At 40.5% G+C, this 131,841-nt stretch overlaps 2 protein-coding genes across 3 annotated transcripts; both read left to right on the top strand.

Moving 5' to 3' along the window:
- Positions 1 to 4,847: 4,847 nt before the first annotated feature.
- Positions 4,848 to 13,250, top strand: cers3a (ceramide synthase 3a; the record flags this gene model as incomplete). The annotated part of the gene is made up of 10 exons (XM_080501577.1): positions 4,848 to 5,020; positions 5,492 to 5,609; positions 6,242 to 6,360; positions 6,446 to 6,503; positions 6,657 to 6,707; positions 7,846 to 7,938; positions 8,427 to 8,555; positions 8,883 to 8,989; positions 12,391 to 12,544; positions 12,859 to 13,250. The coding sequence occupies 10 exons, from the start codon at positions 4,848 to 4,850 to the stop codon at positions 13,039 to 13,041; spliced, it is 1,185 nt and encodes a 394-aa protein (XP_080357703.1). The 3' UTR covers positions 13,042 to 13,250.
- A 4,252-nt stretch (positions 13,251 to 17,502) lies between these two features.
- Positions 17,503 to 124,966, top strand: adamts17 (ADAM metallopeptidase with thrombospondin type 1 motif, 17). Of its 2 annotated transcripts, XM_080496350.1 has the most exons (24): positions 17,503 to 17,643; positions 17,940 to 18,292; positions 30,264 to 30,435; positions 48,988 to 49,160; positions 50,683 to 50,766; positions 51,216 to 51,373; positions 61,940 to 61,983; positions 70,144 to 70,249; positions 78,565 to 78,705; positions 80,069 to 80,219; positions 82,140 to 82,241; positions 82,343 to 82,488; positions 83,489 to 83,658; positions 89,867 to 89,994; positions 97,090 to 97,210; positions 98,711 to 98,785; positions 100,812 to 100,892; positions 102,398 to 102,555; positions 104,975 to 105,134; positions 109,711 to 109,846; positions 111,285 to 111,489; positions 112,050 to 112,202; positions 120,328 to 120,505; positions 121,593 to 124,966. In XM_080496350.1, exons 1-24 carry the CDS (start codon positions 17,586 to 17,588, stop codon positions 121,742 to 121,744), a joined length of 3,405 nt encoding a protein of 1,134 aa, XP_080352476.1. In that variant the 5' UTR covers positions 17,503 to 17,585; the 3' UTR covers positions 121,745 to 124,966. The 2 variants fall into 2 exon arrangements, with proteins under 2 accessions (XP_080352476.1, XP_080352477.1); XM_080496351.1 differs by lacking the exon at positions 98,711 to 98,785.
- Positions 124,967 to 131,841: the final 6,875 nt, after the last annotated feature.

Genomic DNA, 131,841 nt, shown 5'->3' with positions numbered 1-131,841 from the left:
AAACAGAAATTTCAGTTTTTTCAACATTCAGTCCTATACAGCGAAACTGATCTTTTAAAGCATCATGTTTTTCTACATATAAAAAGTCATTAATCTGTATTTTATAAAATGTATTTCAGCCTTCAGTGTTTTCTCTACATCAGGTCACATTTAGACATGGACTCCTTCAGTATTCACAGCAGAAGACCGAGTCCAAATCGTAGTAAAAGGTGTTGCAAACATTTTTAAATATTCTCAATTTTACCAGTTATTAATGTAATGTGCACTAAGGTTCCTTCACACCAACTTAGAATTATGACAAATGACTACATAATGTTAACAATAAACATAATGTTTATGTCCTCATTTCAGCCCATCTGAAAAGAGTTTGAGGTCAGTGAGTTCAGCTGCATCCTTGAATCTTCTTCATATCTTTGTTTGTTTTTTTTTCTTTTTCAGTTAAAGCCTATAATTGTAGCTGCAGTGCTGAACTGTGTTCACAGACAATGGTGATCAGAAGTGTTTCTGAGTGAGAGCAGTGATTTCCACAGTTTAACTCTCCTTTTAACACAGTGCCTGTTATTTTAAGACATGTCATTAAAAAGTAATGCAGTCCCCATTGAGGCATCAACAATGAACATCCAACTATTATCCTTCTTTAAGCATTTTTTTCTTGATTAAGTAAACATTTATTCTATTTGATTTGAATAAATCTTCAAGATGTTTAATTTTTTTTAATAAAACATCGATTTATCATTAATCCTACAGTCATTGAACTACAACCTGAAGATCATCCACCACAAGGTTTCTGAAGGCTTTTACGATCTGTTTACACAACATTTTCAAGTGATAACGGAAAACTTTCCTTGTGTTTTGGGGGCCTGTTTGCTTGACAATGGTGCGCAGAGTCTTTGAAAACACAACTTTTTGAAACAATTCACGCAATTTCACCCTGTATGTTTTTTTTTCTCCTCTGGATAATCCTGTCATGCTCTAAAAACGCGCATTTGAAGTTAATCAGTGATTCTAAAATGCTTGTAGGACTGAATGTTGGAGTGTGTGTGCCACCATTTACCTTTGTTTGGTTGTTTTTTTCCAATTTGCTGTATTTCTAAAATCCTCTGAGGGACGTAGTCGACACCAGAACGCAGCTGCGTAAATCTGCTAAAGTAACATCAGTCTGTACAGTCTAAAGTCCAAAGCACTGGTGCGGGTCGAATGTTTGAATAGTGGTTAGCAAATAGTGATGCATTGTTTGAGAGCTTCGTTTTTATTTCTTCTTTAATTACTAATTACCTAAATTAAAAATGAAACTAAAACTAACTAAATACAAATTTTTCAAGACTAACCTGATGTGGGATAGTGAAATAGACAGCTCGAGCTCAGGATTTCAGCGTAACAAATAAACTGATTCTATGTGACAGCTCATCTGAAATTAATGCAAATCTCCATCTGGGTTCAATTCCCATAATGAATCCAGTTATAGTGACTGGATGCTACAGACAGGAGCTCCAACTCTTGATACCTTCTTGTGGGTTTTCATGGTAATCTGCATCATTAAAATAAAAAAAATAAAAAAACACTGCACCTTTCAATCAAACCTGATTTTAGCGGGTCACTTCAGGCAGTCGCATAATAGCAATTTGCCACCAATTTTCCAGAACACACCTTGTTTTTTCAGGTCAAACACGCCCATGTCTGCTCCACTGTGTGCAGACGCATGTGCAATTGATTGTTGCCGGAACAAACATTATTATAATTGAACACAGAAATAGTACTAAGAGAAGGTTTTTGTTAAAATTGTTGCAACCAACCAGAACTCTCAGGCATCATTGACACAACAATGTTTTCAAGTGAATAAGCAAAAACTTTCTTTGTACTTTGGGTTTACAACAGTGAACAGCGGTGCTGGGAGCCACTGAAAATGCCACTTTTTGAAAACTCTCCGACTCCATGGAAACAGAGGAAAACCTAACTTCTGAAACGCTGGTACTGAGCATGCACACCACGACTGGAGTAAATACTTCTATAAAACTACCAAATATGGGCTGGGAGTCATGACACTGTGGAGGTAACATTGTTCTTATTGTGCAGAACTATTTACTGCCGTTGTGGTGTGCATGGCCAGTAGCAGCATTTCAGAAAGATTTAGTTTTGCATCAGAGCATTTTCAAAAAGTTGTGTTGTCAGTATCTCTGGACAACAAAACTTTTCTGTTTTCACGTTGCATAAATCAGGCTTTAGTGTAGTTTAGTCAGTTTGACATACTGTTGTGTTGAGTCCTACTGTTTTTATGAAATCACAACTATTTTAATAAGAAACCAAAAGATAATTTTTACATTTATTTCTATGAAATTTAAAGGGTTAACTACTGTAAGGGAGGATCAAGCATTGACGGGTCATAGGTTATTGACCAGAGAAACATTAAATTGTTTAGTTATGTTAGAGCAAGGTGAAAGTAAATATAGAGAATTTAACAAGACATGTCCACTATGTTCTTATGAACTCCCACAATTTTGAGGTTTTTAACCTTTTTTTTTTTCTTCTTTTTTTTTAATAAAGAAAGAAACCCATGTGCCCGAATGCTTTGGAGCACTTTTATAGTCCCAGTCCCCACAGGACTGGATAAAAAGGTCTGGCTCTGGTTCCCCTCAGGTTTCCCCTCGGTACCTTCACAGAGCAGCTCCTGTCTGGTGTTTCAGAGGTTTTGTCCTCTGGATCACTGCAGGAGAGGACGGACCGACCGACCTGTGGACAGCAGTGGAAAGGACTGAGAGAGGGAACAAACGGGTTTCCCCGCAGATCTGCAAAGTGCTGAATAGACGAGCTGTCAGCCCAAGCTCGCCCTGTCAGTCTGCACATATAATTTACCTCCCAAACACATTGACTGACATCACACACTCCATTATTAACTGCTCTCAGTTGTGATCACATGTTGCTAAGCTGCAAACGCAGCTTTCCTTGTCAGTCAGTCCCCCCCCCCCCCCATCACCCGCTTGTCCTGTCCTCTCTCACGCTCTCCAGTGTGTGTGTGTGTGTGTGTATGTGTGTGTGTGCGCTGATAGGAGGGCGTGGAGAGGATCTGTGAATGAGGGAGGGGTCACTAGGTCAATATTTGTTTAGGAAATAGACTTTTATTTACACTGCAGTAACTGTAACATCTGTGAGTGCACTCGGCTTATTCGAGGCTCTTTCGCCAATCAGGAAATAAAGCAACTCATAACCTTATTTTTTATTTTCAAACTGTCGAACTGAGTAAATTGTGTACGTCTGAAACACATATGCTCATTTTTTTTTTTTTTTTTTAACCATCCTTATGTTTTGGAACAGATGAAATCAACTGCTGGTTTTGTGAAAATAAATCTTTATTGATGATGGTTTGAGCTGCTCCTTCTTTGAGCACAACACAAAACCTTTGTTGTGTTTTAGGTGTTGTCTCTTGTCCCTGTGGAAATGGGGGGGGGGTGCAACTTTTCGGACACAAAAACGCAAAAATGACGCATTTCCACTTGAAATGTGGTCGTATCAACAGAGCCTTATTCTCCATTTCAGCATGTGCAACAACAGATTTTCAAAGTTCCATGATTCGAAGGCAGGCTGTCAAACATGCCGCCCGCTGGACAAAACCATCCCACCACAAGGATTAAACACATTGCAAAGTGTAGAAATGATAGAAAAGTTTAAAAAAGAGACAGAGGAGTGGTATGTTACATGGATACTGCATGAAGTGTGCGAGAATTCACTCTTGTAAATAGATTTGGCTACAGTTTATCTGTGTTTTGCAGGTGATTTACTCAGAATCAACACTGTAAGTGCCTTCACATGCAAGCAGAAGTATCCAAATGAAGGGTTTGCGTGCATCAGACTGTTTACATGCTGGAAACTGTGTTTCCTTTTTCTGTTGTTCGTTTGCTTGTGTTTCACCATAAAGTGATTGAATGGAACCTGAACAAGCAGGAAAATAAGCAGTTGGCTGAAGCTATTAAACTTATTATTGATTTATGTTTTTTTAATGCACATGCAAAGCTCCAAGGTATTTGGCTGTTTCACGGTATTTGGCACCAGCAGACATGCTGTTGAAAAATTTCTGCAGAACACGGAGCAGCAGCATTTCAGAAAAGTTGCGTTTTCCTTTGTTTCCGCAAAGATAGTTTGGGACCGTTTTCAAAAAGGTGTGTTTATAGTGACTCTGAACACCGCTGTCGTATAAACATACCACCAAAACATGTTGAAGTTTTGCATTTTCACTTGAGTCATTGTTGCGTTAATGAGGCCTTAATTATACTATGAGTATCTTTGTCTTGGATGCATTTGAATCAGTAGTTATAATTTGACATTATTAAAAAATGTGATTACTTCTTCCTCCGAAACATTTTTTCAATTCAAATGAATTTTCTCACTTGTTTTCATTTGTGTTTTTTTTTTCCTGTTTTATGTTTCTATATCAAATGGAAAAGGTTCAAAAAGGAATGAAGAATTCTTATAAAGTAATTAAAGTCACATACTTTCATTAAACTCCCGTTTAGTGGAGGAACACCTTATTAATCCTAAACCATCTACGTCCTAATGGCAGCATGTGAACGTAAATTAATATCAAAATTATCTTGTATCTACAATGCTATAAGGCAATAAACATTAGCTTCTCTTTCTAAAGGCTGGAGAGTTCGGGTTGCATTGAGCAGCCAGTGAGAAACCGTATGGTTACGTTGTAACCATCGTTCTCTGAGTGAAGAGACTATCTCTCCAGCTCCATACATATGAAATATGTCACTGGGTGGAGAGATAGCCTCGAAATGGTAGAAAACACACCACTTCCTAAAGATGCAACTTGTCTGTGCAGGATCCAGTGGCTCGCCTGAGGACGAGCGATGCTTCACGCGCTGTACGAGTGGTTCTGGTCGGATGGGATCTGGCTGCCAAAGGAGCTGTCTTGGGCTGATCTGGAGGACAAGGAGGGTCGAGTCTATGCCAAGCCCTCACATCTTTATGTCACTGTTCCCTACGCCTTTGGCTTTTTACTCATCAGATATCTGTTTGAAAGGTATGGGCAGCTCTCTGTGTGTGTGTGTGTGTGTGTGTGTGTGTGTGTGTGTGTGTGTGTGTGTGTGTGTGTGTGTGTGTGTGTGTGTGTGTGTGTGTGTGTGTGTGTGTGTGTGTGTGTGTGTGTGTGTGTGTGTGTGTGTGTGTGTGTGTGTGTGTGTTTTCACAATGTGATGTTGCATTACGAAACATAAAATAAACTTTATCTTTAGCCAGATTATAGAGCATCGTCCTCCAGCTAACTGACGTGACTCCAGCAGAACTTAATGAGCGAATCAGTTGTTTCTGGATTAAAGTGGTCAGTGTTTGTGTGCATGTCTGAGTGGGCTTTTATGATGTAAATAAATACTACTTTTATATTATATGGCTATTGAGAATAGCATTACCAAACATATGCAACAATGGATAGATATGTTTGTTATTATGTATGTATTACAGATTCAGACCCCTGTGTGTGTTTACTGTATTCCAGGTGGATAGCCACACCACTTGCTGCTATTGTTGGAATCAAGGAGAAAATACCCCTGAAAGCAGAGAAAAACCCTGTCCTGGAACGCCACTACACTGTACAGTGTAGAAATCCTGCTCAGGTAATCAGAGGAACCCTCCATGTATATAATGTGAGCAACATTCACCTGGACTCTGTGTAAAGCTATGAACACATGTGTCAATAATTTGAAAATATCATAAACGTGTTCATAATTTGGCTGGGAACATGTGTAGCAGTTTAATCTATCTTCGATCATCTTCTCGAGAGGTCATGGTTTCCAATTTAAGGTCCTGTGTCCCATTTGGTGTGGCTGTAAGGCTTTGACTGCTGTGAGGTTGTCACAATTCTATTTGTATTTTAAAAACAACCATACCAGGAGAGTTCTTGCAATTTTGAAGGCATCTTCTTTTTCACACTAATGAATCATCATCAATAGTTTATTTTTAGGCCACGAAATGAAGCCTCGAAATTACAATCTAATCAAGCATGGTGGAGGCATCATCGTGCTGTGGTGCTGCTTCAAATTCTCTGCCCCCAACAAATGATGAAATTGAAGATTCCCAATATATATTAAGATAATATATATTAATATCTTATTGATGATTATAAAATATCAGAATTGGTTAATTTGTGTGTTTGTTTGTGTTACAAATTTATGTCAGAATATTTCTGAGAAATCTAATTGATGTATTTGTGTGTGTGTACGTGCCTGTGTGTGTGTGAATTCACCAGAGTGACATCGAAGGGCTGTCAAAGAAAAGCAACTTGTCCGTGAGACAAGTGGAGCGTTGGTTCAGAAGAAGACGGGGACAGGACCGTCCTGGAGTCCTCAAGAAGTTCAGAGAAGCCAGGTCACTACTTTGCTCATCAGTATGCGTTTGTTCTGATTATCTTCACGCTATATAAGCCAGACGGTCTTCTCTCTGCTCCCCACAGCTGGAGGTTTGTCTTCTACTTGTCTGCATTCATTGGTGGAATAGTAGCGCTGTATGATGTGAGTAACTTGATATTATATCATGATATTGTGGGAAGTGTTTCAAAGCAGCTCTGATCACATTTTAAACCCACTTAACTTTGTGGCTTCTGCTTGAAATCTTTTATAAAAGATTCGTTTTTTTACTGTTTTGCTTTTCTATATTTTTTTCAGAAAGAATGGCTTTATGACACGAGAGAAGTTTGGACGGGCTTTCCAAAGCAGGTTTTTTATATGCTTCCTTATTTTCATATTATACAATTATAGTCGCTCCTGTTACTTCGGGGATGTCAAAAGATCAGCCCACAAGGCACAACAGGTCTGCAAGAGTCCAAGATGCTCCAACAGATGCTTTGCAAGATGAAATTTAAGAGCTGTGAGAAAGTATTACATTAACTGCAACATATTTATTTGACCACCGGGGGAATGAATGATTTTCTTTCCACTTCAGTCTATATTATGACATGAATCATTTCAGGTGATTACTAAACCGATGTAGAAATGTATCGACAAAAAGATCATCATCTAACTTCTGACTCTCAAAATGTTTCCTTGTCAACACAAAACTTTCCCAAAGCAAAGAAGGTAAATTGATTTGTTCATGTAAACAGGGCCTTTGATTGCGTCTTCCATTTGCAAAAACACTCAAGTTGTGAGCCGATGTGATTGGACAGCAAACGAAGTGGGATGGCTGCTCTAGCATGTACAATGATCAGCCATAACATTATGACCAACTGCTGCACTGTATAGTTCCTCAGTTTCCTTTGAGATCAGCCCTGATCCATGAAGACATGGCGACATGGCAACATGGAGACATGGATTCTACAAGGCCTCTGAAGGAGTGCTGGCACCAGAATAGTTGCAGCAGATCTTTTAAGTCCTGTGATCTCGGCATGAGTCCACATGGATCGATAAGCCTTTTAATCCTCGGGATCTTGTACCTGTTTTTCTTTCTTTGGCCCACACTTGATAAAACCTGACCACTGCAGACTGGAAACACCTTAAAATAGTTCAGCCCTCATCAAACATGCTCCAATCCTAAGACAAATTTGCTGTCTGATATATCCCACCCACTAAAAATAGAATGTCCCCCGGTCATTGTTTTATCTATTACACATCGCACGATACCCAAGCTCGACTATTAGCTCGTACTTCTGTGAACCGAAGGTGTGAGAGTCTAAAGGTGAACAATAGATTCTGCTCGAGTTCCTTCCTCCTGGCCAACAGGGTGAGGACAAAGAGCACAGCCTGAAGGGACATCCGCTTCTTCTACCTCTGTGTTCTGATTGGGATTAAGTTCATGTTACATGTTGTCCCGGTTTTCTTGACTCTGTGTTTTTTTGTTTTGTGTGTCTGTCTGCAGTCCATGCTGGATTCTCAGTACTGGTATTACATTCTGGAGATGAGCTTCTACGGCGGTCTTCTCATCAGTGTCGCCTTTGATGTGAAGAGAAAGGTGAGTCGATGGAGGCTGCTGTTCCAACACGGCTCAGCTCTGGTATATGGATGTGCATATTTGAGCACAGCAAATCATATAAATGAGCAAGAGATATTGGAGATTTGCTGCAGTCATTTGAACCTCTGTTTTACATTGATCGTTTTTCCTCATTACATCAGCAAACAGAACATTTTCCTCTTTGTCACTTTGCGGTTGTACTTGTTGCTCCCTTGTGATATTAGTGTATTAAAGTTATATTAAAATTATACTTCTTCCTACCCACTTTTTGAACATGTAACGCATGTATTTTCAAATTGGAGTGTGTCAAGTAATCTCGGGATTACACATTTGGATGAGTGTCTCTTTTTTTGTCTTTGTTCCTTCTGTTTGTTTCTCATGGCTTTTCTTTTTAATTGTTTGCACATGTTTGTAAATAAATAAGTAAAGTAAACTCATCACCAATCTGAACTCCTTCAAGTTAACTGACTATTTGTTCCTCCCGTCAGGACTTCAGGGAGCAGATCATCCACCACTTGGCCACATTGGTCCTCTTGTCCTTCTCCTGGTTCGTCAATTACATCCGAATCGGAACGCTGGTGATGCTCGTCCATGACGCTTCTGACATTCTCCTAGAGGTCAGTGACCTGGTTTAAACGGCTCGATGAGCATGTTGATCCTCAACAATTCTACATAACCAACCATTTATTATAGTTATTGTGTTTAAGTACCAAAGATATTTGGAGGTCTTGTAAGCATTGGATCGAGTCAGGGAATGATCTCCCACAATGACAGAGGTTCACAATAGTTGTTAGCACACGTATTTAATAGCTAGGAAACACATGATAGTTTAGAATGAAGATATTTTGAACCAGGAGCTCAAAAGGTTTTGACTAGTGATTGTGCTTTTGAGTTTCTGTTTTGAGTATAAGTGATTAACAATACGTTTCTTTTTTTTCTTTTAGTCTGCCAAATTGTTCAACTATGCCAAATGGGAGAAAACCTGTCAAGCTCTTTTTGTTCTGTTTGCCATCGTGTTCATGGTAACGCGACTGATCATCTTTCCATTTTGGTAAGCTGAGAATATATTGATTTATGGGTTTAAATGCACTGCATTGTTAGACTGTCCTACAAAATGGTGACAATATACTACATACAATCCAATTTTATTTAATCCGAGCTAAACCAAAAGGATTGCAATGACTTATAATGAACCCAATTCGTTGGTGCTAATGCCATTTTTAAAGCAATATTTTGTGATGTACAAATTGATATGAATGTATTGATACTTCTGATATTGAATGATCCTCTTGAGACCCTATTTATTGAGATACACAAAACCTAATATTTAACCCATCCTCCATTAAAGGGGGTTTTGATATTTAGAACCAATTTTCTCACTGATTGATTTGACTACTTTTTCTTGTTGTCATAGGAATGCGTACTGCGACTGTACAAATCCCCCAGCCTGCCCTGCCCTGTGCTGTGCTGCATGGGTGTGACTGAGGCCCCATTTACATGACATTTCTTGTGAAAATGCATCGTTTTTGCATTTTCCTTTCAGAAAGTTTTTGCGTTTACACTGCAACATTCTGAAAATGTCTGTTATATTTTCAAGTGAAAACGGAACCTTACTGAAAGTGGAGAATTTAGCTTCAGCAGGCACTTGCATTGAAAATGTGGTCCTTTGAACCTTCTTTTACCAGCCAGTTTCGGCCTGCATGCCAAATGTTTGACCCCCTGGGAAGCTCTATTGTGCATGCAAATACTCCAGTCCAATTGCGCCAGATAGACTTGGCAGATGTTTGCATGGCTGTAGAATACATTTTCATTCTGTTGACTGCATTTCATTTCCATCTCAGTCAAATTGATGGCAAATTGTGGTTCAGTGGAATATTCAAATGTTACTTGACTCATCAGAGATTGATCGCACATGGAACTGGCGAGAGTTTAATCTATACTTAGATAAACCTTTGATAGTCCCACAAGTGAGAAATGGCCGAACTCCACAATTACATTACCTACATATACGCATATAAACAAGTATTCTTTGGTCAATGACAAGTCCCAGAGTGTCAATGGTGTCTTTTTCGTGGGTTCTTAATTAGTCAATTTCCCCCCATTTTTCATCCACATGCACTCTTTTTATTTTTGTGTGTGAATTTTCCCAAGTAAACTATGTTACATATTTTAAATATTTTTTTCTTTTACCTGGCCATATTCTATCCCAGTTTCCTTTTATCTTTTGACAGGACCAGAATATGTGTATGATCTGTATGCAAGTCTCCACTATGGTTGCTGGTTAGACATCAATTTCTTCAGAGTTGTAAAAAAATCTGACCATATTTTTAAACCTTCTTCACATCTTGAGCGAGTTAGCTCAAGCTCTGTTTAGCAGAATTCAAAAATTGTTCCTCCATTTTTTTGTTGAGTTTTTTCAACTCCTTTTTGATTATAAAACTTTCTGGAATATCCAAATATGCTCATATTCAGCCTCAGTTCTGAGCCTATTTGCCACATTTTCACTTCTCCAGCAGTCTCAAAGTGCTTCGTCCTGTTTCAAAAGGACATATCGGCAGGTTTAGATGGGGATTGAACAATAATCCGAGAGGAGGACATTCCGCTCTACTAACTGAGCCACAGCTGCACACAAATGCAATACTCAAGTGTCAGATCAGCTCCCAATACTTGATCAGATAAATTGTTCCAACTCAACATTAAAAAAAGGAGAAAGCCTGAGACCAACATCTGCTTTGAGTTCCGTAACTCAGGATAACTCATTTATTTCCACCACACAGGTTAGATCAGGGATGTCAAACATGAGGCCTGTGGGCCAAAATCGACCAGGGTGAGTTTGTGAAAACATTCAGAATACAAGCTATAGGAGAAGTTTATTTAGATTTTTTTCACTGTATTTTGCACCAGAAGGTTGAAATTGTCTTTGGTATGAGATTCTAACAATTTAGGGGAGTAATTGTTTGATTTTGTGGAACATATAGACATTTCCATCACATGTACTGACAACACCACAACAAAGAAAAACTTTAACATTTAAATTGAAAGATTATTATGGCACTATTTTCACTCAGGATGAAACTGGGTTGTATGTGGCTGCTGAACTAAAATGTGTGTGATACTCCTGGGTTAGATTCAGAGAATAATGATCACAACTCAGAGTTTTAATTATACCTCCTTCTCTGCCAGAAAGCCAATTATCCTCCAAGTATTACATCACACATGGAACGGCCCCCTGATGGCGTTTCCAAAAACATTTCCTTTGTTATCACTTTAGCCAGGTATCGCAATCTATACTCTTTTGGACCAAATCTAAAAGTGTCAAATGAGTAAAGGCACAATGGAAGCCTCCATGCTATTTCACCCTTTTCATGTAAGGTGAACTCCTCTGATGTTGTGGTGAGCACTCATGCATACGAGGCGTGGTCAGGCACATTGTGTCAGCAGAAAGTGGGTGCACCATTAACCAACTGAGAGCTGTTCAAAGGCTTTTTTTTGGTCATTTTAATGTCACATTCCTGTTTGCATGGCGAGGCGACTGACAAGTCACACACTCTGCTTCAGGTGTTCGTTGTAGAAGGAAGTTTTAAGGTCTATGGTAGATATAACTCTTTACTTTGAATCCCTACATGATGAGAGCCAAGATCATATTCCGCTTCCCTCCAAGAAACATCAGCTGATTCGTACAAAACAGAAGATGAGTTATGATTCAGAAACAGTATATTTCTTCTTGGTTGTTCAATCTTGAGCTGCAACTGTGAGAGTCTTTTCTACCTGACAAATCCATCTGCTTCAAAACAATCCAGGAATGTCGGCATGAAGGCAACTTATTGGACAAATTTAATTTTGTGGTTTGTAGATGATCTTTAATGTTGTCACTTTGACAAACTTTAATCGCATATCTTGAAAATCTTCACCTCTGAAAACATATGTTTAACATCCTCCTCAGTTTAATGGGGAAAAAAATATTTTCCAGGTATAAACTTAAGAGAACTGACTTAACCATCCTCACTAAGGTGATGGGGTCTGGTATGATAGTGTCTTACAATATTTTCTATAGTTGTTAGAAACTGTAACAAGTTTGCTTTAAAACTATTGGTCCTGCTTTATACATCTTTATTCTCCCAATGCAGTAAAAAAAAGAAAGACAATAAATACTTAAATACTGTTTTCTAATCTTGTGAATATATATTTTCTTTTTGCTGATGATAAAGGGTTACAGGTGTGTGATTACATGGAACACAATAAGACAAGATACAATATGATTTGTATTAACACATCTTGGAATCTATTTGTAGATGTCTTATTTTCATACAGATGTGTTTTATTATGTCTCTAAAAATTGAACAAATTAAAAGTTTTCTTCCCCCCCTACTTTCCAAGTACAGATGTTATAGTGTTAATAAAGCAGTCAGGCTGATTCTGAATATGAGAGATTTAGTATTTTCTCTATTTCAGGCTGATCCACTGCACCTGGGTTTACCCGGTCCTCCACTACCCAGCCTTCTTCGGCTACTACTTCTTCAACGTGATGCTGGTCGTGCTGCTCTGTCTGCACATATTCTGGGCCTACCTCATTCTCCGCATGATCAAGAAGTTCATGTTTGGAAATGTGAGTCTGTTTTTGTGCTCTGACAATCCAAGAAATATTCAGACAGTCGCTTTGATCATATTTAGTGAATGTAATGTTCATATTGTATTTTCCTCAGTCTTATAGAAAGTTATTACAATTAATCAAAACAGATTCCTGTCATGAATTCATGTTGAATCATAACTATGGACCCTATGTTTACTTTTTTCCATTCTGCTTGGTTCTTGTGATTATCAAAGCAGTTTAATCTTTCATATCAAATCTTGCCTTTGCAGAATATCTGCTGAAGCCTCCATGTTGTCAATCGATACATATCTTTTCTGCATGTGTTGCAGCTAAAGCGAGACGAGAGAAGCGACAATGAAGAGGAAGAAGAAGAAAGCAGTCTGACAGAAGATGAAGTGGAACAGCCACACAAGCTTGGAAATGGATCTGCGTTGGATGAGAAGGACAAAAATGGCTGCTTTGGACATTTGTCTCCACCGGAGAACCTCTGCTGGTCAAAGACTGTATGCTGATTCATGTTCGGTACAATCTGTAGAGCAGAAGATGTGGGGAAGGCTGTGGTAACAGAACGTATGTGAACTCTTTGGGATTTCATAGTTATCTGGAGTGGAACTGATGTATGGTGGAGGTAGCATCATGATTGCCTTGCTGCCTCATAGCCTAGAACAGGGAAATGATCAAATCCGGTCCACAGTATGCCTTTACACATTTTAAGTGTAAAAAATGACATACGTTTCTTGAGTCAAAATGGCTATAATAGTCTATATTTACGTCTACATTTATGGCTTGGGAAATAATCTGGAAGTTGAATTTCTTTATTACATTCCTCCATGTATTTGGGCAGGTCTCGTCAGCAGCTTTTAGCTATGTTTTTGATTGAAATTCAAAAACCTTCGTAACCTGTTGGTGTTGGGGGTCCGTTTCCATGACAAGATCACTGAAAAGACAATTTAAAAAAATGCTCCAATTCCATGGAAATGGGGGACAACGCAACATTTTTAAAACACTCCAACTCTGTTTACTTGTAAACAGCGGGAAAACACACCTTTTCTGAGATGCTCCTTCTGCACATGAGCACCATGGCCGTAGTAAATAGTTCTTCTGCACATGCTCTGTAGATGGAACAATGTTTCCTCCAGAGTGTCATGACTTCCAGTCCAGATTCTCCTGGGACTTGGTAGTTTTATAGTTTGACAGTCACTGTGATAACAATCCAACTTGGACGTCTGTCCATATGAAGTATCCGTACCAAGTCGTGGCCCAACATGCTTAATAACATCACTTTCTAAACATTGCGGTGTAAATGCGAAGCTTGTTGCTGCCTCACTGCTTTTTAACTTGAAACTTCCAGCATACAAGTCTTTTAGTTCAGGTTATTAATGCCAAACTGGCTTGACCTGTTTTTAAATCTCGTGTTCACTTTTTTTCCCCCCCCCGATCATTCTCCGCTTCCTATCGCAGATCTCTTTTGACAAATTATTTCAGAGAACTGAGAGGTTTCAAACATGCTCACATACTTTTTCTTGACACTGTTCTTACCACATTGCTAAATACATTTCATCTACTATTTATTGCCCCAACGCATTCTGCAACATGACCCAACTAAAATAAGCCGTGCTGTTCTGACCATGCTTTGTCCCACCGTGTCGTCAGGGCCAGCGCTTCACTCAGAAGACTTGCTGGTCCGAAGAGACCTGAAAACAAAGCAGGAATCCCACCGTGGACTCATAATCATGTTTGGTTAGTTCTGTATCGTAAGAAGAGTTGCCCCCTGTGTGGGTGGAGGATGTGTTGATATGTTCACACATTCTGGAGAAGTGTCCAAGTTTCCTCCATATGACCAGGTCCAGCGACGAAACGGGGGTCTGTGAGTATCAGCCAGAATGATTGTGGGTTTAACAAACACCACATGATTGGTAGAACTTATCTCTTTTGTTAAGGATCTGTTGTTATGGATTGTCTCTGTTTATATATAAAAATCAGAAATAAACCTGGAGTGTCAAATCGTGCTCCAAAGTTAAGAAAAGAAAATATTGCCATTGCCGTTTCTTTAAGACACGATACTCGTCCATAACGTCACAGATGTTGGATGTTCATATTGATTAAATAACTAGTTTATTTCCAAGTAAATTATAATGGAAAAAGCTCAAAAATTCAGTTTGGATCCGATTTGAGTGAGAGGCAGGAGTGAAATTACAGACTCTCCATGCTGTATGCAGCAAACTCAACACTGTTGAACCAGTCTTTTTATCCAGTCAGATTTCAATCAGGAATGATTGGGGCAGAAGATTAAAGGTACTGGCTGGGTGCTTCAGCTGTGCCACTTTTGTTCATTGGGGGCAGCAGTGAGCCACAGTAGTCAGTCTGGTAGATTCTTTTTTTTTAATTAGTTAATCATTGCCAAAAAATGTTATTTGTTGTTTAGTTTATGGTTTCATCTGCAGGTGCGTCTTCTTGGCTTACAGAGGCTAATACACAGTTATAATCACAGCATTACTCATTTACGTAAATATTTTTTATGTGTTCATTCAATTCCAATGGTTTTTAAAGGAAATATAAACAGAAATCATGGAGGATCATTGAACTGTGACGACTACTTTGTTCCTGTTCGGGCTGCAGCAGCAGATCCACTGTTGTGTTTGTGGATAAACTGGGCAGATTTAAGGGAGAGGACTGAAGCGTTAAGATAGATTATTTGCCAACGGTGTGGTTCATCACATTTTCTGTGTTGACCATCAAGGTCATCCACCAGCATCTCTCCAGTGAGATGATGTCAATCAAGTATGAGAGCTTTTCCTGTGATAGTGACACAACAAGGACATCTGGAGGCCAAATCGGGAAATGCAACAATAACTGCTCTTGTAAAGTACAGAATGTTTCTGAAATGATTGTAAACGAAGTAATATAAGGAGCAAAAAAGTGAGAGTGGAAAATAAAACCTCCATGAGAAATGCCATTAATTTCAACTTTAAACTAAGGTTTACCCACAACACACATTTGGCTTTATTTCAGGTGAGTGTTGTGTTTCAACACTTTATCATCTCACAAGACAGAAATCTGAGTTTTGAAAGTGTAAATTCCCTGGATGTATGTTTTGTCTGAAGATGATTGATTTTTAAAGACTGGTTAGTTGGAAATGATAATATCTTTCTGCTATACTGTAAAAACAGATAATTCAAACATACTGATGAATAAATGGCAGGAATGTGTTTGATCACTCCCTGAAACTTGGAGGCAACCATTTGAGATTCTTAAAAACTAAAAAACAGCTGAGTGAAACAGAATACAGAGTAGACGAAGCTTGAATCCAACATTTGTATTGGTTAAGTGAATTAATGTAAATGTAAACGAAGTCTAAAACGTTTGACATGTAGAAAATAATACATCTTTGTGAATTGTCTGCCCATTGTTTTGAACTTATTGAAGGCCACATAACATAGTTAAAGTCAAAGTAAAAAGCAACTTGAGCATCAACAATGAACTGTCTGTTCACTGAAACATACTGTTTTCAAACTCTATACAGCCTTGGTTTTTGTTGTTCTTCTTAAAATCAATGTATCTGTTGAACTGCCAGAAAAGCTGTAAAGCTGGGAGCTGCAACCACTTGAGTGAACCCCATCAGAAACAAACAACACGCTACTTTACTGCTTCCTCAGCACTGCTTTATCACTTTATTGTTGCTTTATTTATACTTTAAGGCAACTTTATTAATATATTTTTGCAAATTTATTACTACTTTATTCGTCTTTAATATTACTTTGTTGCAAGTTTGTTGCTGTTTTATTGCTACTTCATCACTGATATTTTGTCACTATATTGTCCCTTTATTGCAACTTTTTTTTAAGAGTCTATAAAATGAGACAAACTTTGAAAATATCTGAAGCACAGCCACGGATGTCATCTTTAGCTCAACATTGTTGGGTTTGGGTGTCTCACTTAACAGCACCCAAACTATTCTATTATTTTATTGAAAACAATCACAAAGCATTGCGTGTTTAGGTTAATTGTTATTCAACTTCAGCTTGTGGATCCAAGTGTATCAATACTCCAGGGCCTGAAGCTATAGAATTGCTGGATAAATGATGGTATTCTTTAACTCCATGGCTGGGAGACTTCTGCCTGGAGAGATATCCAGATTATTAAACTTTGTAATGTTTGTCTAAATGTATGACATTGATGTAGATAAAATCACACTGACATGAATCCATGCAGACCAACACATGGTTTTCTTGCCAATGGATTACAAATATTTCGATGTATTCAGGTTTTATGTGTCAGGGTGAGTTTTATAACAATGTGCATAAAGGAGGAGTTAGTGTTTTTTGACATTTCTCTATATTTTGGACCAGAAGGTTTCATTAAAACTGGCTTTATGTTGAGCTTGTAGTAATATAGACATTTTCATCATGCATATTCAAAGACAATTTTATAAAGATTAAATTAAAAGGTTATTATTGCATTATATCACTGCTCAAGATGAAACTCGGCTGCATGTGCAAAAAATTTGTTTTAAATCAACCTGAAATATCTCAACCAGACTGTTCTAAAAAGTGCAATTTCTAAAAGTTTCAGAGGAGTGTGTGTGACGCTTGGATGGACGTTGACTGATTGGACTAAAACGTGAAAGAAAATCTCACATGAGCAGCCTCAAACTGAGAGATGTGCTCAGCTGTCTGGAGCTCACCCACACTCGCGCACTCTTCAAAGCAAATTACTTCTTTTTGCTCAACTTGAAACCACGTGTAGGGTTTCAGACCCAGATGTGACGGACGGCGCGGCTGGCCAATGAGAGCGCGCGGATCTGTGGAGTTTTGACGGGTCATGGCGCCGCGCAGCCAATCGAAGGCGCGCAGGGGCGGGGCCTGTTGGAGGAGGCGTGTTCGCCGCCGTGAAGTCTCTCCGCTCTGAGTTACTCAAACTTCTCCCAGTTTGAGAAAAGTTGCGCTCCCCGATCAGTGCGTCGCAAAGCGCCTCAGTTTCCTCAAACTACGCAAAGCTCCCTCCTCTGCCAGACGTTTTACTCTGCTTCTGCTTTGTTTTGTTTTTTTTAATTATCATGCGTAACAGCCATGTTTCCCATCTGCTGCTCTCTCTTCTTTGCATCGGACTGACTTGTAAGTATCTTGTGCATGAGCTCTGTTGCGTCCTTGTGTTTCTCTTAGATATAGGTCAGTGAAGGAGATCTGGAGTTGTGGACTGTGGAGCGGCTGTCAGTCCTCCGGTACTGACGAATCCTTGCAGAGTTTCTAGTAGTTTGTGCCAAAGCGCCGTACTGAGTTCTGAAGTTGAACGTGGCTGCAGGAGCCCGGCCAACTCACCCACTCAGGATAGGAGGCTATTTTTGCCCACTGTGGCTGCTGTTTGATGGAAACTGAACCCACCCCCCCCCCCCCTCCCCCTCCCCACACAGCCCAGACCGAGCCGGAGACGGATGAAGTGGTTCCCCGGCTGCTGTCCGGCCAGGAGGCGCACCTGTCCCCGGAGCACACCGGGCGCACGCTGCGCCGTCGCGGCCAGCGCTCCCTGGACGCGCCCGGGGACGCGCACAACATCGTCCTGTCCCTTCCCGCATTCGGGAGCGACCTGTACTTGAATCTGAGCCGGGACAGCAGGTTTCTGTCCGGGGACTTTGTGGTAGAGGAGCGGCGCAGGGACCAGAGCGCAGCGGTCAGTCGGCTCTCGACGCAGCAGCTCTGCTTCTACTCCGGGTCCATCATCAACCACACAGACTCTCTGGCATCCGTGAGCACCTGCGGCGGGCTGGTAAATCCATCTTCTTCTTCTTTTTTTTATTTTTTTATTTCTTGGACCTGTTGATGGGTTTCATGTCATCCAATACACGCAGCTGGAGATCATTCCACTTAATAAAGTGAAAAGGCAAGGTTGGATTACCTTGGCCTTGGCCTGTCGAGACTCAGCTGTGCTGAAGTGACTGTGAGCATGACTGCAGTCATGATTGTTAATCTCTACCTCCACTGACCTGCCAGTGGGTCACTCAGGTCAGAGTAACAACCGTGCAGTTCGCACAAGTTTATTGGAAATGCTCCCCAGTGTGCCGGGATGAAAGCAGGGAAGTTACTATTTGTGGTCATTAAACGACTTTTACACACTTTTAGTCACTGAATATACCTGGAAGTGTTAAACTAAACTACTGCGAACCTGAAAGGCCAGAATTATGGTGCTGTTAAAAAAAAAAAAGAAACATGTTGAGCCATGAGGTTGGTGGGTTGTCATCTTGTCCCAACGATGTCCATTCAATCCCTCATTTCACCATCTCCATATGCAATAGTTCTGCAAGATTAGCTTGAGGGAGTGGATGGAGGGGGTTAATTGTAGTGCACTTTACATCTAGAAATCTCACAGTATTAAACCAGTAATCAGACATAAAAACTCCACAAATGTATTGATGCAAGCAAACGTTTAAGTCCTGGATCTTTTCTTTTGAAGTCTACTTATACTTCAAATTCCACATCAACAACAAACATCTAACATAATCACAATATGTGCCAAAAAAACTAATAAACCAGCTGCTTCATTAGGAAAATGTAGGTACTTTCACTTTTAGCCACAAGGTGACGGTGTTGTTGTTCATCTTCAGATATTTTTTCTCGAGAAGAAGACTTTGAGACTAGAAGTGAACTACAATCTGAATATTTAGCTATGAAGCTTTTCCAGTGAGTTGTTAATGGGGTTTGAAAATATAGTGGTATTTATGACCATTTTTTTCTATTGTATTTGCACTATTTCATCTTTAGATTACAACCAATTGGAGTTGGATTTCGACAATACGTTTGTAAATGACCCGAAATTTGTTGAACTTCCTACAATACATGATGCATAAAATGTGCAGGGTTTTTCTTGGCAGTTGGAAGAGGTTGAATCGTTCCAACTGCTCTTGGTGGTTGGTCGTGATGCATGTTAGTCTTATTAAAGATTGGGAGATATGCTGTGAGATCAGTGTGTTCAATTGTTTCTATATGCTTTGTACTCCTCAGATCGAGGTTATGTAATAATGAAAGAATTGGCCCGGTCTCAAAGCTGTAGGAAATTAAAAGTCGGTTTGAACTTCCAAGAGGCCAAACTAACGAAATGACAACAAAAGCTGGCCAACATCCACCTCGAACAAAAAGCTTCATCCTGCTGAGCCTCTGACTTCTCCCACCTGTGCAAACCTGTGTGACCTGCGAGCCGCTTCGAGAGAAAATGTGACTTTTCCCGCTGTGAGCAATGAAGTTCCACATTAGCTGAGGCATGTTGCTAATGCTCTTATGTAAAGTGAGGGTGCAGGTAGGAGTTTGGGCTCAGTCCCGGGCGCTTCAGCAGACCCAGGCTCCGAGCCAGGTCTCCGAGTGGGCCGGGCTTCTTTTATTTCATACATGTGTATGTACTTTGGCAGCTGCAGCAGCTCACAGCTTGTCCAGACGAGGACTTGTCAGACTGAGGGGACTTTAGGAGCAGTTAGGGTTTTCCTTTTGAGAAATTAGCTGTATCCTACTTTGAAGATCTGCGGTAATTGGTACATGCCGTCATCTGAAGTTGCACATTAAGGTCATAAATGAAATGCCTTGAGATGAATGTCGGTTACATGTAACGTTATGTAAGAATATAGCGGTGTTTATTTGACATGCAGTGTCCACTGGAGCACACTAATTAACTTATTGGTGGACTGTTGGTGATGCTACTCCCTCTAGTCTGATCATTCAGGGATTTTAATCAAATGCTTTAATTACTTTTGCAGTTTAAGAATTATTATTCCCATAAAACAAGTGTAATATGTGTATACTTGTTAAGTGAAGATACACAAGCAACAAAGAGACAGGAAGGAAGGAAGTCATATGCAGGACTTTTATCCATCCATTTTCCCAGTATATCCATCCGTCCAGTACATTCAAACAGACATGAATACAAACAAAGCCATTTGTATATCTAGTACACTCATGCTTCGTCCATATCAAAGTAGCTCTTTGAATCTACCACAGGAAAGGGTGTGTACGCCCGGGACAGATCACCAGTTCATCATAGGTCTGAAAATGGAACCACTCAAAATGATGTGCAGCTTTTATTAGGTGCGCAAGTTCGGCAACCAATGAACACAAATGGCTTATTGACCAATCACATGGCAGCAACTTGATGTACTTATACATGAAGATCGGTTGATTTTAAACCAAGCATGAGAATCAGGAACACATTTCTTTTTTTTTTGCTGGTGCTTGATGGGTTGATCTTGACTTTTTCTGGAACTCAGGAAAAAAAAAAAAACGTTATGCAGAAGAAGAGCATCTCTGAGCTTTTAAAAAACATTGCAGTGGATGTTCTGTGGCAGCAGGAGACCACACCGGGGCCCCTGCTGTCAGATAACAACACGTCAGCAGCTTGAACCAAGGATACAAAGCAGCATTGCTTCATGCTATCATGTTGTTTCCAAGTAATTTTGAGCTCATCTTAATTTGGCAGCAGAAATCCAGATTCATCAGAGTAGGACGCGGTTTTGCCAACCTTGTACTCTCTGGTATTGTTGCGTCTATGTGAACTGCAGCCTCAGCTTCCTGCTCTTGGCTGACAGCAGTGACTCCTGTTATGGTTTTTAACTGACATCAGTAAGACGTCATCACCCTGTTTAACACCATCCACTCGTAGAATGATGTGGCTTTGTGGGCTTTTTCTTATTGTTGCATTATTACTGATGAGAATTAACCACTACCACTTAAGCAAGTAATACAATGTGTGAAATAATACATTGCATACTGTAAGGACTGTCTCACCTTTCAGGCCTAATATGAGATGTATTGAATGCTGGTGACGCACAGCCAGGCAGGTTTGTCGCTTTGTCTTCTCTTGCCCTACTCCATCTTCACAGCAAACTTCTAAAGATCATCTTAACTTCTCTCAAATGCAAGGGACATATTTAAGGTCTTGTCTTTTGGCCCCCTTTGTGTTTCCAGCTCAACACATTTTGAGACATTGCAATGACTTATTCTATTTCCAGCCTAACCAGTTTTAGTCTGATCTTAAAACATGTAATCGCATAAATATTCTGTGATTTAGCTTATAGAAGATATAGGTTTCGGCCTCTCAAGCTTGAAACATGAACAAATTCAGGTTCCTTGTATTATTCATCACACACTTGCACTGTTCGAAGCACTTGCAGCATTACCTTTGTGGAAACCAACTCTTTTACATGGGTTGTTAACTTTAGCTATAACCACTACGGGCCTAATGCAGACCTGGACCCTATCTTCAACTTTAACCTCAGTGTAACATTAGTCCCATGAACCTTGAAGAATATGTAAAACATTGTGGGGCCACGCATTGCTTTGTGGTCTAAAGCGTAGGTCAGACCCCACAACTGTAGCGGTCTCTCAGGTTTCAGATTCCATAAAGACAGTCAAAAAAGGTTGTGTAAACTCACAGACACACACTTTAAGTCTTGAATGCACTCAGTAAACACTCCATTGCCATGAAACCAGAATTAAACTCTGCCTTGAGGAGTTTCGCAACATTTGTGTTAATTTTTTTCCCCCATCTCCACATGTCTTCTGGAAGTTTTTATGGCTGTGAATATTGTGAGTATTTGGCTCAGTGATACTTTGACTGACTGGGGGGTGGGGGGGGGGGGGGTGGGGGGGGGGGGGGGGGTGTATGTGTGTAGTTAGTTGGACAGGTTGTCTTCCAATGTCAAGGTTGGAGGTTGGTTCCGTCATCTCACCCTGTCCATGTGTTGAAATGTCCTTGGGCAGGATACTGAAGTCCAAGTTCTTCCCAATGGTGTGCGAGTACCTTGGCTGCTGTCACCATATTTGAGTGAGTGAGTGGATGAGCTCATGTGATAGATCACTTTAAATTGGAGAACTAAAGACATTAAAAGTTGCATCCTCCGAACACAGCTCCACATTCGAAACGCACGACGGCTTGGCTGTACTACTCTCCACTGGGTATGGTACAGGCGACATGTAACACTATCCTGTCGCACGCAGAGTCCTTAACCCCCTTAGTCTGTTGTCCAGACTACCTCACAACACACACATATACACACCCACATGTTCACTCGTACTCACAGCACAGTTGCGGTTGGCGTCAGATTTATTGGTCTTGGTCAATCAGCTGTTTGGGGGCATATTTGGACTTGACAGCTCCAAAGAGTTTCGTAAGAGGAGCTACTTCACACCAGAATTGTTTCCAGGTTTCAGGGGCGTTTTGCTGGCTGCATTCACACATTCAAAAAGTACTGGAAAAGATTTAGCATGTCATAGGTGGAGCTTATGCGTTATCTCTTTACCAGGGCTCCTATTATTGGTGGGATCTACTAGATTTTGGCAGAACATTCTGTCCGAGTTGGTTTGGGGAAATGTAAGGACCAAGTTTATTACATCACACAATGTGGGACTTGGATTTCATAAATTTCGGTAGGACGTGTTTCACGGCCCGATATCGACCTCCTCTGACATCGGAAGTGACGCCAGCTGCGTCGCTCCTCAATATGCGAGGACAATGTGCACGGCGTGGGGCATTGGAGCGGTTTAGTACAACATGTGATGTTGACTAAAAAGAAGCCCTTGCAACTTGTTAGCCGGTTCTGTAAAGACTGTTGAATTATTTGTTGATCTTTGGTTCACATTCCACAGCATTTCAACTGGTCGGCGAGTCGCCATCAGAAAATTATTCAGGCTGTCGGTTCCACGACTGATATCAGCCGTCAAACTCAAATTGATCTGCTCAAGATTTTAACTGTTGACGACGAACCTTGTCGCCATTGTCCGTCTTCTTTTTAAGATGTTCAAGGTCAAAGGGTATTTTGCAACCATTAAATGATCGACTAACATTGTGCGGCTAAATATCAAAAAATATCTTCAAAATGGGCATCAATGGGTAGATAATCTTTGTTATGACTGATTCCTATGACAGTTTTTTTTTGGTTTTGTTTTGTTCAACTGATCAAAACTTCATGGATCTAAAAATATTCAGCCTCATATCAAAGTTCCTGTTGGTCATGGCTATGTTTTGCAGACGTTACTTTTATGGGTCTTTCGAAGGTTCCTGTTTCAACTTGTCGCTCTGTTGAATACTCGTGGAGTGAGATAACACGTTTTCTAAGAAAAATCTATATTTTGTGTTTCCTCATAGAAATGTAGCAAGCGGTGCCAAGATAATCTGCTCTAAAAGGGGAGTCTGTGCTGTATGAAATGGAGCCCAGTAGATAGAAAAACACTGCCTGATGTTATCAGTCAGTGTAGCTTATCAAAGATCTGTGTATCTTGGCATATGGAGCAATGCAGAAATGACAATATTTATATGTTATTTCTGATACAGTTTTGCTGTCTGAGCTGCCATTACAGATTGTTTAATAAAATTGAATTGGATGATTGTTTTCATGATAAAATGTTTACCTCATTTATCATTTACTCTCTATATGTGTAACGAATCTTACTTTTCAGGCCGTATTGGTCAATAGATACGTTGTTTTAAAGTTTTTTTAATGGCTCGTTGATGCAGATGTGAAGTGATGGCTGGCCCGTAAGGTCCAATCAAACCAAAGAGCTACTGGAACTCAAATCCTGAAACTTAAGCAGATGTTCATGTTGGTTCTGATTCAGTCAGTGGGCCACACTTGCACACGAATAGTTTTCTTAAACCTGGTCAGAGAATTCGAAGATGGTGAGGAGTCGTCAAAAACGCCTGACTCGACACAAATATGTGTTTGTTTTTTTTCCTCTGTCATAGTTTTTAACACAAGCGAGAAAATAGGTTTACTTTGGAGACAGAGTATAATCAGGATCTGTATCCAATATACAAAATCTCATTGAAAATGCAACAAACCCCCCAAAAAAGAGAAATACGTGAAAGGTCAGTGTCTTTGGTGTCTATTGTTGATGCGGGAAAAAATCCAAAATGTGACTCATCTCCTGTAAATGGTTATAAAGAGAACAATCTGCTGCAGGACCTTTTTTTCATAATCGTCCTTTGAGAGTCATGGTTTTATCCCTTGTTTCAGAGTTTACTAGGTTTTGAAAAGACTGTCCATAAACATTAAAGCCTTTTATATCCCTGCAGCACATTTTCTACTGCTGTTATGTGTTAAAGCTCAGTAAGTCGTATCGCACAAGAGTTCTGAGAAGGCTGGCAGTTTCACTGGCAAGTTGGTGAAAAGCAAGACAAATCTGTGTTGGTGGAGGCAGTGTGATGCTTTGGGCCAGTCCTGCCTCAGTATTGTTATAGACAATGTAGTTCCTCTCATAGGAACAGTATTCCATAATAATACACAATGCCATAGAGGAAAAATGTTTCAGGAATAGCTTGAAGAAGAGAAGAGTTTTTGAGGCATTTACTTGGAATTCAAATTTCAAGATCTATCAAGTATCTGTGTGCTGGACAAATTACTCCAATCCGTGGATGTCGTGTTTGACAACAAGATTTGCTGCTCCCCTCCTGGTGCCAGATACCACAGCACGCCTTTGGAGGTCTCTTGGAGTCCATATCCCAATGGGTCAGGCCTGTTCTGACTGGTTGGACCAATATCAGACAAGTGGTTTCAATGTTATGGCTGATCAATGCACCCATCCACCTCCAATCCCACAGTGCTGGACAGAATTCCGTATTAGCCACAGTTTGAAATTCAGATGGACTGAAACAATATTTGTGGTTATGTTTTGGCCTGATCTCAGACCACCGTGTTCATGTAAACCACCGGCTCCTGTTATGTTTTGTGAAGTTCCCTCAAGATGTTCCAGGTTCTGGATTCCTCCGTCTGTCATGTTCTTCTTCAAAGAAAGTTATCCAGATTACTGGAATAAATGAGCTTTTAGCACTCCTTGCAAATCAGCCGTTTTGATTGCATGAGTTTTGGAGGCATTCTTGCGGACCGTTCTTATAAACTATCCAATACAAATATACAAGTCTGGTCACACGAAGCAAGGAGGCAGTCCATTTTTAAAACCATGATGGTTGGCACACATGATTATTCTATTTAAGAATTATTAGGCATATTGAGTTATGTTTTCTGTAAAAAGATCCTTTCTTCTGTCTGTTGCACTTTTCCTTTTCTCCTGACTGCCTGTATGAACAGGAAATATCTTTCAAATTTCATCAGTTAATGAGCAGGTTGTTATGAGTGCCTTGACAGCGGCCCATATTGTCAATTTAATGCCATGTTTCACAATACTTGTAGCCAGGCAATATATTGTGACCCACCATCCACCCATGGCAGTCGATTATTTTTGAAAATTTTTTGATTTTAATGAAAATCTTTTTTTTTTTTTTTTAAGGATTGATTAACTTTGAATGCATTTCTGCAAATAAAGTGCCGTATTGATTCTGATATTTTTGTTGGACAAATTGAGGTTGTCTAACTTTCAACACATAAAGTTGTTGTGGAATTGGCCGAGAGGCATCCACTGTCTACAAGTAAGCTGTTGCTGTATATCAGTTTGGTTTTGCGCTATTTGCACATTTGTTGTATTACCTGCGTGTTTCTCTTAAATGGCATGGCTTATGTTGTGGTTTTTAGTATTTTGTTTCTTTTCTTGGAAGAAAATCGCAGGCCTTAAGGATCTTCAGACCTATGGGAAGTGTTTGACTGGTCCAGATGAGCCGCTTGTTTCTGATCATCTTTCTATTAGGTCATCTGTGCAGGTCAGGGAAGAAAACTAATAGTGTCTTTTTGGGGAATCATAATGGTTGGCGGTTACTGCGACTTCCAATCCAGAATATGCTTCTACAAATAGAATCTTAAAGCCATGTTAATCACACCTCTCTCCTGGCATCAGATATAATTACAACCCTTGTAACAGCAGTGGAGGCTTGGCCTCATATTGGCCTTTAGCTGTTACTTTGAGATTCTTTTCCTCACCTCATTGAGCTTTCTGTGTTATATCTTGGGTTTGACAGCAGGTTCACTTCCAGGAAAAGTGCAGGACTAAAGACTCTGCGTTTGTTGTGGACTGATGAATACCTGCAGTCTTTAAGGTGACTCTGTTTGCTCTGTTTATCTAATGCCAGTCAGCCAGTTGGAAGAGATGTCTTTAGGAGGCATGGCTCACATCAGCAGATAATCCCTATAAATAGCTAAAGCAGCACAGTGAATGTGTTTTTTTTTATAGACAATAAATATAAGCTGTTCGTGTGGTGGTAAGTTGAATGTGTTTAAGTGTATTGACCAGATTTCTTGTGCAAAATTAGATAATTCCAATGGATCCTCCAACTTTTTCTAAGCCAAGAGCGCTGTTTGTCTGTCGTGATTCAAAGAATTTCATGATTTGATATATGAATTAAATTCCCCTGAATAAGACCTGTTCTCAAGGGAAAATACAAACCTTTTGTTAGGTTTTTGGGTGTCAAGCTCATACAAACCCATCCTTTTAAGGATGTGAGAGGACTAAACCTGGTGGCTCAAATGTTGACGAAAAGATGACCCAGAACCATTTTGTGTTATGGAGTTAGTAGTGGTGTTATTATAAGCCAAGATTGTTTAACTCTGTGTGTTTTATGCATAATGGTGAAAGTATTTAACAATCACGCCATGTTGATTTTGAGTGGCTAACGTCCAGCTAATATTGAGCCTTTTTACAACACTGACTTATTAAAACTGACTATATTTAACCGACTCCACGGATCAGGGTTTGGATTGTGTAAACAGTACAATGGACACACAGCAGTCGTAGTACAGCCACTATAAACAGGCCTGCTCTGACTGGAGCAGCCTGGTATGCCATAACATACAGCGGCAGCCTGGTCTGTTTCCCCGCAGCACTCATAGCTGATAAACGCTGCGAGACTGAAGTGATGGGGATACAATAAGCAGCAAATCGAGGTAATCTCACAGCCTCGAATGGATGGGTGTGGGATACATTGTTGTTATTGTCCATCTACTCACGCATGTGCAGAGGAACTATTCATTGTGGCCTTGGTGCCAATGTGCAGTTGCAGAAGTTGCAGTATTTTCAAAAAGATCCACTTTGCCAGACATTTTCAAAACGATGCATATTCAGTGGCTCCAAACACAGAACAGACACACAATGCACGGAATGGAGAGAAAGCTTTCTGATTTTACTTGAAAATGTGACCAAGCTTTTTGAGTGAGAAGTGAATCATCTTATTGTATGTAGCTTGTTGTTTGATGTTGTATTCTTTTTTTTTTTTTTTTTTTAAGAAAATCATCTTGGTGGATCTGTTGCATCACACATGTTCTGTTAATTAACACTATCAGAACTATTTCAGAGGTCCTGCTTATTGACAGTGGAAAGAGAAAGTGTGTGAGCTCCACAAATTGTCTCTTTCTTTTTTTTGCATTACAGCTCAGCTTTGTCTGATTTGCTTCTCAGTCACAATGGCAGTGAAACACAATGTTTCGTCCAGTAATAAATGATGACTCGTCAGTTAGCTGCTGATCAGAGCTGAAACATTCTTGCTTCCAGAAAAGCTTCAGCTCAGCCAGCTTGTTGGTATGTCTGCAGTGAACGGCTGTGCGAGCTGATTACACAGCATCTCCGACTGGGTCGCTGTGAAAGGTGCATTTTCTTTAGCTTGAAGCCATTCTGTAGTGGATTTACATCAGTGGTTTGGAGCATCATCCTGATTTAACAGCCTTACATGCCTTAAACATGACAACAGAAATGGTCTCACACTGGCAGCCCTGATTAAGAAGCATTCAGTCTGACCTCAGCTGACCGAGTGTTTAGTTTTGGTATTGTCATGCACACAGAGTGACTCATGAATTGTTCCTGTTGGTTTATTCACATGCTGAACTTGAAGGTCAGGCCACTGAGTCGGTCTGCTCGGCTTCCTCGTCCCTCTCCATTCAGAGGCTGTGGTGTGAGACAAATCCTAGCAGGGAATACAATTACTGTTCACGCCTGAGAGAGGAAGAATCTTAACAGTTTAACGCATTAAATGGTGGCGTATGCCAATGTAATGGTATTTAAAAAGGAAACGGCTTTCAGAAAAATTTGCCTGCAAAGTAATTGCAGATCTACAAGCAAATGTCAGGTGGAAAATGTAAGCGATCGACAGATTGAGTAAATTTAGTCCAACATCAGATAGGAAAAACAAATATAATATAATATATCGGATGTAGGAGAAAGTTGAAATAATAACTAAAGTGCATTATGTTTTTGACAGTGGTATAATTTCATATTGGCAAGATTGCAAATATTTTTATTTTCCTCTTTATTTTGAATGATTGCATCAGCCTGTATGGTAAACCGCTCAACTTCATGAACAGATTTCGGAAAGAAACTCCTGCAGGGATTTTCTAGAGGAGGTCACACTGATCTTTTTTTTTTTTTTCCTTCTTCCAAAAAGACCGACAGAAGCATTTTTATAGTTTCCAACCATCGCCGTCCTCTCTGAACTACGGCCTTACTATAATTCTCTTTTGGGGTTTTCCTCTGAGGCCACATGGTGGATTCCCAGTCCCTTTCAGCCGGAGGAGCTTTTGAAGGTGCAGTGCCCATAACAAGGACTCACCACATTGGTTTTAAGGTCAAAATAATTTGGCTTTTTTATGCCAGTTTCTAAATAAAGACTGTTTCATGTCATGTCAAAGGGGAAATGGAGCATTTTGCCTTTGATGCACAGTTGCATGAGGGAGAAACGCGTGGAATAAAAGACCCGGGAGCAGGACGACAGAGTTTGCTGCCAAGACTGCTTTTGCACATTTAGTTTGTGCTGAATTTAGCTTGTTCTGAAGAACAGCTTCAAGACAAGCTGCGATACTAATAACGTTTACATGCAGTGTGTATTCAAACTGAACTGACTGAACTCTTTACCTCAGTTTCTTCTGGGTTGTGTTGATGCTTGTAGAGCGGCCAAATAATGTTTTTTATGGACATGCCTTGAGTCCCAAGCATGTGTTCCCCGCCTTAACAGACATACTGATGATTTTATTAACCCTTCATGCTAAATGTGAGCAACCCACCACCTCACACTAACAAGAAATACATACTTTTTTTCTTCCTTTTTGGAAGGAAGAATATATAATTGTCTCACATTTAGATAAAGACTGATGTTAAATACGTGCATTCTCTCTTCATGCAGTGATTTTTACATGGCAATATAAACTACAAGTGACACTTTGTAAAAGCATCGGTAATATTCATATTTCTACAATGACAGTATTTTAGTCACATCCATTTACACATGGCATCTGTTGGTGAACACTCTGGAGTTGTGTTAACTTAAGACCCAAATACCATCCAAATAAAATTGCATGATTAAGAAAAGATTCAGTTTTGCTGGCGTACTGCACATCATTCTGTTGCAGGGTACAAACATAAATGACATTGTTTTGTATTGCAGCACAATATTAATGAAGAAATAACAGAACAGAACAGAAGTCACATTATTTCATTAGACTACACAGTGTGAATGATTTAATATTGCATCGCAAAGCGTAATAATGGCTGCACCACAAAACAGAAATCACATTGTACCATACAGCACTGCAGCAATAAATATATCAACAATATTGTACAATAATCAACATATATTGAAACCTGCAGCAATGTATTTGAGAAGGTGCTTTTAGGCTAAATGGCTTAAATGATGTTGACCTGTTGAAAAATGTGACATAAATTACAGCCATAGTGTTTTGTATTCTGATGTATGGTGCACAATCTCATTGTGCCATGCTATTGTTGTGCAATATTGCGAAATGCATTGTAAATGGGTGATATAATTTTAGCAGTTTATGCTGAAAATATAATCCTAAAACGTGATACATCCTGTTCTCGTCTCTGCACAGACTGGCCTCATACAGATCGGGGAGGAGAGCCTGTTCATCCGGCCGCTGGGTGACCACGACGCTTCGCAGTCGTTCTCCGGACTGAAACACCAGTTGCTGCGACAGCGACGCTCCACCGAGAGCGGCGCTGCTCAGGACGCCGAGCAGCACCGCTACTGTGGGACCGTACAAGGTGAGTGACCTCAGAACTGACGTGGTGCTGTTGGAACACGCAGGCCTGATGGACATGATGATGGAAGAACTTGGTTACACTAACCTGCTGCATAAAATAAAGACACAAGTAAATCTGTCTCACTGCAACATTTGTTATTCAGCAGTGTTTCTCATTCCAAAGCGGCACAGTGGAATTACACTCTTGCATTATTGTGAGAATGACGCCGGTGCAGTCCGAGTCTGGCTTGGAGCCCCTTCTGTGTGGAGTTTGCATGTTTTCTTTCTTCTTGTGTTGGTTTTCTCTGAATTGTCCTGCTTTCTTTTTTTTTTTGCAGTCCAAAAACACAAATTTGAGACTGATTGGTGACTTGAAATTTCCTACAGGAGTGAGTCAGAATGGAAGTAGTAGTTTGTGTCTCTGTTTTGGACTGCTGGCATGTCCAGGATGTATCCTGGACAAACCCTGGGGGTTTAAAAGCTGGATGGATGTCAAGCTATCACTTTAATGTTACTTTCCCTCCTCTCCTCAGAGCAATACAGCGAATCACAATCACACCTGAACTCATGTAGATGACGACAAGAGACAATATGAATGGTCTATTTGCTCTCACATGCAAAACACAACTCGTGCTCCATTTACAGTGAAACTGGAAAACTTTCAGTGCGTTTTAGGAGTTTGTTTACACAACAACAGATTTTTGCGGCTACTGAAAATACATCTTTATACATCCATATTCTCCTGGGATATATGAATATCCCTGTACTCCCATTGTGAATATTTCTAGTGTATTGTTCTCCGCCTTGGGGTATTCACAGGCTACTATCACCGGGAAAAATGATACAAAGAAGATGTTTGCTAATGGAGCTGGACAATGAGTCGACACATGGAAGTAAATCTTCTCCAGAATGACTTCAGACGAAGACGGCGACCCCGTCAGAGTTCTGACCTGAATCAATCAGAGATGCTGTGCAATGAACTCGGATGTCTCAATGTTATGACTGAGCTGAAGCAGTCCTGGAAGAACAAAATGGTCCAAAATTCCTCCTGCTCAGGTCAGCAGCTACTGGAGGAGCATGGTGGAGGTGTTTCATTGCCAAAGAAGATTAAAAAAAGTGTAAAATCCAGAGTTCTCATCATTTTTCTAGCAGCACTGTAAATATTTAGCACCTTTGAGATTTATTAGAATGGTTTGTTTTAAACGTTAAATTACAGCGGTGTCATTGCTGAATTATCTTCACATTCTACTTGTTGCACTGTTGCAAATTGTTGTTAAACTTTTACACAAATGCGAAAGGATTTCATGCTTTTCGCGTTCTGACGCAGACGGCGCTACATACATACGAGTGGGATTATGGTGGACGGATTCGGTGCGATGGCTCAAAATGCGGGGAATGTTCTATGCATTCACCTCAGGAACCCTGAAAGCTCTACCAAATGTCTGCAGCGGCGTGTGTGTTGTGAGCCGTGTGAATGGACTACTGTCTGCCCCGCCGCCCTCTCGGCTGAGACCGCCTGTCCGACATCCCAGGGAAGCAGAGCTGATAAATCATGTTTCACAGCAGCATTTACTGCTATCTAGCAGGCTTTGATGTTCATTCAGCTCCAGTGTGCTGTAAGAGAGGCTCTGTGGAATGCAGATGTTTCCTTATTTAACGTCGATCTCCTTTCTGCAGAGTTCATGTTGGAACCTGCTGAGCCTTTTCGCTAATAACGCTATCAAGCAGAGAAACCCCTCTTTCGCTCTTGTGCATTAATAATGTGCATATTTTCTTAAACCTTTGGTGCCCCTGTGCCAAGTTTATAGATTTTTTTTGCAGACATGAATTTACAAGAAGGATTTTTTTTTTCCAACCAGGAGAACAAAGTTGATGTTCTTCTTTAAAATTGTGGCAGTTTGTTGTTTAACACTCCTGAACACATTTCTTTTTTTTACATCCAGTGAAAAAAAAATCCAAAAAGGTTGTAACAATTAATCAAGAGCTGATGGAAGGGTTTAAATGGTTACTGATTAAAGCTTGTTATCCAAACATTTGTCTGGAAGAGAATTGGTCTGAAAGCGGACTCGGTGAGGGAAGCCAATAGCCACAACACACAGCCAAAAACTGTGCAACCCTCTCACACAGTAGAAAGGCGGTTGATTTCCATTAGACGAACTTATTATGTAACTTATACATTGAAATATTAAGTTGGATACAAGACACCAATCAGGCTTGTGCTTCTGGTGTTGCCCGTGGGTTTAAAGTTATGGTGCGTTCCAGTTAGGGAGTTTTGTCCGTTTGTCTTTTTTTTTTTTTTTTTTTTTTTTTTTTTTTTGAAAACCGCTCCCGGTGGAACTTTTTGGAAATGCTCCGACTCGTCTCTGTCTTTTGGGGTAAATGCCAATTTTTATCTGAAATGCTGGCAAATACATGAGAAACGATGATCATGTGAATGTTGCCATTCTGATTTTTGTCACAAATTTATTCAGGGAAGTAGAAATGTTCACACTGCTTTGTGTGAAATCGACAACCATTTTTTTTCCCTGAGGAATTATGGCCATTGAGGAAATTGAGAAAGCATAATTAACTAATGATAACCTGTAGTCAGACCAGGATCCTGTTTCAGACAGGAAATCCTATGTACAGTTTAAAAATAATTGTTTTGCCTTCTTGTTTAATTTGTTGGTTTTTTTCCCCAACATCTGATGTCTCAGGATAATAATAATGTTGTTTCCATTATAATCTAAAGTGTTCGTCAAAGTGGTCTGTTATGTTACGTCAGTGTAGTTTGTGCAGGTCGAAAGCCTCTCAAAGCAGTTGAACCAAATGACACGGAGAGACGCCTCCAACTGGACCAATGAGAATATGCAAAGGCACATTTACATATTGGCAATGTTGTGATGACTATTGTGAAACTGGTGCAGGAACTCAAAAAGAGTAATTTTCAAGTACCGTTTGTAATTCCTAGATACATGACCGAATCAAGTGCTTCAGAGTTATTGTTATCGTATGTGCAACCACAATTAAGTAACTAACGCGACTGATCAGAGTACGTTAGATTTTCCAAAATTGGGATGAGGTCAGGGCTTCCCCTCCTCGGTAAGTTTTCCTGCAGCACCTCATGACCAGAAGAGTCCTTGGCCCAGAGTCTCTGCTGTTTTATGGTAGCGTGAGTAGCTTGTTCTGAGCAGCTGCATGCACTTCATCTCTGTGAGTAATGGCAACGTGTTCAAGGACAACTCTGATCTTAGTCTGCGTTTCAGTCAGACTCAGACGACGGAGATCACTCATGACCTTAACACATTACCTTAAAAGGTCAATTGTCTTGTTTTATTTTAAGTATTGATTGGCCTACATTTCTAGAAAACTGCCTTCTGCATCCATTTTCAAAAAGAGTCGACAGTTTTAAGGGATTGGCAGCTTTGACCATTTTCACTGCCCTGGTTTTCACACACAAATGACCAGAATTGAAAAAAACTTGTTGCGCGCCTCATATAATTTCCTGGTGACCCATGCGGGTCAGTCATGGACAAGGTAGGGGGGCAAGAGTTATATGTAGGGCCCACCTGGTCATACAATGCCTACGCCTGTCAGTTTCTCTGGAGTGAGAGATTGAGCATGTCTTTGTGTAACACCTCTGATTGACCTGACCTCTCGCCTCACATTGGCTGGAATCAACTCTATGAAAGTGAGCACCGAAGAAATGATTGGATGTGTCTGACATTTTCCCAACATATTGCATTTCATAGCTGACACATGGATGTGAGAAAAGTTTCTGCATTTCTGGAAAGTAGTTCAGGAACACTTTCCTATTGCCATTTCAGACAAATGGTCCTTTTCACTGGAGTGAAGTGCACAGACTGGGAAGGGAGAGGTGTTTGAAGTTTTTTTAGTTTTTTTTTAGATAGTCTTACACATGGTTCAAAACTGTTGTGGTTATTTTTTTGGGAGCGTGAGCCATTTTACCTGCTCTCTTGAATTTAACAAGTGGAGTCGAGGATAGTTGTTATGTACCAAATGATGTTGCAAATCAACTATCTCACGTTAAAGGATGGTAAATATAATGCTGTGAGAGCTTTTATAATATTGATCCAATATCTTATGTTTCAAGAGAGATGTTGTTACAAGCATTTGATAAAGATCAGACTCCGCTTATGCAGCAATTTAAACTAAAACGCAAAACTTGTTGTTTTGGATGTCCGTTTACACAACAACGGTACTCAATCACTGAAAACACAACTTTTTGGAGACGATTACCAACGTTTGAACTTTTCTAAAATGCTTGGACTCAGTTATTGTGCAAAAGTGCGAAAACGACACTTTTGCTTGAGCTCTGGCTCCTTGTGGACTGTGGAAGTGCTGCTACTTCGCATGTTCACCATGGCTGTAATAGTTTCTCTGCACATGCACAAGTAGTTGGACATTAACGACAATTGCAGCCTCCAGAGTTCTGGAGGCTGCTACACCATCATATTCGTATAGTCATAGTCTCACTTACTCATCTGTCAATATGAATGTCCTTTTAAGTGTTTATAGTGTATTGTTATCTGCACTCAGGTATGTGTGGTTTCATTACAGAAATAACCAACAGTGTCAACTCATGGCCTGGCTTGCTAACTACATTGTTTTCAGTGTCTCTGCTGTTCGTGTAAATTAAAAATCTTCTGAAATGAAAATGTGAAAATGATGCACTTTCCCTTGAAACGTTGTGTAAACGAGGCCTGAGGTGGTGCAAACCCCCGCAAACAAACATGCAAGTTTTAATTATTTTGTGAGCCCCCCCTTCTATGTGCCCACATGTGATAACAGTGGGGCAATAGGGTTGCACCATGAATCAAACTGAACACACCTAATTTTAACATCCCCCTCAGCAATGGAAGGGCAGCTGTTTGGAAGAACTCACTTTTCGTCTCTTCACCTGGAATGAACCATGCCGGTCAGTTCTCCGACGAAATCCACTCGCGACTGCTTTATGACCATTGCAACTCTCCTAATTCTTCGTGCCTGTATTTCACTGGTTTTGATTTGCAGTCTTTTTTATGTTTCAACATTTGTATGCAGTCAACTGCCTTGTTTTTTTTTAATACTCCCTGTACTCCCTATCCGCGTAAAGAAGTGTTGCCTCTCCTGACTCCACAGATGAGTTTCTCTGCGTCTGTTTTTGCTGATGTGTCTGGTGGACTTTGGCACACCTGCTCCGCTTGCAGCAGATTGTGTCTGACAACTGTGCTGGGTGGACGGTGGAGGTAATGTGAGGAGCTGGCTACTTCTGCAAGAGCAGCACGGCTCGCGCAGAAATGACACATCACTGTCGAGGCTCCTCGCTTCACAGAAAGTCTTCAGCAGACAAAGTGCCGGCCGCGGAGACGCTGACTGCGCCTTACGCCGTCCGCCTTGTTTTGATTCCGTTAGCCTTCAGCCAATTAGAAGTCATTAATGAGAGCCGTGTGACCTTGAGAACTGAGCTGCACCCTGAAAGTTACATAACATCACGCAAGCCTACAGACCACCAGAACTTTTGACAACCTGTATAAATAAATTCTTTCCATATGTTCATAACTGGGGCAAAATAACTGAGACCTCCTCTTTAGAAGGAAAGAAGAAAAACCTGCAGACCTGTGTGTGTGTGTGTGTGTGTGTGTGTGTGTGTGTGTGTGTGTGTGTGTGTGTGTGTGTGTGTGTGTGTGTGTGTGTGTGTGTGTGTGTGTGTGTGTGTGTGTGTGTGTGTGTGTGTGTGTGTGTGTGTGTGTGTGTGTGTGTCGGCCTGCAGTTTCTGTCTGCTTGTATTCAATCGTTGCAGAGTGAGTTCGAGGGGTTTTTCTGCTGCCCTCTTCCAACCGTTCTTCCTCCATATCCTCCCATTGTTCTGCATGAGACTCGTATCTGCTGATGTGGAATGGATTATGCTTCTGTAGCCACATAATTCTTAGTGTATGAAAGCATACTGAAGTTGAATTATTCCTCTATTCGGTTGGATAACTTCTTGGAGCTCCGTGGCAGATAGTTGACATTCCTATTGTCATGCTTTGGGTCACTTCCAGACCAGCTTTTGAGAGTCGTGGCAGCAGAAATCTCAATTAGAGGGCGGGGTCGTCCGGCTCTAGAGGCTCAAGGGCAATTAGATGCTGATTCTGAGGGTTTGTCCGCCTGTAACGTGTGCACCTGGTGTCCTGCAGAGAGTTGGACGGGGGTTGAGGTGGTGGGAAGTGCCAGATCAGAAATTCTTTCCTCTGCGTTCACATCTGCCTGGACTCAACCGGCCCCGTCCATTCCATTCCTGTAGTCCTCTCTTCTCTCCTCTTCTTTCACCAAAGCTCCCATTTCCTCCCCCAAAACCACGAGCTCTCTGGAGAGTGATGCAAACTGAAGCAGATTTTATAGTCATTAACAATCCGCTCAATGTCGAAAAGAATTCGTATCATGACAAGCACTGTCTCTCTGCCCGACACCGCTGACCCTCAACCGCCACTCCTAACAAAGCCGGGACGCTGCATGAAATCCGCATTAGGATGTTGAGCTATGTTGTGCGAGCCATGTAAAGCTTATTTTTCTAATGGAGAGCAACACATCAACAATACGTCAGGTTAAACTTAAAAAAATGTTGTTGCATTGGTAAAATATGTTCCTGTTTGGAAACCTCTTGAAACAGAAGCAACGGACGATTAGAGAATTCAGACTGGAGATTTCAGTAGAGTATTACTGGGAGCGTCTCAGACTTATTTCACAAATACAGAGGAGTATCTCCTAAAAGTCCAGGCCATAAACACTGAGCCTAACAGACCAGATGTATGGGATGTGGACATTTGGACAGATGATCACAGGTTGAAATCCCACTGTTGAGCGAGATTCGGCCAAACTCTGGTAGACTTCACTGTGAATAGATTGGATTAAATGAAGTGAAGTGGTTATGAGATTTAGTCATCACGTGTGTAAATTATATCATTGAAAAATTCTGAGATGAGAAAAAATACCTGACATTCACACCTCAGTCACCAACTAACACCATCCGTCCGTCAGTCACACTTGATGAAACAAATGATAGGAGAGAGTGGATACAGGTGACGGCAGTCATTCGTGGGAATGATAAATCCATCCATCCATCTATCTATTTTCTACCGTGTTATCCGGGGCCGGGTCGCGGAGGCAGCAGTCTAAGCTGGGATGCCCAGACTTCCCTCGCCCCAGACACTTCCTGCAGCTCTTCCGGTGGGAACCCAAAGCGTTCCCGGACCATCTGAGAGACATAGTCCCTCCAGCGTGCCCTGGGTCTGCCCCGAGGCCTCCTACCGGAGGGACATGCCTGGAACACCTCCCTGGGGAGGCGTCCGGGGGGCATCCGAAACAGATGCCCGAGCCACCTGGGCTGGCTCCTCTGGATGTGGAGGAGCAGCGGCTCAACTTCGACTCACCCTAGCTCTAAGGGTGCGCCTAGCCACCCTACGGAGGAAACTCATTTCAGCCACTTGTAATCCGGGACCTCGTTCTTTCGGTCATGATCCAAAGCTCATGACCATAGGTGAGGGTAGGAACGAAGATCGACCGGTAAATCGTCGTGGCTCAGCTCCTTCACGGACCGATACAACGACCACTCAACTGCAGACGCTGCACCGAAGGAATGATAAATGCTGAACTTCATTTTGTAAAAATTAAACAGATTACTTCAGTGTGTCTGCACTTCACATTTCATCCCACAACTTCATCAATTTGAGAAAAGTTGAAACTGAAATATTTTTTCATTGTATTTAAAATTTGCTCATTTTTTCCATTTATATTTATTTGAAGCCTCAGGACCGGTTTCCACATTTTTAAGTGAAAACTGAAAACATTTGTTTCCTTCTTGGTCCATTTACCCAACATTGTTGCTCAAGGTCACAGACGATGCAACTTTTGAAAACGCTCAGACGACATCAAAATGGAAATGGGAGAAAGCGCAACTTTTCTAAAATGCTGTTACTGCACATGCACATCGCGCCTGTAGTGAATGGATCTTCTGCACATGTGTGAGTAGATGGAAAATAACTACAATGCCAGCCTCCAGAGTGGCAACATGAAAACCTCTTTCAGTATTCCTGCCATCTGAATGAATATCATTTTCAAAACACTGTGGTCCAAATGGGAAACTTTTCTGAAATGAAAACACAAACTTCTAAAACAACCCATGTTCTGTTGTGCACGTTGTTCATGTGCATTTGTGTGATTCATTCTACTTTATTTAAAGAAAGAAAAGGAGGATCACTTCTAATGTTGATTTTAAGACGAAAATGTTGTATTTGTTAAGTGACTCCAAATAAAGAAAAGAAGAAAAAAAAGAAAACACAAACTTGTTACCGCTTAAAATATTATCATGTAAACACAGGTTTGAAGAAGTCCCTAACAAAATGAAGGAAAAATGACCGAAGTCAAGGTCATGAACTACACTTTCATAGTTTCAAAATGATTGCATGCTTAATATTGTGCAACATTGGTTTGTGATCTATTGATGAAACATGTTCATGAATATGAATCGATATGATCTGCAGCCTTATGTAACATCCATGATTAAACACCTTGATCCTTCTTTTAGCTTTCTTGAGAGGTCTGTTTTCAGAACAGGGACTCTTGGATGTGTGTGCAGTGAGCGCTGGCTGGTGTGGTTTGCCTCCACAGTGGAGCCACTGTAACAGAAAGTAGTGAATCTTTAATGCTGGCCGCCATACAAACATCGGAATCCAGCAGCTTCCTGTGCAGACTGGTCAGACAGCCCATTGCTGAACTTTCTCCACTGCCAGAATGACCTACAATGAGCACCTCGCCGTCGCAGCTACGTCATTTCACAATGAAGAATTTGGCAAAACCTGATGAGGCAGCTTTTCCTTTACATCATTTTAATGGCCTGACAAATGAGTCATTATCTGGAGAAGCAATGGCTGTAGATGGGGGTGAAGGTGGCAAAGCATGATGAATCTTACCCATAGGTCTCATGGAAGATGTTTCATTGATTGCATGTGTATTTACAATCCACTTTGACCCAATAACTTGGAGCTGCCATTCCCCGTTTCCTGTGGGTCTGAAAGACCTTGTGACACCAAAACATTTGTGAAAACATTTCATGGGTAGTTGAAGAAGAAAGAAGAAGAAGTATGAGAGAGTGTTCGCTGGGGCGTTGGATGTCAGACCGTGCAGATTTGAGCCATATCTTGACAATCAACCGAGCAACCACGGCACAGATTGAGACGAACCTGAAGACGAGACGCCAACAAAAGATTGTCAAGGCGAATTAAATGTGTCCATATCAGTTACAGTGGGAGATGACAGAATAAAGACTGTAGATCTGATTTGATATGATAATACGTCTTCCACTCGCCTCGTTCTGATGCCACATTGAGCCTCACAGCCAGAAGGTCCCAGTTCAAATACCGGCAGGTTCCTTTCAGTTTGGAATTTGCGTCTTCTCTCCGTGTGCATGCAGGTTTACTTCAGTATTGCGGTTTCCTTCCACAGTCCAAAAAACCTGCACCGTGACTCCCTGAGCGAGACCCTAAACCCCCAACAGCTCCATGCGAGCGCCGGGGTGTTTGGCTGCTGTGCTTCTCAGAATGGTAAATGTATCAAGATTCCAGTGCACATCTGATGATAGCAATTATGCCTTTCATTATTATTTTTTACGGTGCAAATAATTAAATTAACATGGAATATGGTGTCATGAGCTATTTAAGCCTTGTTTACACAATGATATCAAATGAACAGAAAACTTTTGTTGCGTTTCAGGAGAGCGTTTACACGACAACAGTGCTCCTAGCCCCTGAAAACACAACTTTTTAAAAATGGCTCCCAAGGTGGAACATTTCGAAAATGTTCCATCTCCATGGAAATGGGAGAAAACACAACTTGGAGCATATTGTTCTCTGCTGCAGGGGTGTGGTTTCGTCACAAAAACAAACAACGCCAACTTGTGGCCCAACATGCTAACTTCAGCATTTCTGCTGTTTCCAAGGAAACGGGCATCGTTCAAATGTTGATGTGTAATCTTGAAACCTTTATGAACCAAAAATGATGATGTGTACACATACAGCTCTGAAGCTACTGCGCTTGCAAGCACTGCTATTCGCTAAGCTAAGGAAATAACATTGTCAACGTAGTAACGTTTTGCACTTCCAGAGGGAACTATTGAGGCTGCACTCAGAAAATTTAAATGCAAAAAACAAAGGCCAAAGGCTGAGAGATAAAATCATATTTGGAACCAGGTTTTGCCCTCCCAAGCTGCAGCTGCTTGCTTTCTATACGTGTCTCTACCTGCCCTCTGTGATGCGGCGGCCACACACAGCCTGTTGCCACTGACACTTGCACAAGTAAGATGAGTTCAACCACAGTCGCATTTGAGTAAATTCAATAAAAACTGAACATGGACCGAGTACAGGCAGCCGGAAAAATACTAACACTTTTAAGAAAACAGAATTTTTTTTCAACAAATTCTCAAGAATATGGGACACAACTGAGATACCATTTTGTTACCAAACGAGCCTCAAAGCTGGGGGGAGTTTGTAAAAACACCCAGACTGGCTATAGGCATTTTCTATAGAAACTTCTATTTTATAGAGGTTTTCTGGACATTTCACTGTATTTTGCACCAGAAAGCTTCATTAAAATGACTTCATATCGACATTATAGTAAATTTTCCTTCATAATTGTTTGTTTGTTTTGAAAATACAAACATTTCATCACATCTACTCTGCACTATGACAAAAAAAATATCAAAAACAAAACGGTTTAAAGTAAAAATTTAAACACACAATTTGATTATATTGGGCTGTTTGTCACCCCTGCTTGAGGCCTGAGATCAACCACAATTAGCTCTTTTAATATGAGGCCTTGCACAACAATGATTTTGGGTTAATTGTGTGACTTCACAAGCAGATTTGATTTGCTTAGATTTGAAAATGCATATTTGTATGTGTATGGCTTCATTCAATGCTTGAGAGAGATGGATTTAATCCTCACCCCTTCACTAAATCCCACCCTGACTACACTCCTTCTTGGCTTCAGAAGGATTACGAGCCCCCCTCCACATATTTGACAAAAGTGCTCAGTAATGGTTTGAGGGTCACGACACAGAGTTCAAAGAGTTGATTTGAGATTGTAGTCCAGTGCAGCCAGTGTGGGACCTGCTCGCTATGTTGGGACTGAGGTTAGCACACAAAGAGGACACAGTGGAGACTCAAACAAATAGAAAATAATGGTACCAACAGCCCTGTCCCAGCTCCTGCTGCTATGTTTTATACGAGCAGAGGGAAATACCATGACAAGCAGTGAGTTTTAAGAAGGTGAAACAAGCTGACTGTGTGAAGAACAACCTGACTGCTGAACTGGTTTTGCCTCTTCGCTTTAAATGTGGCAGATAGCAATAAACTCTGCTTATGACTGAGACTGGCCGCCTGCCTTCAGACGTACTGAATCCACTACAGATGGCAAATAAAGGAATTAAGCAGGAGTCATGTCTTCGATTATACCAACAATAATATATTGTGGCTGCCTGATGTAACATCCATCCATCCATCCAACCAACACCTCTCTGCAGTAGTCGGGTAATAGATTAGGTGTAAAAAGTCTCTTTCCAAGTCCAGTTGGGGATTTTCCATCGGATTGAATTTTAAGATTTAACTTGGCAAGAACATTCACCCCTAAACTGTTTCAGGGTAGTTTGTGCTCTGTACTTTGATTTATTGTCTTGGTGAACAATAAATCTTCTCCAAGTCTAAGTTCTTTTGGAGACAAATCAGGTTGTGTTTGTTTTTTTTTTAATATTATATATATATATATTGAGAGCATTTATTTTGTTTCTCATCCTTTAAAAGCCCCTCTTGGCCTGCGACCTTGAAGAATCCCCATTACATGATGCTGCCACCTCCATGCTGAGCGGTGCAGAGAAAAGGTCTATAATCTGATGATCCAAAAGCTCAATTTTGGTCCCAGACCAATGAACTAAAGGTCTTTTGTGCTTTCACTTACAAATAACTTTGTTCCTTCTTTTCTTGGACCCAATTTTAACCAGACATAACTGTGCTGTATATTTCTTTCCTTTATTGTTTTTTTAATCACAGGCAGATCTTTTTTTTTTTTTTTGTCTTCTTTGGTCTTCTGTATAATGCAATGCAATGTTGAAATAATGAAGTGAAAAACAATCTTGTCACCACAATCGGGGGCAGTAGGGCTTGACTGGATAAATGGCATCCGAAGCATTACTTTGGATAAACTTTAATCCAGATTTAATTTGCTCTTTTCTGAATAGTGTTTTTGACTGTGAGGCTCTGACTGGTGCATAGTGGGAGTAACAGCTGTTGCGCAGGTTCTCCATTAGGCACCAGTCGCAGGTGTTGCAGAGTCTCCAACATGTCAGCTGCTGAAGCTTTGAACCTCTTCAGGAGGGGGTTCTTGGTGGTCTCCGTCATTTCTTCTGTTAACTCGCTCACTTTCTGAGGACGGCCCATTTTCACTTCGACCGCATCGCCCACAGTCTCTATTGGCGGATGAAGCTGAACTCCAGAAGATACTTAGTGGCTCAGACTTGTGAGTTCATGTGTCTTCATGTTGTATTTTTCATAGAAACAGTTTAAGCCAATCACTTCCCGTCACAATTTGATTGGTGAAAGATACTTGTGGTGCATTTATTGCATTTCATTCCCTAATGATGAAACAAGGAGGGCATCAATTGATCTGAACAGGATTCAAAGTCAGAATGATCTTAACAGCCGGATACATTATGTTCCATGCGAAGACTTTTCAGCATTTTTATTTGTTTTCGGAAAAGATAAAACAAGCTGGGTCGGTGTCAAGTAAACACATTTACACTTACATTTATGAAACGTACAATAATAAGTCTGTTTGTCTTTTCATATTCCTATCGAACTTTATACAGCACAAAAACTGCTTCCTGATTTAGCTCCTACTTTATCAGTATTATCATCCCGGATTTCACTTTGTGTGAAGGCGTACAACATCTGTCACAGACGTGTTTTACAGACTGCAAATCTGGCGCTGCACACCAGCTCCGAGTGCACAAACTGGAACGTCTTTGACCTTTTTCCCCCCACTGGGACGCTGCCGGTGTGGAGCCGGTTCTGCTTTGATGCCTTTTGAAAACCGGCGTACATTTCAACAGGTTTGAGAAGCAAACATTATGTTGCAGAAATCAGGGTCGTTTCCGTCGGGGATCCACACACCATTTCACTCAGGAGTGCACATGTTGCACATGTTGCATCAACACATCTGATTCCTATTAAACACACACACACACACACACACACACACACACACACACACACACACACACACACACACACACACACACACACACACACACACACACACACACACACACACACACACACACACACACACACACACACACACACACACACACACACACACAAGAATATGCCCCAATTCTGTATTTTTATTGCTGTTTAACAACATTTATAAGATGTTCTTATCTGTAATTGAAAGGTTTTATGTGATTGTAAGACATAAAACCTTACAATTATGAGAATATACTGATTAAAAAAAAAAAAGTATTTAATTTTACGTGAGCAGGTTTGAGTGTTGCATAATACAATTTTCAAGTGTTTTTGTAAGCTTCGGAGGGAGTCAGTCACAATTCTGACCAATTATGTGTTCGACTCTGTGTCCAACTTTGAGAGCAACACTTTTTGGGAGCTGTGCTGCTGTGAGCACTTTGGCACCAGCACCTCTATTTTTTGTTTTATTTTTTTCGGTGGAAAAATGTGGAGCTGGTTCTAACTTAGGGCTTGGCACCGCCACCATGCTGGTTAAAGAAAGCTGTGCGAGGCTGCAGTCGCTGACCTGGATGAACTGACTGACACTGTGATGTCATAGCTCAACCTTTGTGCAGACATGTGGCTCTTCCGTTTCTTGGTTGTGTGGCAAATCAGACTGATTCCTCAATTAGCACTTTGCACCGAAAGAGCTTGAAACGCGTTAGAATTGCCTTTGAAGAAATCCTGTAATGATAAATGCAAGTGATGGCAGGCCGTAGTCACTGCAATGGAGATATTTTCTATGTTGTACAATGGCATGTAAAAGATTTAGTGAAAAGGAGATTTCAGACAAAAGTTTAATCTGTAATAGATCACAGATGAAGCTCAGTTTGGAGAAGCATGCAGCTGTTCTTGGTGCAGAATTGAAGCCAGTGTTGTGGACAATAGTAAAGGAGTGTTTTAAGTATTGTTCTACCCCCGGGGCCTGACGCCTTTATGACCAAAAGAGCCATTTTAGCCACTTTCAACCAAATGCAATTTGTTTGAAAACATGTTTCACTTTTAGAAAGTTGTTTATATAGAATCTTGCAATACATATAAAAACTGTATTTAGTTTGATTTGCAGATTTTTTTGTGTGCGCTTTTACTTCATCTGTTTATCACCATTTACATCCATTTATCACCATTTTAAATGTATATGCTCATTCAGTGGAAGAGGCCTATTGACACAGACACTCATTTTGTCAAATATTTTTGTCGGGTAGATAAAAATCGATGTAGCTCTCCGTGCTTTCATATATTCATCATGATTATGTAGCTTTGTTCACGTATCAAAGTAACAAACTGTCCAACATGTTTCCGTCACACTGGAGGTAAATTTTTTTTAAACGACTACCTTCTGAGACGGTCTAAACAACGATCATTGCCTCAGGCCCGAGCACAAACTGCAGCAATTGGTCCCGTCACGGCATGAGTCAGCGGTCTCCCACAAAGCGCTGAGTCGGCACAGCCATTGTTCCTGTGCTGTGCTGATGTTAGGATCGCAGTTCAAAGCGGTGTGTAATGCGTCTCGGTGTGACTCAAACATTATTGCTGTGTTTGTCCCCTGCAAACTGACAATCATGTGGAATAAGTACCATCCATGGAAATTCTTGACAAATAATCAAGCAGGTTTACCCTCTGTGATGCCGTTGTGTGAAGGTGAAATGCACAAGCATTCAGGTTTTTCCCTTATTTGTATCGTCGCATAAAATGGAGAAATGATAAGTCTTTGACTTAATTGCACCTTAAAATCGGAAGAGTTGCAGCATGTTGGAGGCGTGAGAGGAACATTTGTGGGTGGAGGTTCTTGTGGGTATGACATGATCCCTTGTTGTGGGAAGTCACTTCCTCTCTCTTTGTTGTGACTCTGTCAGAGGTAACCTTACCTCCACGTAGCAACAGCCGAGGCGTCTCTGTCTGCGACAGATGGTTTTGTATCTGGAAAGCCCTCACCCGCACCCCACCCCCCGACCTTTCTTCAACAAAGAATCCAAAGCAGGGTAGTTCTTAGTAAATTAGATGCATGCATGAGTGTTGGTGTTGTAGCATTGTGCCACATAAGTTTTCATATTGAATGGGCCAAAGCTACTTTATTCGTTCATCATCATACAGTCTGAGGCCCTATTTACATGACTTTTCAAGTGAAAACGTATGGTATTTGTGTTTTCGTTTCATGCTTTCACAATGTTTTGAAAAAGGTGTTGTGAGGTGCTGTAAACATTAACAATGGGAGTACATGGAGACCGAGGGACTACTTACTAGTTTGTATGAAAAGCATACAAACAGTGCAAATTTTTCAATGTGCTAATTTTGTTGTTCGAATTTGGTTTTTTTGACATTACAATGGCCAAACAAACTTTTTCTTTCTATTTTTTTAAATCATTCATCGAACTGAGAAATGAAAGCTATCATTCTATAATTGCTCCAGTTCACCTATTCACTGACCAAGTAAAAAATGGACACGTTATGCGGATGTCGACAAAGAATTATTTAAGTATCACCTGACATCCACTGGCCTGTGATGTTTGCGTTTCTATATCGGCTGCAATAGATATTAGATTCTGTTGGCAGGCCACAGCAGTTTGAATTGGTTAACCTTCACCAAACCTTGACGTGGAAAACGACTGATCAAACAACTTTCAATTTTGCATGTTGTCCTTTGGTTTAGGCCAGTTGGGAAACATTCCAGCTATTTAAAGTTGCAACACAAAAACGACCATCTCCAGGAAAATGGTTGGCTTCTTCAGGGCTTTAAGAACTTGATGACAGTCCAAAATCCCTCAAACATCAACAATACAATGTCTTGGATCATGTTTTTGCTGTCTATTAGGTTCAGTAATAAGTCTTTTGTCTGAGTAAGAGTAATGAAACAAAGCAAAAGCAGATGTTTTGAATTAATGTTGACAGATCCTTCACAGTTGACGTCCAATTTTGTTTTTGACCCCAATGACATGCAGGTCCATCTTCAGCTTGGTAAAGAGAAGCTTTTAGTTTTTCAGATTTTCCATGCATTTTATTATTAACTAAACACTAATATACAAGCCAGACACAACAATCTGCTACATTTGCTACATCCAATCTGTCAGGAGAGATTGACTCAAAGCAGGAGGATCAAGAGTGTGATGCAAGGCCTTTACGTAGTACATATGCAACAATGCATGGATTATTCTGGCTGTTTGGTTTCCAATGCAGTGGGGGCCCCCTTGGAACCTGGTCTGTAGTTTGTGTCTTGGGTATGTCCATTACAGGGAGCCTTCACTCTTGTGCTGTATTGTCACAGGCCTATCAGTGCTCCTCCGGAGAACAAAACATCTATCAGTCACATTTGTACACTCCAGGAAACAAGTTAAACACACACCAGATGGGCCAAACAATACAGAGCTCATTCCAACCAAGAACTTGGCTTTGCACAAGTGGCCGCTGAGTTCGGCAAGAAAGCCGTCCCACACTGGAGCCCCCCTGGTAAATACATGCCGGAATGTTAAAACTGCTTAACACTCTTAACAAGCCGACTTAACGTCAACGATAATAATGATGAGGAGGAAGAGGATGAAGGAGATAGTGGCACTGGAGGTTCTGCCGATTGTTGGAATTTATTGAAGACCGAGTCGGTTAATGTGATGATTACTGAGGGATTAAATTGTCTCAAATGATGCATAAATGCAGTTTTTAATGAAATAGAAAAAGCAAAACCATTAATTTGTGTGGCCTATAACCAATAATGAACCAGTAAACGGGTAATTGTGGCTCCATTTTTAAATATCTCGCATGGTGTGAGCCTTGCTATCATTTGGAGAGGTGAGAAGCAATAATTGGTTGTAACTTCTTAGAACGTCGGTGTTTAACAACACAGTGGAAGATTTCATCACTGTGGTTAACTTTTGTATCGTCTCCATTCCACAGACCATAGGTACTGCTGTTGTATAACATATATTGGCTTTTTTGACTTTGCTGTTTCGTACTCTTAATAAACGTACACACAAATTGATAGTTCTATTGAATAGGGTTAGTTGTAATTTGTAAGTTGTTGTAATAGTGAGAGGATAGCTCGCCTTCACTTCCTGTCTCAGTTCAGCCATGCAGATTTCCCATTCCACCATAAAACCCTCATAATATGATTGAGATCTTGTGACTGTGGCGTCCACTGAACCCATCATCATGTTCACTTTGAGATGGTTTGATCTTTGTGAGCTGGTGTGTTCCCCTGTTGGAAGACTCCATCAGATGGTGGTACACGCCACCTCGCCACTCCCCCAGCCCCTGCTGCTCTGCAACAGTACTTTACTTGACTTTCACATTACACTGAAATGGACCCGCCGCCCCTGATGTGATTTAAAGGTTGTCTGCCTGGCTGATCATCTGCACCAATGGCAGAGAAGGAGCCGACAGGAAGGCACGGCGAGGACACTGCTGTTGTTGGAGTCCACAGCTCATGCCAACTTTGGCCTCTTAATCACAGTCGTCGCACCATTGGCCCAATAATACACAGCCACATGCCATGTCTTGGACTCAAAGCCCTCTGGAGCTGTACAAACATTTCATACGTGAATAATATTCTCCATTTGTGTTGAACCTCAGAAAAGAGAAACACAGACATTAGCCACATGGAACAGGTCTCGTTTTGAGTCGGTTACACCCCCTCGTTCCGTTTCAGTTCCAAATCTCTCAGCCATGTGGCTGTATTTTGAAATGATCAGAAGTGGAGGCAGAGGAGACCAGATTCCTCATCCAGTTGCTGTGTTTGATTCAAAACCAGACTTGCAGCTAAAGCGCCAAGCCAGAGAAGGCAGAAACAGGTCTGTAGTGCCAACCTCTTTCTGGAGAGCACACCGAAACTTCAGGCTTTTTACCTTGTGATGATCTGACTGTAGGCCTGTAGTCCAGTTCTGCATGTGTCCAGTTTCAGGTCATATGTGCTGATCTATTGATGCCTTAATGAATAACTGAGAAGTGGTGGAAGAAAACTTAGTAGAGGGGGAATCTAAAGGCGAGAAGTTTCGATGTTACATGAGTCAAGCCAATTGTCACTTATCACTACTACTTCATAATGAGTCGGGTGAGTTGAGTTTGTGGCAGTCAGACTCTTTCACTTTAAAATCCTATTTCTGAGGCCTTCTTTCTTTTTCCCAGTGACTCTTGTTATGCACTAATACACCTCATACCAATAGTTCTGTCGTGCCAGGTGGGCATGATTTCCAAATCAACAAACTCATCAAAAAATTATTTGTGGAGTTTTAGAAATGTGTTTGCTTCAAAAACGACGACGTTGTGACCTCGGTCTTCCTGTCTGTTTGCTGCAGGGAAGAAGAAGGAGAAGAGGTCAAAAGTTAGCGAGGAGGGTCGTGGGAAGAGGAACGCCATCCGCCTGCATGGAACGTACACGGTGGAGACGGTGGTGGTGGCCGACTCGGACATGGTGCAGTACCACGGTGCCGAGGCGGCGCAGAGGTTCCTGCTGACCGTCATGAACATGGTAGGAATGTCACAAACCCTCACATTCTTCTCACTTGCTTCTCAAGAGTTTTTTTGGGTTGTTTTTTGTTTGATAAAAGATGACATTCATGTTCCAGGAGCATTAAGAGAGCTGAGAACAATCGACTTTATCTTCATGTCATCACTGTTGTCGGAAAATCAGCTCCAAAGATGTCTGAATGATATGAAATTACAACACGGTGAAGACCGTTATGTTCCACTAAATTAAATCTGCAGTCTTTCTCTGTCCAAAACAAATGGTTGTGGCAACGTTAACTGAGGAACACATTGTTCAACTTCTACACATTTGCTAAGGAAATGAACATACACCGAGGATGTGCGTTCACAAGCTGTTTACACTTTGTATATTGTATTTGGCCAGGAAAGACGTCTCCTGGCCCACATTTCATTCAGACCAATATTGTACAAGACCGTTTATAATCTCTTGGCGAGCTCAGAAAGGGCTCAAGGGCTCAAATGTAAGAAGTTCAAATAAGACGTTTTCCATCTGTCAATCCCTAACCAGGCTTTAATTATTCGCACCTAAGCTTCAATCTCTGATTCACATTTTGGGGATTTAAAAGTATGATAAATTACGGCTGTGGTGCGCATTTCTTCATCCATCCATCCATCCATCCATTTTCTGCCGCTTTTCTTCATATGTATATATAATTGTATTTTTTCATTTGCCTTAATTGGAAAAATGCTCAGTTACATCCATTGTTCATGCTGCTGTCTTGAGGATGTTGTGACATAAGAGTGATAACAGTTGATATAAGATGCTCTATAATCTGGATGTTTGAAGAGAAAGATGCTCTATAATCTAAATGGAAGCTCCTCTTGAGAGAAACTGATGTAATGAATAAAGATACGGAAACAGTGCTTTTCCTCCATGACACAGTTAAAATATTAAAGTTGTCATCGAGCTAAGCCAGCAGTTGTTTTCATTTTCCACAAAGGTACTGAGTCCAGAAACCTCAGTGCATTTAACCAAATTCATAAATTCAAAGTAGAATTCGATTATTAAACTGTTACAACCACAAGTAGCATGGTTACATCAATGAGTTGCTTTCTAATGCAGGCTTCACAACAGTCTCCAGGTTTCAAACTCAAGCATCTGCTTCACATACAAACTGATTCGACATGATTGGATGTGCTGTGAACAGCCAGAAGCAGTTCTGGGGGCATGTTGACATCCAGACATGCAACTCCAGGCTTTGGTAAAAGCGATGAACAGTTCGGGAAAGTAGCCATTGTGGAAGGATGCAGAAGTAGAGGTGATCATAGTTGTATTTTCCCTCAAACTGACAGATGAATATTTGTTTGCTGCACCAGAAACAAGATTATTTTGCACTATGAAGGACACCGTCTCTGCTGTCTGTGGTTCTTTGTTGGATTTTCAAGCTTGGTGATTTACACTCTTTGTGAAGAAAACCAATAAAGGGCTTTTCTGTGTGTCTTAACATACTATTTTAATAATTTCTCTCACATGATTCTTATTTGACGTGTTCTGCCCCATACAGGTCTACAACATGTTCCACCACCAGAGTCTCGGCGTGAGGATCAACATTCGAGTGACGAAGCTCGTGCTGCTGCACAGCCGCCCCGTAAGTCTGACTTTTCACCTCCCCTGACCCCTTCACCTCCTGTCAGCCCTAAAAGCTGAGTATCAGCTGATTTTGGTCCCACCCAGTGCGAGAAGAAGGTCATGGACCTCTGCAGGGAGAGCGACTCTGGACTGGACTGCCAAAACGAACACTCCCTCCTCACATCAAAGACTCATTTGTGTTCAATAACATCCAGAAGTATTTTCCTTGTCTTTATTTCATCCATGTGAAGAGTTTTATCTGATGTAATGCAAAGAATTTCCGCAAATCTACTTTGTGAAAGTACTTTAGGCCTCAGGAATGTGATCCACAGTCTGATTTTAAAGGGTTTGTGAAAACTTCAGAAAGTTCCTGGCACATTGAGATTTTTTCGCACCCACTGGTCAATTTGAAGTGAGATGAATAACTTTGGGGAAGAGAGGAGTAAAAGTAGTGCATCTGTTCTTCAGGAAAAGCTGAAGGTGGGCCATCATGGAGAGAGGTCTCTGGAGAGCTTCTGTTATTGGCAGTATCAGGAGTTCGGTGGGCCTCGGTACCTCGGTACCAACCATGTTCCTGGTGGGAGAGATGACATCCCCCCAGTGGATACGGCTGTGCTGGTCACCAGGTATGTGCCATCAATTATTCCTGTGATCAGTCAGTTGGCTTCCTTCGACAATCTCTGTCATTCCCTGAGTGATGTTTACTCAGGTGAAGAGGAGATTTTATTTCACTTGGAAAACTCATCAGGATCAAGGAAACTCCTAACGGAGCCGTCAAACACATTTTAGTTCAGTGGCCACATTCAGCCCAATTTCATCTCAAGTGGACTGGACTGGTAAAATAGTGCCATAATAACCTTTAAATTTAGACTGAAAAGTTTTTCTTTGTGATGGTGCAGTGTGTATGTGATGAAAATGTCTATATTTTCAACAAAACTGCATGAAATGACACAAATCTCAACATAAAACCAATTTCAATAAAACTCATGTGCAAAGTACAGTGAAATGTCCCAAAAAACTTCTCCTATAGCTGTTACATTCTGGGTGTTTTTACAAACTCCCCCTGATGGCATGGCTTTGAGGCGAGTTTGTTAGTAACAAGGTAACAAGCTTTGTACAGTTAGACTGCATAAACTACACACAAAGAAAACAATTGGACAGTTAATTTTTACCAGCTGTCCTCAGCTGGTGTAAGTTTTGAAGTGTGCAATCAAGTTACAAGTGGTTGTATTCTTATGACCATTTTCTCCTTAGTTTTGATGTGATTTTCCGTCTTCTGTATCGTTACGTCCCATTACATTGAGTATGATGTATTTTGGAATAACTTGACCTCAGATTCACAAATTTGGCTTTAATGTTAATGCAACTGTCACTTGTTTTGAGTCTTGTACTGTGAGTGAGACCTGAAATCTGCAGCAATCCTTTCAACTTCAGCAATTCAGGAAAGCCTAAATAGTCTTCATTACATATCAAAAATCTGGACAGACATCCAACATGTTTATGTTGTCTTTTCTTGTCTCTTCCTGTTTTTTTTTTTCCCCAACATGTCTTTTTGACATGTTTGGACTGGATTCTCAGAATCGTCATCCGGTTGTGATGGATGATGTGTCTTTGTATCTGCTGGTGGAGAAAACTATATTTGCTGAATGATGAAGACACACTAGTTCCTTTTCTTGTCTTCAGAGTTGGGCAAAATCATCTTCTATACTTTTGCTTATTCCTCAGTTCTTTGTAAATGTGAAACCCCCTTCGTCATCGTCGTCTAATGTGCACTTCAAAGAAGGGAGAGCCCTGATCTGAGACGCTGCTCCTGACCTTCAATCTCAAGCCAGCTGGAGTCTCAGGCCTAATCTCTCTTTCCTCGCTCTGTCAGCAAAGCCGATTTGTTCTCCATCTTCATGCTTGAGTCCCAACAAGGCAGCGTCTGGTGCAACATGACACATTTCTAATTTAGGATTAGCTATTATTACCTGCTGTAACTCAAAGGCGGGCGAGTGGCGGTGAAAGGAATCCTTTTGTTTAAATGAGTGCTCATGTCTGCTGTCAGATTCTATCCCGCTTCCTCTCACTACAAAGAGATAGCAGAGGCCATGTGTACAGAAGCCTTTTGTTTTTGGGGTAGTTTGTGGTAAACCTGATCTTCCCTGACTGCCGCCGCTGTCAGGAGGCTTCCTCTGTGAGGACGGGGGGGGGGCAGCCAGAATCAATCTTCTGCAGGGGGAGCGGAGCGAGTCGGCATGCCGGCAAATTAAAGTGTGTCACAAAGCTCTCGGGTTTTAAATTTCACATTGCCGCTCAGTGGATGACACACCTGCAGAATGTCTCCGACAGCTCATTAACAGCCTCTTAGAAAAAGGGAACAAGATATAAGATACTTGCCTCTGGATGGCTTCATGCCACTCAAGGAATGTACAGTACAGCAGGCTGCACAGAATATGAATTGTACAATACACACTAGTGGCATATTGAACACAGCCAACGTCTAGAAACAGGTGAATCCTGGATTAAATGACTTGTCACATCTCAATCTGGATTTCGTTACATGCCATGGAAGATGATTTGCTTTGTTTCTAAGTAGCTTCAAGACATATGACCATGTTCAGACATGATGCCTCGGCTGTGAGACGTCTCCGAACATCAGGACTTTGAATATGAATAGACATTGATGTTGAAGTGGCTTTGATACCTATGGGACATATTTAATTGCTTGAAAATCTCAAAGCACTTACACATACACTTACACACACACACGCACACGGAAGCACGCACATCAATGCCACCATGCAAGCTCCATTGGGATTGGATGGGGTTAATTGCGGATAATTTGAAATCTGGGCAGGTTGAAATGGGGAATAAAACATTACTGTTGAAAGATAATGCACTTCTCTAACTGAGCAACCCTCCACCCCTCGCCTCCATGCCTCCATTTGGCTGATGGTCACATCTGAAACATTGAGGAGGAACTTTGGATAATTGCTCCTCACAGAAATTTTTCAGGTTCACCAGATTATTAAGATATCTGCTTCAAATGAGGAACTGAGCTCAATTCAGAGGGTCTCTTGCAGCAAGGCAGCCCGTAAATTATGATGCTTTGTCCACCATACCGCAATGAACAGAGCTTCACATTCCCAAGACGGACATTAAGATAATGACAAAGTTCTTCGTGGTTGTTTGAGAAGGTTCTCTGTTTTGGAACTAATTTGGTTTTCAAGACTTCTTGAACATTTTGATTCGCATGGCACAAAGTTGTTTGAAAGTTAAATAATTTATGCCTCAAATGGAAAGATTCATATAAACTTTTTTATCATTGGCTGTAATTAATACAGCACGTCTTTAAACTTTAAAGCCCTTTAAATCAGTCATTTTGCAAAGAAATATGGTGCTGTAAAGCCGTGGTAATAGAGGTTTTCTGAGAAGAGAGACAGTTTTGTCTCCTCTCGGCTTATTGTTCAGTTTTACAGGCCCTCAGTTTTACTGTTTTCGTTCAGTCGCTGTTTGCGGTCCAGCAACGTACAGCAAGCCGTTAGAGACCAGCTGGCAAACGTAATGGAGCATTTATTAACTAATTTATACTAATTTGTTGGTATTGTGTATACAGCTTATTCTGTCCGAGTCGTTCATCAATAGTCCTTTGTATTTGATTTCACAAGTAATAATAATGACACGTGGTGAGCCACTCAATCTTGTTAAAGTATCAAACTTTTGCAGTTTCCTTGCATGTAAATTCAGAGTTGGTCAGTTTCCATCGTTTTGCCTCATTGAGTGGTTTTAGTTCCGTTTGTTTTCTTATTGGGATTCCATCCACTTGTGCTGGAACCCGTGTCTGTTGGTGCAGGTCTTTGGGTTCAGTTGAACCATTTTGATAAAAGGTAACCGTGACGAAAAAATGGAATTTTAACAGGTTACATTGCTGCCACATGGAACAAAGAACCAATATGTGTCAATATAATGTAGAACTTTTTATGTTGCAGTGTGACCAGTGGTGTATTGATCCCTGGAGACGTGGGTGTGCCCTCGATTTTTTTCAACTATTGATGTGGCCCAGAAACACAACTTCTTTGAGAAACAGTATCTTGTAAAACGAGTCAAGTTAGGGAAAAACTGCCCACATTATTTGCTCGTTGTCACATCATTCCAGAACGACTTATCGGTTTGCAATATTTGTCTCGTCATGTCTCATCCTACTCTACCTCTTATCAGAGGTAGCGCAGAGCAGGTCACGACTTCATCATCCGAGCGAGAAAATAAAGACTATTCTGCTTGTAGATGCTGCTCAGTGGTGCATCATGGGAGATTTGAAGGAAGGTGAAGCTGCATATACCTGCGAGTGTGACACATTCTTAGATCAAAATGTCATGTGATGACATGTGATGTGAATAGTCAATTTTCCAACCTCTCTTGGCCGTTAGTAAAAAGTCCAGACATGTGAATCCAGCACCGCCTCAGCTGTTAATCACGGCCCGGACTTTACCTGAGCCACGCTGGCTGTAATAACATTGATGACAGGGTCAACTACGAGCCACTGAAACCTGCGAGTGCAGAACTTCACTGGAGGAAATGCATGTGAGAAATGTGGTGTCAAGTGAGACGTCATTAGAATTTATGCATCAAGGCGGCACCAGGAGTGTGTACTCCCGGCTTCGCTGTGGTGGTGCGTATGAGATATTTCAGGTGCTATTTAAGGATTATTGGGCTGCAGGGATTAGTTTCCCTTTTTCTGAATTTACAAATGTCAGTCAAGTTCAGTGTTTTTCTTTTTAAACTCTTGAACAGTTAAAAGCCGATGTGATGAATGGGTCGGCATACCGTCACAACTTCTTAATTACGGCACACAACAGTCATCCCTCACATCTTCTTTTTATGGATTTACAATTGGTTTTATTCCTCATAAATAAGCTTTTCAAGTCCCGTTTGGGAAACTCGCTGGTTCAAGTATCTAAAGATCAACGTCGGTGAATTCTGTAAGTTCTCAGTACCATCATTGAAAAGCATCGGGTGAGAAAGAAACAAAAACTTGATGTTCATATGTGAACTGCATTTGTAACATTAAATTCTCTTCTGAGGAGCTTTGCCACATCATCCCCAAACAGATTTGCATCGTGTCACAGAGTTTGTAAAGATGAAACCAATCAGTCTGGCATCAGCTCAGTGAGATGTCATCAGAGGCAGTTTCTCTTGGCTCCAGCCAACTGTAGGAACGCTTTCATTGTTGATTGGAAGAATTATTTATACCATTGTGCTGTGCTTTTAATTTTAGAACCATTTCCAGTTTAATTGCTGTGTATGCTTCGAATTGAAATGTTTTTCTGACACGCCTACGACTTCTTGACTTCTTGTCTGCAGCGTTTGTCACAGGAAGCTTTCTCAATCGCAATCCATTTACATTGTGTTTAAAATCTTTGCATCCACCCGAGAAGGCAAACAGTTCGCCGTCACCACGTCCTGCTGAGGCTTAACGAGGCTTTAAGTTAGACTCTCGCTGCTCCTCACGGTGGAGACTGCAGGATTCGTTCATGTGGCAACGTCACACACATGAAGTTCCACTAAATAGGAAATAGGCATTTTATGTTGCAGACTTTTAGTTCATACACCAATGAAAACCTATCCGTTTTTAATTTACTGACTATAAAAACGAATCACTGCAACCCTTATGTGTAGTACTTAAAATATGTGTTATTTTTGTGATTTCTGATCCAGTTGTTGATTTATACCATCGTTTCTGGACTATACGCCACTACTTTTTTCACACGCTTTGAACCTCGCGGCTTATAAAATGATGCGGCTAATTTATGGATTTTTACGGGTTAATAGGCTTCATGCTGTCAGATTCTAGATCCGCATGGAGCTACATACTGTTTTGAGCGCCTCTGCTTCTTCAAAACTAGCCTAAAAGTGATATTTCTGCTCTTCGTGACTTTGTCTTGTGCTGCTTTCTGTGGTCCAGAAATCCAGCAGCTGACGACTGTGAGTGATGCGTTCAAGTGATTTTCTTCTCAAGACTTATTGTTCCTCTCATGTTTGTTAGCACACAGAACAGATCTCATAGGAAGCGCAATCCGTTCATCATCTTCCCCAACGATTTCACAAGGGCTTTTGGTTGAATAGCGGCATCTCCCTCCCTATCATTTCCTCAAGCGATGTGTCCTGGAAAGATCCCCACGGCTTCTACAGAGTTGGATGTGAGTGATAGACCCAAAATAGTAGGTGATCCTTATCAGTTGATGGAAGCTGATAATTTATTTCTCGCTATTTTGGGTTATGTTTTAAGTCATTCGTCAATCTGACATTTCTGACGTTCATCAGTCTCTGCTTCAGATGGTCATCAAACTATTATCTGCACAGATTGGAAGAACCAGATGCAGCAATGAAGATGAAATCAAGCTTTCCATGTTCTTGAGTTCTTTTTCTTTGTCTATTAATCTTTTCCTTGGAAGGTTTTATTTATTAAATTGTTTTCATCTTGCCTGTAAGCATGGAGATTGACTTTCCTTGGAAAATCAACATCCTTCTCTTGAAGAAGAATTGTCGCTTGTCAACATGATCACTTGAGTCTTCATTAATTGAGCCAACAGTCTGTCACAAGGCTGGATGGATGGGACAATGAAACACTGATAACTACCTTGAACTTGGACTTCAGTCTGTGTCTGTTCGCAAGATTTTCCATGACTCGTCTCTCAATTAGCGCTATGCCTCTCTTACTCTTGGAAGAGATTTTTCTCTTTCTGGACACTTTGGGGGAATTTGTTACAGCCCACTGAACAATAAACATTGTAATAGCATTTGTAACTGTAGTAAGAAAATATCAAGCTGCTGAGACCGTCTGATAGTCTGTTTGTTTGTATATAATTTTCTGCCAGATCTGCTCAGACCACCTTGTCCCTTCGCTTTCACTGAGCATACAAGGCTTTATTTATTTTCTTTTTTTTGGAAACTTTAACATGCAAAAAAACAAGTATGCTTTAGCAGTTTTGAGCCTCGTCTCAACTTTATAAAGTACACAGTTTGGCGTGGCACATGACTACATTTGCTCTTTTTGCATAGTTTGGCACAAAGGAGTTGTCATCATTCTGAATTCTTCGGCAGGTTACAGAAGCTGCGTCTTGAGAATTTTGCTCAATGTGAATTCCTATTATAAGGTTGGATTTGCTAAGCAGTCAAAGTGACAGCTGAGGACTGAGAACAGCAATGTTGTATAGAATACATACAAAATCACACTGTAGTATTTTCTCTCACATCCTGACTGATAGTCGATACCTCAGTTGTGCTTCGTTGCTTTAAGATAGTAATCTGCCAGGCCACCAATTTTCTAATCACCAACATGCACATGTGTGCAAAACGAGCTACATTTGCTATACAAACAACGCCTGTACCATTCTCGCTAAGAAACTGCTCCGACTCAGCATTATTCTTTGAACGTCTGCATCAGATGTCAGCGTCTTTATTGGATCCAGCTCTTGGCCTTTAGTCAATCACAGAGGTGGATTTTCTTTTGTAATAGGCCAATCTGTTGTAAATTTGGTTTCCTGATGTCCACGAGTGATAGGAGGGGGAGGGGTTGTGGGCTCGGCTGCAGATCCAGAATATATCTGCAGGGATGCAGAAGGAGCCCAACTTTAAAACAAAGCTCTCTGTTTACCAATCGGTTTTCATTCCTACATTCACTTATGGTCAAGAACTTTGAGTCATGACCAAAGGATTAGGATTGTGGATGCAGAAGGATGAAATTAGTTGTTGTTTTTTTGTTTTTTTCTGCAGGCTGGCAGGCTTAAAGTCAAGCTACTACTTTTCCACGTTGAGAGGGGCCAGTTAAGGTGGTTTCTGATTAGGATGCCCAGTGGTCACATCTCATTAGAGGTTTAGACCCCATCTACATCATGTTTTCAAGTGAAAATTGGAAACTTTTGTTGTGTTTTGATGTGTCCATTTAGACAATGGGACTCAGAGCTTCTTAAAATGCAATGTTTTGAAAATAGTTCCCAAATGCAACTTTTTCAAAACGCTAAGCCTTGGTAGTTTTCTAGTTAAGTCACCCCGCAATAGCAATCCAACTAAGTCACCCATCCATACCAAACGTCCATGACTCTGTATACTTGCCATCATTAATGTTTATAGTATATTGTTCTTTGCATATGTGCGATTTCATTACAAAAACAACAGACACTAGTGGCCCAACATGCTAACTATAATTTTTACATTTTATTTTAGAAAAACCTTTGTTTTTATATGGCAACATTTTGAAAATGATGTCTGTTTATACATGCATGGTGGAAATGCTAAAAACAATGTAGTTTTCTTGTTGGGCCACGAGTTGGCAATGTGGGTTGTTTTTGTGATGAATCCACACACACACACACACACACACGAACAGAAATTGATACATCATAAACCTTAACAATGGGAGTACAAGGGCATTCGTTTGGACAGACGACCAAGTTGGATTTTTGATTACAGTGACTGTCAACTATAGGTGATCATGGACAGTAGCGGTGTTTCTGCCGTCTCACATATTTTTAAAAAGTGGCTCCAAGCACTGTAACGTGTAAACAGAACCCAAAATGCAATTTCACATTTTCAGTTGAAAACGTCTTGTAAACAAGGCCTCATGCACATCATTAGACTTTTAATATGTAATTAAAACATTTTACATAGTTGGTTACCATCAATCATCTATATTTTAATGTTGACTTATTTCCTCTCATGGCCTCAACAAAATCAGAATGAGATTAAAAGACTCCTAAAAACCAGAAAAGAGTAAGATGTCAATACTACCAATCTTTTGATACTTTTGATGCTTGACACTTTTTGTAAAGCTTTCAAAATAAGAACCCTGTTCAGGGTCTTGTTTTACCACCATCCTCCAGTTCTTCTAACATGTAATAATCAAATATGCTCAGTTCATGTGCATATGTTCACAACATTTTATGAAACCACCATGGTGACAGTCGTATCTCATTGAAGTCTGGCTCCCAGATGCTGACGTGCAGCTGTTCACACCTAGCTGAGCACTCCCACATGTCAGTGAGAACCGCTCTTCCTCCGCTATCGTCACAGTGGTGTTAGAGCACTCTGCATTGGCGCGGGTTGTAAAAACCCGCCGCTTTAAATGTTTAAGACTCTAAACTTTTCCCCTCCACACCTGTTTTTTTTTTTCCAGGTCAATGTCTGACAGGTTGAAATGTTGGATATTTTAGTATTTTCCCTCATATGCTTTGAAATGTAGGCCTATACGATGTGAATAACACACATATGGTTTAATGCACTGCCGTCATTTAATGGACTGCAGCCATTAAATTGCATCTGTGTCAAGACATTTGATCTCACCAGACTGAAGGTGTAAAGTAACACGTCTTTCTAGCTAAGCTCCAATCGGTCCGATTTTAAGTTCGACGGGGTTATTTCATGGTATTTGACCTGCTTTTTCAACCATGATCCAAACTACTTTAAAGCTGAAGAAAAGCTTGTTTCTTTACTGTTTGTTTCCTGTTTTTTCTTGCAATACTTCAGAGTTGTGTTCATTTTCCTTCAGTTGTGGTAATGAAGTACTTCCCCTTAATTGTTTTCCTCGAATAAACTTGTAAGTGAAGCAAAAGAGCTGCAACAGCAACAAAGGCGTACTCAACTTTCTACTTTTCAGTGATTCTTACTTGCTGCTTGATGTTTGACTCCCATGTGATGAAGCCATATTTCTAAACCTTCTCTTGTTATCTGCTTGCAATTAACAATGCATTAAAATGCCAAATGGCTGTTGATGAAAGTGTGCTTCTTCTTCTGGGCTGCACATACATGCAATAAAGGAAAATCTGCTCATTTGGCCATGTTGATGCAGACAAAGTGTTTGCAGAGGCAAAAAGAAGCTCACAGTAGTGAAGAAAAACGTCAATATAGTCTTGAGACCGCTGTGAAAGTGTTCCCGGGTACTTGTGTAGCATTGAGGCCTGCTCGCATACCTCCAGGTGTCTGTGTGAGGGCAGTGTCAGGGACCCTGTGATGTCTTTTTCGTATGTGCACCATATATTATGGTCACCAGACGGTTTTCACACCATTTTGAGAGACAGCTCAGAGGAATACCTTCCGTGATGGTCGTCTGAACAGACATGAAGGCAAAAGCGTCAAACCTTCTCATGTCATTGCTGAGGTCAGCCATGAAACTGCTTTCTGTGTGTTTTAGAACTGCAGTGTTTGGGTGCAGACATAAACCTAAGTGATTGAAGGCTAGTCTAAAAATGGGGGGTGTTAAGGATCGTGGGCTAAAACCGACCCGGGAGTCGCTCCAATCAGGCCGGCAAACCAACCAGTAAAAAAAAAAAACAACAAAAAAAAACATTGATTCTTTAACGCATTTCTCAGGCGAAGGGGACACAACTCTGAGATCTGGGGTGAGATGGCAGTGAGGCTGTCATGAAAACTAGTAAAGTAGCATTTGCATCAAAGCCATGCTGTTGGGGGGGCGGGAGTTTTTAAAAACAGCCAGAATGCAACAGCTATAGGAGAAGTTTTCTGGACTTTTCACTGTATTTTGCACCAGACGCTTTCATTAAAATTGGCTTTATGATGAGATTGGAGTCATTTACCATACTAATTTTTTGTTTTTGTGAAAATATCAACATTTTCATCCGGTATACTCTACACCACAACAAAGAAAAAGTAAAGTTTAGTACAGCTTCATGTTTGAGCGTTACACTCGCATGGTTACAGACTGGACTTTATGGAATAATTAAGCCAGTCTCCATCAAGCCTTTAAAGTTGCATTGTTGATCAGATTGGGGCAGGGGTCAATCTTTGATTCAGCATCTCTGTAGTGGCGCCTTGAGATTTTCGGACAATTATATGTCAATAAATACATTTTGTATAATTTTTATTTGATCAGTTTAAAGACTCGCTTAAAAACAGCTAAAACTGTTAAATATGGTAAACTGGCTAAGAATGAATGAAATAGTTTAAACTACTGCAAACAAAGAATTAAACGAAAAACGTGAAAACTGGGTACATGGGTTTTTCTTTACAAAGATGTTTGCACCAACTACCACTTTCTCTCAAAATAACCAAGTGGCTGAAATGCGAGTATTATTTTCACTTCTCACATTGGTTCTTTAGTAACATAACATTGATAAGTTGTAGACAGTATATTATTCACATTAATAATTTCTTTCAATTAATCTTTGGCGTCTTTCTTTTTTTTTTTTCTCTTTCAGGACAGATTTCTGTGTTCATAAAGACGAACCCTGTGACACTGTGGGTGAGTACCAAGGATCATCTCAAATCCCATTAATTTCAGATGGACTTGCATTGGATTGTATTATGATGAATATACAGTAGAAGAAAGAAAAAGTAAAAAAAAAAAAAGTTATTAGAGCACTATTTTACCAGTCCAGTCAAGATAAAACTGGGATTGGATGTGGCCCCTGAACTTAGATGAGTTAACCACCCCTTTATTTACGGTCTGTCAGACACAAGAGTTGCATGGTTTGCATTAGGAGAGTAGTCGCCCAGTTTTCTGCTCCCATAAAGACTGAAAAGCTAGAAAGTAGACGGCCATTCATTCTGCTGGTTTAACCTGAACCAGGAAAAAGATGACATAGTTTCTCCCAATGCATAACTTCTGTGAGCCTTTAACGTCTATACTTGATGTGAGACAACCTGTGCTTGTCTTCTTCATGTCTGAGATTAGATCCAGATGTTTAGTGGCTGCAGCCTTAAAAAAAAATGTAAGAAGTCAAAGCTGTATAAATGTGGCCACCATTAGTTTTTGAAGTTATAGCCTAGACTGCTCCCCGCATGCCTCCTCCCTGGAAATCACCAACTTCAAAAAACTGGAGCACAGTCTGTGATGTGCTCTGAATCTATTTTACTGCATTAGACTGATACACTTCAGACTGAACTTCATCATGGGGATGAAAACAAAGTCGCCAGGACAAGTGGGATTATGGAGAGAAATGTTTCTAACCGTGTGGGTGGAAAATTTGCACATAACTGCTTGAAGGTCAGAATGATGCAACAATATATAGATATCTCTCTCTCTCTCTCTATATATATATATATATATATATATATATATATATATATAACAGTTGTGTAATAGCCAGCGGAAGGCACACTGTGTCTCGCATGTTTTAAAGATACAGTGCTCATACTTAAATATACTTTCCATATGAAGATCTTCATCACATGGGTTTCTCACATCTTGGGTTTTGTTTAAACCATTTGAAGCACGGGGTGTCAAAAGTCATTTTAGTTCAGGGGCCATGCACAGCTCAGTTTCATCGGTAGTGGTAAAGTAGTGCCATAATAACCTGGGCAGTTGATGGACATGAATCTCCATGCAGAGCTGGAGGAGCTGGAAATGAGACGCAGTAAATTAATTTGCGTGACTGTGGAGCGCATAGTGAGTGTCGTGGCTCAGTGAAGAAGATACAAACATATCACAAAGATAACATTAAAGCCATCTCTTAATTAAAAGCCAGTCTGCAGAGGTAAGTTTTAAGTGTGTGTTTAATGGCTTTGACACTTCCAGCTGTCCTCAGATCCTCGGGCACACTGCTCCAGCAGCTCACAGCTCAGGAGCTGAAAGATGTCTCACTGAGCTCAAATTAAGAGAGGCCCCTCATCTCTCATCTCTTTTATGAGCAGTTTCCTCGAGTATGACTGTGTGTATATGTGTGTGCGCTCAGTAGTTATTGAGGTATTCCGCCGTCTGTGTGCCTGCGTGTCCTATTCCTGTGCAATTTGAAAGAACATGCATCATGATTTTAATTGCGGTTCAGTTGCGTTGAGATATTTAACTCTGAATAATCATTGCCTGAAGCCGCAGACTCTACCCACCTGCTCACCATCTTCCCACAATGCACCCTGCTTTCGTCTCTTCCCCACACAAGCATTACATGCCCGCACATACAGACATACCGCACGATCGCATGTAAATGCAAATTTATCAGAACGTGGCTGCTTTCCATTTACATGGAAATGGCAGAAATGCTGAAAACAATGACGTTTTCATTGAGGCCCATAAGTAGCTGCTTTTTTTTTTATGTGATAAAACCAGCTATGGATGCTCCCAGGGAACAGTGTGCTGGAAATATTTTTTTTAAGATGAATATTTTTATTGGGAGCTAAGGCAGAGCAATAACAGCAACACCATTTTACATTGACTATATAAGGAAAACAATAGAAATGCTTTGCAGTTGAACAAATTAGGAAAAAACAAATAGTGTGAAAACAGTCTACCACGTTTGGTCATTTTTAAGACTTTGTTTTATCAACCACAAGAACATCTTTGGGTGAAATGCTCAACATGAAACATGCATATAAAACACTAATAGTGGAAAAAAAAAAATCTAAAATAATCATAATTAATATGTAGGCTGTAAATATTGAAACTCCTTCACACTGTCCTTCCTCAACATTTTGGTCGGTGTCGAACTGTTTTCAAAAAGTTGTGTATTGTGACTCCGAGCACAGCTGTTGGGTAAACGGACCAAAATGCATTGCATTCCATTTGACATTTAACAAAATGATCCCATGTTGACCTCGTGTCTGCAGCTCCAGTATTCAGTTACTAGTGCAGTGGTTTCAGGATCGGTTCAGGTTATATGCTGATACAGACATTTTAAAACCGTTTTTTCTTTCTAATTTCCAGAGTTTTTATTTGATGTTCTCTAAAACTACACATTATAAAATGTAGTCTATCCACAGTCTCATCATTTTTTTGTGATTGAAGACACCATTAACACAACAACGCATTCAACGTGTTTTGCGTTTCATTTACACAACGGAGCTTGGGGCCACTGAAAAAGCAATTTTTTTGAAAACTCTCCGACTCTCGCTCCTACTGTGCATCATGACCATAGTAAATAGTTGTTCTGTGCATGAACAATAACAACGGAGTTATAACCTCCAGAGTGCCATGATTTCCAGTCCATATTCTCTTGGGACTTGGTGGTTTTAAAGTTGATGGTCACTGTAACAATCCAACTTGGTCGTCTGTCCATATGGATTTCCTTGTACTCCCATTGTTAATGTTTACAGCGTATTGTTTTCTGCATGCATGCATGCGTGTGTGGTTTCATTACAAAAACAACAGTGCCAACTTGTGGTCTGGCGTGCTGACAACATAGTGTTTGGTGTTTCTGACATTTCTGCTGTTTCTGCGTTTCTGCAGAAGCCCTTTTTGCCTCATCTCCTGCTTTTACAATTTTTTTAAAGTCAATTCACCAAGTATGTCATACATCACCTGAGTTTCTACAAACATTGGTGAGAAAACAAAAAGCTTTGGGTTAAGTAACATTCAGGAGAGGCTCAACTCATTGTTGCCTCACTTAGCACATTACTTTATTTTCAATAATAAAAAATAAAACAAAATTGGCAACCTTAATGCTGAAAATATTCCAAAGGGCAGAATTCAGATTGGAAATTAGATTAGTAGTATGTATTGGCATACACATCTCAAGTGTAATTTCATTAATTTTTTCAGTTTTTTTGATCTGCCTCCTTGCTTGTCAGAAGTATTGACGTTACATGAACTCATCATTCCCAACAAAGCTCACGTCATTGTTTATTCCTCCTGCATCCAGCACATCAACCGTGAGGGCAAAACATCCACTTGCAGCCTGAAATGCCCCACCCACTGACAGACCTCATCGTAACCAGATAATCAGGGTTATTTATCCCACATTTCATCGATCGCAGGCGGACTGATACACTGGTAGAGCAGCTTTCTTCTCTCTTAGCAGGGCCGTCACTTCAGCCTGTTTAGACGAAAGCCGTTCTGACCCCATCGTTTCCTTTGTAACTTTTTCAGCTGTTCTCCATTTATATTGATAACATCTGCACTCTGAAGCCACTGCTAATTAGTAAAGCAGATACAGCTTCATTCAAAATTGGCGATGACCATTCTCGCTGATGCCATCGATGCGCCGTTCCCCTTGAAGGCCATTTTTTGGACGAAGCAGCCGGATTTTCAATAAGTACAACTGAAGAATTAGTTCAAATTTCCACTGGCCTCAAACGCTGCCTTTTGCACAGCAGATCGACATGTGACGTGTGGAGGCATTTCCTCACTCTTTTATCACGTAATTTTGCGATCCACAGAGCCATGAGGTAATGGAAGTCTAATGTAGACAGAGACGGCGCTGCGTTGTCAGGCACTGTGGCAGCTCCTGGCCATGCCTGGCTCTGCACGGCTCTGCCCTAACATAATACTCTCAATCTGCTAATCTTCCTGCACAATGAGAACACTCCTGCTCTTTGTGCAAGCAGGCCCAAAGTGTGTGACCCACTTTGAGCTTCGCTGTAATCACAGCCCCCATAAAACAGCCTGCTTCAAAAACCTCGATCCCCCCCAGCGTTCTGTTCCTCTCACATCAAGGTGACCAAATATTCCAAACATTTAGCATTTGATTTGATTCTAGGTGGACTCAAAAGGGTTTTGTAGTTGGTCTGCAGTTGTAGTAATACATGCACATTCATTGTATTTCAATCATTTTAACTAAAACCTGTTATTGTAACATGAAAACACTGGTTTAACAAGTGGTCAGTTTGAAGAAATGGTCATAGTATGAAGAGAATTAGTTTCCCCTGTATCCATGGGAATGGACATAGTTTTCAAACTGTTATGGCGCAAACGTGAAATCCTTACTGAAATGAAAATGCAAAAACGACGCCTTGCCACTTGAAAGGTTGACTCACAAAGATGGCCTTCAGGCTCCCACAAACAATGCGATTTTAGATTGGTGGCATCTGGGGAAGCCATTTTTGCATCCCCACTTTGTACTCGTATTTTTCGTTTGCATTCTAGTGTCATACATCACGTCATACTGCATTACTATTGGTTTGTTTAATCTGACGTAATCGCAGCTGTCGTTGTGACTCCCCAAATATCAAATGCAGTCCGATAGCGGTCTTGGTCTTACAAATGATGTCTCAGCGGTCCTAGAATTGTTCACAAAGCCACAACGGATTTGAACCGTGACCGCAGATTTTTACAAACGATTCTCAGACGAGCTGATTTTTCGTCTCAGACCACCAACAACTGTGCAGTTTGTGGGAAGCGTTAGAGAATGATAGTAAGAGAGAAGCTGAATATTGTATTATGCCTTCCTATTTTGTGGGTAGAACCAACTTCTTGGTTGAAGGATAAATAATGTCAAGTGAGAGCCTCGAGCTTCTGTCTACATGTGTGAAGAACTCAACATCTGTGTGAAGCCAAACCGGCATCAATTCAGCAGAGTAGCAAAAACAACTAAGCATCTCCTCACAATTAAATGAGTCTCATAGAGCCCATTCAGACCTGCATTGACGTGCATTTTGTGCAAGTCCTAAAGGCAAGTGTGAACAGTTTCACAAACCACTTCCCGAGGTGACCTGGGACCATTTGACCACATAGGCTTTGTAATTTACACAGAATGTGGGTTGAATGCATTCTCAATCCAGTAACTCAATCCAATCTGTTTAGCTCAAAACGCACGATGATGACAAGTGTAAACAGTGTACGTCATGGCTCACCACATGTGGTGGGGTCACCAGAAACACACATTAAGGTCTGAATGGGCCCATATGGTTGAGGTCGAGTTATTCAGAATACAACTGATTGGGGGCAGGAGAATACAGTTCTCTGTGCAGAGGAGGAGTGTTTAGAGAACAAAGAGAGTGAGAAAAACAAAAGAAACTTGGCGTTTACTGACCGGGTCGTGGGCGTAATTTAGGTGCTATCAGGTTGCAGTCAAAGGAAGCGTGTGGAAGAGAGCAACAAGGATTTATGTAATAGCTTGTTTCTCTCAGTGAAAGTTCAGTTCAACTGGCAAATAGGAACAAATATATTTGTGGAGTCACGACTGTACCAACAAATTGTGGTGTTGTGCTGGTGTTCTCAGTGACATAGTTATAATGCCTCATTGAGACTTTTGAGGTATAGTAACGATACATCATGGGAAATGTATTGAATTGTTTGTGCGTTTTGGGACAATTATACATGGAAAGACTCTGTATTGACATAGATAAGAAAAATGTATTTGAGCGGACATTCATTCTTTAGGCAACTCAACTATATTATTGTATCTTTTCCTGACACTTACCAACCGTAGGTATTGGTCTTCCTCTTTGAAAACTAGCCATATTACTCCTTATCACTAAATAAAGGAGTCCTCACCCATAAAGCCCATGTGTCCTTGTTAAAACATGTATACTGGTGTTGAACATCAGTTGAAACTTGCCCGAAAATGTGGACTTTGAAAGCTGCCAAGTTTTTTTGTATTGTGGCTTAACTTTGATAGCCAATTAGGCCTGCATCAACAGATAATGTGGACAGTGCATTGATGAAATGACAATAAATCATTGTGTATTGTACAGTCCTAATGCTAATTCTCATACTTGTGGTCACTCATTGAGTTAATAATTCGGTTACCTATTTCGTATTTGTCAACTGAACTGCACAATATCTATCAAATTTATCATCGCAATATTAACATATGCAAAATGCATATTGCGAACAATAGACTGCATTGTGATGGGGTTTTGGCATTCACTACATTCTTGCTCTGCAAATTAAAGATTAGAAAAATTTGGCTGTAAGTCCATTAAGCACAATTACTTAAAACAGTAGGATGAACTGACAGAGGTTTTTATTGACCTGAAAGGATTTGCCTCCGATATTGTTGACGATAACATTAACAATGTATACAAGAAGGCAAAATATTCTAAAGACGTCTCAAAGACGATGATAAAAATGACTAATTATTGCCAAAGTAAAGGAAGAATTTATAGCAGAGCTGTTGTATAGAATCATAATAGAAAGTCTCCTTCTGAAGAGGCTGGTGAGTGTGTGGGCAGTATGTTAATTTTTCAATTCAAAGAAAGTAACCAAACAATTCTCGAAGAAATACTCTCTCTCTCTCATTATTGTAGCATTTAGCAAATATAAATAATTTGGGGAATCCTATCTGACCCAAGACTGGAGAAGTTTAATCTCCCTTAACTTCAGACAGTGAGAAAATAAAGGTTGTGTTTTTATACAGTGTACCGGAACTTGTGGTTTGAACTGTTTATAACACATGATTCACAATGTGGAACATTAAAGGCTTGTATTAAAGGGTTTGTGCCAAAGCTGATTGTTTGATTTTGATAGATTATATACAGTATTAATGAAGTGTGACTATGTTTGTGACTTTGAAGACTTTTTTAAACTAACTAGCTTTTTGTGTGTGTGTGTGTGTGTGTGTGTGTGTGTGTGTGTGTGTGTGTGTGTGTGTGTGTGTGTGTGTGTGTGTGTGTGTGTGTGTGTGTGTGTGTGTGTGTGTGTGTGTGTGTGTGTGTGTGTGTGTGTGTGTGTGTGTGTGTGTGTGTGTGTGTGTGTGTGTGTGTGTGTGTGCAAGGTTTTCAGTGTGTGTGGGGGTCTGTGGATGTGGGATAGTGTGACATGAAGGTCAGTGGGGTCATTTTGCGGTGAACAAGTGTTTGCATGTTTTATGTGTAATGGTGAGTGTATGTGTGTGAGAGGGGGCAAACAAAGCGTCTCTTCCAGGCTGACTCAGGTCTGTGTTGTCAGCACTGGGAGTTTTGACTGCCTGGGATTCAATGGCTCAGCGAAAGGCCCTTCATGTTGTAACGGCTAATTAGCGCAAAATAAATGGCCGGCTGAAGTTGCTTGTGGGTCGCACAGCGCTGTGTGTCCACAGGGCTGATGTGGCTTTGTGGCTCTTTTGAGGCTGTCTGGCCCAATGTGCCGCCAGCTATGTGAGCCATCACATCACTGTTTGATCAGATAGCTCACCCCCAACATCAGGTCCAAGCCGAGCACTGATAAGCACTGCACTGTGGATCGCTGCTTTTTGTCTGGGGGCTTTAGCCTCAGAAGTGCTGGCTTCAACGGATCTTTGATGCTGCAGAAAATCTCAGCCACACCTCTGACCTCACTGCGTAGTATCCACAATCAGCTTTGTTTGATTCACATGGGCTTTATAGGGCGTATGGTAAGGCTTCGCTCACACTGAGCTTCCCGTTTCATTTAAAGGGAATCCCACCGGCCAATGAGAAGGCAAAGAAAGCTGCTTTCTCAGCACTGCAGGCAGATGTTACCCTGTTTATTTTGAGCATTATACATCAGTCCATTAGATTGTTGCTATAATATGATCGTAAGCTGTTCATACTTTTCATCCTGAATGTTTACTTGGTGTACTGCAATATCCAGCCACCCATCTATCTTCTTTAGCACTTAGTCCAACTTAAAGTGGCAGAGGACCGAAGCTGTTTTCATCAAATAATACACCTTGTTCAAACCTTCATCGCTTCAAGTTCCTGAACTCCTGAGCTGGACTGCATTTGCAGCAAAAAGTATTGTGTGTGGGGGTCTTTGTTGAACTGCTGCTCAAACTTTCAAACTCAATGCCATAATGTCATTGTGTTACAGGTATTGCTTATCTGGGAGGGGTCTGCAGCGCCAAAAGGAAGTGTGTCCTCGCTGAGGACAATGGACTAAACTTGGCCTTCACCATCGCACATGAACTGGGACACAAGTAAGTTGACTGAAAAACTGAAAAAGCTATATTTAATATTATGTTCTCGATGTTGTTGGGAAAATGCTCAGTGTTCCTCAAAGTTCAGACAGAGTTTATTTATGTGCAGAAGGTGTTGGGTCTTATGTAATTAACTTACCAAAAACCCAAAAACCTAGCATTCTGCAGCCCATTCACATACTCGAACTGTGTACATTACTTTATTATACTTTATTACATTAAAGTAATTAGCAGAGACTACAGGGAGCACCATGCATATTCCACTCCTTTTGTCCAAATACTCCATCATCATCATCATCATCAAACCATCAAACAGTCCATAACTCTGTCTTCAAATGTAGGTTTACTACTCAACCATGTAAAAAGATCAAGATAGACAGTATAGAGTTTATCCCCTCAGTATAGAGTTTAAAGCTCAAGGCTTCTTTGTGGTGGACAGAAGTGAATAAGTAAAGGAAATCCTTTATGGAAACTATATATGCTGTATCCTTTATGCCAGTGTTGATTGCCATCGACCAGTAGGTTACATACATTTCTTTGAAAAAGTTTGTCGATGACCTGATTAAGGTGCAAAGTTTAAGATCTCCCATTTTGTCAATGCAGAGTTGAATTAATGACTACATTTGTTGTGCTGCACGATTGTTATAGGAGTGGCTGTTTGGCTGAGGGGGTGACGTTAACAGTAACTAGATGTGATGTAACTTCTCAGGTTTTGACAAACTTTCTGATCTCTGATTGAGTAAAATGTCACAGTGAAGCCAAACACTGTTGGACACACTCACTCTCACCAGCATTAAAAAAAATAAATAAATAAAACTGAAGCAGTTGTTTGTTTCCATAGTGTGATCTAAATTCTAGAAAGTGTTTTTCTTAGATGGAAACTTCCATTTTGACAGTGTGAACATGGGACAGCTACTATTTTATATTTTTCTTCATTTTAAAAATGATAAATGTGTTCTAAAGCTGGACATGTGCAGTGTCTATGGTCCACACTGATAGTCTCACAGAGGTAACACCACATTCATCTGGATATCCTGCCAAAGTCTATAAGGCTTTGTAGCAGCTTTCTGGTTCCAAAGGACTTATCACTGTTTTTATCAAGCTGCTCCGTTCCAGCATTGGGGAGCGTAAATGGTAACAACCTGGCACAGGCCGGGGATCCCGCTGCTAACCTACATGCACGCACGTTACGGAGGGATCACACCTTCCCATCATGCACACAAATTACCAGGAATCATTTTCTTGCCTCGAGTGCCTATTAAAGCACGAAGGTATGTGTATAAACGCTGATCTCTGAGGCTCAGTTCATAGGTACTGTATACAGCTCAGTTTAGCTCAGAGGCTGTAACAGTGTGGAAGTTTGGAATGAAACCAAATGACAAATTTAAAGCAGCAGATTTCACACAGATGATAAATGAATGGAGGCACCCATGCAGACAAATGGGACGACTAAAACACAGTAAAGCTTATGAAATGCCCCAGAGAACAGGAGGATTTTCCACTCACTTGAACACCGTAGTACATCCGATACACTGCGAAAAACATTGCTGCTCTACCTTTTTTCCAACTTTAATATGTTAGCAGCACCATTTAAACCAGGAGTTGATTGGAAGTGTTTCTATTTTCTCCACCGGTGCATTGAAATACATCAAAATTTGTCATTTCTTCCTCCTCATCACTCTGTCTTCTGTAGTAATGGCACAGAAGTGGAGTGGTGGGGGGGGCGTTCTGCCTCGGTGCCGACATCCAGAGTAGTAACTGAGGTGAAACGGAGGCAAAACAGAGCCTGTGTAAATGTGTGAGCCAACACGGTGGGACTACGTACACAACACATCGAGGCTGCACCAGAAACTGGCTCACCCCGTAGAATCACACATCGGGGTCCTGTATCATGCCTCGGCTCGGTTCTGTCCATATTCAGATTGTTAAAGGTTAAAGAGAAAGATCAAGTCGTCAAAAAGAAAAAGGAGAGAGTTGCATAGAATATGATTTTATCAAAGCAGTGGACAAGATTTGATTTGAAGAATTTACATGGTCTGACTTTGTCTCCATGTAGACTGAGGACAATGCAGGTTTTTTTTTTTAACTTTGGGAAGAGTTATGTGACCTAGATGTGTTTGATAGTCAAAAAATCCCAAGAAAAATGAAATGCAAGCACATTTTTTTTCTGTGCTGTAGCATGTATAAATCCACTGCAGATGAAATTGGGCTCGATGTGGCTCCTGAACTAAAATCTGTTTGACACACCTGATTCAAAGAGAAAAGTTGGTGTGAGCAAACTACACTCCAAACAAACTGTAATCTGCAACAACCGCTGTAAAAGAACCATTACTTTCCCTCCTGGGCTAACTTGCATATTACATTTCACGGTTTGATCACATCTCCTATTTTACGAGCTTATTTGTACTTTGTACATCTTACCTTGTCTAAAACTATATTACTTGTCTAAAAAAGGCAAATCAGTTTCTGTCTGTAATGAAGAGACACAATAAGTCAAGATCTGATCAAATAACTCATCCATTCATCTCCTATATCCCATGAACTAGCGGGATATAGGATATTTCATTAAATATACAGACATACACAACAGATGAAGAGCCACCACTTAACTGACAAAGCATGTGATTGTGAAAGAAAACCAAAGTACCTGTAGCACACCCTCACAAACACAGGCAGAACATGTATACTCAAGTCTGGCCCATAATCACCCAGCCTGGGCTTTTTCGCTGTTGGTAGGAAAATGCTAACCACTTCCTACCTCACCATTTAATTTTGTTTTCATATCATTCTAATATTTCCACTCTGTGAACACCGATTGTCTTTACTTGCACAGTTGTGTACCACAGATGTGCTCCTTCTCCTGGGGGAGGGAACCGCACCACCCTCTGCAGTGGAAAAGGACAAGTATCAATCCTGAAATGCAATTATATCGCACTCGAAGTTCGACTGGAGACAAACAGCCTGCACTTGTAATTCATTCGTTTCTGAGCCTGTGCCTGGATTTCAGGCGAGGTTGTTGTTTTTAATTTACAAATGTAGGTCACGGCTTTGGATGGAAACACAGACACACACACACACACACACACACACACACACACACACACACACACACACACACACACACACACACACACACACACACACACACACACACACACACACACACACACACACACACACACACACACACACACACACACACACACACACACACACACACACACACACACACACACGGAAACTGTGCCCAAGTGAAATCCTCCCCGTTTCAGTACACACTCCTTCCTCTGTCGCTCTCCATTTGTATCTGTCAGACAGACAACAGTTGTGCGTGCACAGATGAACTGCAAGTGAGAGATCCTGTCGGAGCTCCCCTCGGGCTCCGGCTCGCCTCCATCAATATGTTGCAGGTGTGTCTATGTAGGATGTGCCGTTGGTTGAAGGGCTTTCACTGGGCTGGTTTTCCATTCTGTTGTGTGTGCACAAATTGTGTCTGGATCGCTCCACAGAAAGCTTCAACCACTCCAAATACCCTTAATCTAGTCAATGATTATCCTTGAAACAGTTCAGTTCACATAGATTAATATTTTTCTCTAACGTAAGGTTATATATCACAACAGTGTGGCAGGATTATACACGGTAAAGGAGTAAAATGTATTTACCTCTATTGAATTAACTTTAAACACTTGTACCATTGAGAAGATTGGCTCTATTTTTTGGGTAAAATTTCATGGACTCGAGCAAACATTTAAAATAAATATCCAACAGTACAGCGTTTTGTGTAACGGAAAGGAAACTAAATGATTTTTACCAGAAGTTCTCAAATGGTGGGGCGGGACCCTGCCGGAGGACTTCTGGAGTGATGCAGAAACAAGACAAATCTGAAGAACCTTTCAAATCATGGTTTAAAAAAATGTGCAGGGTGAAAAGTACAACTTATTTGTGGGGTGTAAAGTGGTTGAAGCCCTGACTCACAGCTCATTCTGTCATACTTTGATCCCCTGTTTATGCAACGTTTTCTAAAAACTGAACATTTTTGTGTCACTTTGGAGGTTTGAGACACTGAAAACTAAACTTTATAGAAACACCGTCACGGTGCATGCACATCACAGCTGTCGTAAACAGTTCTTCGGCACATGCTCGGTAGATGGAGAATAGCAAAGTTTTCTCCAGAGTGTCATGACTCCCAGTCCATATTCTCCTGGGACATGGGAGTTTTATAGTTGACAATCATTGTAACAACAGTCCAACAAACTAAACAGCACGAGTGGCCCAACATGAAAACTACCCTGCTTTCAACATTTCTGCCATTTCCGTGGGAAGTGTAAACGTATTTTCAGGACCTGAGAAACATTTCCTCAATGAAAAGTGATCTGTAAAAGTCTCGCTTCGGCTTGAAGGTATCGATATTTTATTCTGTGGCTGTTTTTCAGACTAGCAGAGCCTGTCAGAGCATTAGCACACCCACCGAGGCAATAAATCCATTTAAATGAATTTTTTTTGTCAGTGAAAGACCATATCGACACATCTAGTGTTACAATATTTAATAGAATTAACTTTATTACATCCTTATTATTAATACACTGAAAGACATTGTATAAAAAAACAACTTGAAAATCTCAGCCATTTTTGCCACATGTGGGTATGATAATGGTTTGATTGAAGTATTCAGCTGTTGTTCTCAAACAGTGTAGACATTTTGTTATAATCTTCATTTTCATTGTTTGTCACAGATGTTTGAGCCAGATTTTTAAGATGAGGTGCCAATGATCAAAACTTCCTGTGACAGGTGGAATTCGCTGCATTCAAACCGCGAAGCTTCAGGCTCAGCTCGACTTTTACCCACTGAAGTGTTTTCTGTCATCATGCCAAGATCTAAAGAGCTCTCCAAGGCATTTGGGGGAAGAAAAAAAAAAAGATTATGCATACCAACATGTGTGTAACATGTGTACTAAAGAGATCTTCAAAGTTTTCTAACATAATTTTACTACAAGAGCAATATTAAGATGATTCATTACAAGTGTTGTTTTGTTCAAGTTCTACCACTTCAGGATTATGGAATTAAATTTGTGCCACAACCATGAACAAGGATTGTGAAAGTTTGAGCCCAGATAAAACACTTGAGCACTTAATCTGAGCAAACTAAAATCTTTTAACCTCAAAAGATGTATTTCCATGTTTGCAACTATCTACACGCGCACAATCACAGTGTTGTATCTGCTCTCCCACAGATCTCCAGTCAAAGCACTCACGACATCTACACTTTTGCAGAAGCTTAGTCTTACTTCCCCAAGAAGAAAGCGAGGGATTTTTGATTCGCTAGATGTTTCTTGCTAAACATGAAAAATCCAAACAATGACAACCCAAACACTCTGCCAGTGTCAGTTTTATTTATTTATTTTTAATTAGCTGTGCTTTTGATTCAAGTAACAACGTTTTCCACAAAATCTGCAGGTAGGACCTCAGTAGAACACAGTGGCATCACTAGATTAAATGCCTTTAATAAACAGGTTTTAAGCAAACCACTCAATGTCCAATCTGGTGGTCAAGGCCTGGACCTTTGGACGTACTTGTTGATACGAGCACTACAGTATTCCAGTGAATGCAAACTGTCCCACTATACAGCTCAAACAGTTTGAGACAAGTGATCGGAGAGGGCCTTTTGTCTTATTAGGAACCAAGAGGAATAAGTGGGAGAATGCCTTAACTGCTGGTCTACAGTTACAAAGAAATTAAAGCAATGGGGTTGCCTTTGTTGTCTAAAGGAGAGTTGGATTACAATGAGCCATAAAACATTGGCTTGGCCTTTTAGAGAAATGTCTTCAAAGCTTCAGCAACAGTGGACATTTCATGGAGAATAAAAACTTTAAAGACTCCTGTGCCACTTGCACAGGGTGAGGTCAAAAGGGTTTTGCTGACATGGAGCTTGTCGACATAGCCATGAGTTCTGTCAAAAATCAAAGAAAAAGCCAAAGATGGTGTGAAGTCATCTGTCCAAATGTCAAAGTTGTGCTTGGGATAATGATCCTAAGCACACGAGCAAATCCACTAAGGAATGGCTCAAAAAGAAGAAATGGAGCGTTATGAAATGGCCTTGGCAAGAAAAACAAGGCCAGATCTCAATCCCATTGAAATGTCGTAGTTGGGATTTCAAACCACCATGACATGAAAGAAAATGCTGGAATATCGTCCAGATGCAGGAATCCTGCACAGACGAGTGGTCAAAAGTTTGACGGAATGAGAACAAATGACAGTTATTTCTGATAAAGAAGGAAATACTTGTCTATTATGCTCTGCTTCAACTCATCACTTCATTGAATTTATGGTGAAAGTGGTAATTTTCCTTAAGGTCTTGTTCAAAGACATTTCCTGTATATGCAGGCACAGCATCAAAGGAGATCAAGTGTTTGCTTGTTCAAATATGCCATAAAAGCAAGAGATGGAAGAGTACTTATTCATTCATATGTTTCGGCTTGTAGCCATTCAAACGTAGATTAGTCTTGAAGACAGACAGGATGCATTGACAAACTGAGTGGGCTGTACTGACGTCTTGAAACTGTTGATACCGAATTATGGAAATTCAAAAAAAAGCCTGAAGCAAACTGAAATCCGGTCACAATTTAGACGTTTTAGTCAAGATGTTCTCTTCAGGGAAAGTCTGATTAAGTGTCATTTTCAAAGCCAAACCTTTACGCACTCCTCCAGAAAACAAATTCACCAACCGTCAATGGTCCTTTGACTTGATTGCAAGGAAGTGCAGCTGATTTTACCATTTGACTGTTTTGGCTTTAGTTTGATAGCAACAGGGTATAAGATAAGATAAGATAATCCTTTATTGATTTCACAGACAGAGACATTTAGTGTTACAGCAGTAAGGGAGGATAGTAGAACAAAATCACACAAGATAAAAATTGTAAAAAAAAAAAGAAAGTAGCATCAATAGATAGTTAAAGAGAGCCAGTAGCTTACAGATGTCAGTCTGTATAGACTATATGAGCACTATCATACACACAGTGCATACAAAGATGGACATGTTTTTGCACAGTTGGTCCCATAAATGATTATTGCACAGAGGTAGGAATGAATTGTCTGGTTTGTGGGCGTGTTTGTGATCTACTGTGAGCAGACTTAGGCCCTGTTGATACGACGACATTTCACGTGACAACATATAACCTGTTAAAGAAAGGGAGTGTGTTTACACTGCAACAGCGGATACAAGGACAACGATGTAGTTAGTATGCTGGCCACAGGAGGGCGCTGTTGCTTGATCTTATAATGAAACCACACAGACGTGTGCAGAGAGGAATACGCTATAAACATGATGAAAATGGAGAGCACCCGACATCCGCATGGACTGATGACGCATCAGATGCAATCAGTAGTGAGTCTCAACTAAAAAACTACTGATATGGACGATAAAACTAGAATACTGACCGCGAGTCAAACCACTGGCGGAGCCGCCATGTTTGTTACAGGCTCTGTAGCCTCCGACAATCTCTGCACGAGGGTTTAGTGGCCGTGAAAGAAAATTTGCTCTTTGGGAGCCGGATGAAAAACTTCACGTGTTAACGGACCCCCAAAATTAAAGAAAGTTTTGTGGATACACTCGTATTCGTTGTCATGTAAACAAGGCCTTGGTTAAACAGTCTGACTGCAGCAGGAAGGAAGGACCTGCAGTATTTCTCCAGTCCATTGATGAGGTCACCAGGGGGCGCAGATGGTGAAGGACCAACCTCTCCAGGGTCTTCATCAGGTGCGATGTCAGAGCCACCGGCCTGTGGTGGTTGAAATCCTTGGGGCGGGATAGCTTAGGCACCAGTACCACAGAGGATGTCTTCCAGAGCCGTGGTACTCTCCCCAGTTCAAGGCTCAAGTTGAACATGCTCCCCATTACCCCACAGAGCTGGTCTGCACAGGTTTTGAGGAGCCGGGAACTGATGCCGTCCAGATTAACTAAATTTCTGTATCTCGCTTTCATGGCAGCGTCACTGATGTCTAAACTCAGTTCTCAGTGTTTTGTTGTGGCTGCTACTTTAAAGAAATTTGTTAAAAATAAAATCTAAGGTTTTCTTTGAAATTGTCACCATTTGCTTGATGGTTTGACTGGATTGGAGCCTCTTGCAGGTTTTGGCTCACATGTTGCTTGTTTGTCACGCTTGATTTAAGCAGTTTCTATTACTTCTTTCTTAAAAGCAAAGTACACATTAACCTAAAAGACTGTTGTTTCCAGCAGAGGAGCATTGCAGAGGAAGCTGGTGAAACAGAGACCTCTCATTTCCTTTGATAACTCGGTGTGAATGTGTTGTTGTCCTCAGCATGGGGATGAGCCACGATGACGACCACGCCACCTGTACCGGCCACTCCCACATCATGTCCGGCGAGTGGGTGAAGGGAAGAAACCCCAGTGACCTGTCCTGGTCCTCCTGCAGCCGTGACGACCTGGAGAACTTTCTCAGGTGAGACACTTTATTATACTTGGGAGTCAGATCATTCTTTCCTCCTGTGATCCGAGTAAAAATATTCTGTTGTCACTTTTTAAAAGTTGCCAAGTACTTGTATCTGTCACTCGTGCTGATTTGGGCGCCGTTGATCTGCAGCAGTTTTGATGGTGTTTATTTGGACAAGGTCATCATGTAAATGTAAATGAGTCATTTATTAATATACATTAGGAGTCTAATTCATTGTTTTGATTAGTCCAGAGTAGAATTGAAGGACAATTAAGTGACTAATTCCTTTCTTCCTTTCAATTATTGCTATTTAATTGTTTATTTAAGAAACATTAGTTAGAAACAAAGCAAATTCTGTACTTAACCAAGTCTGAGACCCCTTTTACAATGTTTTTAAGGGTAAAACGAGAAACTTTAGTTGTTTTTAATGTGTCCATTTACATGAAAACAGTGCACGGCGCCACTGAAAATCCAATTCTTTGAACCAACTCCATCTCCATGTAGATGGAGGAAATCGCCATCTTTATAGCGTGTTGTTTTCTGCACATATGTGTGTGTGGTGTCATTACAAAAGAACCAACCGTGCCAACCAGTAGCCCAATGTACTAACTACGTAGTTTTTAGTGGTTTTGCTGTTTCTGTGTAAACTGATATAATTTCCAAAACGTCGCTGTGTAAACCCAAAACCTTTCTGGAACAAAAATGGAAAAACGATGCATTTCACTTGAAACCTTTTCTTGTAAATGGGGCCTCGGCCAAAATCTGTGTGGTATTATACCGGTCAATAAGGAAAGAAATATTAATGAACTCTTTAGGTTGTTTCAATTCAACTTGAATTCTTGACATCAGTAAAAGTAAAGTTTTTATACATTGAAGCGCATTAATGTTTCAGAACGGATTCAAATTCTTCCTGAATTGCTTGAAGTCAGCATTAAACTGAAGCTTTTAATACAACTGGTGGTGCTTTGAAAACATGCTTTTCAAAAGTTTAGAGTTTGCTTTATTTGTGACTGAACACCAGTTAAATATATTCAGCTCCTCAAACCACAGGTTGAATTGCAGTTTAATTTGCGGTCAGTTTCCTTCATGAAGTCACACATGCCCTCTCAGTGATGGCAAAGAACACACAGACATCATCTGTGCAATAAGTCTTGTGCTCACGCTGTATATTGTTTGATGTCAGCACCAATGTTCATTTACATCTCTTCTCAAAATACCATAACTAAATGTTCAACGATTCCCACTGTGGATGCCAAATCTCTGCTGGATTCAGATTTAACAATAAAAAAAAAAAAAAAAAACTCTTGGCCTGAAAAGACTGACACTGGTCAGCACATGAACAATGGAGCCTTTTCTCTTAACTTTCAAACAGATCCAAAGCCAGCGCCTGCCTGCTGCACACAGACCCCCGGAGCCGGTACCAGGTCCGGCTGCCTCCAAAGCTGCCGGGCATGCACTACAGCGTGGACGAACAGTGCCAGATTCTCTTTGGGACCAATGCCACTTTCTGCAATGACATGGAGGTAAAACATAGCCCACTGTTCCTACCGTCTGCAGGGTTCATATTATTCACTATCCCCACTGTACACAATAACTGTGATGGAAACATCTCACTAACTCCAGCTTCTGACTGTAGCTTTACCTCAAACTGTTGTACACATGCAACCACATTTCTGCAGTCTATCATTAGAACTCATGTCAAATGACAGAAGGAAATGGGTCATGTGTGCTTTATAGGCTTGTTGACAGTGTTAAGTAGTTCCTGCTCACTTTGTAATTGCACCCAGTCATGGATTTAACACACACATTGCTTACAAGTGGTGTTTAGTTTGAGGCGGAGGTAGCAGAGGGAACACAAGCTCCTCCAGCCTGAGGTAATACAGTAGCCACTCCACAACATCCAGTCAGGGGGTTACAGTCGACCTTTGTGGAAACTTGTTCCTCAAGGATTGTAGTGTAATTAATGCCTAATTATGCATACTGACTATAACAACATTGATTTACATTGCTTCCTGCAGAATGTCTAGTTGTGACACAACCATTGCCATAAAGTTCATTGTGTTAATGCCACATTCTCTCATTTTGCATTTGCAATTTTGCAGTTTTGTTCCTTAGATAGTATCAAGTTTTGAGCTTCACTGCTTAGATTTGAACTTTGTTATTCCCTATCAGAATTAGTCGACTGTACTTGTACCGGACTTGTCTGCTAATGACAGTCATCACTCATCCCAACCCGAGTAAACGTGTCCAAATGTTCTCAGATAAGGGACAAAATCGGAAATGCTATGATTGAGACTCTGTCAGGGGCTGTCAAACACAAGGCCAGTGGGACAAAACCGGCCTGCAAGAGGCTCCAATACGACCAAAACACCAAGCAAATGATTAAGAATTCTGAAACCATCGATCTTTTTATTTTAAGCACATTTCTTAAGAGGACACAACTCAACACTGAGACCTGAGCTGAAATATCAATGATGCTACCATAAAAGATTGCAAACTCGCATTGATCTCAAAGCCATGCTGTCAGTATTGATTAGTAAAAACACCCATAATGCAACAGCTATAGGAAAAGTTGTTTGGACATTTCACTGTATTTTGCACCAGAAGGTTTCATTAAAATTGGTTTTATGCTGAGGTTGTAGTCATTTTCTGTAGAGATTGTTTGATTTTGTCAAAATATAAACTTTTTCGTCTCTTATACTTTAAAGCTGATCCTTTAAAGTTCTAATTTAAAGGTTATTAAGGTACTATTTTACCGATCCGGCACACTCAAGATGAACCTGTGCTGTATATAGTCCCTGAACTACAATGTGTTTGACACCTGTACTGTAAACAGTAACCAGTCTAAACATGAATCCCCATGGTGATGCATTCATATTTGCATTTTGTGTCTTCCCCAGTTTTTTGGTAGTAAAAATGCTTGAGATTCCAGCAGTGGGACCTGTGTGACTGAAGCCTGATATTAAGTCAGGAGCTGCGGTGTAAATTCCACCTGGTAGAGGCTTAATACATAACCTCACCAGCACATGGAGCTTCAAGCCTATCATTTGATTGGAGAGTAATGTTTAGAATTAACTGTCCATCGTGGTTGCTGCCCAGCAGGTGTATATCTTCAGTCTGAGCCTCGGGGTTTTTAACCTATTCACAACCTGACATGAATTCTGAGTTGGTGCTTGGGGATTAATTTATTTGAACTGGAGTCGATGCAATTATTTGATGAACGTATCGTAGTGTTGGTTGCACAGATGTTTCACATTAACAGGCCTGGCTGGCTGCCTTCACTCTGCTCAGAGGCACACAATCTGCAATATGCAGTGTCAGGTGAACTTATTTGTTACAAATATACAATTGAGTCACATTGTAAGGATTTGATGGTATGTGCTTGATGTGATGCAGATATGTGAGAATTAAAATGTCATCTGCCTGACATTTGGATTTTTCAGCACCTCATGTGTGCGGGCCTGTGGTGTTTAGTAGAGGGAGACACATCCTGCAAGACCAAACTGGATCCTCCACTGGACGGGACGGAGTGTGGTGCAGACAAGGTACTACACACATTTTTAACGCTCACATCTGATGAGACGTCTGGATCTGTATCACCTTGATTGTCTGTGTGTGTGTGTGTGTGTGTGTGTGTATGTGTCAGTGGTGCAGGGCGGGCGAGTGTGTCAGTAAGACTCCCATCCCTCAGCACGTGGACGGGGACTGGAGCCCGTGGAGTCAGTGGAGCATGTGCAGCCGGACCTGCGGTACTGGAGTCCAGTTCAGACAGAGGAAATGTGACAACCCTCCGTATGTCACCTGGCTGCCTGCATCTGTCCGTGTGTGTGTGTGTGTGTGTGCGCGCGTGTACTTTAAAAGTTGTGCATGTGCTCTGTGTGTCAAATGAAACAATCTCATTTCTATATACCGTTAACAAGAAACATTAAACAAGAGACTTAAAGTTTCATTCCCACATTCAGGATTGACACACAAACCAGGCATTGAATATTCACAGTATTGTAGAAACAAAATTTGACTCTTTGAGTAATGACTCTGCAACTGCTGACGTCTCACCATTGAAATGAGATTCTATCCAGTTGCAGAGCTACTTTGGACATTCGTATGGACAAACGAGCAAAAAGTTGTGTTTATGGCCCTGAGCACCATTGTCGTGGAAACAAACACCTTAAACATTCCGAAAGTTTTCCGTTTTCACTTGAATACGTTGTCGTGTAAATAGGACCTAACCCGACATCCTCCATGAAAACAACTAATGGTTGTACGCTTGAAATCTTGATAAGTCCAGGATTTGATGACAAACTTCATGAATAGAGGTCATTTATTACAGATGCTGCTCTATGGTTGCTAAGGGAGATATAATATTACAAAAAATATGAACTATTTTGTTAAAAGAAATAGCTTCAACCAGGAGTCTCAGATTTCTTTTTACAGCAGGGACAGATCTTTTTCTTTACTTCTAAACTTAGCTGTTTGTGAAGCATAAATTGTAAAATAATCACCAAATTGTAAAAAAAAAAAAGGGGGGGGGTGAAGTCGTGGCCTGCAAGTAGACGCGCCGTTGTTATAGTTTTATAACAAAAGACCACAACAGACCCGTTGCTTTTCAAACAATGTCACTGTAAACATTTGTTGTTTCTGATTTCACCAGCAAAACATTTTTCCAACATTCTTAAAGTCTAACATCTTTCTATGTGTGCGTGCATGTGCGCGACTGTGTGTGTGCGCGACTGTGTGTGTGCGCGACTGTGTGTGATTGCGACTGTGTGTGTGTGCGACTGTGTGTGTGTAGGCCGGGTCCGGGAGGCCGGCACTGCCCCAAGGCCAGTGTGGAGCACAAAGCCTGTGAAGGTCTTCCATGTCCCAAAGGAGGGCCCAGCTTCCGAGACCTGCAGTGTCTTTCCTACGACCGCTACGCTGCCAAGAAGAAGGGCAACATACTGACTGCCATTATTAATGACGGTGAGAGACAAACGCATACCAGACAAAAACATTTTTCTTGTTTTTCTACAAGTTGAAGGAGGAATCGGTACAAACAATCAGGAGAGGTATTTCAGTTAACAGGGCCTTTGACTGGGTGGTTGAGTATATTAAGCCACGGTCCCACTTTTTTGTGCCAGACAGGGACGGCTTTTCACGTGGTCCCACCGAAACAATTGTGGGTGGTACGGTTAAAACCACAACTACCGGCTACAATTTTCCGTCACCCCTCCATTGAGGTACCTAGCACCGTGGAACGGGTCTGTGAGGTGGAGAGAACGCAGCCATCTGCTGATTGGTAGTGATGATCGTCACTCTCGACTTGCTGGCAATATATTTCATCGGCCATAAAACCTCTGTTGTTTACATACGCCACTTTGCGCTCACTGGTTGTTTTGTTAACTGGGTTTATTGAAACGTCGGCGCACGACGCAACACCGTGGTCTTTTAAGGAGGTGCAGAGGCTCCCCTGATTGACAGGAGGAGGAGATTCAGCAGGGGCTGGACGCTGCTGTTCACAATGAAAAAGGTTGTGCTGTGTCGCAGAGAACGACTCGGACCGTCGCTGAGTGGCGGAGTTCTTCGCCCAACGCTTCCCCACGTCGTTCACAACCCCGCCTATATTTTAACTGTACTTTCTGTGGTGGGACTGTGCGACAAAGTTGGGCCTGTGTGCGCTTTGTCGGACCATACCCTCCTGCTCCGCACCGCTCCGGCACATACTGCACGGTGGAACCGCGGCTTTAGTGATGCACTGCTGCATCGCAGCTAAAGGCCAGTTTGAGGTTTTTCTAGCGATTTTTAAAGGTGAAAACAGACACATAGCTCACAGGTCCATCCATCCATTAGTCACTTAATTCATCCATTCATCCATCCATAATTCACTTAATCATTCATCCATCTATAATTCACTTAATCATTCATCCATCCATAAGAAACTAAAAGGCTCATGTCTTCAGATTGTGAATAATGAGTTGGAGAGCTCAGATAAGATAAAAAAAGGATTCCATGCAGTGGTATAAAATAATGCAAACTCCCCTCATAACTCCCTCCTCATCCCCAGAGCTGAACCCAGACTCTCAGTGAAGTGAGAGGGCGAACCACTGATCCACCGTGCTGCCACATTGTTTCTTAGAATATTTCATAAAACATGACTCTGAACTGCTGAAGTTTGAGCCTGAAGCTGATGGCTGTTCCTGTTTTATTGTAGTGCATGAAGGATTTACTGACGTAATCTCCGACAAACCCGAGGGCAGAGTGGTGTTAAACTGTTATTAAAGCAGCGGACGATTAAACTGAGCAAGAGGTTTATACTTGTGCAAAACACTGATAACGGCAGAGCTTTGATATCAATAGGAATGTGTATGTTTCCACACAAAAAAAAACGAACTTATTTTACAGTATCTATAATTGTGCACTGTACTCTTCTCCCAATTACAGGATTTATTTGAAAGTTGTACAAGTTCACATGCTCAAAAGTTGCCTCACAAACTTTTCGCTAATGGTGCACTTAAGAGAAATGTGAAGGGAAAATGAGGACCCAGAGGAGCACAATCTTCATATACACGAAAAAAAGAGTAGAAGGTGTGATTATCCTTTGCCAGCAATTGTCCTCCATTTATTTTTTTTCCGTAGTTATATTAACACAATGACGTGCTGTCCTATGATAAAAAAGCACAACACGGGGGTAAGAGTATTCCCACCGCACTAATGTTGCATATGAACTGAGCAGTGGGTGTCGACTGTTTGGATAACTGAGAAAACTTACCTTGCCTGTAAATGGGAGGCTGCAGTGAAAACAATGTTGTTTATGAGTGTCCTGCGGGAGAAGCAGCACTTTAAAGCTTTCACTGGGAGCGAGGAGACAACTAATAGTGGAAGTGGCAGCTGTGATGCCTTCGAAGCTGTGAGTCCACAGTTTGTACATGCAGCTACGCGAACACACTTTTAAACAGGAATATTGACAGTAAATTCAAATATGTCTTTGGTTTCAGTACATAGAAAAGATAAAAATAAAATAAAAAATATAAGTATGGAGATCTGCAGTATACATAACAGGGTTTTCAATAAAACATTTTTTACTAAAAGGTCCAATTTTTCTTGAAAAAAGTCAGACATACATTAAAAAATAAAAGGCAACCATAATTTAATTGTAATTAATACCTCACAGACACGTTTGATTCTACATATGATGCTGAATTTCTGATTCATATAGCTTTAAAGATGAAATTATGATGAATACAATTTAGAAACAATCTTAAAAGATTTATTTGTGTAACATACCAAAAATAAATGGATATTTCATTGATTTACTCAAATTGTGGAAGAAAATAACTTTTCAATTGTATTTCAAATTTTATTTGATGGGGCAACCAAATTAAATTTCAACTTGATATTGTGTTAAAATTTGTAAAATAGATGTCATGTGAGAAAAGAAAACTAAAAGTATGATTATCATGAATGCAAAGTATTCAATAATTCCAGTATTTCTTTTTCATAAACATTTGCAGAAAATGGAAGTGAAGCATTATGTTATAGACTCAGGAATAACTGGTATTGATGTGAGCGAGCCCTCATTAAAACAGTCACTTGGCTCTTCCAAAAAGAAATGTTGGAGGAAGTTGTAAAGTTGTCTCAAAAGCTCAAAAGGTCCACGGTTAAACTGTGACCGTGCTCTGTAGAAGTGGACATCAAGCCAAGTTCACTCCAAATGTAAAACCCTGAATGCACCGTGAGGTTAAAAAGTGTAACAACAGCTGAAGTCTTGAAGGATTTATTGTTGAACAGATCATCAAACATCAAACTTTCTCCTAAAAACATCACTGAATATGTTTAGTTTGTCAAAAAAGCACTTTGACACTCCACCACTCTCCTTGAAAACATGTGCTGTGCACTCATAAAACCAATTTCAATTAATGAGGAGGAACAGAACTCTATATGGCCAAATGAACTTGTTGGGGCACGGTGGAGGGACCATCATATGTTCAGGCTGCCATCAGTGTGTCCTCCAGAATGGCTTCAAATGAACTGAATATAAACTTCAATCCAACCAAGATGTGTGTAAATTAATCCAGCGATGTTCAGATATCAGGACACGGTCTAAGCTGGACAAACGGTCAAGAAAGGCTCCTCAGCTTCTTTCAGTTCTGATCAGCAGCCACTCCAACAACTGGGTTCGATTTATTGCTGCCGATGGCAGTTCAACCAGTTGAAAAAGCATTTTTATACACATCTGCCCTTGTGTTTCTGTCCATCCACAAGCGGCAGCATTCCAAACAACACTCCCACAGAGGGCCATGTTTGTTTGTTTCTGATAAACTCCACCGGCCCTCTATAACATTAAGCCTTTATCAGCGGCTCATGTCTCTCTATGGACACGCGTCAAACAACCTTCAGATAGGCACAAATTTAGCATTCAAGTCTAAACACTTTGAAGTGCTCTTACCTTATTTCACACTACCTGAGGGGAATTCATATGTGTATGGAAGCCAACCTGCACGGCTTAGTTTTCATTGATTTCTCACTAACTTTGATGCCTCAAAGTTTCGACACTTCTTTCGCATCCTAAGTTGTGCATATGCTGCATTGCAACGGCTTTTTTGATCTCTCATCTCCATTGACATTGAATGATATGTTATTAAATGCTCTCTGATGCTAAAAGCTCTGCCATCATTGGCCAATGTTTGCTTTAAAGGACTGAGGTAACTAATTATAGGGTGATGACCTTTCTTAAGTGTTCCAATTTCGTTCTGTGATGTTAGAAAGTGATGTATTTTCTTTGGAAATGTGCGTCTGGAGAATGGAGTAATGACGGGAAGAGAACATAGATGAGTAATTGAACACAGGCATTATCAGTGTCCTTTATCTTACTTTGATTTCAAATTTTTTTCCAAAGTTAGACTGATATGGCTCCATGTAGACGCTCTTTTACTCTGTCCCACAATCACAGCAGCCTGCTGGGTCTCCTCTCATCTGGCAGATCTCTGGAAGGGAGCGTTTTCCTCTGTGTTCAATCCTTCAATCGACATTGCTGCTAGACTTGGAACGGAAGCGTTGGCGCTTACAAACACTGGCTTCAGATTCATTCATTCTGAGAGAGTTTTATTTGGGTTCAGACTGCAGAAAAAAACTGAAAATATGATGTTGAACCAATTTTGGATTTTTCACTCATATATTTGACTAACAACATATTTGAATCAGAATTTGTATCCATCCATCCATCCATCCATTAGTCATTTAATCCATCCATCCATCCATCATTAGTCATTTAATCCATCCATCCATTAGTCATTTAATCCATCCCTCATTTAATCCAACCATCTATCCATTAGTTATTTCATCCATCTGTGATTTGATCTACCATTCGTCTGTCCGTCACGCTGTTTCATGGTCTGCAGTAGAATTCACCAAATCTTGGAGTGAGTTTTGACTAATGGAATACAGGAGCTGTAATTCCCCCATGATGACTCATCAGTTTTACCACACTGAAGAAGTACTGTTGCAGTGCTGGTATCAATCACTGGCAAGTGCAGTACTGAGAATGACTTCAGCAATTAATGCAAATGAACCAGTGTTGTACAATCAGAAGTCCATTACTACATCCCGACGTTACTGCAAAGTGAATAAAATACAGTGACAAACCTTCATACAGATGTTTATAATTATCAGACTACAAAGAGTCCTCAAGTAATATGTCAATAAGATCCTTGGCATAATATTGTAAAATCTGTGAACAATGATTATCAATTTTCAGTCATTAAAAAAACTCTTAAAGGTACCCAACGTCCCCAAATGTGGGTGGTTTCATTACAAACAGCACCCACTAGTGGCCCAACACATTAATTACATATATCAGAGTTGCTGCCGTTTCCTTGTAAACTGACAGTGTTTTCAAATCATTGCTGTGTAAGTGCAAATCTTCGGAAACTAAAATGCAAAACTGATACGTTTTCGCTTTGACGAAGTTGTCATGCGAACAGGGGCCCCGATCATCTTGTACAGGTGCACACTATCCAACTAAAGTTCCTTGAAGTATTTTTTGTCTATAAGAAGCCAAATGGATCCCCAAAAGAAAAATCTATCACCCCTACCGCCAAACATGGTGGAGGCACCATCATGCAATTTGTTGCTGCTGATAGATTCATCCGAATTTAATATTTCAAATTTTTATCATGTAATATCTTAGTCAGTGTTGAAAAACAGTTTCTGAGGTGAAGCTTTGGGGTTTTTAAACGGAAGAAAAAGACAAACCTCACATCTTGTGAAATAAATCAGTTCCTCCAACTGAAACCGTTGGAGCTGTGGCATCTCTCTGCAGGAAGAAGTTCTGGAAACTGAGCAGAGCTTGAAGATCTCACAGGAGAAAACATCAACAGACACAAGAAGTTCTAACATTTATGGGGAAAAAAGTTTAGAGCTGGTTTTACTTTCAAATGTTCTAAAAGGAAATAACAATTACTGTGTCCATTTTCTGCTTTATTCTGTCATTATACACTGAAAAGAAAACTTATTTTGTCCCAGTACAACACAACATTTGTGTTCTGATAAATAAAATATTGAGGAATTTACATACATTTAAAGTTTAAGTCATTCCCCCCATAAAATTCTTAAAAAATGAAAGGCACCACTTTACCACTTTTTATGTTCTCGTCTATCAATCCAGTTTAGTATACGTTTTCACTGTTCACTCGACTTCATGGAAATGCTGGTCAGATTAGTTTTTTTGTATTTAGTAATGTGGAGGTTTTTTTCCCCACGGTTTCTTAAAAGTACTTCTCTAAAACAAGGCGGGATCGTCATTCCTAGACCCTAAAATTGTTTCAATGAATAATTGTAAATATAGTTAGGCTTACTAATTGCGTCAACACACACAATAAATGCTGCGGCCATTCGAGGGGTGGACAGCATTTTCAATTTAAATGGCTGCTCTTCGTCAAACCAGCAACTCAGTGGCTCCAATGTTTCATGGGCAACCAAACTCCAATAAGCTATCCAGCTTGTTTATTATCACTCCACTGTTCCAGACATTTTAAGGCACCTTTCTGCTTGTATGTGTTTGTGTTGATTGTGATTTTACCTTTGTCAGTTATATTTCTGTAGAACACAAGAGAGCACATTGTTTCTAACACTCTGTGTATGTGTATGTTTATGTGTATGTGTGCGTGTGCGTGCGTGTGTGTGTGGTGAACAGAGAAGCCGTGTGTGTTGTTCTGCAGCCCTGCTGGTCGAGACGTCCCGGTGCTGATGGCTGACAGAGTGATGGATGGCACTCCCTGTGGACCGTACGAGTCTGACCTGTGTGTTAATGGGAGGTGTCAGGTACACACACACACACACACACACACACACACACACACACACACACACACACACACTTCAGTTTGCTCCTGTCCCGGTTCCTCGGTCCAGAACAGACACAATTATCCATCTGACTGACCTCTGACCCTCAATACTACCTGATTATTAGCAGAGCATAATCAGAGTTGGAAAAACGTGGAGAAAATACAGTCTGCGTTTGGACTGGGAGAATCTCTTGATTGTTGTTTGCCTTGTAGTTGATTCGTTTTTCAGTTTACCTGTGCACATGTGCCATATTTCTAGCAAGTTTCTTGCAGCTAAGATCCAATCACAGTAAAGCATACATGTTCAGTTCAGTTTTTATTTGTCCCCGCAGAGCAATTAGTGTTGCGGGGAAGTATAAAACGTATAGAAAGCACATACACCCATATATGGCATACAACAATTAAAAATCCAACAGGGAGAAATAACCGTAAAGTACTAATGAAAATGAACTCAAACAGGTCGGCTCAGACAGCCTATCGGCTGTAAAATGTGAATTATGTTATTTCCTTAAGCAGAAAAGATATTGTAAGGCTGTTGGCTGCAGTAATTTCATTTTCTTCTCCTCTGTTCAAGCGAGGTGTGTTTTCTGTGTTTTACATTGCCTGATATTGTTGGTGAATGTAACGCACAGGAACTGATTCGCAAGATTTTGACAGTTAGCGGTTGTTATAGAAACGATGGCGCTCAATGCATGGAAAGTCTCTGATGGCGGTTTTGTGCCCAAGCAAGAGGCTCTATAACGACCTCACAGGCTGTTTTGTACTCACCTGTTGGAGCATTGTTGTATGGAGAAATAAAAGTCTGGACACATCGCGTGTCACTTGTCTTGGATGTTTTCAATAACTGTGCATTTATAAGGTCTTCTGCGTTGGTCATTAGACTACAGGAGCCTTCTTAGGTCAAACTTGTGGCATATATGGAGCCATGATACACCCGTCTACTGCACCTGCTGTAATCATCATTATGTTTAAAATTTTAACGCAATCACCCCTATATGCGTGCAGAATGAAGGTGCGGGTCCACAGGATCCATCAATTTCCCACATCTCATTTATTGTTATTATATGTGAAATGCACCGCAGTGCATGCTGGGTGTGGGGCGGTTATGCCTAGAGGACATTTGCATAAAGTTAAATCCTGCTGCGGAAGTCCGACGCATCACAAAACGTTCGTAAAATGGTCTGTAGTGGAACCAAAATGAGGAAAGATTCAGTAACTACTCAGCTTATTTCTCAAATAATTTTAGAAATACTTTTCACTGAACTGTTTTACCAATGAAAGATGATGTTGATGATAATCAGTTGTGTCTTGGCAACAGCTCCAGGACATCTTTTGAAATGTTGAATATTGTGTCTGTACCATATTTCTATGGACATAACTGGACCGGATGAGCAGATGCAGTTATCACTCCAGCTCCTGGGTTTATTTGTTGTTATTTGTTCGTCTCTGGATGTGGCGGATGATTGATCAGCAATACTGAGAATCACTCACACCATTTGTTAAATGCTTGGTCACTTATATTTGCATCAAAGTTTAGTGTGTTTTGCAGTCTGAATCCTGCTCCAGTTCAAACCACTAAGGTCTGTTTGGAATTGGACTTGCTTTACAAACAGTCTCGGTCGAGTTAATGGTCCTTTTTACACAAACGGACCCCACACATGCAGCATCATGGTTTGGTTTAACTAAACCAAACATGACAAGTGTGACTTTTGGATCCTCCCCCATCGCAGATCTTGAGTTGATCGCGATGTTACGTCACAGCACACGCATGAAAATATTTAGACTAAGTGGCAACAGCAGGAAGCAATGCTGATTTTCTGTATGTGTTGATTTAATTATGACAGTGTAGCGAGGTCCTGACACTTGGACTGCAAGATAGCCAGACTGGATGATCCGACACTGTTGTCGTCACATAAAAACAGCCAAGTAAAATAAAGATGTATCCCACTGTGAATGGCAATCACCCTGCAGGGATCAATAAGAGCAGCTCATTGGCTTTCTGTGTACAGTTGTGGATTGGATCCACAGCCTTGCTCCCCTGGGGAGGGTTGAGGAGTTTATTTGGATCCAGCCTCACTGCCACAGTCAGTCTTTTGTGTTTATTTGCAAATGTTTGATGCTGGTACATTTGGGAGGAATTCCCCTTCCTTCTGGCCAAAGCAGAGAGGGAGAAAAAAAGTGTGTGTGTGTGTGTGTGTGTGTGTGTGTGTGTGTGTGTGTGTGTGTGTGTGTGTGTGTGTGTGTGTGTGTGTGTGTGTGTGTGTGTGTGTGTGTGTGTGTGTGTGTGTGTGTGTGTGTGTGTGTGTGTGTGTGTGTGTGTGTGTGTGTGTGTGTGTGTGTGTGTGTGTGTGTGTGTGTCCTCCAGAAAGTCAAATATGGATGCAATTATGACGCACATGTGCTCACAAAATACTCACTTCTTGCATCTCAGCAATGACGCATGTATCATTAACTGTACAAGATCCCTGAGAATGAATACAGCTGAGCCGTATATTGCACTACGTGTGTGCTTTTATAGATGCTGTGTACTCAATTCACTTCATTTCGCTGGCATTAGCGTCCAGCTTTGCTAAATCACAATAACTTCCAGGACATTGCTGCAAATGGAAAACAGAAGAAGACAAACAAGAGCTTGTGTGTTTGCTGAAAAGCTAAGTGGAACGCCACATGTGCACTGGTTTCTAAGTTTACGTATGCACTGGGTTTGCATGTTCCCCCTGTGCTGTTCACCTCTTCCAGTTCCAGAGGTTGTTTTTTTTTGCTTGTCCTCTGCCAAAGCATTCCATCCTGCGCGCTGGCCCACCGGTTCGGGTGGAGGATCGAGACAGAGAGGCAGACGTGAGGCTGCAGAGAGGAGAGGAGGAGTGGATGGATGTTTTTCTAAGCCTGGCATGTGAGACGAAGGCATGTTATGAAAACACTGGCGAGGAGAGTAAGAAAGAGAGAGAAAGGAAAGAGAGGAAGCAGACAGGAAAAGGGGAGAGGAATATATTCAGCAAAGCTATGAAAATAACTGGCAGGAGGAGGACCCTGGACGTCTGACGGAGCTGAATGGAGGCCCTGTCCTCTGGTCCTCTGGTTCAGCGTTACACATCGTGCTTATCGAGTGTCAACAACAAACAATGATCATTATGTCCAACCTTTTTATTTCCATTTTTTTCTTGGACTAAAGCCTGTATTGGGGTATACTATTTGCAGTCTCCTGTTCTCCCACTAAGACGTCGGACCTCTTTCTTACACTTTTCATTCTTTATTGTGCCATCCTCCTCCTAGTTTACTTTTACTATTGTAATGCACATAGTCTGTGCACATGGCAAACCAATCGGTGCATTAGCTGCTTTTGAAAACGATGTCCATTTAGATGGAAATGGCAGAAATGCTGAAAAAGATGTAGTTGGCATGCCAGGCCGCGAGTTTGTGATATTGCTTGTTTTTGTAAGGAAACAAGCAGCTGAGAACAATACGCTGTAAAGATTAACAATGGGAGAACAGACATTCGTATGCATGGACGGCCAAGTTGGATTGTTATTACTGTGACTGTCAACTATAAAACCAGGAAGTTATGAACTGGGAGTCATGACACTCATCAATAGAACACTATTACAGAATCAGTTTCTATTATCAAATCCTAACAGATAATATGCCTGATCTAAACACATTTCATCGCAAGCCCTTAACAGCAGTTGAACGGGAAAATGAAAATTGATCAAGTGTACTAATTTGCCTCACATTTTCTGTCCGAATTTCACACAGTGCATTGAGGAAAGGTTGGGAGTCTTTACCTTTAGTTCTTCTACAACCGTTAAAGCCTTTGGAATAAGTTAAGCCAGAGATTTAATCCAGGGGCCAAAAGCAGCCCATTTTAATCCTGACTGGGTGGAGCCAGTAAAATAACAGAAAAATTAGGTTTCAATTGTGGCATTTCACTTGCTTTCAACATGCATACAACAAATTCACTCACTTTGTCACTGCTGATCTCTCGTTTAGTGCTGCTTTATTCCTCCAGCAGACTGTAATTATTAGCAAATAAGTCAGAAGCAACACTGACTTTTATTGACAAATCAAAGTTGATGTTTTCTTTACAATTGCTCAAGGCTGGAATAAACCTTCTCGCAGGCTCATTTTGACCCACAGGCTGTGTTTGACACCCCTGAGCCAAGCCTTCAGATTGCAGTACACTTCACATCCCAGAAATAGCATTGGCCACTTCTTCTTGTACAGCTATTTGGTTCAAATTGGTGACTGTGTGTGTTATTGTCGTGTGATGGACCGAGTCTGGCTCTGCCTAGCAATTGTATTATCACCGACCTGTAGACTGTCTTATTTAGATAATTGGATGCAATCATTTACAGGATGTGTTGCATGGTTGTTGTGCTTTTTGAATAACTCAATGATAATGAGATCCATATTTCAAGACTCCTATTCCTTAATAATATTGGATTAAATTGTTAGACTCTAGTTATTTATACCCCAGGTAGCTTCTGTTTCACCTTGTCTTATTAGTGAAGTGAAAGCTCCTTTGCAAACACATCCAGTCTGCAGTCTTTCATTCCCTCTGATAACGAGTGGTCATTAGTACGTGTCGCTGAAAAGGACCTGACTGCTCAACTTCATTCAGAAGTGTAATCCTCTGGAAACAGTGAGTGTGAAAACACCTTTGCTTCTGCATTGAAATCCAGTGAATACATGACTTCAGACAGCAGGAATTGAAAGAAGCAGTTTGGAGACGTAAGGATCAGTGACACATTCCTCTGTAGCTTCACTCTGATCAGAAACAAACTGGCTCAAGTGTATCAAGAACTCAATTCTTCCACTTTTAAGATTCACGATGTGTAATTACATTTATGTAAAAAAAAAAAGGGCATAATCATCAGCTACATGTATTTGCTGACGTTTGAACACCACCTTCTGATTGGTGGCTGAACTACATATGACAACATGACAAACATGCCTTTATATGTATCTGAATAGCATGAGAGCCCCATTTGACAGTTTCTATTATAGAGTACTTGTGTCTAATGTAACCTAATTGGTAAACCTACACAGCCTCAGTATTAAAGGCACACAAACAAACCCCGGTGTCTCTTGTCTAGAAACCAACACATAATGTAGGTTGAACCCACTGTTCAGAACCCAGAAACTTGAGTAAAACAAGAACACGCACAAGCAATGTATTTATCACCATCATCGATGTGTCATAAAATAATGAATCTAAGCCAGCATGGAGTCATTGTTTCAGCAGCAGGTAAAAAAGCTTGTTGTATAGATGTAAATAGAGAATGTGGATGTGGTCCAGTGTTTTGGCTGCTTTGAAATCCGTAAGCTGTTGTTTTAAGATTTGATTGTCATGTCAGTATCTGCTGCATGCAAATAGAGCGGAACCAGTCATGACAATAGATGACAGAAGTCTTGAAGGGGTGAGCAGCTTCCAATACCTTGAATCTCTCATCACTGAAGACATTGGACGTGGAAATCAAAAGGAAAAAGGAAGACTGGCTGAACTCGACAAATTATGGAAGATCAAAAACCGATCTCCAAACAACTTCAATCAGATCACTCATCCCTTTGATTGCCTTGTGAGACATGAACACATGATACTAAACTGTAGCCTTTGAAAGTTGCTGCTATATTTGACTTTAGTGATGAGGAAATCTGATGACAAATACACGATACGTTTGGAACATAAGAGCCACTTGTACAGGTTTTGCACAGTCCGAGCAGCTAATGAGGTGAAAGGATGATGGGGATGACATCATTGATTAACTTTCTTTTCATGGCGTAGGGTGCTCAGAGCCGCTGAACAGGTTCACAGCACTGACTCGTGGCCTGGGATCCTTGTGTCTTTTTCCACGCTTCTGCCTTTTCTGTATGCACAGACACCGTCCTCAAAATGCTGGCGTGTAAACGGGGTCTGAGACGAGTCAGAATAGCGGCGTGGAGCACTGAATTCAGACTTTAAAGTGCATGATTTTATTATCATCATTATCGTTATTGAAACGTTCCCAGAGCCAAGCGCACACTGTCTTAATCCTGTTTTGGAAGCATTAAGTGATGTGCCTAATGCCGCTTATCCTCTAATAAAGACAACACCATTTTTGTCTTCAACCTTGACTCATTTTTACCTTCCAAAGTCAAACCTGAGACCTCCAGATAAACCTTCAAGACGTGAAGCGTTGTAATACCTGCTTCTAGCTCTTACAAAGAAGGCTGGACCTCATGACATGATTTTAAAGCCATACATTTCTTCTGGATGTTAATATCCTCTCACCAAATAAGGATTTTTTTTTTTTTTTTTTAATCTCACACGAGTGTAATGAGATTCTAGACGGTGAATCTGCATTTGTTTCATTGATGAACTCAACCAATAGTCTTCATAGGGACCATGTCAGGAGCGAGAACTAAAAGGTTTCATCAAAAGGCCTTCTGGGGTTTTGGAGATTATCCAACCACTGTGAACAAATGCTAAACAAGTTATGTCTTGAACTTTTCTCAGAACTACAAAAAAGTCTTGATCCTGTAAATCAGGTGCATCAAACTGGTTTGACTTCAGTGGCCACATGCAGTGGGATTTGATCTCAAGTGGAACGGACCAGTAAATAACAGCATTATAATCTAGAAATAACTAGAACTCTAAATCTCTTTGTTTTAGTGCAACAGAGTATTAATATATCATGAAGTTCACATTTAATAAACTATCCTTTCATAATACATGTCAATCCTGAAATTTGAATAAAAGAACTGCAGTTTCAACAATATTATCACTCAGTTCACGAGGTACTTTAAGTTTTTATTTAATTCCACTATTTACATCTTCAAATGCATAAAACAGTCGACCATCTTTGAACTCAAACAAATAGCAGACTAGTTCATAATATGATCAGCATAACTTAAAGAAATATTGGTAATGTCAACACATTTCTACATCTCTGTAGTAATGCACACATAATACAGCGCAAACTAAAATGCACCCCTGGTGGTCAATTAAATATTTTGCAGTTAATGTCATGATGTTTCACAACTTGCAAATGTCTGTGTGCTTTCCCAGGTAACGCTGTGCTCTCTTGTTTTGCAGAAAATTGGCTGTGACGGCATCATCGGCTCTTTGGCCAAAGAGGACCGCTGTGGCATTTGTAACGGAGACGGACGCTCCTGTAGAATAGTGAGAGGAGACTTCAATCACACCAAGGGAATGGGTGAGTGTGTGCTTGTGCATCTGGAGGTCATTGACCCTCGGCGTGTGAGCAGTCCTCATAATTCAATGCTTTGCTTGATTTATTGTGTCAATTCAAGAATGAAAAGCAATTCGAATGGCGGAGGTGACCGGTTATAAATGCAGCTTTAATTTTCAACCATTTGGAGCTCAAATGAAGGCATGAACTTTTAAGTTGTGCTCAAGTCGATTTATTGTCCATTGCAGATATTAAAGATTCATGCGAACATCCACTACATTTTTAATTAGTCGAAACACAATGGTAGGAATTAAAAGTAATAACTGTGAAATGCAACAAGCATCTTAATTTTAATATACCCTGACTTGTATAGGAATATTCATGATAAAATATTCTTTTTTTTTTTTTTACTTGAAAAAATGAACTTCAGAAAGCAAAAAGTTACAAGGCTGAAAAAGCTTCATGCTGATTAAATCCACCCAAATATATAGTATAATACAATAAGTTAGAGTTTTCTATCGGAGTATAATTCACCAATTAGCCAATTCTTTTACACCACAAATTGACAAATTTAGTATTTTCTGTATATGTATTGTTGTACTTTCAAAACTAATGCTGGTTATTGTTCTGAAAACTATGATGCTGGACACGATATCTGCACTATTCTTTTTTGCCACACTGATTTCATATTTCATATACTTACAGGATGTGCATTTTAAACAGTCGGTTAATGAGTCCCCCCCCCAAAAAAAACAAGAACATTTGTTGTCTTTACAAATGCTAGTGTCTGATGTGGGGAACAAATTAATTAATGAGGGTCCATTTACACGACAACGTTTCAAGTCAGAACATGACACCCCGGGGGGCGCCATTATTGCTGTTGTCCATCGACTGCACAAAAGAAATATTTTGCAAGGCCATGGCAGCATGTTCTTGTGCTTTCCCCTGTTTCCATGGAGACGGCGTCTGATCTCTTTCAAAAACTTGTGTTTTCCCCCTTTTTCAAAGAAATTGTGTGGGAGCATTTTTGAAAGGTTGCCTCTCCACAGACAGCTTCAGAGCGTTTTTTTTTTTAATGGTTCTTTCTCAAAAAGTTGCATTTTCCTCCGCTCCCATGGAGACTGAGTCCAAAGTTTTTCCAAAAGTTTCCTTTTCAGTGGCTCAGGGCACTGTTCTGTGTAAACGCAGCAAAAGTTTCACTTGAAAACGTTGTCGTGTAAACAAGGCCGAACCACTGGCCTTTCGTTTTATTCACATTTGTAATCTCAAACTGTCAAATAAGAACACCTTTGAAAGATTGTGATGTTTTGTGATCCCGACATGGAGCCACTGCAGAGCGGTCGCAGACTTCTGCTCGAAACATTTCAAACGGTTCATACACTGTTTTTCTTGAGACATCGTCAAAGATAAGATAATTAAAGTTTGACTGGGTGTATATATTTTAATTTTATTTTTTTACTGTGTGCTCTTGCTTGGTGTGGTCCACCGGACATGTGACCTCCATTTCCTTGTCTTGTCCTCCAGTTACCGCTAGACAGTGTAAGCGGGTATCTACCTGTGTGATGGCTAAACCCAGAGCTGTCCCCAAGTGTTTCTCATGTAAGGTGCATGCACTGTGTGTGTGTGTGTGTGTGTGCGTGCGTGTGTGTGTTTCCTGCACTGCTTGGAGTGTTTTACTGTAGGTAGATGAGAGTAGCATACTTGTGGGCTCCCCTGGGGGGTGTAGTTTGAATCTTAAAAAAAAAAGAAGAAAAAAAAAAAAGAAAGTGCTGGGCTACAGTTACATAACCAGATGTTTGGCCGCATTACCCCATAACCTCGCCGTTAGGTATGCCAGGGACGCATTCCGTTCATCCAAGCTGTTTCTCTCTGTCGGCTGCTCCTGCCAAACGTCGAGGGAAGAGCCTCCTGTAATAAAATGCTGGCTTACACACACACACACACACACACACACACACACACACACACACACACACACACACACACACACACACACACACACACACACACACACACATCTGGACCTGCTGCCATCTCAGACAGTCAGATATTTACAGCCCTGTGCAGAACGTCATCTTTTCAAATTTAGCATGTGAGTTAACCCAGGTGAGCCCGCGGCTTGTCTGTGTCTAACCGGAGGCGGGCCGGCAGGGTGGTGGAGGTGGTGGTGGTGGTGGTGGTGGTGGTGGTGGAGGAGGAGGAGGAGGAGGAGGAGGAGGAGGAGGAGGAGGAGGAGGAGGAGGAGGAGGAGGAGGAGGAGGAGGTGGTGTGAGGGATCCAGCAGCTGGCCGGCTTGCAGCAGGGAGTGGAAGTTTTTTTTGTTTTTTTGTAAGTTATTTATTTATTAATGTATTTATTGTGTTCATCATGGCTACAAATTGCCCTAAGTTTTTTTTTTGTGGAAAAGATCTGAACGGGATCAGTTTCAGCCCGAGCTCACACAATTTTGCCATGAACGCAATGAGCTGAAATGCAAGAAGAAGACAGAATGAAGCCACATGAAAAGACATATCAACCAGAAGACACAACAGTGGTCAAATATTCTGCAGACACAAGGATTTAGCTTTTTCATGCACTTGTGCTTCTTCAACAGCCTCACTGTGATCAAATTAAAGCTTTTTTTAACTTATGGTTCAAATTTGGACACTTGTAAAATGCTTTCCAACATATGGAAAAGAAACAAAGCCATATAAATAAAGTTGACCTCAACATGGAACTGCACCATTGAGGGCTGATCCACAGGACGAATATGCAAACTGGACACTAAATGATCCTGAGCATGAAAAGTTTACAAAACTGTCACAGACATTCATGATTATAATAATGTAAATACATACAAAACATGTGAATTTAGTCTGGCTGTGAGGAGTTTGTTTTTATTTTTGGCTAAACATCAGTTTGAGGTTAAAGGATCACTTTACTGCTGAGAACAGTGGATCATTTGTGTCACATTTACTCTCTTCTGATTTGCATTTCATCAGTTGGGTTCATTTGACGAAATTTCTGCTGTTGTCTCGTCACTGTGTCTGCGTTTGATGTCACCTAAACACTGGCTGTCGGCGTCTTCACACTGTCACTGCGTACTGTGTCACTCAGGGATTGTTTTTGTTGTTCCTCTGTGTGATAACTCCAGGGATCTGTTGGTGAGTATGAGGTGACGTTATCAAATGAAGCTTTAGGACTTGATGCTTGTATTCTGGGCACAGCAACAAATGAGCTCCAAATCCACGACTGCTCCCCACAGTGCATTCTGGGAAGTTGTTTCCTGCTCTCATCCCCAAAACCTACTAGCTTTTTGCTCTGATTACTGTTTGCTGTGCATGGAAGTTCCAGAACTGCTGATCTCCACTGGTTTTGTTAATATAATGCATCCTCATGACTGCCAGTGAGCGAAATACACACACACACACACACACACACACACACACACACACACACACACACACACACACACACACACACACACACACACACACACACACACACACACACACACACACACACACACACACACACACACACACAAGAATAAAACTATATAAGTTTCCTCAGTTCTGACTGTACAGTCTGCAGAGCGTCTCTGTGTGCTCGTGTTTGTTCACCTCCCTCCCTCTCTGTCCGTCAGGCTACATCGAGGCTGTGGTTATCCCCGCAGGAGCCCGGAGGATCAAAGTGGTGGAGGACAAACCTTCACACAGCTTTCTGGGTAACCACGCTTCCGTTCTACCCCACGTCTGCAGTGACCGCTGAGAACTTTCGAAATGATGCTGATTCATGCCTTTCAGTGGGCACGTAGCTGTATCTCCAGTGCTTCTTCAGAGTCGTGGTCAGATAACTTATTGATAAAAAAAAAAAAAAAAAATGAAGTATACAATTTATCCTTTTCTGACACTGTAGTTTTAATCTAAACACCAGGTATTAAATATTTCAGCAGGCTTTTTTTACTCTTTTGTATATAACATTCCTTAGATTGTTCACAACTCAACTGGTTACAAAGTCAACGTGAAAACTTTTAAGACAAAATGTCAAATGAAGAGATTTTAACTCTCCATTGGATGTTCTGCAATCTTTGCTTTGCCACTTTCCAGCAAATCAAGAGCCAAAAAACACGTTTAACTGTTAAAATGAAGATAACGTAGGTCATAAAGTTTCGCTCTTCATGCTAAAACTGTATCTTTAGGATTCTAAAGTTTCATAGCCACAATTTACAGTGGGCTTTTCATTACATATAGTAGCTTTTGGAAGTTTTGGCTATTTTACCCACTTTACCTGTCATGTGTAAAGAAATTAACAGTTTCATACATTTTAGAAGTTTTTTAACAAATGTAACATCTTCAGCCACATCTTGCTTATTTTACTCTTTAACTTAATCTAATGATTTTAGCAGTGTGAGACATGTTTACCGTTGTCTATCCATTTAACTTTCTTTTAGCCCTTTTTAGCAGTTCTACAGCTTTCATGGCTCGATAGTGTCTGGCACATAAACAAAATATTAACCCCATTTACACAACAGCGTTTCAAGTGAAAACGCATCATATTTGTGGTTTTGCTTCACAAACAGTAAAAACAACGTAGTTGGAATGCGAGGCCACGAGTTGAGCCTAAACGTCTACTAGTAGTAATGTAATAATTCATAAAGATGATTATATTTCCACAAAATGTTGTTACTTTTTTACAGCTTATGTGTTGTGGATGATATAGGTATCATATTAATTCATTGATGATACTCACTATGCACCTCGTCGTCTCAATAATTGCTTTGACATTTAGTTTTTACATTTTGTTTATTTAAAAATATTTGTTTGCACATTTTTACAGCTCTGGCTTTATTCCATTTAAAATTTTACAAATTCTTAGTGTTGGTTGGTACATATCATTGATTAGGTGAAGTACGGTGGAGGGAGCATCGTTCATTTTTGGTTGCTTTTCTGTCTCAATGTCTGAATTTGAAGTATCGTGGTGGAAAATTGATTCCAGTGATTGAAGATCTGTAGAAGTGCAGCAATTCATCTCAACATGGAGGTAAAAACAACATAGAATAGTGCTGTAGGTAAAAAAAGGTTTGTTTTTTTTTTATTCTTATTTTAATGGCCCAGGCAGAGTTTTAGACATCAATCAAACAGTGCAGCCGTTTCAAAAAGACCCTCATCTTTCTTAAAGCTGGAGAAAGAAAAAAAAAGTTCCTTTTAACTTACTTTGTTGTCCTTTCAGCCCTAAAAGACTCCAGTAAGAGGTCCATCAACAGCGACTGGAAGATCGAACTTCCAGGAGAGTTCGAGCTGGCCGGGACCACGGTGCGCTATGTTCGACGGGGACTGTGGGAGAAGATGTCTGCCAAGGGACCCACTAAGACTCCCTTACACCTGATGGTAAACCGATCAGCCGGTCACGCAGCACTGACGTTAAATCCAGCCAGTCGCAGAGTACAGTCCAGGTTCGGGCCAGAGGCTTTTCATCGTAGCATAAACATTCGATCCTCCAACGCGAGAAGCAGCTTGTATATTATTTCTCTCAAACTCTTCACCTCATGTCTCCATTTTAATGCTGTGAGATAACATGCTCTGATTTGGAAACATACACACAAAATTATGATGGAAAAACAGAATTCATTATTGTGGCCCTTTGAGGCCACATCTCATATTATTGAGTCCAGTTTCATGGGTTTTTGTTCATAGCAAATCCCCTCCAGAAACATATTGTTACAAAGAGGAAAACCTCCTTTCTTTCTGTATATCTGTGGTTTATGAACACAATCGCCCCTCGTAGAGAGCCAGACATGGATGAACAGCTGATTACGCTTTTGGGCATAGCTGTAAGTCAGTGGTCTGGATTGTAATGGAAACTAATGAAGCTCTCGTCAGGAATGCCTCTTTGTTACATAGTCTTTTATTTCAAAATGTTATACTCCCACAGCATATACAACACATGTTAGTAATCTTTCAACTGTTTTTCTTTTTGGGATGAATACGAAGTCACTTTTAGTTCATCTACCCATTCAGCTTCTCATACTAAAACAAGAAAACAGACAATCTAAACCATGTTGCCTTGTATTGTAACGATAAAATGCATGAATATGTTTGCTGTTTGGATGCATTATGTGTTGATATATTGATATAAGGCCCTGCTTTATTGTTTAGTCACTTTTTTCTGGTAAACACTTAATGACAAATGACAACAGCATGTTCAATTGATAGAAAATATTTGTAAAACTTTGTAAAAAAAAAAAAAAAAGTTCTCTTTGTAACAAAGTGACGACCCCCCCCCCCCACCACCACCACCACCACCACCAATAATAATAATAATTTTCAGAATGGAAAAAAATATATATATAAATCAGCACGAATAAAGTCACATTCCAGTTCGAACATTATTTACTTGATTTGCGGTCAATGTTGATCTATGAAAGAAGCCCGAGTTTCTCTGGCCTCAGGGAGAACAAGTTGTCATGTTCAGGCTGCACATGTCTTTCAAAATAGTTTTCATTAGATTAGCATTAGATTCAACCCTGTTAAACTAGAAGGATCCTGTATTTATATTATTGACAGTGGGTGTGTCACCTACTTTTGGCTTCACTGTAATGATTTGGCAGGAGAAAGGTCAGTTGTTGGTTATACTGTGGAGGGAGACGGTGAGTCAAACGGGATCTAAAATAACCTGCCTGAAGCCCCGAACACTGGTGCATTCGTTCATATCCGTGAGCAATTTAACGTTTGATGTTCATACAATATTTCAACATTGTTGAACTTATTCTCATAGATAGCAATGTGCAGAAAAGTGACAGTGACAGTTGGAGCAAAAGAGGACAGAGGACAGCAGCTCACCAGTTTTAAGTGGCAAAAGTTCCGAAAATCGTCGACTGTCTGATCCTGCACTCACACGGATGTAAAGACTAATTATTTCTTGAAAGGTAGAAACGTTTCTAAGAATCTAAAGCAAACCTGCTGTCACTGGTCGGTCTCCAGTCATTTCATCAAATAAAAAAATCAATAAGAAAAGAGAAGAAGAAAAACAAAGACCTGAGTCTGATATAAAACACTAAGAGACTTGTGAAAGTATGTTGGAAAGAGTGGAAATGTTGTAGGAGGGAGAGGAAAAGGTGTAAGAGGAAGTGGAAAAGATGATTTATAAAACAGGAAAGTTTAAGAGCATATGGAAATGATTTGTAATAGTATAATGTTTCTAAAGTCAGTTAATCATCAATAATCTCCATCTCAGTCAAAGAACACGTTTTCTGCTGTAATTCAACAGCTCAATTTTTCATTTCTAAAAAAAATTTAAATAGTGGGGTTTTTTGGGGTTAAAGTCATTCTTTTATGCTAAAGGCTGTTTTATGTTTGACGTATCCGCGAGCCGAATTACGTAATTTCAGCCGCCACGCACCTCCATGTGGCCCTGTTCACGCGGATGTTTCCCCCACAGATTTATCAAGTATTTCAGTTCTTTTTGAGAAAATGTGACCATTTTATAGAATAATCCGTGCCAGTTAAGCAGTCTAGTGATAGCAGACATTGTAATCCCCTAAAGTGAAGCATTTTCACCGTCTTTGTGAAGAAACCTTTGGAGAATAGTGTTCCAAGCAGGTCAATCATTTTAGGCTGTAACCTGTCCTATTTGGGGAATCATAAATGATAAGCTCCGCCCACTGCCACACAGGTGATAGTAGACTGAAAGATACATTTCCAGAATGTTTTTTTTTTTTTTTTTGGGAACCCCCTGTTTTCAATTTGATTCTCTAAGACGAGGAAGAAATTCAAATGGATTTGGCTCCTTTCCTCTGCTGTGTTTCAGGTGCTTCTCTTTCATGACCAGAGCTACGGGATTCACTACGAGTACACGGTGTCTCTGAACACAACTCAGGAGCGCAGCAGTGAGGAACCCAAAGAACCGGAGTACTTGTACATCTGGACACACAGCAGCTGGCAGGACTGTACGGTCCAGTGTGGAGGAGGTGAGATCGCCTCATGCCTTGGTAACTGTCACCTATGGCAGTGTTTTTCCAACCACTGTGCCGCGGCACACTGGTGTTCCGCGAGATATAGTCAGGTGTGCCGTGGGAAATAATCCAATTTCACATTCTTTCTAAAAAAAACATTTGCTTTCACAGCCGCTGTCAGCTGTGAGAGCAGTGTGCAGAGTAATCATGTATAAATCCTGTGTCGAGCACCGCGGAAGAATTGCTCTGAATCGAGACTCTCTTCCGATCTGATCACCAGAGGATTTTATTTTGACATGAACACTCGTAACCGGATCTTCATAACAGGATGACACTCCACACAACACATTTCTCACTCATGGTTGCACACCAACGTCCAACAAACCAAACCAAACTAGATGAGATAATTAACTATCTGAACCGAGGAACAAAAACACAACACAAGCACAAATCAACACACAACAACACCAACAATAACCCGCAACAACCTCCGGCAACACATAGTCTGAACTCCCATCATGCCCTGCAGCGACCAACTCCGTGATCGCTACAATACTCTTCGCCAATAGATGGCAGCACAGAATGTTGCCGGTGAAATCGAAACTTAACAGACGTCAGTCTGGTTCATCACCACCACCTGCGGCTCCCATCTTGTATCAAAGTACTGTGTCAGTGACAGTGATGGAGAAGTTTTTGAAAAGGAAGAATGTTAACCAGGATATCAGCTATGTGTTCATCCATCAGGTCCAGGTTTCACACTGAGTGAGTACAAATAAAAAAAGAAATTGGGAAATACTTTTTTCTGTATTTATTTGATTCCTGTTGATAAAGTATTGATGAGAATGACTTTATAATGTTAATATAGGCTAACATTTTCGGGTGGTGTGCCTCGAAATCTTTCCAAAGAAAAAAGTGTGCCTTGGCTCAAAAAAGGTTGAAAAACAGTGACCTATGGTCACATGTCGCATGTCGGTGTGGTTTCATTAGAAAATCAAGCAACAGAGCCCCCCTGTGGCCCGGCATACTAACTACATCATTGTCGGTGTGTCCATTGCTGCAGTGTAAACGTACTCCTCCCTTTTTTTAACAGATTATGTGTTGCCACATGAAACATTGTCGTATAAACGGGGCCTTAGCCACTAGCAATCACAATTTGGCCTTTGTCAAAAAAAAACTTTTGTTTTACCACATTAACTTTGACAAATAAGTGTAACCAATAACAAAATAATAACATAACATAATGATCAATAACAAAATAATGACAAATAACATAATAATTGCCAGAAACGTGATGATGATGTAATGGTTACCTATAACACAATCAAAAACTTGTCATTGTAATAAAATGGTGAAAGACTTTTTAGTTTATATCCTCAATCAACCAATATAATAACTATCTCATCCACTACATATATTTTTCATAAGAAAACTACACAAAACCAGCAAAAAAAATTCAGATTTACTAATTATTACATTTTGAAAGGATTGCTTTATGCTATTTTAATCTTGTAATAACTTAATACAGTATTGGCAAAATGTTATTACTGCAATGGAGCCAATATCTTATACTTTTGGCAAGGTATTACATAATATGCTTCTTTGCATTGAACAAAGCCAACATTCTTATCTTGTTGGCAGGTATTATATTATTGGCCATATTGTTATGGCTGATTGCTGTATCTATACACATGATGGCCTTTACATAATTCAACAATATCTGTGAATAATAGACTTTGTGACAGTATTTCAGAGTCTTCTACCTAAAATTTGAGTGTTGGACACCTTTTCATACAAACTGGTTGGTATAAAAGAAATATAGCAGATGTGCTGTCTGAGTATTCACAGGGAATTAAGATGCCTCGGTAGCAAATTAGTCAGAGTAAATTACCACACAATTCTCTTATGTAGGGAAAATGTCAATTGAATCAGGTTCTATTATTGTGTTTCCTCAGAGGAGCATATCTGTTCTCCACACAGACGAATTAGCACAAACAGCTTCGCGACATGAAAAGGTCAAATTGTTATTGTCACAAAATGAGGTCCCATGCCAATGTAATAACCAAAAAAAAACCCTGCTTTGTTTCCCCCCTTTTTAGGCCGCTGTGATCACTTTGATGTTACTTAATGTGATGTTGGCTCTGGATGTCAAACATCTACACGGGAGTTCTTGCAGATGGATGAAATCTAATCCACCATTAAAAAGAGATAAGCCCAGCAGCGGTGGGCTTTCCCCCCTGCTGACGCTCTGACCACTAATCCAGAGACACCTGACCTCTTCTCCTCATGGAGTCGAGATACTGTTTACCTGCGATGACAAGAAGAAGACTTCAACCTTCAAAGATTCTTATTGGTCTTTGCTTGAACTTTTACCAGCTGTTACAAACAGATGCTCTTAAAATGTGACGTGTTTAATGGTCGCGCAAGAAGACGGTGTCCACCTGTCACTCTGCAGGGAAACGTGCAATGTTAATGGTAAATACAGTGCTTGAAGATCCAGTCGATGGAAATCGTGTGATGAATTTAGAGTATCAAGCCACTGTCTTGGCACGCTGAATGCCAGGAGCATGTTGGAGTCTTAACTTTGAATTCTAGGAAAAATCAGCTCAGAAACTGAAAAGAAATTGCTGACATTTTGTTATACAAGTATAAATACACAGCTGAGAGGACAGCAGTGAAAGGTTGGAAATGGATTAACTTTTCAGGTTGGTTCTTGTCTTTAAATTAGAAAGTACTTCCACTTAAATTCAGAAAAGCCTCCTGCGGAGTGTTATAATGAAAATTCAAGAACTTACAGTGCTTTAGGCTTTGTTTATACATTTTCAGAAAATGGGAAAATTTTGTTGCGTTTTGGGCGTCTGTTTCTGTTTACAGAGACACTGAAAACGCAACTTTTAGAAAACACCAACACCTTGTACACTGAGGAAAATGTAACTTTTAACGAATACAGAGGCAGATGAGGCTGCCAATCGCCAACCCTTTATCAAAATGTGGTCTTGCAAAGAGAGCCCACTTCTTTGTTATATTATTTTTCTAATTCAATAGGCAGACCGAACCCCGTACATGAGAATGACACCATAAGCTAACAAGCGTTGGTGTGCAAAACTGACTTTTGTTCACTTCTTAGCACAACAAATTGTATTTCCTGATTTCAGTTGTCGGTCCTCTTATGACTGTGGCCGTGTCTCAACATCTTTAGTGTGTATTATTAATCACACACATGCATTCAACACCCCTGCACGTTGATCTTTGCCGGGAGCAGCCTCTGTAGTTATTGTTATAAAATGTCTCTTTGTCATGACATGCTGCAGGAAATTTCTGTTTCTGTTTCAAGGCCACAAGAAAGCCAGACTGATTGGGTGGTATGTAGTTTTGGTTGCACAGAATTAAGTTCCACCCATGTCAGGTCATGGAGTTTTCCCTCTGTTCAGCTTGCCAAAAGCACATAATATTGCTTTATCAAATAACAGTCCGGCTTGAGAAAGCATGAGCTAATTTGAGCGATCAGCAGCATATTAGCTGGGGCAGACTTCCCTCTGAGGAACACACACAGCGCACTGTGTATTCATAATTGCCCGGCACCCCACTGCTGCTTTCCTGAGCCTGTCCACTCATCCTCTTACTGCTTTGTAATATTGGTAATCCAGCACTCAAAATGCTTCAGATTGCATGTATGTGAGAAGAGAGCTTTGAAGTTGGAGGAGACTGCTGCTACTCAGGAGACAAGGTCAGGTGCTTCTGGATTAGTAGTTAGCGGAGCAGCGAGGGGTGAACCCACCACTGCTCAGCTGATCTCTTTTTAATAGGAGACCTGAGTGTATCTGCTTGAGGTCCCGTATAGATGCGTGATGTGAGGTGTTATGTAACCTGTGCCCTTTCATGCAAACACTCCGAGTGAAGAGGCACACAGACGCTCGCAAATCACATGAAAAAGACTCTTGAGACGACCCTCAACAGTTCCAGGATGCACAGTATAAAAAAAAAAGAAGAAGAAGAAAAAAAAAAGTCTGGTGCCATTCATACGAAGTTTCAGATTAATTAATGTTTTTGGGGGTTTTTGAGTTCAGAATGTTTTGGATTTACACAGCCATAGAAATATTGCAAAATGCTGAAAATGATGCCGTTTTAATGTGTGGTCACTAGTAGGTCCTGTTTGTTTTCTGTGCCCATGTGTGTGGTTTCACACACACACACACACACACACACACACACACAAAACAAAACAAAACAAAACAAACATACAGTAGAGAACAATCCACTCCACATTAACAGTGGGAGAACACAGACATTCATTTGGTCAGATGACCAAGGTGGATGATTATTATAGTGACTGTCAACTATAAAACTACCAAGTCCCAAGAGAATGTGGACTGGGAGTCATGGTGTGTGTGTGTGTGTGTGTGTGTGTGTGTGTGTGTGTGTGTGTGTGTGTGTGTGTGTGTGTGTGTGTGTGTGTGTGTGTGTGTGTGTGTGTGTGTGTGTGTGTGTGTGTGTGTGTGTGTGTGTGTGTGTGTGTGTGTGTGTGTGTGTGTGTGTGTGTGTGTGTGTGTGTGTGTGTGTGTGTGTGTGTGTGCGCGCGCGCGCGCGCGCGCAGGTGAGAGGAGGACGGTGGTCTCCTGTATGAGGATTGCCAATAAAACCATGGAGGTGGTCAACAACAGCCACTGTCAGCCTGGGAACAGACCACATCCTCAAGTACGAACCTGCAACAGCCACCCCTGCCAGTACCGGTGAGAGAAACACACACACCTCAGGAATAGTTCATTGACTTTAAACTTCAACTACTAACCTTCATCTGACCTTGATTTACATTTTTCATTGTCTTATGAGGACTTTTGTCCACACAGCCAAAATGTTTATGTCGCAATTTTCACAGATGAAGACCACAAGGTGCTTTACAGCAATAAAAGCAGTAACGATAAAAACAGAAATAAAATCTGCATAGATAGAAGTATATCTAGTGATAAAAACAAGGCAGAAGAGAGTCGTAATGTGAGTGTTTAAACCAGCGCTGTCAAACACACTTTTGTTCTGGAGCCACATCCTGCCCAATTCTATCTGGAGTGGGCCGGACTGGTATAATAGTGCCTTTAAATTTAAACTTTAAAGTTTTACATTCTCATGACGCAAAGTATGTGTGATCAAATTGTATTTTCACAAAAACCAAACAATTGCTACACAATGTCTTTAATCTCAACCAATTGTAATTAAGCCTTCTGGTGCAAAATACCGTGAAAAAGTCCAGAAAACTTCTCCTAAACTTGAATTTATGGACTTTATGTTTGACACCCCGGTTGTAAACAATTGTCAGTCCCCAACACGGAGAGATACGATGTGGCTCCGCCATCGGCCACAGCCACATAAGAAAAGTTAACTCATTGGGGGATAATATCTTTAAGAGTTTCCACTTCTCTCTCACCTATATATAAATACTCCTTTTCACAACCTCAATGTCATGTGTGAGTTGATGAAAACGCACATTTTGAAATGACTCCACTCTTGTCCTGTTAGATAACTGAAAGCTTTCAAGGTCGGCTTTACAAAGTAACAGGAAAGCTGTGATACATTCAGAGGGAGCTGTTTCATCTCCACCTATCATAGAAATACAGATCTAAAAGATTCATTATGTTATATAAACCCTATTAACAAGCGTATAGAGGTGCTTCGATAATCTGGAATTGGCTTTATCATCTATCAGCCACCAGGCTACCTGGGATTTGGCTTCACTTCTCACAAGCTGCTGTGTGGAAGCCCGAAATGATTCCTTCTCATGCCACATTTTAATTTATAGTGAATTTACAGAAAGCCAGTCAGGTTTAAAAGGCACAGAATGAACAGGCGTAATGTTAAAGCGAGAAATGTGTCCTTTTTCAATTTAAATCGCAAATAATCACAATCACATAGTGAATGCTGAACTTGTGTCAACATACAAAAACGGAGGCAAGTAAATATGTCTTAATATGGTCTTATTCGACGTGTTCCAGTGTAATTTTGCTAGTCTCCGATAGAGCAAAGCCTCAGGACCTCACGTGACATCGACTTCTTTGTAATAAATTCCAAACAGATTTCTGCCTCTTTGTTCCAGTGCTTCAACATTCAGTCGCCTCCCAGCTCGGATGAAAGGAAATGATGGACGGTCGTGTATAAATCCTGTATGTTTTCCCACAGGTGGGTGACAGGTGAGTGGGGGTCCTGCTCTGCCACATGTGGTAAAGGCCTCCAGCAGAGGGAGGTGGTGTGTGTGTACCACCTTCAGAACGGCTCGCTCATCAACACCCGGGACCTGTACTGCCAGGGGGGTAAACCTCCGGTGCTGCAGGGCTGCGAGGGCCGCCTCTGCCTCACGGTGTGGGAGGCGTCCGAGTGGTCCAAGGTACGTGAGCCACCCAGACCAGCAAGCCCCGTTTACGTTACGGGAAGTTTTCAAGTGATACTTTGGCAGCGTTTTGGACGTCTGTTTACATGACAACGGTGCCAAGTGCTATTGAAAACACAACTTTTTGACAATGGCTCCCAAGGTGGAACTTTTTGGAAATGCAACCAACTGTTTACATGGAAAAGGGGGGGGGGGACACAACTTTTATGAAATGGTGCTACTGTACATGCGCAGTTACAAACACAGCTCTCATTCGAACATTTCTTCATTTTTTTTTTTTAAGGAAGCTTTTTAAATGCAAAGTGTTTTTGAAACAAAAACGATGCGTTTTCACTTGAAACGTTGTTGAATAAACAGCTTCTGACTCAGGTAGAACTGGATCACTGCAAAAACGTTTTACTCAATAAAAGTGCTTATGTGACAGCATTTTAATAAATCGTCTGTATTTCTGTATTGTCAAACTGAACCGTGGCTATTTCCTTTAGAAAAGGATGTAACTTGAAAATGAATGTGAGCAATGCTAAAACATGAACAGTATTTCCTGTTGCTTCATCCAGTGCTCGTCGAGCTGTGGTCAGGGTGTTCGCAGGCGGACGGTGACGTGTACAAACCCTCAGGGTCTGTGTGATCCTTTATCCCAGCCGACCAAGGAGGAGTCCTGTGAGGACCACTCCAAATGTTACGAGTGGAAAACTGGCGACTGGTCCAAGGTACGGCCCTTCGACTTCTTGTCAGCTCATATTCTTTTAGCTTGCATCCTATTGTACTCAATCAAGACGAAACAGAGTTAGAATTACAGCAAAAAATATGATAAATATCTAATTTTTACTTTTATACTGTAATATGAAGTATTTCTCATTAAAATTATGCTGAAATGTCTTGGATCTTCTCATCAAAAATGAACCTGCTGACTACAAAACATGGGTCTACAGGCCACATGTAGCCCGGGAACCAACAGTTTCCCGTCTGATTGACACTGTAGTGCAAGTGTTTTAACTTGATACTGCAAAATATTGCCTTAAGACATTGTTCCTTACAGTTTTTAAGTTTAGGTCATAATCACATTTTACAATACCAAAGTGTCTAATCTACGAATTAAACCTTTGTAGTGGGAATTTTATTCTGCCATTTTTCTTTTTGTTTGATCATGTTCATAAGTTTTTTCATGTGTGTTGAGCTTTGAACTTTTCTTCTGCCATCATCTGTTTAATTCTCAGGTCATCAATGGGAAAAGGTTCTTTGGTATTAAGTTTGGGGGGTTTTTTGTTTTTTTTTTACTTTCTTACATAACTTCCAGCCTTATTTTTTATCTAAACCTTTTATAACCGACATTCAGAAGTGTCCTTGAATGAACCGAATTCAACTGCTGCTTATTAAAGGTGCTGCTCACATTGTATCTAACTGAAACACATGAGACTCTCAGCACAAATTCAAGTAAAACCTTGATTTCCTCCACAATATGGCAAAGTTTAAGATAATCTCAGGACATTCAAGGTCACAGTGAAATATATCATCTCTGATTGGAATCTATTAGATCTGCACATTGATAGACTGGAAATCTGTGCAATTTCGCAGCACATTTTGAAAATGATAAATCTCCACAGCACAAAGGAAAATGTCAGTAGAGATTCAATAAACAAACATCATGACCAGGTGCATATATTCATTTATGACTCGACAGTCTCGTTTTCTATGTTGTTCAAACAAGATTTCTTCTTGAAATCGATCCACATTTTTAAGCTTGTGCATTTTGATCTCTTCACAGGATGATGTTTAGCAGTTTGGGAATTTTACTACTATTAGGTTTAAAAAAAAAAAAAAATCTTATTATTTTGATTGATAGCAGACCAGATACAATATCATTAATGAAAGAAAAACAGACAATGTGATTGTGCTATTTCATATTGTGTTCCAAAAATTACCATTACTAAAGAGTATTACCCCCAAAATACTTTCTTTTTTTTTTAACCTATAAACACCTACTGTAAGATGTGAGAAAGCTGAGCTTGGTGAAATTTGCTTCCTGCTCGCTCGGAGTGTGGCAGTTTTCAGGGTGAATTTATGAACACATGCGTGCTTAAAACTCCAGAAATCAAACTTGTACTCACATCAGACTGAAAAGAAAACTTATCATCCTTTCCTTTGAGTCTTTAAAGGGGGTTTCACGCCATTTTTTTTTTGTGTGTGTGTAAAAAAGTTTTAATTTCTTCTCAGAGCAGTTCCTTCTCCACCCTCATGAACCTGCTGTTACTGTCTCTACCACCAGAGGGCGCAGATCCCTTTGTCATTGACATGTACACATGTTCACATGAGAGATAATCTGTCTTGCACGTGAATTACACGATGGAACAAGAGACATGTATGTGCAAGCATTAATATGATTGCCTTAATCCAACACCTGGGGAAACATGCAAACCGTTCATGGGAAGGGTTTAATCCTGGAAGAGCTATGAGGCCAGAGTACTAACCACTCCTTTACCGTGCCATCTGCTCAAGACAATCCAATGCAGTTGAACTGTTGAATGCAAGTCAACTGTTCAGGTGGCTGAAAATGATCTGGATTCAACACATTTTGGTTGAGTCATACCTTTTGTGATTTGAGCTCATATTTAGAAAATCACTTGCAGCTTCTCATCACAACAGAAAATAAAAATTAAAAAGAGCATTTAATGACCTCATGATTGTTTCCAAACCCGATTTTTTTCCTCATTGATTTGTTCAAAGCAGGCAAATGGGCAAGTGTAAGGAACAGGCTTATTGAGCCAACAAAATGTTATGGCGGTAGAGCTTTTCAGGGCTGCACAATTGGTCATAATGTTGTTCAGTATTGTGATAATGTTTCATGTTCATATTTTATTTGCATGCTATACAGCTTTTCAAAAATGATCTAAACTCCAGAGTGAAAACAGCCGGAATTGATTTCTCAGAATTAATAAATGAACAAATTAGCACAAAAAAAAATGCAGCTAAAATGACAATGGTAAAATCACAGCTGAAAGCACTTATAATATCGCTAAAACTGTTAGGAAACTACTAAAGTGGGAAAAATCCCCCTCCAAATTCTTGAAATTGCCTTCAAAAGCAAAACAATAATGTAATGAAATTAGCTAAATTGTACCAATAAAACATGAATGAAGCGCTTTTGTAGATGTATTGTCTTTTTCATGAATTCCAGATAATTTACATGTGTTGTGGCTCCAGCCAAATTTGATATGGTGGATCATCACTAAAACGACACTATTGGTCATAAAGGTTGCAGACCTCTGGTCTATCCTGAGACTCAAACATGTGATTCTCAGCCCCAGGAAGTTTTCTTAAAGCTCCAGGCCCTGCGGTGTGCATCAGAGTGCCACTTTCTATTTATGCTTCATCTCACATAATAGCTTCCCATGTCTGTGGGGAAATGGATAAACTCATTAGTATTAGTATAATGATGCTTAGCAAATGAGTAGTGAGTGGCCCCACCAGGTCTGCTGCTTATTAGAGTGTTATTAATGTTTGATGATGATCATTTATCTGGTAGGTTGCATCAATTAAAGAAACCTTTGGTTTCTTGGGTGAGGTTAATAATCATTTTAACTACATGATTTCATGTAAACCTATGGCTGAAACAAGTCTTGTTTTGATTCTTTTGCACTGTAATGGTTTGGTCCATTCCTCTGCATGTGGATCAGTGGAAGTGTCAGAGTGGAGCTGACTCATTTCCGAGAAGCAACTTTACAGCGATTCACTAAATATAAACCACACTTCTTATTCTTAACCTTTTTAACAAATAATTGTATTAATCATGGATTGTATTCACTTCATTGTGTGGTGGTTAAAGTTAAAGTTGGGTTTTTTTTGAGTTCATAGAGGTTCACTCACTTGGGTACAGTTGGATTTTTTTCTGACCTCTCCGTTGTGGTACTTTGCACAACGGAGCAGGTCTTTTAAAGAGGAGCTAAAACGCAGCCGTCTGCTGATTGGTAGTGACCATTGTTACTCTCGATAAGCACGCAGTACGTAAATATTTGATCGGCCGTAAACCCTCCCGTTGTTGTTTACATACTTTTGTGCTCACTGGTTGTTTTGTTAACTTGGGTAATTGAAATGTCGGTGCCACACTGCCCCCTGGTGTTCTGACCGGGTGCAGGCGTGCCTCTGCAAGACAGGAGAGGAGAAGATTCAGCAGGAGCTGGATGCTGCGGTTTAGAATGACAAAGTTTACCAAGCTGTGTCACAGAGAACGGAGGCTCAGATTAGCTTACACATACAGGTTTTTTTTTTGGCGGCATTTGAAAGTATTTGTACTTTTTTGTGGCTCCGGCCTTTAATGTGCTGCACAGAGTAATGAGACAGTAGTCAATCTGGACATCAAGCATAACAAGATGAAGGCCCTGTTTACTGTGTTTTCAAGTGAAAACGGTAAACTTTCATTACGTTTCGGACATCTGTTTACACAACAACAGTGCATGACGTCACTGGAACGGGAACCTTTTGAAAATGGCATCCGGCACCTTGTTAAATTGGTCAAACTGAACTTTTCTCTAACTGTTGTACTGAACACTACACAAAGTAAAAGGTTCAGGGCATAAATGAGAACTGTGACAAGAATGATTTTTATCGTACTTCTCCAATGAAGTGCAGATTTATTTCTCTATCATGTCGATCACATGTGGAGACACATTTTTTTTACACACACCAAGTGGGCCTAAACAATTGTCGTGAGCAGACATGGGTCATTTTATTACAAGTAGTTTTATTGTGGCTCCACAGGAACACTACTGAGTTTTCAGCATTTGTGCCATTTTTGTGCTTTTTTCTCTGGGGAATAATACAGTCCCTTTCAGAACGTTGATGTGTGAAGGCCAAACCTTTTTGAAAGGAGAACGCAATGATGTGTTTGCTGTCAATTGTTCCCAAGGATTTTAACAGTCCTTAAAACCTCTCTTTAACTCTTCACGTTGGGCTTTGGAGTGGTGTTCTGAGTGGAGTTCGAATGTTCTCCATTTACATGTGTTGCTCTTCTGTGGATTAATATTATAAAGTGAAGTCGTACTCAAGACCGGTCTTGGTCTTGAGTCGGTCTTGGGACACGCTGGTCTTGGTCTTGACTTAGCCTAGATGTTTATATGTGCACATCCACATACAAACCGTTGGTTGATAATAGTTAAATATCTTGCATACCTTTTAAATGTGATGAAGTGATAAACTACACAATTTGTCTGAATAAAGAGAAGACGTACATCATTATATTAGAATGAAGATAAAAGGCTTATGTCGAAGTTGACAGACGCTGCGGTTATTCAAGATGTTTGATATCCAGAGAACAAGAGGAGCAATTATCAATGTTGTTAAGTCAATGAAGCATTGTGTTCCTGCCTTTCTATTTCTGAAGTCAGGTTAGTATCAGCTGACTGCACCATTTACCAGCCCTAATGACGGACATCAGCCTCCTTCCATTCACATAGTGTCGGTCTCAATCTCCTCTGTTGGGGCTTTTTGTCTTTTTTTTTCCATAAGTCCTGTGACATATCAGTACATCTAATAACTGTCACCAATCTGAAGCAGCACACCACTACACATCATGGTCTACTGAGGCTTTGTGACATTGTACAGAATCGGTATTCACTCCTTTGACTGGAATATCTTCTTCACAATCTTGGTGGCCAAAATGAAAGAGTGTGAACCTTTAACCGTGTTTCACATACGAACCACTGGGTCAGTCGGCTGTCAACATTTACTGCCAACTTACTACCTTCTCCAACGTAAAGCGTAAAAAAGTTCACGAGCTTCAATTTAAGCCCCGGATGAAGATTCTGTCTTGAAAACTACACTTGTGGCCAAATATCTTTTCTGTACTTCAAATGGGAGAAAACTGAATTTTCAATCACAACAAATATGATTCAGAAGATTTCGTGCATGTCTTCATGTTTCTTGTAACAAGCATAGCTATGCTGGTGTGTGAATGTGCGTGTGAATGGGTGAATGTGATGTGATAAGTGAAGTCAATTTCCCATTTATGGAACCACCGGCCATCTTTTCCAAGAAGTTCCAGTGTTACAGTGACGTATCCGTCTCGGCTGCCTACATGGACGCACCAACCATATTTTTAGTGCACACAGCACTGTAATGAAGGTGCACTAAACCACACGGCTTCTCCCCAAGGACACACAGCTGCTTTGTGTTTTATTTGATACCAGCGGCTCCGTGCGCCTAATAAAAATGATTAAAGGAACAGCAGGCACTTTAATGTCCTGGCCTACTGTGGAACGACATCTCCACATACAGAGTTAGTGATAACAAACTGGTGCACAGAGGATGATAACGCAATGCCATCTCCATTTTTATTATTTGAAGCAGTCCTTAAGGTCTCTTTCAGTGGCACTGCACCGGCAGTAGTATCTGAATATGAGCAGTGGCGGTTTTGTGGTGGCAATTCCCACAAACCTGAGATTAACAACCGCAAACTTTTTTTAAATCTTTTTATTGGAAAGGCATTATTTCTGTGAAAGTGCAATCAAACAGAGGAAATCAAAAGAAATGCTCTAGAAAAGAGGTTAAACTACTCTGAACAATCACAAAAGGAGTAGTCATACAGAGGTCAGGGTTATTGTTGGGTCGACAATAAACAAACGTTTCTCACGGGGACATTTTTTGAAGTGGTGTTTCAGACCTATAGACACGAGTCTGGTAGTTTTATAGCACAAGTGTTGTCACTTTTCTTTACTCAAACTATGAATGGACCTTAATCCTGTAATTTACAATTGTGGTCATGGTGTCATTTGGACTAACAAATGAGTGAGTGTTTAAAAATGTGCAGTGGTTCCTAAAGTGGGCTGTACCGTTCATCAAAGGCCCCAGAAATAGAAAGCAACAACAGTAAAATATAACTACCATTCATTTCAACTGTTCTTCCAATGCATTCAATTGAGAGAACAGACGGTCTGGAATGAACAGAAACAAGAATAATGTGCTGGTTTATAAAGATATTGTATAGTGTGATGGTGCTCATGTAAATAGATTGAGCTTTTGGTTGATGTTTAGTTGTTCAGTAAAGATATATCCAGGCCTTTAATGTCTTTAAGACAAGCTACAGGTTTCACAAGCTGATCCGGACAATCTGATTCAATAGATGAATAGATTACTGTATCATCTGCATAACTAACAAACACACCAAAAAGTGTGCAAATTAGACTACTAAAATGAAGATTTTGTGTGCATTAGGTCCGGTTTACATGAGAACAAGCTCTTGGAAAAGCTTCTTTGTATTTGACATGGACTGAATTGACATGTAATGAATGGGAGGAGCGTTGAGGCATGGAATGAAATGTGGGTTTAAAGAGTTGGACGTGTTGTGGAAAGAAGTTATCAAACATCCAAGAATTTAAAAAAAAAACAAAAAAAACAAAAAAAACAAAAGAACAACAAAAGCAACATGGGGGATGAGCTCTCACAAAGTCAAAATTTGAGAGGCACAGCACACAAAAAGTGTTATTTGAAAGTCTGAAGGTAAAAGTCATGGTGGGCCATCTGAGGAAATCTCTACGAGAACCTGAATAGATTAGAACCTCCTCAAATATTTTCAGATGACGAAAAACACCTTGCATGTTGAACGTGGATTTCTTTACATGAACTCACAGAACTGATATTCCATATTCACAAAGGTAAACATGAAGTGTGTCATTCTGCACTTCTATCAGATGTAATCCTCATAGGGATAACAGGTCAGCTTCTGTATGTCTGCATGCTATATCACACTAACTCTTTTTTTTTATTTGATCTTTTTTTATTTACAGGCAATTGTTTAGAAGATCAAGCTGCTATTGTGTTAAAAATTTGATTTTCATTGGTTGGATGTGAAGCTTGACTGCGTCAATTTGGTATTTGCAAAGAGGTGCGAGCTAATGAAAAAAAAACTTGATCAGACCTTGAGCATTTGAAGACTGGGCTTTTTCATCCTATTAAATCTTGTCATCTTTCAGTGGTAAGGTTGGTGGTTCGATTCCCCCATTTCACCATGTGGAGTTATTAAAGTGTCCTTATGCACCCAGATTGCTCATAATGTTGGTCTCGCATCAGTGAGCACAGAGAGCTGTGAGACTGCTCAAACAGTAAAAATCAGTGAAGTCCATTAACATTTAAACCCCCTTTCAATAAGCTGCTACTAATTCTTTATGATCATACACTTTTATTTCCTACAGTTTCATTGAGCTACATTCGTAAGTAAAAGCAAGTGGACCTCAAAGAAGTTATTGTTTTTACACTGGTTTGATATTTCCTTCTCTTTGAGTGTCGATAGATAACGAGGACATTGTGAAATAAATTACTTGAAATTGACATAGTAATCATATATTTGCTTTCAGGATTGAAGATCAACATTTTCTTTTTCTTTTTTAATATGAACGTATTGAAATTGTAATGTTTTACAATTCATATATAATGAAACAAAACAATGTTAAACCGAAATGGCATGGAAACTCTTGTGTGTGTGTGACATTAATTCATGTGCTAGATGGATAATGAACCAAATCTCAGTTCTATGTACCAGATCTGGTTTGAAGTTGTTTGAATGTCTTTGTTTCTGGAATGTGTTGCAATATGCTTGTATATACACAATTACCAGGTAAATCCTCTTGTCATGTGGATTTGCAATAGGGACATTGTTGGCCGAGCCTCGGATTAAGACACTGGTGACGGGCCCAAAGCATACATAACATTCGTTCAATGTTTCCAAAATGTCCTTTCTTGTGTAACTCAGAAAAACCACTGTAATAATCCTGACTTTAGTTTTTCAGGCTGTGTTAAAAAGTGAGTATCGGCGTGATTATTGACACGTTTGATTGGCTGTTTCAGTGCTCGTCCTCCTGTGGGAAGGGTCTGCAGTCACGAGTGGTCCAGTGTATGCATAAAGTGACCGGTCGCCACGGCAACGACTGCCCCGTGATGCTGAGACCGCCAACCTACCGACCCTGCCACCAGGGGACCTGCAATGAGAAAATTAATGTGAACACCATCACTTCCCCCAGGCTTGGTGAGATACTCCAGATGTGTGACGAGAGCTTCTTCAGTTTTTTAGCTAACTTTCAATGTCTAGTAATTGTTCTTTGATAATGTTAGTAGAAGCCGCAAAGTGACCACTTTGTCTATTAAACTCAATTTATCAGCTTTCTACTCATTTAAGATTCTTTTTAATGTAATACGCATAGCAAACTTTAGAGACATTCGAGGGTTGAATGGGGTTCTAGAAGCAGTCTAAAGTTATAGTAGTATAATTAGAAAATGCTTCACTGCATCCTGAACCGGCCCTTTAACAACTGAACTTAAAAGAATTGGGTGAGACTGAGACTGACTTCCAAATGGCTAAAAGTTATGTCTCACAATTACAGCATCTCACTTAAAGGTGAGACATGCATGGATCAGGCTTTTAGTGTCACGATGAGCCAAGTTTTACACAGGCGGTGAAAACAAAACCGTCTATTGTAAATCCAGAAGTACTTACATTAAATCCTGGACTATAAGTCACACTTGTCAAACAAATGCAAATAGAGTACACACAAAAAAACACACACTAGTGTATAAAATGTATTTATTTGTCATGTCTGGACATGAGTGCACCATTGATAACCTTAACCTCGATCTTCCAGAACCAACTATGAATTTGCTCCCAAACTCTGGCAATCATGCTTTTAGCCCACAATCAGCCTTCTTTCTGTTCTTTATCACAGTAACAGTTTCTCTGATTTTCCTCAGTCCCTAATAAGTTTCTCTCACGCTCTTTCTGATGCACCTTTGAATCATTTTTGCCTTTTATTATGTTATCAAGATTTTGCCTTTTATTAATATGTCTTTCTGTCAGTTAAAAAAAACAGTTGTAATGGAGGTTTTTCTGTTGGAGCATTCTATTGGCATACAGTGATATTTGTCACATGATATATTTTGATAAACGTCACGTAATATAAGTCACTTGCTAAGCAATTAAAGAAATTTGACTTGTTGTCGAGAGAATACGGTAGATCAAACTTAGTACAATTCCCGTTTTCAACACGCATATTTCAGAAAATATATTGATAGAAAAGGTGCTATGTGAGTCTTTAACACCTCCCCTTCCCCGCCCACAGCTGCTCTTACCTACAAATGCATGGGGGACCAGTGGACGGTGTACTGCCGTGTGATCCGGGAGAAGAACCTCTGCCAGGACATGAGGTGGTACCAGCGCTGCTGTGAAACCTGTAGGGACTTTTACGCCAAGAAAATACTGCACAAGAGCTAATGACCAAAATGCACGTACTCTCGTCCTTTTGTAAATGTTTATAATGTTGTTAAATGTTGTATGAAAAAAAAGTTTCTAATATGGATGAAACTTTTTGTATTTAAACGAGAAAAAAAAAAGAGGCAAGTATACGCAAGTGTACATTTAAAATGAGCTCATTAAGCTTCTAGTTTTGATGAAGACTTGAAGATGTCCAATATTACTTGTGCTGTACACCAAAAAAGAAAAAAAAACCTTCATGAAACCACCGGGGGAGCTTTTATTGCACAATTGACAAACACATGCTTGATTTTAAAGAAGATATTTTTTACCTTCACAACCAGTGATTCCCCTCTCATGCCTTCCTGAAATGTGCTTTTCTTTGTTTGTTTCACTCTGTTGTACTGTAATATAGCATATTGTTGCAATATCAAACCATCGGTAAAGCTTTTAATGTAAGTAAAAGTATTAAGTGATCTTTAATAATAGTAAGTATAATGTGTACATATGATCAGGAGCCATGTTAAGATACTGTCAGATTGCAGTGAATCAGCCCAGCTAGTGACCGGAGACCCACTGATCCACAGGTCTGTGTGCGGCCGTGGAGCGCTAATGTAGCATTCACTCTGAGGATCTGTTTCGTTTGAGTTTGCAATCCAGCTCATTTCTTTCATTAAGTTTCAGCGTGTTGATTTAAGAGAAATCTTTCTGCAGGTTTAGGTGTTTTCCTGTGGTGTCAAGTCGGAGCAGCACCTCCTCTCACTGGCTGTTCTAATGCTTATTGACTGACTGAAGCCGTGGGCGTGTAGTAACAGGACTGGTCAGGATCCAACTCATGTAGGCGAATTCAAACATTTAATTCATTCTTGAATCTGTTTTATATTTAAATCATATTTGAAGACACCGATCTAAATTTCAAATGACTTGTCGTAATTAGCTTCTGATTAGAAACTTCTGCTCAGGTTGATCAGTCAGATCTGATTATAATCCAGGTGGTCTCACACAGAGGAAGTGTTGCTCCATCTCGATCTGTTTGGTGAGGAAATACCTCCTGTTGTCTTATAATTATGACACATTGGTTGACATGACTCTAAAATTTTGAACTGACAGTTTATTAGCACATCCAAGCAGTAAAAGTCAGATGCACAGTATTCACAATCAATATCCATATACCATCAAAAGTAAAAACCAAACAAGAATGGACCAGACTTTGACAAAAAACTTTTGAGGAATAACTTTCAGGAAAGACTGACGAGGATTTTGACGTCCACACGAGTCAAAATTATCCTTTTCAACCCGATGTTCTAAATCCAACATCTGGCTTTATTCAACGGACTAGCATCAGGCGCTTCTGCAGCTGTGTGTGGATGATTGGCTAAAAATTATGTGGTTACAAGAAAAGATCTAAGACGAGGAGATTACCATTGTGGTAAGAACAAATGAGATGTAGAAGAGTTAGTCAATGTTTCAATTCGATCTTTTTCCTATGAAAAGCAGTTTTGTGTTCGCTTGAAAACAAACTCTGGTGTCGTTCATTTACTAGAGAGTCTGAAGCACCAGACTGAAGACATGAGGGACTTCAGAAGTCTCTCCCACTTGATCATTATTGGTTCACTTAACTGAACAGATACCCTTGAGTCTTTTGTTTCTACATTCAAAAGGCTGCTGTTGAGTTCTGGCACATCCGTAATCCAACATGCACTGTTATTTTGTTGTGGCGGCAGAATATATGTCACAACAGCTATTCAGCTTGCCTTGTTTCCGTGTTTTGATCCCATTTTTAAAAAAAAAATGCCAATAGGAGTTGTACTGTTAATTTTCCGGACTTTTGTTCAGACGAAAGAACCCCACTACAAGTGTGAACGCTACCTTAGACCAGATAATCATCCACACCTGACATAGATTTAACCTTGCCAAGCAGTCTTATTTTGAGACATTTGTCTGGCTAAAATCTAACCATAAGCAAATGCAACCTGCAGAAAATCATAATATCCAGCTGGTCTCTCATAACACTGGTCGCAGTACCAGGAAGCTAAAGAGCAAAGCTGCTGCAGCCTTAAAAAAAAAATCTGACCCACACAGAAAACCCTCATCATGCAGAAATGAACCATCTGCTTTTCCCAGCATCTCTGTAATGAAGCCGTCAGATCTCAGGCAGATGTTCGACATCGGTCCACCGTGACCACTTACAGAGAAACTTATCAGCTGCTGTTCGCCTTCTTCTGGACGTCGAGTCATTTAGCTTCCTATCAAATCATCATCGCCTCTTGGCAGAGGCGCTGAATCAATGGAATATTGAAAGCACGGCTTTACAGCTCTCGTCACTGTAGTGATCAGCAGCAGGAATCTGCTTATTGCACTTACAGTGTCTGATTTGTAGCCGGGTGGCTTTGTGCGCTGGGTGCATTGAGACCCAGTGTTCAGGTCTTTAATGCTGAACTCCCCTCAAGCTCTCGGAGGGATTTGGTGCTTCTTCTTTAGATAAAAAGTGCTTCTTTTCTCTGTCACAGTCCAACTTTTACTTCTGGCAGACCGACTTCCGTATCATGTCATTAATGTGTCTAGATATATTTAAATTTAAATTATCATTTATACTAAACCTGAGAATAACATCTGCGATCACACATCAGTATGTGTGTGTGCGCGTGTGTCTGTGATGTGTGTGTGCACTCACACAGAAGCCTCAAGTCATTTCCAATGAGTTAAGTGGTGCTAAAAATGACCTGTTTCACTTTGTGGAATTCAGTTTATTTTCAATAATGGTCCTATTGTAACTGTAACCGGTATATATATTTTTGTTTGTTTGTTTAAGGATTATTTAATGACATTTTGCCTTTCTTTGACTTTTTTTGTCAAATGTAGTGCTTCATTATTCCTGTACTGTACTTTTTAGTTGCACATACACCATGTTTGGTACATAAACTGCTACTACATATATTTTTGGTGCTGATTTGGAACTGAGTAAATCTGTTTATACAGGGATTTAACCATTTCTTTGTTTTTTTGGTTTATTCTTTTGTTTTGTTTTTCTGAGTAGTCACTATATTTTTATTGTCAGCCACTTTGTGTCCAGTTGTCATCAGACCATTCTGAGTGGATCAAATCATGTTTTGTTTTCAAATCTACTGTATATTGATTCTTTTATTCTGTTTTCTTATAAATATGTATTTTACATGGATAAAGCTTTGTATGGTTCACTATTATGGTATGTGGAGTTACCATTAAACCAGAATGCAGACCGTTCCTCCTCCTTCTCTTGTGATCACAGACCTATTGATGTACGCCATTCAGCCAAAACGTTATAACCTCTGACAAGTGGTGTGAATAACACTGATCCTCTCTTTATTTTTGGCATCAGGTTTGAGTTTTGTTCTCAAAGTTTGTGTTGGAAGCATAAAAGTGGAAAACCAAAAGGGTTTGAATGAGTTTGACCAAATAAATTGTGATGACTGGATCTTAGTCTGCATTGGTCGCTATTTTAATTTATTTTAAATGTGAACTTCTTCATGATATACCAACACTTTGTTGCACTGAAACAAAGAGAGGTTTAGAGTTCAAGTCATTCATAGATGATACTTACTGGTCTGGCCCACTTCAGTTCAAATTGGGCTGCATGTGGCCACTGAGGTAAAATGAGTTCAACACACCTGGTCTAATGCAACCAACCTGCTATTGGAGCTCTAATTAAAGCAGAAGGTAATGCAGATCTTTAACGATGCCTGAGTACACAATCTTACACTTTGTTGCGTGTGGCGACGCATGAACCAGGAGAGCAAGCGCATGGTGACCACCAAACTGGGCTCTTGAGCATCAGAACTGAACCCGGTGGCAATTTTTGTGGTTTTCACTGAAGCGGTGGTTCCCAACATGGGGGAACGTGACGACTAGTGGGGCATAGTTCACTAGTCTCGACAGTAAACAATGAAAGCACGACTTGTCAAATCCTGCATTTTTCTATCTGTGACGAGATGGACTATCACCAATTTTGAGGGTTTTAAAAGCTATTTTTGAACAGAGGTAGTTTTTAGAACAAATAATGAAAGCAATAAATCGAGACTCTGTTCTTTTAATTATCTAACTGATTGGGTGGGGTGTTGGAGATGTTATTTGTATCAGGAGAGCCAAGGTGAAAACCACTACACCACATCTGTGGAACTCCGGTCCCCGAGGGCCGCAGCCCTCCACGATTTGCATGTCTCCCTGCTTCAACACAGCTGATTGCAATGAGCAGCTCGTTATCTGGGTTTGTGCTGAAGGTGGTGATGAACCATCAGGACATTCAGTGGAGGGAGACGTGGAAAAGGCGCAGAGCTTCGGCCCTCGAGGAACTGAGTTTGACACCCCCGCACTCCACTATTAGATGAATGGATGTCAAGAGAGGCTTTGGGTCCTGTCACTGGAACACAAAGCATTGTTCATGGCCATTTTACCAATTGTACTTGCTGGTGGTCCTACCACAAGCAAATGGATGCAGGACTGTGAACCTTCCAGGACCATCAGTGTCCAGATGATTTACACCAAACTAAACCACTTTGGGGTTTTTGTGTATTTTACTGCTGCTTTTAAGAAGCAGAACTAAATTAAACCCTGTGGAATACATCATCAACCTCTTACTTAATATCACCCTCATACTCATGTCATCTTCTCTCACGGCTGGGAGTCACACTATGCAATTAGTCTGTAAAATGAGTGTATTCAGGGCGACTTTACCAGGAAATGTAGCTATTAAACATCTGGCCTGGACTGTGTTTTTTGGTCATTTCTCCTGTGGAACATTAACAACGCTCATTTTTCTTCATATAAATGATTTCATCCTCATCTCAACATCCTCTTGTGTATAAGATATGAGGATGAAACTTGCAGTTCTCCAATTTTTAAGTTGTTAATGTTTGACTGTGTGTGTAACAGTTTAATACGCCTTTAAAGACATCCTGCATCATTTTCCTCAAGTGAGAATTCTAAATAAGCAACCAAAAATAATTTCAATTAAAAGTTGAGAATGAATATATATGATAGTTTATTCATGACAATGGGGAGGGAAAAAATGTCAATTTAAATGGTGCAAAACCTATTTCCTTCAGGATGTGCTGCATCTTGAGCTTCTTTTTTTTCTGTCTTTCTTTGCATGAACGTTTCGCCTGAAGTTCCATCTGCCGTCGTCGCTGTGCTCCTGTATGTGCTCCTCATTAGGCAAACTGCCCTGTGGCAAGTCTCCATGTTTCATTGCTTTTATTGTCATGTCCCGCTCCATCTACATACATACACATATACGCAGACACGTGCGCAGACACGTGCACCCACACACCACCATGAAGAGGTGGCCTTCAGTCAGCTTTGTATGGTACTATTTTGAAGCAGTTGGATCCGTACATGGAGTTTGTGACCCTCTTGGGTCATGGTGACAACATGAGGCGTTTCTGGTTGAAGTGTGACAAATAAAAAAGAGAAAGATGCATGGATGAAGCAGCTTTTCCCCAAAAACATGGTGGTCATAAGTCTTGAATTTATGATTTGAGCCAATTTGCCTGTCATGGCGACAAGAACTGGTTTATCTTGATGTTTATTTTCTTTACTGTAGTGGTCAAATGATTTAAGGTTTGAAGAGAAACCTACTCTATCCTCTGTTTACTTCTTCCCCACAGTGGAGGTGACTCCCACACACCATTCTCATGGCCAAGCACAGTGGAGGGAGAATCATGATTTGGGGCTTCTTTGTTGCCATTTAACATTGTGAAAAGAAAATGACTTCCAAACTTGGCCCCGTTTAAATGGCTACGTTGACAAAAAAAAAAAAAAAGCAACATATACCTAAACAGTCGAGTAAATATACGACAAAATACTTTTAAAAAAATACTACCATTGTCTGATTGTATGAAGGTGCTTGGGAAAAAAGATGAATCAAAAGTCTTATTTCTATGTTGTTTCTTTCAGGACAAGTTTTTAGGCCTGTTTTTATGAAGTCTGCTTGCGCCACATCTTCTCATCCCTTCGTTTGAGAATCAAGCAACGAAAAAGTGATCTGATGCATGAAATGTATGTCTTCTCCTTGTCAATTGTCTTTGACCTCTGTGAAGAGGTTTGAGAATGGAGGTGAAAGAAAATTCATGAGACAGTCTGACTTCACTAAGCAGGCGTCTCAGTACGCAGTCCCAGATGTTACTGAAAGGAGTTTGTGGAGAAATGGCAGTGTTCTAAAAACCTGATTTAAGCGTCCTTGTTTCACCCAATAATGAAATGTAGAAAACGTACTGCTGGAAACAAGTAAGACTCTGAACAGTTTAATGGTCTCAAACATTCTCTCAGGTCTGACTTTGCTCGTCACATCTCAGCTTGACAAATGTATAGAATGTTTAAAAAAACACTGTTCTTGTAAGAGGTAACTCAAAACAAGATATTTAGGACACATTGACTTAAAACGAGTCCTTCTAACGTGTTTGGTGAATTTATCTTAAAACAAGTAGGATGAGACATCTGGACAAAATCAAGGCTAATAAACTTAGTAGGATTTAAAGTTTTTCCAGTGTGTTATAATGGATTCTACTTCATTAGATTTAAGTAATTACACTTTATTTGGAATTTTCTCAAGTGAAACTGCAGCCTGGTAGTTCCTGTCTAATACGAGTCCCTGAATGGGCTATGTGGGCATTGTACCTGGAGAAACTAAAGGCTGGCTTAGGGAGAACATGCAGACCACTCAGAAATATTGTCATTAAGGCGCCACAAAATAACTTGTCCCTGTAGCAACATATAACTCACAATAGTTCCTCATGTTACATAATTTTTCTTTGATAAGTTTCTTATTTTAGAACTGGGAACTCAATATTTAACTTGTCTCTTTATGTAAACAATGAATCAAAATTGTCCCTGTCAATAGATCTGCACCATCAAACGTTTCTTCATGATGACAATGTAGATCCTCCATCAGCTACAAATCAAATCTCTCATCAATGTCTCCTGTGTATTAGATACACAGGAGATGTATGCTTTTCTTACTGGCTAACATTTCCTAACAAAAGTTAAATAACTATATGCATGTCATTCCTGTAGCAACGCATAATTGTTTTTAAATTCTGCTGTTTACAGGCAGTCTTCAAAATGTCAAACTAAAAAGAACAACCCACAAAAGCACCACTCAGGGCCTGAATTTCAGCTTCTTTTTGACATGTTATCAGTTTGGGCTGGTCTTTAATCTGCACTCCTGTCAAGTAAAATCATAACCAATCTGAAGATAATATTCATATGATTGAAAATATGAGCAGATTCATTGTATTAAGCATCACCCTCACCTTTATATAGCTCATATAGCTGGTACCTTTCGGTTTGTACCTACAAACTCCAATCAAGTGTTTCTGGCCATTTTCGTGTGAACACAGCAGTTTTCTCAGCGTGGAGCAAGACTGTAGCGGGATGATTTCGTTTAATTTTTGAAACTTTATAGAACAGGATGGAAATCCTTTTGCTTAAAAGCCGGCTGTTACGAAACCGCAGAGGTTATCTAGAGGACAGAAGCACTGGCTTGGTTTTGAGGTCTGTACAAAGTGAGTCCGCCAACAATAGACGTGTGTGTGTGTGTGTGTGTGTGTGTGTGTGTGTGTGTGTGTGTGTGTGTGTGTGTGTGTGTGTGTGTGTGTGTGTGTGTGTGTGTGTGTGTGTGTGTGTGCGTGTGTGTGTGCGTGTGTGCGTGCGTGCGTGCGTGCGTGCGTGCGTGCGCACACATGTATTACAGACAGAGGGAGGGAGATCATTGTCTAGCCCTGGCTCAAATAATGAATATTTTATTTGTTTTGCCCCCTGCTGTAAATTGGTATGCTGTGTTCTGTTATTGAGCTGCTTTAACTGAGGACGCCAATTAATCATTCTACCCAAGTGATGCAGGAAAGAATCATTCAGCACAATCGCAGGGTGAGCTCACTCCGCAGATGGCATCTTACAGACTCTGTGTGTGCATGTGTGTTTGTGTGCGTGCGTGCGTGTGCCTGCGTGTGTGTGTGGACAAAAGGCACGGTGCTGGGCTCTTAATAGTTGCCAGAATGCTCCATTCCAAAAGAGCTTTTGCAGTCACAGATACATGAGTTTGTGGGTCTGTTCAGCCCCACTTGCTTATTATAATTGGTCACATAACCACTGGGCTGCAGCGGTGCAGTCACTTGTTTTGCACAAAAAAAAAAAAAAAAAAAGTTGGATCTTAATTGCTGCCAGAACGCTTCATCTGAAAAAAGCCCTTGAAGCGACAGATAGGTTCGTTTTGCTCGATCTTCTGATGATAGCTGCTCTTATTTTAAACCCAGCTGGGCTGCAGTGGTGCTACTTTCCCATTTTGTCGCCATTTGAAATATAAAGCCCAGAAATACCAGTAACAGACAGATAAAGATTCTACATTTAATAAAAAAAAAAAAAAAAGAGTCATGGAACTCCATTTATACCACAACAGGTGGTCAATTTGTACCATTATACCAATGCATTTTACTTGCATATCAGCATATGCTTACTTTATTTCACGTGAGGATCACTCGTAGTTGGACCGTATCCCAGCCAACCGTGGGATAGTACTGGCACTATGCACCCTGGACAGAGCCAATGTATATAAATAAGTAAGCTCTCATACACACACTCACTCCCATGGTCAGTTTACAATCACTAATTAACCCAACAAGCGTGACTTTGGACTGTCCAACATGCTAGAGTACCTGGATAAAAAAAACCATTCAAACTCTACACTTAGGCCTTATTTACACAGCATTTAAAGTGAAAATGCATTGTTTTTTTGCATGTTCATTTCAGAAGTTTCAGATTTTTGGAAGTTATAATTTTTTCACTGAGAAGTGTGTGTTGCTATTTCATACAAACACCATATGAGCTCTGTTTTCCACCTTTGACAATTAACTACAGTAAGTTGGACCATTGAAAAAAGTGTTTCATTCGTATGGGTGTTGAGCCCACTCTCCTCTGTTTCTCTTCATTCATGTGGTAAACCGAGATCATCTGCTCACTGTGACTGTGTTCTTTGTGCTTATGCTTCTTAATTATACCTGAGGGAACAGAAACACTAGTCCATTTAAAAGAGCTGATCACCTGAATTCATGTTCTTTTGTGTTCCTGAATCCTCACCTCTGCTGCCCCCGATGCATCAGCACTGTGCTGTCTGGAGACTGGAGTCATAAAAGTGCCCTGTTATTGCTTTGTGGGCACATCCAGCCTCCTGGCTCTGACCTTCAAACCCACAAACAAACACACAAATTTTGCTTTCTCGCTGAAATTGTAAATCCGACGGTTTGAAGCGATTCTGTTAGACATTCAGTTTCAGTAATTAGGATCAGATCACTTTATAAACTTGCATTAAACCTTCACACTACTCCCATTGTTAATATCAACAGTTTCTCTGCAAGCACATATGTATGTGGTTTCAATACAAAAACAACCAACAGCGCCAACTTGTGGCCTGGCATGCTAACTACATTGCTTTCAGTATTTTTGCCATTTCCATGTAAACAGATCTTTTCAAAATGTTGTTATGTAAACATGAACATTTTCTGAAACAAAAACACAAAATGCTGCCGTGCAAACGGGATCTGAATTGGCAATTTTTAAGAATCTGAAACATACTGATGAACTTTTACCTGGATGGAAAGTTTCCCCTGAAAAAAAATACAATTGAGACAAATAAATGAAATTGGCAGTGGAGTGGAACCATCTGCTCTTGTATGCAAATGTGGCAGGTCCGGTAGGAATAGTCTAATGAAAAAGAAGCTATTATAAAAATAACAAAATACAAATGGGTAAATGTGAAAGTATCAACAATTTAATGAAAAAGTTCAAAAGAAAAATAAATCTGAAGAGTAATTGGAAAAATGTTGAATTAAGAGATGAGTTAAAGTTTGATATCACAAATAACAGCGCCAGCCAATGGTAACGTTTGATGATGTGATGAAAGAAAAATGAAAAGAACGCGAGAGGTTTGTCACAAATTGAATCCGGTGGAGACTGGGAAACGTTATTAGATGTTAAAACTTATGGCTTTTATGGGTTTTGCCTTGTTATATTTTTTGTGAACTTCACTGCCCTCTATCTCAGTACTTCTCTGCCTGGTCACTTCATATCACATGTGTCTCATTTTCCTG

This window comes from Blennius ocellaris (genome assembly GCF_963422515.1).
Source record: "Blennius ocellaris genome assembly, chromosome: 1".
Classification (NCBI taxonomy): Eukaryota; Metazoa; Chordata; class Actinopteri; order Blenniiformes; family Blenniidae; genus Blennius; species Blennius ocellaris.
The sequence above is the reverse complement of the archived record's forward strand: the minus strand, read 5'-3'. Positions and strand labels throughout refer to the sequence as shown.

Coding starts and splice junctions, on each gene's coding strand:
- adamts17 (XM_080496350.1), top strand. CDS start 17,586: ATGCGTAACAGCCATGTTTCCCATCTGCTGCTCTCTCTTCTTTGCATC. Junction 50,767..51,215: donor TGCTGCTGCACAGCCGCCCC/GTAAGTCTGACT, acceptor TCTGTTCTTCAG/GAAAAGCTGAAGGTGGGCCA. Junction 78,706..80,068: donor GACCTGGAGAACTTTCTCAG/GTGAGACACTTT, acceptor ACTTTCAAACAG/ATCCAAAGCCAGCGCCTGCC.